At 43.3% G+C, this 141880-nt stretch overlaps 2 protein-coding genes across 22 annotated transcripts in view; both read right to left on the bottom strand.

Annotated features, from left to right (window-relative positions):
* The window catches only part of fshr (follicle stimulating hormone receptor), an 8260-nt gene extending 5154 nt beyond the window's left edge, over positions 1-3106 (bottom strand). Inside the window, 5 exon segments of the mRNA NM_001126230.1 lie at positions 214-288; positions 526-600; positions 758-832; positions 1580-1651; positions 2641-3106. Of these exon segments, the coding sequence (NP_001119702.1) occupies positions 214-288; positions 526-600; positions 758-832; positions 1580-1651; positions 2641-2810 (467 nt within the window). The 5' untranslated portion in view covers positions 2811-3106.
* Positions 3107-37333: 34227 nt separating this feature from the next.
* LOC106589402 (neurexin-1a) lies at positions 37334-132901 on the bottom strand. 21 transcript variants are annotated; one of them, XM_082970436.1, is made up of 27 exons: positions 132626-132900; positions 130466-131778; positions 126806-126820; positions 123188-123217; positions 112484-112785; positions 111956-111979; positions 108126-108287; positions 106544-106615; positions 106159-106383; positions 105851-105998; positions 102991-103121; positions 102707-102891; positions 101926-101993; positions 100190-100393; positions 98237-98263; positions 96200-96322; positions 95773-95922; positions 89197-89428; positions 88516-88706; positions 88160-88351; positions 87014-87133; positions 86711-86892; positions 86356-86527; positions 85289-85378; positions 82497-82807; positions 78816-78894; positions 37334-37756 (listed from the first exon to the last, which is right to left on the bottom strand). In XM_082970436.1, exons 2-27 carry the CDS (start codon positions 131208-131210, stop codon positions 37455-37457), a joined length of 4482 nt encoding a protein of 1493 aa, XP_082826562.1. In that variant the 5' UTR covers positions 131211-131778; positions 132626-132900; the 3' UTR covers positions 37334-37454. The 21 variants fall into 21 exon arrangements, with proteins under 21 accessions (XP_082826562.1, XP_082826561.1, XP_082826564.1 ...); XM_082970435.1 differs by having other exon boundaries at positions 37334-37759; positions 132626-132899; XM_082970438.1 differs by having other exon boundaries at positions 37334-37759; positions 88178-88351; positions 132626-132899.
* Positions 132902-141880: the final 8979 nt, after the last annotated feature.

Below are 141880 nucleotides of genomic sequence, written 5' to 3'. Positions count from 1 at the left end.
GGCATTTTTTGGGGGGGGGGAGGGGGGTGTTGAAATCTTTAATACACTACAAGTTTGCATTTCCTACTGTGCATTCAAATGTACAAAAGAGTGATCAAATTAAGATCCTACATCTGTAAGAGAAGCAGCTCATGTTTCCCACGCAATACAGTAACATGTGAACTACTGAATACACACTCACAAACACTACAGTAAGAGAGCATGGTGACATACAGCAGAAACGTCAGGGCAGTGGAGTGGATCCGGGAGAAGTTAGGTAGAACCCTCAGTCCAGTGTTGCAGATCGTCCTGAAAAACAGGGCAGTCCCGTCAAAGCCAACTGATTTAGGATTAGTTCTTAGGGTTTAAGGGTTAGGGTTTACTGGTACTTACAGGTATATTAGTTTGGGCTGTCCCACGAAAGTCTGTTGAAGTAGGGGTAGTGGTCAGGGCTAGGTTTAGGGCTTAGGGATTAGGGTTAGAGTTTAGGGGTTAATGTTAGGTGTAAGGGATAAGGGCTTAGGGCTTAGGGAATATGGAACTTACAGGTGACTGAGTTTCGGAAGTCCCATGAAAGCCTGATGATGGATGACGACCAGATGTTTTGACTTGGTGATGGTTCTGGAGCAGACATGCAACATTTGAAATACACACATGACGCACGAAATGGTGTGAGAATGGTGTTTGAGTTGTTTATGAATGGTGCATTAATGCTGTTTGAAGGGTGTATGAGCGGGGTGTGAATGTTGTGTTGTGGTACTGTAGGTCTAATACTTACATCTCAGTTAGCCTGGGGAGGTTAGCAAATGCAAAAGCCCCAATGCTCTCTAACATACCATTCTCTGTTAGCACACTGAGAGAGTGTTAGAGAGAGAGAGAGAAAGAGAGAGCGAGAGAGAGAGAGAGAGAGAGAGAGGGAGAGAGAGAGAAATGGTCAGAGAAAAGGAGAGTGGGAGTAAGGGAGACAAAGGAAGAAAGATTGGAAAAGATAGAAATGGACAGAGGAATATAGCAGTGAGACTGGTTTCCAGATTTCTATGAAATACGAGCTATAATTAATTACAATATGATTGAAATACTTTTCCTTCCAAAAATACATCCAAAGTAATTAAGTATGTTAAAAAGCATATTTTCTGTGTTGGAATGGTGTGGGCGTACCTAAACAACAGACTGGTGTGGGCGTATACCGGTCATTATAAATATTAATGCGAGTAGACCGCTGATTGGCCAGCTCATCCCCCTCAGGAGGATGACAACATAACTAGCATTTTTGAAACGTTCCGTTTTTGGTGGCGAAGTCAACAACATTATTTGGGTATGAGTTATTAACAGAACATGAACTTTGAAAAGTGAGATTTAAGTAGCCTAGCTGTAGTCGTTCCTAAGGAGACAAACCAAAGACAGAAGATTAAATGACAAATCACATTTTCCATAACATAGGCCTAATATAAGGTATTCCTGTCTTCCTCTCCTCTGTTTGGGTGATCTATATCTACAGTGTTTCTACTCATTGTGTTCCACATCAGAGTCTAAACACATAGTCGGACTAAACACACACACCGACACACCGACACGCACTTTCACACGCACACACACTTACATGGCAGTGAGCTGCAGGAGGTTGGTGAAGGCTTCTCGGGGAAACACTCTGATGTGCGTCTGTTTGAACTCCCTGTAAAACACAACAACCAATTAGATTGTAGGTCGTACCTCGTTCACTAACTAGCCAATCAATGTCAAATGTTCCCTGGCCTTGACCTGAGAACAGAACACACACAAAGAGTTCACATTATTGCTGGGAACGATACAGCAGCCTGTTGTGTGTGTGTGTGTGTGTGTGTGTGTGTGTGTCTGTTAGGGGGACCTGATATCTCTGTCACATCCTCTTTGGCTGTTATTGACCGGATTGAATCCCAGCCTTAGTCTTAAGACCTGTATTTACACATACGTGTGTGTGTGTGAGTGAGAGAGTGAGTGAGTGAGTGAGTGAGTGAGTGAGTGAGTGAGTGAGTGAGTGAGTGAGTGAGTGAGTGAGTGAGTGAGTGAGTGAGTGAGTGAGTGAGTGAGTGAGTGAGTGAGTGAGTGAGTGAGTGAGTGAGTGAGTGAGTGAGTGAGTGAGTGAGAGAGAGAGAGAGAGAGAGAGAGAGAGAGAGAGAGAGAGAGAGAGAGAGAGAGAGAGAGAGAGAGAGAGAGAGAGAGAGAGAGAAGCTCAGTCGGTAGAGCATGACGCTTGCAACGCCAGGATAGTGGGTTCAATTCTAAGTGGCATATACTGTATTACTATTACATTAGAGAATGTCTCTGCTGGAAGTCTCTGTAGGACACACACACTGTTGCCCATTTGTGGTGATAGCCTTGAGATTCCTTCAGAAATGTTTCAACTATAAAAGCATGAGGCCAGAGTTTACCACAGTCTACTACTATCACCTTCCCCCGTCCCTCCGCCCCTCCGCCCCCACACCATAACACCAACCCAACGACATCATGACAACACAAAGAGACAACAATAGCAATAATGACAACAACAACATCCACATCAGCAGCTGTTAATACAATCAAACAGACAATAATTCAAATTCCATCATCAACAGCCAAAACTGGATCACCTCCACCTCTCTTACATCTTGGGGTGTGTGTGTGTGTGTGTGTGTGTGTACTCACAGGTTGGTGGTGTTCTTGGGGATGTGTGTGGGCATATGTGTGATGGTGTTACCCATACAGAGGTAGGTAAATGTTGTCCCAGAGTTTACCATTGCTACCTCTGCCTGAGACACACACACACAGCCCAACACACACAGCAGCATCTTCATAATCTTCTTCATCTTCATCATCTCCCTCCTCCACCTCTCTTCTCTGTTCTAAAGTGTCCAGAATGGCTTCAACTCTCCTGTCTTTTTCTCGTCCCAGCACCTCTTCTCTTTCCTCCTCTCCGGTTATTTCTCTTCTCCTCTTTCTTCTACTTCTTCTCTGTTTTCTTCTTCTCTGTTTTCTTCTTCTCTGTCTTCTTCTTCTCTGTCTTCTTGTCTTCTCTTTTCAGATCCCTATCTCCTCTCCGCCGAAAATGTTTACATGTACACAGGTGCTTCAGCAGTGCCCACAAACTCATCCCGCCTTTCCTTTTTCCGTCTCTCCCTGCTCAGCAGTGCGTGTGCATGAGTTTGAGAGAGAGAGAGAGTGTGTGTACGAGAGAGAGAGAGAGAGAGTGAGAGAGCGAGAGAGAGAGAGATGGAAAGAGGCTGGCGTTTCTTCCTGTATGTGTGGGTGTGTGAACTGCTGCTGAGCGTGTGTGAGAGAGACTGTCTCTGCTGGGAGTCTCTGTAGGAGTGTGTATGTGTGTGTCACAGGAGGCTGAGGAGGGGAGGACGGCTCATAATAATGGCTGAAATGGAAAAAAATGTAATGGTATTAAAACACATGCTGTAGAACCCGTATGTTTGATGTGTTTGATACTGTTCCATTAATTCCGTTCCAGCCATTACTATAAGCCTGGCCTCCCCAATCATGGTGCCACTAGCTACTTGTGGTGTGTGTGTGTGTGTGTGTGTGTGTGTGTGTGTGTGTGTGTGTGTGTGTGTGTGTGTGTGTGTGTGTGTGTGTGTGTGTGTGTGTGTGTGTGTGTGTGTGTGTGTGTGTGTGGTGTGTGATGGTGGTCACAGTGTAATATCGACCTTGGGAGACGGGGTTGATAAACTGTTCACTTATCCACCAATCCCCTGGATCCCTAACCCCTAACCTTTGTCCCCTTCCCCTAACTCCAGAGCATCTTGTGGATATCTAAATTAAATTCAATCAATAACTCTTACTGTAATACAGTAACCCTGCTCTCTGATAGGCTGGATTAAATCATGTATAACTTTCCAATCACTTACTCCGTTGTATAAGCCGCTAGGGATTAGGGAGTAGGAGCTGTAATGTGTTGAAGATAGGAATTAGGGGCTGAAAGAGGACCTGGCTGGGACCAGTGAGTGTGTTTAGTCTGTGTGTTTGTATGTGTGTGTGTTTAGTTTAGTCTGATGTGTCATATTTGTGTCTGAAGAGAGCAATGTGGACATAACATTCTCTAACCCTACTGCCCTACAAGCACACATGCGCAGGCTTTTACGCACGCACGCACGCACGCACATACACACACACACACACACACTGTATTTTGTCCTCCTCTACTCCCCCATTCTCTTCTCCCTACATACCTCTCTCCTCTATCTCTTCCTCCTCTTTTTCCCTTCCTCCATGCACCTGTGTTGTTCTGGAGCTGGAGGGGTGTGTGTGTGTGTGTGTGTGTGTGTGTGTGTGTGTGTGTGTGTGTGTGTGTGTGTGTGTGTGTGTGTGTGTGTGTGAGAGTGTGAGTATGTGTGAGTGTTATTGTTTCAAGTTTTAAAGTTAATTCGCCGTGTGCACAGGATACAACAGGTGTAAAACAGTACAGTGAAATACCATGAGAGATCTTTACCAACAATGCAGTGATAATAATATTAATATAGATAATAGAAAATAGAATAGGTCCCGAGTGGTGCAGCGGTCTAAGGCCCTGCATCGCAGTACTAGAGGCGTCACTACAGTCCCGGGTTCGATCCCAGGCTGTGTCGCAGCCGGCCAAGAACCGGAGACCCATGAGGTGGTGTACAATTGGCCCAGCGTCGTCCAGGTTAGGGCAGGGTTTAGCCGACTGGGATGTCCTTGTCCCATCGCACTATAGCGACTCCTTGTGGCGAGCTGGGTGCATGCACACCGAATTTGGTCGCCAGCTGCATGTTGTTTCCTCCAACACATTGGTGCGACTGGGTTCCAGGTTAATCGAGCAGTGTGTCAAGAAGCAGTGCGGCACGTGTTGGATGTCCATTAACTGCTCTAGAATAGTGATCAACAAAGGTACTAACATAGTTTAGCAGTGCGTCGTGTTTCGGAGGATGCATGGCTCTCGACCCTTGCCTCTCCCGAGTCTGTACTGGAGTTGCGGGGATGAGACAAGACTGTAACTACCATTTGGTGAAAAATGTTGGAAAATGGTGTTTCATAAAGAAAGTACTCATATTTTCCCCAATTCTTCACCACCATGCATATTTGTCCTTTTTTTTCTTTTTTCTAAGTAGGCTGGCTCATAATAATGGCTGGAACGGTGCGAATGGAATGCCATCAAACACATAGAAAACCATGTGTTTGATACCATTCTGTCACGACTTCCGCCGAAGTCGGTCCCTCTCCTTGTTCGGGTGGCGTTCGGCGGTCGACGTCAACGGCTTTCTAGCCATCGCCGATCCACTTTCCATTTTCCATTTGTTTTGTCTTTGTTTTCTACACACCTGGTTTCTATTCCCCAATTACATGTTCATTATTTAACCCTCTGTTTCCCACATGTTTGTGTGCGTGTTTGTATATAATGTTTAGGTCGTTACTTGTTGGCTGGTATTGTTTGCCGGGTTCGTTATTACGCCCGTTATTTACGAGTGACCGGTTATTTCACACACCTTTAGTATTTGTTTTATACTGGTGCTGGTTGTGGAATAAATTACCTTGTACACTCATCTCTGCTCTCCTGCGCCTGATTCCATGCACCAGTTACCCACAGCCTGACACATTCCCATATTCCGCTCCAGTCATTACCATGAGCCCAATTAAAGGAGAATTTCACCCTGGGGGATTTTGGGCCTTGTTTTCATCATGTTCGAGGCATTTTTAGATCAGTGACGTTGTAAGGGGTGCGTAACTGGTGGCAGGGAAGTCGCTAGTGTAACCGATGTGAAATGGCTAGTTCGTTTGCGGTGGTGCGCGCTAATAGTGTTTCAATCGGGTGACGTCACTCGCTCTGAGACCTGAAGTAGTTGTTCCCCTTGCTCTGCAAGGGCCGTGGCTTTTGTGGTGCGATGGGTAACGATGCTTTGTGGGTGTCAGTTGTTGATGTGTGCAGAGGGTCCCTGGTTCAAGCCCAGGTTGGGGCAAGGAGAGGGACGGAAGCTAAATTGTTACACTAGCTACTTCTGGACACAAATGAAAGAACACCTCACTCTGACCATTTTACTCGCCCTAGCTGGTTAGTCTGTTTTCATGTTATCCAGAGTGTTGGTGACTGTAACTGTGCTGCTGGCAACAATGTAACTACGCTTTTTTGTTGACCTTTACTGACACCGGCCATATTCATGTCAGACATATTCAACGGGTGTTGAGCGTTCTGTAAATTCATCAGTTATTCTGCGCTCTGTCACACTCAGACGAGAGTGCTCTGAAATCGGAGTAGATAGCCAGAGCGAATTTACGAACGCATCCGATGTCAGTGTGGTTAGAGGGACAATAGAGCCCTAAAACCAGGTCATTAGGACATGATGGTTGTTAGCAAAATGGGTACTATCAAAGTATGTTCAGGATGCACAAATGGTCACGTGTAATTTTACTGTGGTCATGACTCATGACTGACGCCAGTGTGGAGTTAAGAAGGTCACCACAACAGCCCTAGCCAGGTACACCCGTTTGTGTCAAGAACTGCAATGGTGTTGGGTTTTTCATGCTCAACAGTTTCAATTTCTTTTCAGCGGGACTGGGAGACTAGTCAGGATTGACAGAAAGATGAACTGAGCAAAGTACAGAGAGATCATTGATGAAAACTTGTTCCAGAGAGCTCAGGACCTCAGACTGGGCGAAGGTTCACCTTCCAACAGGACAACGACCCTAAGCACACAGCCAAGACAATGCAGGAGTGGCTCCGGGACAAGTCTCTGAATGTCCATGAGTGGCCCAGCCAGAGCCCAGACTTGAACCCGATCGAACATCTCTGGAGAGACCTGAAAATAGCTGTGCAGCGATGCTCCCCATCCAACCTGACATAGCTTGAGAGGATCTACAGAGAAAAATTGGAGAAACTCCATAGATACAGGTGTGCCAAGCTTGTAGCATCATACCTAAGAAGACTCGAGGCTGTAATCGCTGCCAAAGGGTGTGAATACTTATGTAAATGTTACATCAGGTTTTTATTTTTTATAAATGTGCAAAAATCTCTAAAAACCTGTTTTTGCTTTGTCATTATGGGTATTGTGTGTAGATTGATGATGTGAATTTTTTTTTTAATCCATTATAGAATAAGGCTGTAACGTAACAAAATGTGGAAAAAGTCAAGGGCTCTGAATACTTTACAAATGCATTGTATATAACGGCGTCAAGGCATATGAACTAATTTTAGAGCAAAGAACTCAATTATCACAACACATAGGTTGTAATATGGCTTTTTTTTTCTGGGATTGGCTTCCCCTGTCATTTTACCCACACACAGCTATTAATATTAGGAAGGTGTTCCTAATGTTTGGTATACTCAGTATATATACAGTGTATTCGGAATTTATTCAGACCCCTTGATTTTTGCTACTTTACTGCCTTGTTCTAAAAATGATTAAAGGCTGTTCTCTCCCGATTGCTCAGTTTGGCCGGGCGGCCAGCTCTAGAAATAGTCTTGGTGGTTCCAAACTTATTTCATTTAAGAATGGAGGCCACTGTGTTCTTTCGGATCTTCAGTGCTGCAGACACAATCCTGTCTTTGAGCTCTACAGACAATTCCTTGGAGCTCATGGCTTGGTTTTTGCTCTAACATGCACTGTCAACTGTGGGACCTTGTATAGACAGTTGTGTGCCTTTCCAAATCCTGTCCAATCAATTGAATTTACCACAGATGGATTCCAACAAAGTTGTAGAAACATCTCCAGGATGATCAATGGAACAGGATGCACCTGAGCTCAATTTTGAGTCTCATAGCAAAGGGTCTGAATACTTATGTAAATAAGGTATTGTTATAATTTTTGAAATATAAAATTAGCATTAATTTCGAAAAACCTGTTTTCACGTTGTCATTATGGGGTGTTGTGTGTAGATTGATGAGGAAATGTCTTGTTTTATCAATTTTAGAAAAAGGTTGTAACATAACAAAATGCGGAAAAAGGGGAGGGGTCTGAATACTTTCTGAATGCACTGTATGTGTACGGTACCTGTTAGATATTGGGGGCTTCCTGGGATGTACTTTTGTATGTTATTGCTGTAAGAGTGAGTTAGCTAGCATGCTCTAATTGTAATGGTCATATTACCTCCCTGCTAATTCACAGTTATTTTGTACTATTTTTGTCATTGTTATAATGTTTGATTACAAAATACCCAGTCTGATATTGACATGCTATCAGCAAATCCCTAATCTACCGCCATCAATATACCATTGTTCTGCACATCTAATAAGCTTCCTTGTATCTATCGTCAGAATAAACACAACACAAGAGAGTTACGAAGTACGATCACATCTGTTAACCTGGTGAAGAGACCTGTCTTCTTGTCTTTGCTGAATAGCTGTTACACTGGCACAGTTCAACTGTCATTCAAATTGTACAATAGAGTACAGTTTATATTTTTTTGTCTTACATACAATACTATGTGGTGCCTGGGCTTCTTCCTGGAGTGGATTCTAGATGGAGAAAAACAGAATTCCTTTGTCTGCGTGTGTCATCATAGCAGAACTGTATCCAGTGAACTGCATCCCTCTCGATGGATTGGACATTATGCTGGATTTCAAGCAGAGGGGAAGCTGAATGGCAGTTTGATCATGACAACACTCCTTCCACAGCTGAAAAAGTTTTTCCTGAACTTTACTACACAGATCATACTGTATGTTTCTTTGTAAATGGCAATTTCCTCATGACCACCTCTCCCATAATCTGCTGATCACCAGTTCTCTTAGCTACAGATTGTTACACCAGATAATGTCATTTAACCAAAGGTTTTTGGTATCCATTATTGGGAGTTACAGGATAGCTACTGTTTGGTGTAGCACAGAGAATTTTCGACCAACCTTAGCTTGGCGATGTTAACTTCGTCCTCGAATTGTGGGAAAAGGAGTCTCATAAAATGTGACAATGTCCAGTTGCTGGGGGTCAGTTTGAATTTAGAAAATGCTCCGTTATTTAAATACTTTTTTATCTCCGCTAACATAGACGAGTAATAAAAGCCTAGTGCACAATTTCTTTGATATACTGTATATATATATATATATATTTTTTTTTTTTTTGTGTGTGATCTATCAGGGGCTGCTGCAGCCACCTTAGCACCCCTACTTTCCACGGCTATGCTGGGATGGCCCTTTTACTCGAGAGCTATGGCTTTTAAGATGTGTATTGATTGTAGAAGTGTAATTTTGAAAATCATAGCTCTGCATACATGGAAAATAACCTTGGGTTTGGCATGCATTCAAACCTTTGCCCTTCTGACTCCTAACTATACTAGCTAGCATTGCTGGGATTGCCCCCTGATTCTCCAGAGCTATGGCTATGAAGATGTTGCGACTACACTGTAATTTATTCTTCATTTGGATCCCAATTAGGAAGAATACTCCATTTGGTGATATCTTTGTAAGTTCTTTTTTGTGTGAAATTTTCCCTGGTATGGGTGATATCAGTTCAGTACTTTATTAGAATGTTTCCCTTATACTGTGCTTTTGTTATTTTGAGGAAGGTTACAGACTACCTTGTATTCTTTTTTATCTCCTTAATAAAACTATTTGACCTGATCTGTGTAATTGGACCGACTTGTTTTGTACTATATTTACACCAGGGGTCTGCTAATTTTAAGTGTAAACTGTCAAGATCATAGATATCCAGGAAAAGAGAACAGTTTTGTAAATCATTCTTAAACCATTCCAAAAGTGATGACTATGCTAGATACAAAATGCACAAGTATTGTTTCTCACACAAGTTTATTGTTACCCACACAAACTACCCTTATTTATATGATTTATATGTTTGCTTGTAGGCACACCTTTTTCAACAACAATTCTGAGTACTCTGTAGGAACCACCAAGTCTGACAACAGGGAAGTATCTGGTCCTTCCCAGCCCAAAGGTGTGCTTACTGCACCCTGTATTGTGTGACGACGTCTCCTCGAAGTTGTAGCAGCTCAGCCGTTGTTGGTGGTAGCACTTTAGGGAGTCTTGGGTCATCTGATCTCAGGATCATTCTCCTTGGTAGCCCCAATTGAGATCCCAGTCTTCTCAACACTGCTCTCTGAAGTTCTGGGATGTCGGTGTAGGATGTCAGTGTAGACACCTTCGAGACTTGTTATTGTAGAGCTTCCTTTAGCTGAAAGAGTTTGACTATAGAATTAACTATCACACCTGATTATCACAACTGACCATGATTAGTTGATTATTAGAGTGTGTTAGCTAGGGCTGGGGCAAAAGTGTGTCCGCAATCAAGCCCCCGAGGACGGGAGTTGACCATCCCTGACCTAGATCAGAGATAAAACGAGCTAATTTTACAATGTTGTACAACAGTTGACTAAAGATGGGACATTCAGATCAAGAACACAAGATGTGCAGTTGAGAACGTTTCCACGGTAACGGTGCCACTTTACAATTCCGCGATGAAACTTTGAAACAAAGTTGCCACTTGTTGTAACAAACGAGCTTTATGAAATACATGCACCAGAAACGGTACAGTTTTTGACTTGTTCGAATTGTCAGCAAGCCAGCCTATCTACAGTATGTACAGCAAAATAGCTAGCTAGCTCTCTGCTTGGCTAGCTAGCTAGCTGCTTAGCTGAACATAAAATGTTAGTGCACAGTTCTTTTAATTGCTAAATGGATCTGTCTCTTTGCAAAACTGGCTAAAGTTGACATGTTGAATCTTGAATACACCAGCCAACAACATGAGACGTTCTAAAACTGGACCGTTCAGATCAAACAAATCGTTGCGTTGAGTTTTATTTTATGTATTTGAACTGGGCTTTGTGGATATTCCATGCCACCATGCTTGTGTGAACGGAAGTAGCTAGCTAGCCAATATCAGCGTGTTTTTCAGACCAAAGACATCAGAAATGTAACAAGGTCAAGTAACGTTAAACAGATAAGTTAGCTAATTATGAATAACTAGAGAAGCAACATTTAATATTCAAGTGAAACAAACCAATGTCAGTCTGTTAACAAGCTACTAGGTAACGTTAGCTAGATAGCTAATACGCACTATTGGACGCATGGCTTGAAAACAATCAAAACAAGTAATCCAAAATATTACTTGCATACATATTTACAACTAAATAGAAACATTTAACTTTATATCTAGCAAGATACAATATACACTGCTCAAAAAAATAAAGGGAACACTTAAACAACACAATGTAACTCCAAGTCAATCACACTTCTGTGAAATCAAACTGTCCACTTAGGAAGCAACACTGATTGACAATAAATTTCACATGCTGTTGTGCAAATGGAATAGACAACAGGTGGAAATTATAGGCAATTAGCAAGACACCCCCAATAAAGGAGTGGTTCTGCAAGTGGTAACCACAGACCACTTCTCAGTTCCAATGCTTCCTGGCTGATGTTTTGGTCACTTTTGAATGCTGGCGGGGCTTTCACTCTAGTGGTAGCATGAGACGGAGTCTACAACCCACACAAGTGGCTCAGGTAGCGCAGCTCATCCAGGATGGCACATCAATGCGAGCTGTGGCAAGAAGGTTTGCTGTGTCTGTCAGCGTAGTGTCCAGAGCATGGAGGCGCTACCAGGAGACAGGCCAGTACATCAGGAGACGTGGAGGAGGCCGTAGGAGGGCAACAACCCAGCAGCAGGACCGCTACCTCCGCCTTTGTGCAAGGAGGAGCAGGAGAAGCACTGCCAGAGCCCTGCAAAATGACCTCCAGCAGGCCACAAATGTGCATGTGTCTGCTCAAACGGTCAGAAACAGACTCCATGAAGGTGGTATGAGGGCCCGACGTCCACAGGTGGGGGTTGTGCTTACAGCCCAACACCGTGCAGGACGTTTGGCATTTGCCAGAGAACATCAAGATTGGCAAATTCGCCACTGGCGCCCTGTGCTCTTCACAGATGAAAGCAGGTTCACACTGAGCACATGTGACAGACGTGACAGAGTCTGGAGACGCCGTGGAGAACGTTCTGCTGTCTGCAACATCCTCCAGCATGACTGGTTTGGCGGTGGGTCTGTCATGGTGTGGGGTGGCATTTCTTTGGGGGGCCGCACAGCCCTCCATGTGCTCGCCAGAGGTAGCCTGACTGCCATTCGGTACCGAGATGAGATCCTCAGACCCCTTGTGAGACCATATGCTGGTGCGGTTGGCCCTGGGTTCCTCCTAATGCAAGACAATGCTAGACCTCATGTGGCTGGAGTGTGTCAGCAGTTCCTGCAAGAGGAAGGCATTGATGCTATGGACTGGCCCGCCCGTTCCCCAGACTTGAATCCAATTGAGCACATCTGGGACATCATGTCTCGCTCCATCTACCAACGCCACGTTGCACCACAGACTGTCCAGGAGTTCATTAGGAGCATGCCCAGGCATTGTAGGGAGGTCATACAGGCACGTGGAGGCCACACACACTACTGAGCCTCATTTTGATTTGTTTTAAGGACATTACATCAAAGTTGGATCAGCCTGTAGTGTGGTTTTCCACTTTAATTTTGAGTGTGACTCCAAATCCAGACCTCCATGGGTTGATAAATTGGATTTCCATTGATTATTTTTGTGTGATTTTGTTGTCAGCACATTCAACTATGTAAAGAAAACAGTATTTAAGCAGTGTATTATCTAGCTAGCTATGTCTTACATTTTTATCAGAAAAAAACACAAATTCTGGGTCCGTTTTGAATCCCTTCAACTCCCTTTGTTCTCTCCACTGTGTGAACATAAATCTAAGGTTTAGTCTCGTCTTGGCCTGGGCTCTATCGCTTTCCCGTTATGACTGTCTGCTCTCAAAATGTCTCTGTTTCTTTGGCTTAGATGGAGTATTTGCTGCTGGGTCAGGTCGTTTGTTTGCTCCTCGCGTCTGCCATGTCTGTAAGCCAGCTATCTATGCTAGCCATTAGCCAAGTGTTGGCCATGGGCCCAGCTAGCTAGCTCTCAAACTGCCTCCTCACTGACGGAAAACACCTCACTCATTGTGTGCGCCACAAAATCCGGTGGGAAAATCTGACCCAACTGGGAAAATGTAATACAAATGAATACAGCGGTTCTCAGGCAGGCTAGTGGCGCACTATTGTTACTGTTACATCACATTGGATGACCACTAGCGACTTATTGGAGATTTTGATCATTAAAAAAATACAAAAAGTTACATATTGCAACTTTAAATCTTGTGTTTTGCCCATTCACCCTCAGAATGGCACACATACACAATCCATGTCTCAATTGTCTCAAAGCTTAAAAATCCTTCTTTAACCGGTCTCCTCCTCTTCATCTACACTGATTGAAGTGGATTTAACAAGTGACATCAATAAGAGGTCATAGCTTTCACCTGGATCTACCTGGTCAGTCTGTTCCTAATGTTTTGTACACTCAGTGTATATCCCCTTGTAGTGGGCCCACAATACAGTCCTCAAATGCAAATTGTAAATAAATATGGAGAGAAACATAATGGGGATGTTTTCCAATCTGCTTTCTTGTGCTTTAAGTAGCAACACATTTGCATGCTGAGAATGTTGTGGTAATAGTAGGTAAAACTTAAATATAGCATTTTCTAAACGTTCCTGAAATGTTATGAGGACCTCCAAGACAAGGTCAAATGTATATTGTGTGAACATCAAATATAACATTATGCTAAATCTAAAACAAATATGCTATGAAAGTCATAAAACCTGACATATTTGGAAATTGTGTAACATTGTGTAACATTGTGGGAATGTTCTGATACAAACATTATCTGAATGTCAGCACAACTGGACAGTTTTAGTGTTTTCGGAACCTACAGTATCTTTTGTCATATCCCCTCAATGTTACCATAACCTAAAGAAATGTGTTAGGAACTTTTTAAGAACATAAAACATTTGTTCTAGGAATGTTTTTGTAACATCAGGTGAATGTTTTCCGCACCCTAAAAGAAACATTGTAGAATTAGCCGCACAACTGGACAGTTTTTGTGTTTAGGGAACATATCTTATGTGATGAACCCGCACAGTTCCAACCAGACTGTTCCCACAACCTAATTAAACATTCTGGGACCTTCAAAGAACAGACAAAATGTGTTCTGGGAACGTTCTTGTAATATCAGGTGAATGTGTTTTGCACCCTAAAATAACAATTGTATAATCATCTGCACAACTGGGCAGTTTTTTGTGTTTTGGGAACATATCTTTTGTGATGTCCCTACAATATTCCCAACAGACTGTTCCCACAACCTAAGGAAACTTTCTGGGATCATTTAGAGAACATACAAAATGTGGTCTGGGAACATTTTTGCAACATCAGGCAAATGTTTTATAATAATCAGCACGACTGGACAGTTTTAAGCTGGGTGGCAGAGTTACTGATGTAGATGTGGCTCTCGTCCCCGTGGTACGAGCCATTGTCGCGGTTGCGGTACTTGTACAGTACATGGCATAGAGCAGGATAAGGATGCAGAGGGCGGTGGCCGCCACGATGCCCACCACCATGCCCGGTGGTGCTGGACTCCCTCACTACCTCTGATGTCCCCGGGAATGGCTTTACCCCGGGAAAGCGAGGTGGGCTGCTGGAGGGAGGAGGAGGGAGAGGGGGATATAGTCTAAAAGTTGTCTGTATAGTCTAACATTTTCCTCAATCTTAGTTGCCATTATTGTCCATCATCTTTCTGTTAAGTCCGGCATTGTTTTTGTTTTTATTTTTGTTTCTGTAAATCATCTTTGGATTCTTGAAAAACGATATAAAAATGTTCTTATTATTATTAATGGAAAATTATATAGAGCAGTGCTCTATAGTTTCTCTCTATAGTTTCACTTGCAATTCTGCAAGTGTGTGTTCTCGCAGGTATTTTTTGTATTTATTTAAAAAATATTTTTTTACTAGGCAAGTCAGTTAAAAACAAATTCTTATTTACAATGACCCTGGCCAAACCCTAACCCGGACGACGCTGGGCCAATTGTGCGCCGCCCTATGGGACTTCAAATCACGGACGGTTGTGATACAGCCTGGAATCGAACCAGGGTCTGTAGTGACATCTCTAGCACTGAGATACAGTGCCTTAGACCGCTGCACCACTTGGGAGCCCCAGGTTAGACTTTCTGCTGCAGACTTAACCTTAAAAAAACATGTAGTTTACTAGCCATACTGTTAGTGTGAGAGGGTAGTAAATGTTTCTCCAGTCTACTAGCCATACTGTTAGTGTGTGAGGGTAGTAGTGTGGTAGCATAGTAGTAGTATGTACTGTATATGGTATATATTACCAGAGCTGGGGTCACATGGGTCAATGTCCTCGTCATCACTGGGACACTCAGCTGACACCACTAGCAGGTCGTCTGTCGACTGGAGAGTGACAAAATATCAATATACACACGTTATTGTTTTTTGTAATATTTATGGATCACTGCTGCCTTTCATGTAGATGTTATTGTTATGATATGGGGGGAGGGGTTAGTGTTAAGACATAGACAAACGCACTATCCAGGAAACACTTCTACACTTCATCCCCCAGGGGGCAGCAGCAACCTTGTCCAGATGATGAGCCTGGTTGATAAGCACATTAGGTGCTACCAATTAGGGCAGGCCTGGGCAATTATTTTCCATGGAGGGCCACATTAGAATATATTTTTGCAATCTCGGGGCAGGATCATACTACAGGATTATACATCATGTGTATGGCTGTGTTGACAGATATATCTACTGTAAATCACGTCCAGATATGCTCCTTATTTTACTTTTTTAACATGCACAGAAATAAACCACATCCACATTCTCCTTTTGGTAGGTATTTTAATTATTAAACATGCAATAAACTACACGGATAGAAAAGTACACTGTGCATTCAGCACCAGGGCCAGAACTTTTGTTAACGGGTATGCACAAAAACACAAGAAAGAGAGAGAGAGAGCTTAACATTACATTTAAACTACTGAATCAGTGTGAGGAGTGAAGTCTCTGATGGGCATTGACTAGAGCAGTGAAGTCAGGTATAGTTTCTGACGTCGCTCGCTATGCGCAGGATTGCTGATAGGTGAGAGTCAGTAAGAGATGATCTGTGCCTTGACTTGTTATATTTCATCACTGAAAATGTCTGTTCTCATACATACAGTGGAGGAAAAAAGTATTTGATCCCCTCTGCAAAACATGACTTAGTACTTGGTGGCAAAGCCCTTGTTGGCAATCACAGAGGTCAGACGTTTCCTGTAGTTGGCCACCAGGTTTGCACACATCTCAGGAGGGATTTTGTCCCACTCCTCTTTGCAGATCTTCTCCAAGTCATTAAGATTTCGAGGCTGACGTTTGGCAACTCGAACCTTCAGCTCCCTCCACAGATTTTCTATGGGATTAAGGTCTGGAGACTGGCTAGGCCACTCCAGGACCTTAATGTGCTTCTTCTTGAGCTACTCCTTTGTTGCCTTGGCCTTGTGTTTTGGGTCATTGTCATGCTGGAATACCCATCTACGACCCATTTTCAATGCCCTGGCTGAGGGAAGGAGGTTCTCACCCAAGATTTGACAGTACATGGCCTCGTCAAATGATGCGGTGAAGTTGTCCTGTCCCCTTAGCAGAAAAACACCCCCAAAGCATAATGTTTCCACCTCCATGTTTGATGGTGGAGATGGTGTTGTTGGGGTTATAGGCAGCATTCCTCCTCCTCCAAACACGGTGAGTTGAGTTGATGCCAAAGAGCTCCATTTTGGTCTCATCTAACCACAACACTTTCACCAGTTGTCCTCTGAATCATTCAGATGTTCATTGGCAAACTTCAGACGGGCATGTATATGTATTCTTGAGCAGGGGGACCTTGCGGGCGCTGCAAGATTTCAGTCCTTCACGGCGTAGTGTGTTACCAATTGTTTCTTGGTGACAATGGTCCCAGCTGCCTTGAGATCATTGACAAGATCCTTCCGTGTAGTTCTGGGCTGATTCCTCACCGTTCTCATGATCATTGCAACTCCACGAGGTGAGATCTTGCATGGAGCCCCAGGCCAAGGGATATTGACAGTTATTTTGTGTTTCTTCCATTTGCGAATAATCGCACCAACTGTTGTCACCTTCTCACCAAGCTGCTTGGCGATGGTCTTGTTGCCTATTCCAGCCTTGTGTAGGTCTACAATCTTGTCCCTGACATCCTTGGAGAGCTCTTTGGTCTTGGCCACGGTGGAAAGTTTGGAATCTGATTGATTGATTGCTTCTGTGGACATGTGTCTTTTTTACAGGTAACAAGCTGCGGTTAGGAGCACTCCCTTTAAGAGTGTGCTCCTAATCTCAGCTCGTTACTTGTATAAAACACACCTGGGAGCCAGAAATCTTTCTGATTGAGAGGGGGTCAAATACTTATTTCCCTCATTAAAATGCAAATCAATTTATAACATTTTTGACATGTTTTGACGCGTTTTTCTGGATATGTTTGTTGTTATTCTGTCTGTCACTGTTCAAATAAACCTACCATTAAATTATAGACTGATCCTTTCTTTGTCAGTGGGCAAACGTACAAAATCAGCAGGGGATCAAATACTTTTTTCCCCCACTGTAGGTTGACCCAAACAGTACAAACTTCTGAGCATGACTCCTAATCTTTGGAAAGTTTTGTTCATCGAGAGATGCAGTGACATTGTTTTGAATTGTTCACCAATCACTGTATCAGACTTAAGATCGATAAGCTCAAGTTGCAGGTCAGTGGGAGCACTATCCACATTGAAGGTGAAAGAGAGGAAACCAACAACATGTCATTTTCCAACACTTTGAAATCCTCAAAACGATGAGAAAACTCACCGTTCAAAGCACGCGGCAGCGACGTCTACTTCTCCCACTGGTCATCTGATAGGGAACAGACTAGTAGTGTCAGAAGGCGGGTGAGATTGTTGGCTTCTACTTGGCGGGTCAGGAGGAGTAATTTTCCCTTGAAGGCTTTGACAAGGCTGTACATCTAATGTGCAAAAGGCCCTTCCCTTGTAGTTTGGAATTCAGTTCATTCATGAGGGCCCTGATGTCCACGGTGAAGGTAAAATCAGCCAACCATTCTTTATCTTGCAGTTGAGGGAAATCAACATATTTTCCTTTCATTTGGAAAAACTCAGCAATCTCTGACTTGAGGTCCCACACCCTTTTAAGCACCTTCCCCAAACTCAGGTAGGGAAGATCTGCATGATCCGACTCTGTCTCTTCCAACAGTGAGACAAACTGCCTGTGGTTTAAAGATTTTGCTCTCATGAAGTTTACCACTTTAGTGACTGTATCCACAATAGAGGTCGACAGATTAATTGGCATGGCCGATTAATTTGGGCCGATTTCAAGTTTTCATAAGAATCGGTAATCAGCCTTTTTGGATGCCGATTATGGCCAATTACATTGCAATCCATGAGGAAATTGTGTGGCAGGCTGACCACTTGTTACGCGCGTGCATTGTCAAAAGGACCTTGTTGCTGCAAGGAGCCAAGTTAAGTTGCTAGCTAGCTAGCATTAAACTTATCTTGTAAAAAACAATCTTCACATAATCACTAGTTAACTACACATGGTTGATGATATTACTAGGTTAACTAGCTTGTCCTGCGTTGCATATAATCAATGCGGTGCCTGTTAATTTATCATCGAAATCACAGCCTACTTCAACTTCGCCAAACGGGTGATGATTTAACAAAAGCTCATTCGCGAAAAAAGCACAATCGTTTCAGAAATGTACCTAACCATAAACATCAATGCCTTTCTTAAAATCAATACACGGAAGTATAATTTTTTAAACCTGCATATTTAGTTAAAAGAAATTCATGTTAGCAGGCAATATTACCTAGGGAAATTGTGTCACTTCTCTTGCGTTCAGTGCAGGCAGAGTCAGGGTATATGCAGCAGTTTGGGCCGCCTGGCTCGTTGTGAACTGTGTGTTTAGACCATTTCTTCCTAACAAAGACCGTAATTAATTTGCCAGAATTTTACATAATTATGACATAACATTGAAGGTTGTCCAATGTAACATCAATATTTAGACTTAGGGTTGCCACCCGTTTGATAAAATATGGAACAGCTCCGTATTTCACTGAAAGAATTAACGTTTTGTTTTCGAAATGATAGTTTCCGGATTTGACCATATTAATGATCAAAGGCTTGTATTTCTGTGTTTATTATATTATAATTAAGTCTATGTGTCACATCCTGACCAGAAACGGGGTTATTTGTTATTGTAGTTTGGTCAGGGCGTGGCAGGGGGTGTTTGTTTTATGTTTTTGTTTTATGTTCTATGTTAGTATATTTCTATGTTTGTTCTAGTGTGTCTATTTCTATGTTTAAGTTTCTTGGGTTGACCTTCAATTGGAGGCAGCTGTTCCTCATTGCCTCTAATTGAAGGTCCTATTTAGTAGGGGTGTTTTTTCCTGTGTTTTGTGGGTGGTTGTTTCCTGTTTTGTGTATGTTGCACCTGATGGGACTGTTTACGGTCGTTTTGTTGTTTGTTTGATTTTGAGTTTAATAAAAGTAAATATGAGCACGTCACCCGTCGCATCTTGGTCCCCATTAGACGACCCACGTTACAGAACCACCCACCATGACTGGATCAAGCGGCGTGCCCGGGCAGAGATGGACACCTGGTCGGTATTGGAGTGGATGGTGAGAAGAAACTGGACTTGGGGGCAAGTTATTGAACGTTATCGGAGCCTACCAGGGAAGAATGAGAGGCAGCCCCAAATTTTATTTTGGGGGGGGCACACGGGTAGTTTGGCTGGGCCAGGGGTGAGCCCTGAGCAAACTCCCCGCGCTTATTGTGGCGAGCATGTGCCTGCTTCTCGCACTCTCTCTCTGGTAAGCCTCCACAGTCCAGTACGTCCTGTTCCTGCTCCTCGCACTAGCCCTGAGGTGCGTGTTACTAGGCTGGCGCCTCCTAAGCCAGCCCCACGCAACAGGCCTTTAGTGCGCCTGCCCAATCCAGTACGTCCTGTTCCTGCTCCTCGCACTAGCCCTGTGGTGCGTGTTACGGTTCTGGCGCCTCCAAAGCCAGCCCCACGCAACAGGCCTTTAGTGCGCCTGCCCAGTCCAGTACGTCCTGTTGCTGCTCCTCGCACTAGCCATGTGGTGCGTGTTACGGTTCTGGCGCCTCCAAAGCCAGCCCCACGCAACAGGCCTTTAGTGCGCCTGCCCAATCCAGTACGTCCTGTTCCTGCTCCTCGCACTAGCCCTGTGGTGCGTGTCACTAGTCTGGCGCCTCCAAAGCCAGTCCCACGCATCAGGCCTTCAGTGCGCAGTCCCCGTCTAGAGCTTCCGGCGACAGTGCCCCGTCTAGAGCTTCCGGCGACAGTTCCCCGTCTAGAGCTTCCGGCGACAGTGCCCCGTCTAGAGCTTCCGGCGACAGTGCCCCGTCTAGAGCTTCCGGTGACAGTTCCCCGTCTAGAGCTTACGGCGACAGTTCCCCGTCCAGTGCTTCCAGCGACGGCCCACAGTCCGGAACCGACAGAGACGGCCCACAGTCCGGAACCAACAGAGACGGCCCACAGTCCGGAACCGACAGAGTCGCCCGCCAGTCCGGCGCAGCCAGAGTCGCCCGCCAGTCCGGCGCAGCCAGAGTCGCCCCTCAGCCCAGAGCCTTCAGCAGGGGTGGACAGGTTAGAGTGGGGATTAAGCCCGGAGCCAGAGCCACCTTCGTGGGGGGAGGTTTGGGAAGGGAGGGTGTAGCACCGGTGGCCACCCTCCCTTCCCTCCCTTTATTTGGGGTTAATTTTGCATTTTTGTTTGAGGTGCATACGGGGTCTGCACCTTTGGGGGGGGGGGGGGGGGGTACTGTCATGTCCTGACCAGTAAAGGGGGTTATTTGTTATTGTAGTTTGGTCAGGGCATGGCAGGTGGTGTTTGTTTTATGTGTGTCAGGGTTTTTGGTTTATGTTCTATGTTAGTATATTTCTATGTTTGTTCTAGTGTGTCTATTTCTATGTTTAAGTTTCTTGGGTTGACCTTCAATTGGAGGCAGCTGTTCCTCGTTGCCTCTAATTGAAGGTCCTATTTAGTAGGGGTGTTTTTTCCTGTGTTTTGTGGGTGGTTGTTTCCTGTTTTGTGTATGTTGCACCTGACGGGACTGTTTACGGTCGTTTTGTTGTTTGTTTGATTTTGAGTTTAATAAAAGTAAATATGAGCACGTCACACTAGTCTTGGTCCCCATTAGACGACCCACGTTACACTATGATTTGATAGAGCAGTCTGACTGAGCGGTGGTAGGTAATAGCAGGCTCGTAAGCATTCATTCAAACAGCACTTTCCTGCATTTGCCAGTTGCTCTTAGCAATGCTTGAAGCACAGCGCTGTTTATGACTTCAAGCCTATGAACTCCCGAGATTAGGCTGGCAATACTAAAGTGCCTATAAGAACATCCACTAGTCAAAGGTATATGAAATACAAATGGTATAGAGAGAAATAGTCAACGTGTTATAATTCCTATAATAACCACAACCTAAAACTTCTTAACTGGGAATATTGAAGAACTGGGAATATTGAACCACCAGTTTTCATATGTTCTCATGTTCTGAGCAAGGAACTTAAACGTTAGCTTTTTTACATGGCACATATTGCACTTTTGCTTTCTTGTCCAACACTGTGTTTTTGCATTATTTAAACCAAATTCAAATTGACCAAATTCATGTATTATATAAGTTAAAATAAAAGTGTTCATTCAGTATTGTTGTAATTGTCATATTAATCGGTACCACGACCCTGAAAAATCATAGTCTGTCGACTTCTAATCCACAACATGGCTCATTTTCAGAACACATTTACAGAGCATCTCCTGATGAATAATGCAATGCAGGAAAATAATTTTCTGATCTGGGTTCAGCTCAGCTACTTGATCTTGTATCCTTTTCAAAAGGCCAACGTTTTTTCCTGTCAAGTTTGGGCACCCATCAGTGGTCACACTGGCTAACTTTTCAAAACTCAGTCCCAGCTTTGCCACACACTTATTAACCTCCTCCAATAAATATTTCCTTGAGGTTGTGCTCTTCATTGACTGCACTGAAGCAAGCTCCTCTGTAATTTCAAAGTCTGGGGTTTTGCCTTGTAAGAATATCAACAACTGTGCAGTGTCATGTGCATCACTGCTCTCATCCAGGGCCAAGGAGAAATAGGTGAAATATTTGACCTTGTCTTTCAACTGTTGTTCCATATTCTCAGCGATGTCCTCAACACACCGTGTCACTGTTCGTCTTGACAGGGAAACATTTTCAAACAGCGGTATTGCTGCAGAGTCAATTAAACATTAGTTAATGAATTCGCTCTCGGCGAATGGCTTGCTATGTTTAGACATTTTGTCGGACGGTACATAGCTAGCTATCGCAATTCCGTTGTTCGCTAAGTGCAGTTTTGTGAAAAGTCCTTGCTGCTTTTGCAACTGAGAAAGCAACTCTTTCGATGCACTTGCCCTCTGCTCAGAAGACATATACCTATATTTCTCTGCATGCTTCGTCTGGAAGTGTTGGGACAAGTTGTAGTCTTCAAGACATGCTTTCTTTGCACAATAAGCACACAGCTTTCCCCGATACCTCAATAAATACATTTTTCGATGTCCACTCATGCTGGAACACCCTACATTCATTGTCTACTTTCCTTTTCTTTGAAATCTTTAACAAATACGTTTTTCAAAACTTCACTAATGGCAAATTCTTTATGTGATCTGAGCATGATTCCATGGGCCATATTGAATCAGGTCACGGGCCTCATACGGCCCCCGGGCCAGCCTTTGCCCAGGCCTGAATTAGGGGATTGTCAGTCAGTGTTCCAGCTTGCAAGCCATGAGGTTGGGGGTTTTGTTTGGGGGCCATGAGGTCTTTTGTTTGGTTTTGATGTTTATTTTCAACACCATCTGAACAACTAATAATTTACATTTTAGTCAATTAGCAAATACTCTTATCCAGAGCGAGTTACAGTAGCGACTGCATACATTTTCCAACTTTTTTTCTCATACTGGTCCTGTGTGGGAATTGAACCCACGACGCTGGCTTTACAAGCACCATGCTCTACCAACTGAGCTACGTGGGATTATAATCAACTTTGACTGGCCGATCAAGAACCTGGTAAAGTGTTGTCTCCTGTGCATCTAACACGGTCCTCTAATGCTGATTTCTCACATAAATGCACAAAATCATTCAGGTTATAGACCATATAACTAGGCCTAGGACCCCTAGACAAAGTGAGTACAGCAATATTCGTAGGCTAGTTATGGGTTTCATAATTTAATGTAAATGTTATGTATTTTCAGAAGCTCCTCTCATTCTGCAAACACAATAAAACTCTCAACTTGAAGGCAAACTTATATTGATTTTCAGATTTTCCACATGCATGAACATGACACATACACACACACACTGTTACTGCCCCGAGTCTTGGAAAACTGCCAAATTGTGAAGACATAGGCGAGAGAGCTAGAGAAAGGAAGTGAGAAAGAAAGTGAGAGAGAGGAGGAGGTGTTAGTTACGAGCTGTGATCTAATCACAAGGGACAAATACACTTATCCATCTCCTCTCTCCTTTTTCCTATCTTCTCCCTCATTCCTTCCTCCCCATCTCTCCTTTCTCTTACCCTACTACTTTCTTCTTTGTATTGTGGTCCACCTATGTGCGGATGTCTGACAACTGTGTACATACAGTGCATTCGGAAAGTATTCAGACCACTTGACTTTTTCTACATTTTGTTATGTTACAGCCTTATTCTAAAATGGATTAAACTGATTGAAAAAACAATCTACACACAATAACCCATAATGACTAAGCAAAAACAGGTTTTTAGAAATGCGTGCAAATTTATTAAAAATAAAATACTGAAATATATACATAAGTATTCAGACCTTTTACTCAGTACTTTGTTGAAGCACCTTTGGCAGCGATTACAGACTCAGTCTTCTTGGGTATGACGCTACAAACTTGGCACACCTGTATTTGAGGAGTTTCTCCAATTCTTCTCTGCAGATCCTCTCAAGCTCTGTCAGGTTGGATGGGGAGCGTTGCTGCACAGCTATTTTCAGGTCTCTCCAGAGATGTTCGATCAGGTTCAAGTCCGGGCTCTGGCTGGGCCACTCAAGGATATTCAGAGACTTGTCCCGAAGCCACTCCTGCATTATCTTGGCTGTGTGCTTAGGGTTATTGTCCTGTGGGAAGGTGAACCTTCGCTCCAGTCTGAGGTCCTGAGTGCTCTGGAGCAGATTTTCATCAAGGATCTCTCTGTACTTTGCTCCATCTTTCCCTCGATCCTGACTAGTCTCCCAGTCCCTGCTGCTGTAAAACATCTGCCACCACCATCCTTCACTGTAGAGATGGTGCCAGGTTTCCTCCAGATGTGACACTTGGCATTCAGGCCAAAGACTTCAATCTTGGTTTCATCAGACCAGAGAATCTTGTTTCTCTAGGTCTGAGAGTCCTTTAGGTGCCTTTTGGCAAACTCCAAGCGTGCTGTCATGTGTCTTTTACTGAGAAGTGTCTTCCATCTGGCTACTACCATAAAGACCTGATTGGTGGAGTGCTGCAGAGATGGTTGTCCTTCTGGAAGGTTATCCCATCTCCACAGAGGAACTCTGGAGCTCTGTCACAGTGACAATTTGGTTCTTGTTCATTTCCCTGACCAAGGCCCTTCTCCCCTGATTGCTCAGTTTGGCCTGGCGGTCAGCTCTAGGAAGAGTCTTGGTGGTTCTAAACTTCTTCCATTTAAGAATGATGGATGCCACTGTGTTCTTGGGACCTTCAATGCTGTAGACATGTTTAGGTAGCCTTCCCCAGATCTATGCCTCGACACAATCCTGTCTCGGAGCTCTACGGACAATTCCTTTAACACCATGGCTTGTTTTTTTAAAACATTTTTTTACATGCGCTGTCAACTGTGGGACCTTGTATAGATGTGTGTTCCTTTCCAAATCATGATCAATCAAATGAATTTACCACAGGTGGACTCCAATCAAGTTGTAGAAACATCTCAAGGATGATCATTGGAACAGGATGCACCTGAGCTCAATTTCAAGTCTCATAGCAAAAGGTCTGAATACTTATGTAAATAAGGGATTTCTGTTTTTTATTATTATTACATTTGTTAACATTTCTAAAAACCTCTTTTTGCTTTGTCATTGTGGGGTATTGTGTGTAGATTGATGAGGAAAACAATGGACATAATCAATTTTAGAATAAGGCTGTAACATAACAAAATGTGGAAAAAGTCAAGGGGTCTGAATATTTTCCGATGGCACTGTACAGTGAGGGAAAAAAAGTATTTGATCCCCTGCTGATTTTGTACGTTTGCAAAGTGACAAAGAAATTATCAGTCTATAATTTTAATGGTAGGTTTATTTGAACAGTGAGAGACAGAATAACAACAAAACAATCCAGAAAAATGCATGTCAAAAATGTTAATAATTGATTTGCATTTTAATGAGTGAAATAAGTATTTGACCCCCTCTCAATCAGAAAGATTTCTGGCTCCCAGGTGTCTTTTATACAGGTAACGAGCTGCGATTAGGAGCACACTTCTTAAGGGAGTGCTCCTAATCTCACCTTGTTACCTGTATAAAAGACACCTGTCCACAGAAGCAATCAATCAATCAGATTCCAAACTCTCCACCATGGCCAAGACCAAAGAGCTCTCCAAGGATGTCAGGGACAAGATTGTAGACCTACACAAGGCTGGAATTGGCTACAAGACCATCGCCAAGCAGCTTGGTGAGAAGGTGACAACAGTTGGTGTGATTATTCGCAAATGGAAGAAACACAAAAGAACTGTCAATCTCCCTCGGCCTGGGGCTCCATGCAAGATCTCACCTTGTGGCGTTGCAATGATCATGAGAACGGTAAGGAATCAGCCCAGAACTACACGGGAGGATCTTGTCAATGATCTCAAGGCAGCTAGGACCATAGTCACCAAGAAAACAATTGGTAACACACTACGTCGTGAAGGACTGAAATCCTGCAGCGCCCGCAAGGTCCCCCTGCTCAAGAAAGCACATATACATGCCCGTCTGAAGTTTGCCAATGAACATCTGAATGATTCAGAGCACAACTGGGTGAAAGTGTTGTGGTCAGATGAGACCAAAATGGAGCTCTTTGGCATCAACTCGCCGTGTTTGGAGGAGGAGGAATGCTGCCTATAACCCCAACAACACCATCCCCACCGTCAAACATGGAGGTGGAAACATTATGCTTTGGGGGTGTTTTTCTGATAAGGGGACAGGACAACTTCACCGCATCAAAGGGACGATGGACTGGGCCATGTACCGTCAAATCTTGGGTGAGAACCTCCTTCCCTCAGCCAGGGCATTGAAAATGGGTCGTGGATGGGTATTCCAGCATGACAATGACCCAAAACACAAGGCCAAGGCAACAAAGGAGTGGCTCAAGAAGAAGCACATTAAGGTCCTGGAGTGGCCTAGCCAGTCTCCAGACCTTAATCCCATAGAAAATCTGTGGAGGGAGCTGATGGTTCGAGTTGCCAAACGTCAGCCTCGAAACCTTAATGACTAGGAGATGATCTGCAAAGAGGAGTGGGACAAAATCCCTCCTGAGATGTGTGCAAACCTGGTGGCCAACTACAAGAAACGTCTGACCTCTGTGATTGCCAACAAGGGTTTTGCCACCAAGTACTAAGTCATGTTTTGCAGAGGGGTCAAATACTTATTTCCCTCATTAAAATGCAAATCAATGTATGACATTTTTTACATGCGTTTTTCTGGATTTTTTTGCTGTTATTCTGTCTCTCACTGTTCAAATAAACCTACCATTAAAATTATAGACTGATCATTTCTTTGTCAGGGGGCAAACGTACAAAATCAGCAGGGGATGAAATACTTTTTTCCCTCACTGTATGTGTGTGTAAGGTGTGTGTAGGTGTGTGTTCTCTATCCTTAAAGAGGTCTATAGGGAATGCCTACCTGTCAGTGTGCTCAAGGAAGCAGGAGGGTCGAAGTCAGGCGCAGGAGACACAAGTCCGTGAACACACGTAATTTTAATAAATAATCCACACGTTGCCAAGAAACAGGTAAGGCAGGGCAGAGCAACACAAATGCCCAAAATAACAGCCCGCACACAGCGTAGGGACGCAGCCCAAAACACGCTGCCACAAAACCCACAGGCAGAGGGAAAAACACCTGCACCCTCAGAACAAACACCTGACGAAAAATAATCATGCACAAAGAACAACCTAACACAGAACGACTAAATACCCTCCCCCACTAATGAACTAATACTAAACAGGTGCAAACTAAACTAGACCTGACCAACAGAAAATAAAAGAGGATCGGTGGCAGCTAGTAGGCCGGCGACGACGACCGCCGAGCGCCGCCCGAGCGAGGAGGGGCGCCACCTTCCGTCGATGTTGTGACAGTACCCCCCCCCTTGACGCACGGCTCCCGCTGCGCGCCGACGCCGGCCTCGAGGACGCCACGGAGGGCGAGGCGCAGGACGATCCGGATGGAGGCTGTGGAACTCCCGAGTCAGTGATGGGTCCAAAATGTCCTCCACCGGTACCCAGCACCTCTCCTCCGGACCGTACCCCTCCCAGTCCACGAGGTACTGCAGGACCATAACCCGGCGCCTGGAATCCAAGATGGACCGGACTGTGTATTCCGGGGCCCCCCCGATGTCCAGGGGGGGCAGAGGGACCTCCTGTACCTCAGCGTCCTGCAGCGGACCAGCTACCACCGGCCTGAGGAGAGACACATGAAACGAGGGGTTAATACGATAATAAGAGGGAAGCTGTAACCTGTAACACACCTCGTTTATTCTCCTCAGGACTTTAAATGGCCCCACAAACCGCGGACCCAGTTTCCGGCAGGGCAGGCGGAGGGGCAGGCGGAGGGTTGAGAGCCAGACTCTCTCCCCCGGGGTAAACATGGGGGCCTCACTGCGGCGACGGTCTGCGCTCTCCTTCTGTCGTCCCCTGGCCCTTTCAATGGATTCTTGAACGGCGTTCCAGGTCTCCCTAGAGCGCTGGACCCAGTCCTCTACTGCAGGGGCCTCAGTCTGGCTCTGATGCCAGGGCACCAGGACCGGCTGGTAACCCAACACACACTGGAAAGGCAATATGTTGGTAGAGGAGTGGCAGAGAGAGTTCTGGGCCATCTTGGCCCATGTCACGAACCTCGCCCACTCCCCTGGCCGGTCCCGGCAGTAGAACCACAGAAACCTGCCCACATCCTGGTTAATCCTCTCTACCTGTCCATTACTCTCGGGGTGAAAACCTGAGGTTGTCGTGGAAAATTGTCTTAAGAATAACACTTCTTACAAGAACTTGTAAATTCAATATAGACTTTAATACAGAGTAATAAAGCCGAGCCGGTCCGCGGACAACAACTGCCTTCCTTAGGCCCCGGCTCTGCTTTTATGCATATACAATACATAGGTCCATCCTTTATGTAAATGAAGTAAAACCCCCTATGCATTCTGCCACCTTTTTCTTTCAACCCAATGGATAACGCCCTCATCTGCTTTTAGCTCTAACATTGTAGTGGCTGGATAACGCCCATATCTGCTTTTAGCTTTAACATAGTAGGGGCTAGACTCTCCTCATATGGATATGAAAATAATGCATGCATTGCAGGCTTACTCTTGGCATATATTTAGTCATGGCCATAGATACAGCTTGCCTGGCCTTTGCGTGGTTCCTGCTTGGGGATGTATAGCCATCTGTTATTTCCACTCAGGGCCTGCTGTCAGTCTCCTCCTTCGCTAGCTAATGTATTTCTATCTTTCTTTCCCTCAGCAAGTCTACCTTTCTCCCACAAGGTCAAACTGACCGAAACCCCCAGTCGCTCCATAAACGCCCGCTACACCCGGGACGTGAACTGGGGACCTCGATCAGAGACGATGTCCTCAGGCACCCCGTAGTGCCGGAAGACGTGGGTGAATAGAGCCTCCGCGGTCTGCAGGGCCGTAGGAAGACCGGGTAAGGGGAGCAGATGGCAGGACTTAGAGAACCGACCCACAACGACCAGGATCGTGGTGTTACCCTGAGACGGCGGGAGATCGGTGAGGAAATCCACCGACAGGTGGGACCATGGTCGCCATGGAACGGGGAGGGACTGTAATTTCCCTCTAGGCAGGTGCCTAGGAGCCTTACACTGAGGCACACCGAACAGGAGGAGACATAGCGCCTCACATCTTTCACCAAGGTGGGCCACCAGTATTTCCCACTAAGACCTTGCACCGTCCGCTCAATCCCTGGGTGACCCGAGGAGGGTAACGTGTGCGCCCACCGGATCAACCGGTCACGGACACAGAGCGGGATGTACTTACGACCCACGGGACCATGAGGGGAGTAGGTTCCGCCCATAACGCCCGCTCGATGTCCGCATCCACCTCCCAGACCACCGGTGCCACTAAGCAGGAGGCTGGAAGTATGGGAGTGGGATCGGTGGACCGTTCCTCGGTGTCATGGAGACGAGACAGTGCGTCAGCCTTAGTGTCCCGGGAACCTGGGATGTACGAGATCGTAAACTGAAATCTCGTAAAGAACATCGCCCACATGGCTTGACGAGGGTTCAGTCTCCTCGCCGCCCGGATGTACTCCAGGTTACGGTGGTCGGTCCAGATGAGAAAAGGGTGTCGCGCCAATATCAAGCCAATATCTCCACACCTTCAGGGCTCTTACCACAGCCAGCAACTCCCTGTCCCCCACATCATAGTTACGCTCCACCGGGCTCAGCTTCTTAGAGAAGAAAGCACAAGGGCGAAGCTTCGGGGGCACACCCAAGCGCTGTGATAGCACGGCTCCCACCCCAGCCTCGGACGCGTCCACCTCCACTATAAATGGCAAAGAGGGATCCGGGTGCGCCAGCACTGGAGCATCGGTAAACAGAGCCTTCAGCCGACTAAAAGCCCTGTCCGCCTCCGCCGACCACCGCAACCGCACCGGGCCCCCCTTCATCAGTGAGATAATCGGAGCCGCCACCTGCCCAAAGCCCCGGATAAACCTCCAGTAGTAATTGGCAAACCCCAAGAACTGCTGCACCTCCTTCACCGTGGTGGGAGTCGGCCAATTACGCACGGCCGAAATGCGGTCACATTCCATCACCACCCCGGATGTGGAAATGCGATACCCAAGGAAAGAGACTGCTTGTTTGGAGAACTCACATTTCTCAGCCTTGACGTATAGGTCATGCTCCAACAGTCACCCAAGCACTTTGCGCACCAGAGACACATGCGCAGCGCGGGTGGGGGAGTAGATCAGAATGTCGTCGATGTACACCACCACACCCTGACCTAGCAGGTCCCGGAGAATCTCGTCCACAAAGGATTGGAAGACGGCGGAAGCATTCTTTAACCCATATGGCATGATGAGGTACTCATAATGGCCAGATGTAGTACTAAATGCCGTTTTCCACTCGTCTCCCCCTCGGATACGCACCAAATTGTACGCGCTCCTGAGATCCAGTTTCGTGAAGAAGCGCGCCCCGTGAAATGACTCCACCGCCGTGGCGATGAGAGGTAGCGGGGAACTGAACCCCACCGTGATGGAATTTAGACCTCTATAGTCAATGCACGGGCGCAACCCCCCCTCCTTTTTCTTCACGAAAAGAAGCTTGAGGAGACGGGTGATTTGGATGGCCGAATGTATCCCTGCCTCAAGGACTCAGTGACGTATGTTTCCATAGCCACTGTCTCCTCTTGAGACAGGGGATACACGTGACTCCGGGGAAGTGCAGCATTCACCTGGAGGTTTATCGCACAGTCTCCTCGTTGATGAGGTGATAATTGAGCCGCCTTCGTTTTACTGAAGGCGATAGCCAAATCGGCATACTCTGAGGGAATGTGCACGGTAGAGACTTGGTCTGGACTCTCCACCGTCGTCGCAATGATGGAAACCCCTATACATCTGCCCGAGCAGTCCTTCGACCACCCCTTAAGAGCCCTCTGTCTCCAATAAATCTTAGGGTTGTGAGTGGCTAACCAGGGGATCCCTAGCACCACCGGAAAAGCCGGGGAATCAATGAAAAAGAGACGGATACTCTCCTCATGACCCCCCCGCATTACCATGACCAGTGGCACAGTGATCTCCTTGACCAGCCCTGACCCTAGTGGTCGACTGTCTAAGGCGTGCACGGGGAAGGGTTGGTCTAACTGAACCAGGGGAATCCCTATCTTACTGGCGACCCCACGTTCCATAAAACTCCCCGGCGCGCCTGAATCGACTTGCGCCTTAAGCCGGGAGTGAGGGGAAAATTCAGGGAAGGAAACTAACACATACATGTGACTGACAGGGGGCTCTGGGTGAGACTGGTGCTGACTCACCTGAGATGTCGAAGGAGTGCTCTACCTGCTGTCTGGACTCCCGGGCGAGCTCCTCCAGCACCGGTCGGCAGTGTGCCCTCTGCGACCACAGTGGGTGCAGGAGAGGGCTCCCCCTCCAGTCTTCCTGGCTGCAGCCCCCCCTATCTCCATAGGCGTGGGAGCAGGAGGGCTAGGAGGTGGAACGAGCAGGGCCCGGTTCAGATGCCTGCGGGCGGCCAGCAGGTTGTCCAGTCGGATGGACAGATCTATCAGCTGGTCTAGGGTGCTAGTGGTGTCCCGACAAGCTAACTCCCGGCGGACGTCCTCCCTCAAACTACAACGGTAGTGATCTATCAGGGCCCTCTCATTCCACCCCGCTCCAGCCGCCAGGGTCTGGAACTCTAAGGCAAAGTCTTGTGCGCTCCTCGTCTCCTGTCTCAGGTGAAACAATCGCTCACCCACCGCTCTCCTCTCCGGGGGATGATCGAACACTGCACGGAAGCTGCAGGTGAACTCCAGGTAGTGGTCCCTGGCTGAGTCCGGACTGTCCCAAACGGCGTTGGCCCATGCCAGGGCTCTACCCGTGAGACACGAGACGAGGACGCTGACACTCTCCTCCCCCGAGGGAGGAGGACGGACGGTCGCCAGGTAAAACTCCAGCTGGAGTAGGAAACCCTTGCACCCAGCGGCCGTCCCATCGTACTCCCTCGGGGGCGCGAGTTTAATTCCACTGGAACTGGGTGCTGCCGGTGCTGGTGGTGGCACTGGCTGTTGAGAAGCCACGTTAGATGGGTTGGGAGCGCTTCTGTCCAAGCTCTCCAGGCACGCCAATACTTGGTCCATGGCGTTGCCCAGATGATGAAGGATGGCGGAGTGTTGGGCCACCCTCTCCTCCATGGACGGGGTCGGCGCTGCGGCTCCTGCTGACTCCATCGGTGGTGCGTGATTCTGTCAGTGTGCTCAAGGAAGCAGGAAAGTCAAAGTCAGGCGCAGGAGACACAAGTCCGTGAACACACGTAATTTTAATAAATAATCCACACGTTGCCAAGAAACAGGTAAGGCAGGGCAGAGCAACACAAATGCCCAAAATCACAGCCCGCACGCAGCCCAAAACACGCCCCCACAATACCCACAGGCAGAGGGAAAAACACCTGCACCCTCAGAACAAACACCTGACGAAAAATAATCACCCACAAAGAACAACCTAACACAGAACGACTAAATACCCTCCCCCACTAATGAACTAATACTAAACAGGTGCAAACTAAACTAAACCTGACCAACAGAAAATAAAAGAGGATCGGTGGCAGCTAGTAGGCCGGCGACGACGACTGCCGAGCACCGCCCGGGCGAGGAGGCGCGCCACCTTCCGTCGATGTTGTGACACTACCAGCGTGAGGTGCATGTAAGGTGTGTCTGTACTCTGGTTTTACAGCGGCCTATGTGTGGCGTTTCATTCAGCGTAAGTGCAGTTGTGTATGTATAAGGTGTGTGGGTATAAGTAGTGTTGGTAGTTGAATACAATGTTCGTACAGAGGTCTAGGGCATGCCGTTGAGGGTGAGGTGTGTGTAAAGCAGGGGTGTCAGACAAATTTTCCCCCGGGGGCCGCATTCGGACTTCAACAAGTGTCACGGATTCCTCCGGAACTGTCATTATGCACACCTGGTCCCTATTCCCATTGATTAGTAATTGTATAAGTGTGCCCTTTGTTTACCATTGTCCTGTCGATTATTGTTCCTATGTCCGTTGGTCGTGTGAGTACCTGTGCTGTGTTGTTTTGCCTTTCGTGCCACTTGTATTGCGCAGATGATTACGGGTCTCGTCCCGTGTAATAATCATTGTGTGCTTGTGTGTGTTCGGGTTTCGTCCCGTGAATTTATTAGAGGTACTCCTCGTTCTATACGTGTTTGTTTGGTCTTCGTCCCCGTGCCTTTACATGGCACGCTGTAATTTGAGTCAATAAAAACCCCTATTACGCATTCCTGCGCCTGTCTCCCGATCCCTTTATACCAACGTGACAACAAAGTCCGGAGGGCCGCACAAAAAATTGGCTATATTTCCTCGCTGTGAACATTTTCAGAAAATAGTCCTCTGTCCATCGTTTTGGGAATTTTCGATGCTCCCTGACTGTCTAGCTTTCATTTTGGTGATTATTAGCAAGCTGGACACAGTCAAGAAACAGTATGAATATACAAAACGTCCATTATCCCTCCTACACAGTTTCGATTTGGTTTTAGTCATTGTAAAGTATGAGTTTGTTTTCCCCCCACTGAGTGTTTAAAACACTAGGAACACCTTCCTAATATTCGGTTACACCCCCCCTGCCCTTAGAACAGCCTCAATTCATCGGAAACCTACAAGATGTTGAAAGTTTTGCCCTGGGGGCCGCATTCAGCCTTCAACAAGGTCCGGAGAGCCGCACAAAAGATTGGCCATATTTCCTCGCTGTGAACATTTTCAGAAAATAGTCCTCTATCCATCGTTTTGGGAATTTTCGATGCTCCCTGACTGTCTAGCTTTCATTTTGGTGATTATTAGCAAGCTGGACGCAGTCAATAAACAGTATGAATATACAAAATGTCCATTATCCCTCCTACACAGTTTTGATTTGGTTTTAGTCATTGTAAAGTATTTTGAGTTGTTTTCTCCCACTGAGTGTATAAAACATTAAGAACACCTTCCTAATATTGAGTTGCACCCCCCTTTTCCCCTCAGAACAGCCTCAATTTGTCGGGGCATGAACTCTACAAGGTGTTGAAAGCATTCCACAGGGATGCTGGCCCATGTTGACTCAAGTTGGCTGGATGTCGTTTGGGGTAGGACCATTCTTGATATGGGAAATCAATCAATCAATCAATCAATCAATCAATCAATCAATCAATCAATCAATCAATCAATCAAATGTATTTATAAAGCCCTTTTTACATCAGCAAATGTCACAAAGTGTTTATACAGAAACCCAGCCTAAAACCCCAAACAGCAATGCAGATGTAACATTTCTGAACTTGTTTTTGATTTGTCATTATGGGCTATTGTGTGTAGATTGATGAGGAAACAAATAAATGTAATCCATTTTGGAATAAGGCTGTAGCATAACAAAATGTGGAAAATATTATAAACTAGAACACAGTAACTAACCAACAGTCACTACAGTCTGGTAACTTTGAACCCATCATGTTCCTGCCCTGATCTCCATGTTCAATCAGCAACACATCTCCTCCACCAATGTTTACATGCACACAGGTGCTTCAGCAGTGCCCTCACTCCTCTCTTCCCAGAAACTCATCCGTCCTTTCCTTTCTCCGTCTCTCTCTGGTCAGCAGTGTGTGTGCATGAGTTTGAGAGCGAGAGAGACATTGTGCAAGAGAGAGTGTGTTAAAGAGAGACAGAGATTGAAAGAGTCTGCTGTTTCTTCCTGTAGTGGTGTGTGTGTGTGTGTGATGGTGGTCACAGTGTGACATAGACCTTCGGAGATGGGGTTGATAAACTGTTCACTTATCCACCAATCCCCTGGATCCCTACCCTTTGCCCCGTTCCCCTAACTCCAGAGGATCTTGTGGATATCTACTGCGACCAGGGAGTGTGTTTAGCCTGTTTGTTTGTATGTGTGTGTCTGAGGAAAACAATGTGGACATAACGTTCTCTAACACAACACTCTTAAAATGGTTATTCCAAAATGGTTATTCGGTAGTAACCCTTTTTGGTTCCAGGTAGTACTATTTTGGGATCCATGTAGAACCCTCTGTGTAAAGGGTTTTTACATGGAACCCAAAAGGGTTCTACCTGGAAACAAAAAGAGGGAGAGACAGAATGGGATAGAGGGAGGGATAAAGGAATATTGTTGTGTAGGAAATTTGCTAAATAACCTCACCTATGTCATATTTTTGAATAGAAGAGAATAGAATAAAAGTCAAGATAACTTCACTTGGGTAATATTTTATTGACTCGTTTGATCTTCAAAACTATTTTTCATAATAAAGTTCCACTTTATGTTCTTCAAAGAACTGTAACAATAAAAATAAAAGTAAAATACTGTAGAAAAATTGTATATATATAAAATCAAAAGGCTAAATGAACACTTAGATGAAGAACACCACAGTTCAATGCTCCTCCTTCACTTCAGATAGAAACAGAGAGAGGAGAAAGGGAGAAAGAGAGAGGGAGAGAGGCGTCGACTAGAGGGAGAGAGGAACAGAGAGAAATAGGGATAAAGGGATAGATAAAGAGAAGGAATCAATTAGTTACATTTTTCTGTCTAATTTTTAGGTTTTATAACTACTATGTCTTTAATGCTTTATGTCCCGCCCCCAGTCTGATTCCCATGCATGTGATTGGTTGGCAATATTGCTTGGATGACCTGGGGGAGCGTGCTTGCCGACAAAAGTTAGAAATACAATGTCCAGATTAGTCACAATGGAGACTACTGCCTGTTCTGGACAGTGAATTTCTATCTACTCTGTTCTTACAGTAGGCATGTGTCTCAAATGGCACCCTATTACCTGTGCACTACTTTTGATCAGAGCCATGTAGGTTTAGGGTTAGCACTAATAGTGCACTACTTTAAACATCTGCCATTTGAGACATACACAGTCTTATATGCACTGAATGACATCATAGTCACACCTTTAACCTTCTCCACAGAGCCCCCCCCCCCCCCCCCCCCCCCACTCCCGCCTGGCTGGAATTTATCACATGGACAACGAGAGGGACAATCAACCAATGTGAACACACAGGATGCTCGGAGAGGGAGGGCCAATGAAAGTAAAGCAACGCAAATTCTATTAGCCAATGGCATCATGAACAGCTCTATCATTATAGAAACACATGATAACACTTAGTATTCTGTTTTTGATTATTTTACAGACATTTTTTTTTGTAATATAAAACGTTCATCAGAGCACGTATAGTTGTCTATAGGACAGGCTTTAAAACAGGGCTGGGCCTGTGGCAGGAGGACATACCCAGCCTTTACACCAGGGTTACTCACTAAACCACAACCCAAAACAAACACACCATCCTGGCTCTCAGAGGCCCTGGAGCCTGGTCACACTCTTTTAGTCAGTTGTATCTGCTGTGTGTTGGAGGCGATGGAACGTTGTTGTGTGTACAGCATTTGTCCTGTCTTCTTATTGATGATTGCTATATGACGTTAGTTCTGAAGTTAGCTTATCCTGTTATGTGTTGTCTGTCTGTCACTATTAAGCCCCGTAATAATTGGCCCTCGGGTGGTGGATCATGTGGTAGGCTTTGGTGAGCCAGGTGGTAGGTTATGGCTGTGCTGGGTTTAGGAGTAACCCCTTTAGTCTCTGCTCTGTTAGAAACACATGGAGTAAGATAATTCAACGTGCAACAATTTCCCCAAAGAGTCTAAACTGCCCACATGTTCATCATCATTCTTCTTTTTCTTCATCATCGACTTCAGCATTATCATAATAATATCATCATTATCGCAGATATCGTTGCCACCGGTCAGGGATGAAGCTCTGGTAATGAAGCTCTTGTGGTGTTGTAGGAGGTGTGTGTGAGTGTGTGTGTGTTGTGTGTTTTGTGTAGGTAGGTAAGTAGGTAGTTCTGGTGTCTCTGGTCTCCTCTCCAGAGTCAAAGTCTCTCGTTTTCATAGTCTGGATGGGTTGATACAACGTTGTAACGTATGTTGTATAACGTTGGAAAATAAATGTCCCAGCAACATTTCAAACACACACAGCTCCTTTTTCCACGTACACGCCCTACTCCGTCCCTCCCCAGCGAGTCGGGCAAACAGAGCCACCATGGCAACCCTGGTGGGTGTGACTCTTCCGGTCTTACTGGCGTGGTAACGTCCATTCTGCTGACTGGTGGGCTAGGGTTAGGGGCAGGGTTCAGGTAATCTGGTGTTCCCCCATTGGACAACACCAGCCTTACACAAAATTGAAACTGGGAGTTTATCAGGGTGTTAATCTGGATATACTGATTTTGACTCCGTACGACAGAACACTAGCGTTTTTTTTGTGTTCTTTCCCAGTCTGCCCCTCTCTCTGAGTCTACAGAACAGTTTATAGCAGGGAGAGACAGGGGGCTGGTCCTGTACTGGGAGTCTACCTGGTGATTACTCTGCTTGTCATTACGGTTATTCTGGTTGAACACAGGCCTCACACAGAGAGGCTGTGGTTAGTGGTTACTATTACTGTACAGTATGGGTCTCTGCCCTCATGGCAGTCTCTTTGTCTCTGTGTGTTTCTTTTCTTTTCTCTGTGTGTGTGTGTGTGTGTGTGTGTGTGTGTGTGTGTGTGTGTGTGTCTCAGGGCATGTCCTCCTGTATGTGTGCATATGTCTGTATAAGTGTAGATGTGTATATGTAAATGTCATAAGGGTGTCCCTCCCCTCCTCACACGTAGTACTCCTTGTCTTTGTTCTTCTTGTTCTTGGAGATCTTGGCGATGCCCAGCGGCTTGTCCTTGGTGCTGCCGTTAGGCTGGGTGGCAGAGTTACTGATGTAGTTGCGGCTCTCGTCCACGTGGTAGGAGCCCTCGTCGCGGTTGCGGTACTTGTACATGGCGTAGAGCAGGATGAGGATGCAGAGGGCAGCGGCCGCCACGATGCCCACCACCATGCCCGTGGTGCTGCTGGACTCCCTCACTACCTCTGATGTCCCCGGGAACGGCTTGACCTCCGGGAGAGGGGGGTGGGCTGCTGGAGGGTGGATAACGGGAGAGGGGAAGGGAGATGGGGACAGTGAGAGTTGTCTATAGAGTCCAACATTTTTCTCCATGTTAGTTGCCATCATTGTCCATATTTCTGTTTAGTCTGAAGTTGTTTTTGCTTTGGTTTTTGTTTGGTTTGAAACTGTAAAGTGTCTTTGGATTCTAGAAAAGCGCTATATAAATTCTAAATATTATTAGTATTATTCATGGAAAATGATATAGAAGAGTGCTCTACAGTTTCACTTGCAGCAATTATGAAAGTGTGTGATCTTAGGATAAACCTGCTGCACATTAAACCTACATGTTTCTCCAGTCTACTAGCCATACTGTAAGTGTGTGAGGGCAGTAAATGTTTCTCCAGTCTATTAGCCATACTGTTACTGTGTGAGGGTAGTAAATGTTTCTATAGTCTAAAAGCCATACTATTAGTGTGTGAGGGTAGTAAATGTATCTCCAGTCTACTAGCCATACTGTTAGTGTGTGAGGGTAGTACATGTTTCTCCAGTCTACTAGCCATACTGTTAGTGTGTGAGGGTAGTACATGTTTCTATACTCTACTAGCCATACTGTTAGTGTATGAGGGTAGTAAATGTTTCTCCAGTCTACTAGCCATACTGTTAGTGTGTGAGGGTAGTAAATGTTGCTCCAGTCTACTAGCCATTGTGTCAGTGTGTGAGGGTAGTAAATGATTCTATAGTCTACTAGCCTTACTATTAGTGTGTGAGGGTAGTAAATGTTTCTATAGTCTACTAGCCATACTGTTAGTGTGTGAGGGTAGTACATGTTTCTCCAGTCTACTAGCCATACTGTTAGTGTGTGAGGGTAGTAAATGTTGCTCCAGTCTACTAGCCATACTGTTAGTGTGTGAGGGTAGTCCATGTTTCTCCAGTCTACTAGCCATATTGTTAGTGTGTGAGGGTAGTACATGATTCTCCAGTCTACTAGCCATATTGTTAGTGTGTGAGGGTAGTACATGTTTCTCCAGTCTACTAGCCATACTGTTAGTGTGTGAGGGAAGTAAATGTTTCTCCAGTCTACTAGCCATACTGTTCGTGAGGGTAGAAAGTGTTTCTCCAGTCTACTAGCCATACGGATAGTTTGAGAGGGTAGTAAATGTTTCTCTAGTCTACTAGCCATACTGTAAGTGTGTGAGGGTAGGAAATATTTCTCCAGTCTACTATACATAATGATAGTATGTAAGTGAAGTAAATATTTCTCCAGTCTACTAGCCATTCTGCTAGTGTGTGAGGGTAGTAAATGTTTCTCCAGTCTACCAGCCATACTGTTAGTTTGTGAGGGTAGTAAACATTTCTCTAGTCTACTAGCCATACTGTTAGTGGTTGAGGGTAGTTAAAGTGTCTCCAGTCTACTAGCCATACTGTTAGTGTGTGAGGGTAGTAAATGATTCTCTAGTCTACTAGCCATACTGTTAGTGTGTGAGGGTAGTAAATGTTTCCCTAGTCTACTAGCCATACTGTTAGTGTGTGAGGGTAGAAAATGTTTCTATAGTCTACTAGCCATACTGTTAGTGTGTGAGGGTAGTTCATGTTTCTATAGTCTACTAGCCATACTGTTAGTGTGTGAGGGTAGTAAATGTTTCTATAGTCTACTAGCCATGCTATTAGTGTGTGAGGGTAGTAAATATTTATCCAGTCTACTAACTATACTGTTCGTGTGTGAGGGTAGTAAATGTTTCTCCAGCCTATTAGCCGTACTGTGTGAGAGGGTAGTAAATGTTTCTCCAGCCTATTAGCCGTACTGTGTGAGAGGGTAGTAAATGTTTCTCCAGTCTACTAGCCATACTGTTAGTGTGTGAGGGTAGTAAATGTTTCTCCAGTCTACTAGCCATACTGTTAGTGTGTGAGGGTAGAAAATGTTTCTCCAGTCTACTAGCCATACTGTTAGTGTGTGAGGGTAGTAAATGTTTCTCCAGTCTACTAGCCATGCTGTTAGTCTGTGAGGGTAGTAAATGTTTCTCCAGTCTATTAGCCATACCATTAGTGTGTGAGGGTAATACATGTTTCTCCCGTCTACTAGCCATACTGTTAGTGTGTGAGGGTAGTAAATGTTTCTCCAGTCTACTGGCCATACTGTTCGTGTGTGAGGGTAGTAAATGTTTCTCCAGTCTGCTAGCCATACTGTTAGTGTGTGAGGGTAGTACATGTTTCTATAGTCTACTAGCCATACTGTTACTGTGTGAGGGTAGTACATGTTTCTATAGTCTACTAGCCATACTGTTAGTGTGTGAGTGAAGTAAGTGTTTCTCCAGTCTACTAGCCATACTGTTAGTGTGTGAGGGTAGTAACATTTGCTATAGTCTACTAGACATACTGTTTGTGTGTGAGGGTAGTAAATGTTTGTCCAGTCTACTAGCCATACTGTTAGTGTGTGAGGGTAGTAAATGTTGCTCCAGTCTACTAGCCATTGTGTCAGTGTGTGAGGGTAGTAAATGATTCTATAGTCTACTAGCCTTACTATTAGTGTGTGAGGGTAGTAAATGTTTCTATAGTCTACTAGCCATACTGTTAGTGTGTGAGGGTAGTACATGTTTCTCCAGTCTACTAGCCATACTGTTAGTGTGTGAGGGTAGTAAATGTTGCTCCAGTCTACTAGCCATACTGTTAGTGTGTGAGGGTAGTCCATGTTTCTCCAGTCTACTAGCCATATTGTTAGTGTGTGAGGGTAGTACATGATTCTCCAGTCTACTAGCCATATTGTTAGTGTGTGAGGGTAGTACATGTTTCACCAGTCTACTAGCCATACTGTTAGTGTGTGAGGGAAGTAAATGTTTCTCCAGTCTACTAGCCATACTGTTCGTGAGGGTAGAAAGTGTTTCTCCAGTCTACTAGCCATACGGATAGTTTGAGAGGGTAGTAAATGTTTCTCTAGTCTACTAGCCATACTGTAAGTGTGTGAGGGTAGGAAATGTTTCTCCAGTCTACTATACATAATGATAGTATGTAAGTGAAGTAAATATTTCTCCAGTCTACTAGCCATTCTGCTAGTGTGTGAGGGTAGTAAATGTTTCTCCAGTCTACCAGCCATACTGTTAGTTTGTGAGGGTAGTAAACATTTCTCTAGTCTACTAGCCATACTGTTAGTGTGTGAGGGTAGTAAATGTTTCTCCAGTCTACTAGCCATACTGTTAGTGTGTGTGGGTAGTAAATGTTTCTCCAGTCTGGTAGCCATACTGTTAGTGTGTGAGGGTAGTAAATGATTCTCTAGTCTACTAGCCATACTGTTAGTGTGTGAGGGTAGTAAATGTTTCCCTAGTCTACTAGCCATACTGTTAGTGTGTGAGGGTAGAAAATGTTTCTATAGTCTACTAGCCATACTGTTAGTGTGTGAGGGTAGTTCATGTTTCTATAGTCTACTAGCCATACTGTTAGTGTGTGAGGGTAGTAAATGTTTCTATAGTCTACTAGCCATGCTATTAGTGTGTGAGGGTAGTAAATATTTATCCAGTCTACTAACTATACTGTTCGTGTGTGAGGGTAGTAAATGTTTCTCCAGCCTATTAGCCGTACTGTGTGAGAGGGTAGTAAATGTTTCTCCAGCCTATTAGCCGTACTGTGTGAGAGGGTAGTAAATGTTTCTCCAGTCTACTAGCCATACTGTTAGTGTGTGAGGGTAGTAAATGTTTCTCCAGTCTACTAGCCATACTGTTAGTGTGTGAGGGTAGAAAATGTTTCTCCAGTCTACTAGCCATACTGTTAGTGTGTGAGGGTAGTAAATGTTTCTCCAGTCTACTAGCCATGCTGTTAGTCTGTGAGGGTAGTAAATGTTTCTCCAGTCTATTAGCCATACCATTAGTGTGTGAGGGTAATACATGTTTCTCCCGTCTACTAGCCATACTGTTAGTGTGTGAGGGTAGTAAATGTTTCTCCAGTCTACTGGCCATACTGTTCGTGTGTGAGGGTAGTAAATGTTTCTCCAGTCTGCTAGCCATACTGTTAGTGTGTGAGGGTAGTACATGTTTCTATAGTCTACTAGCCATACTGTTACTGTGTGAGGGTAGTACATGTTTCTATAGTCTACTAGCCATACTGTTAGTGTGTGAGTGAAGTAAATGTTTCTCCAGTCTACTAGCCATACTGTTAGTGTGTGAGGGTAGTAACATTTGCTATAGTCTACTAGACATACTGTTTGTGTGTGAGGGTAGTAAATGTTTGTCCAGTCTACTAGCCATACTGTTAGTGTGTGAGGGTAGTAAATGTTTCTCCAGTCTACTAGCCATACTGTTAGTGTGTGAGGGTAGTAAATGTTTCTCCAGTCTACTAGCCATACTTTTAGTGTGTGAGGGTAGTACATGTTTCTCGAGTCTACTAGCCATACTGTTAGTGTGTGAGGGTAGCAAATGTTTATCCAGTCTACCTGCCATACTGTTAGTGTGTGAGGGTAGTAAATGTATCCTCAGTCTACTAGCCATACTGTTAGTGTGTGAGGGTAGTAAATGTTGCTCCAGTCTACTAGCCATTGTGTCAGTGTGTGAGGGTAGTAAATGATTCTATAGTCTACTAGCCTTACTATTAGTGTGTGAGGGTAGTAAATGTTTCTATAGTCTACTAGCCATACTGTTAGTGTGTGAGGGTAGTACATGTTTCTCCAGTCTACTAGCCATACTGTTAGTGTGTGAGGGTAGTAAATGTTGCTCCAGTCTACTAGCCATACTGTTAGTGTGTGAGGGTAGTCCATGTTTCTCCAGTCTACTAGCCATATTGTTAGTGTGTGAGGGTAGTACATGATTCTCCAGTCTACTAGCCATATTGTTAGTGTGTGAGGGTAGTACATGTTTCTCCAGTCTACTAGCCATACTGTTAGTGTGTGAGGGAAGTAAATGTTTCTCCAGTCTACTAGCCATACTGTTCGTGAGGGTAGAAAGTGTTTCTCCAGTCTACTAGCCATACGGATAGTTTGAGAGGGTAGTAAATGTTTCTCTAGTCTACTAGCCATACTGTAAGTGTGTGAGGGTAGGAAATGTTTCTCCAGTCTACTATACATAATGATAGTATGTAAGTGAAGTAAATATTTCTCCAGTCTACTAGCCATTCTGCTAGTGTGTGAGGGTAGTAAATGTTTCTCCAGTCTACCAGCCATACTGTTAGTTTGTGAGGGTAGTAAACATTTCTCTAGTCTACTAGCCATACTGTTAGTGGTTGAGGGTAGTTAAAGTTTCTCCAGTCTACTAGCCATACTGTTAGTGTGTGAGGGTAGTAAATGATTCTCTAGTCTACTAGCCATACTGTTAGTGTGTGAGGGTAGTAAATGTTTCCCTAGTCTACTAGCCATACTGTTAGTGTGTGAGGGTAGAAAATGTTTCTATAGTCTACTAGCCATACTGTTAGTGTGTGAGGGTAGTTCATGTTTCTATAGTCTACTAGCCATACTGTTAGTGTGTGAGGGTAGTAAATGTTTCTATAGTCTACTAGCCATGCTATTAGTGTGTGAGGGTAGTAAATATTTATCAGTCTACTAACTATACTGTTCGTGTGTGAGGGTAGTAAATGTTTCTCCAGCCTATTAGCCGTACTGTGTGAGAGGGTAGTAAATGTTTCTCCAGCCTATTAGCCGTACTGTGTGAGAGGGTAGTAAATGTTTCTCCAGTCTACTAGCCATACTGTTAGTGTGTGAGGGTAGTAAATGTTTCTCCAGTCTACTAGCCATACTGTTAGTGTGTGAGGGTAGAAAATGTTTCTCCAGTCTACTAGCCATACTGTTAGTGTGTGAGGGTAGTAAATGTTTCTCCAGTCTACTAGCCATGCTGTTAGTCTGTGAGGGTAGTAAATGTTTCTCCAGTCTATTAGCCATACCATTAGTGTGTGAGGGTAATACATGTTTCTCCCGTCTACTAGCCATACTGTTAGTGTGTGAGGGTAGTAAATGTTTCTCCAGTCTACTGGCCATACTGTTCGTGTGTGAGGGTAGTAAATGTTTCTCCAGTCTGCTAGCCATACTGTTAGTGTGTGAGGGTAGTACATGTTTCTATAGTCTACTAGCCATACTGTTACTGTGTGAGGGTAGTACATGTTTCTATAGTCTACTAGCCATACTGTTAGTGTGTGAGTGAAGTAAATGTTTCTCCAGTCTACTAGCCATACTGTTAGTGTGTGAGGGTAGTAACATTTGCTATAGTCTACTAGACATACTGTTTGTGTGTGAGGGTAGTAAATGTTTGTCCAGTCTACTAGCCATACTGTTAGTGTGTGAGGGTAGTAAATGTTTCTCCAGTCTACTAGCCATACTGTTAGTGTGTGAGGGTAGTAAATGTTTCTCCAGTCTACTAGCCATACTTTTAGTGTGTGAGGGTAGTACATGTTTCTCGAGTCTACTAGCCATACTGTTAGTGTGTGAGGGTAGTAAATGTTTCTATAGTCTACTATCCATACTGTTAGTGTGTGAGTGTAGTAAATGTTTCTCCAGTCTACTAGCCATACTGTTAGTGTGTGAGGGTAGAAAATGTTTCTATAGTCTACTATCCATACTGTTAGTGTGTGAGGGTAGTAAATGTTTCTCCGGTCTACTAGCCATACCGTTAGTGTGTGAGGGTAATACATGTTTCTCCAGTCTACTAGCCATACTGTTAGTGTGTGAGGGTAGTGAATGTTTCTCCAGTCTACAAGCCAAACTGTTAGTGTGTGAGGGTAGTAAATGTTTCTCCAGTATGCTAGCCATACTGCTCATGAGGGTAGTAAATGTTTCTCCAGTCTACTAGCCATACTGTTAGTGTGTGAAGGTAGCAAATGTTTCTCTAGTCTACAGGCCATACGGTTAGTTTGAGAGGGTAGTAAATGATTCTCCAGTCTATTAGCCGTACTGTGTGTCAGGGTAGTAAATGTTTCTCCAGTCTACTAGACATACGGTTAGTTTGAGAAGGTAGTAAATGTTTCTCTAGTCTACTAGCCATACTGTTAGTGTGTGAGGGTAGTAAATGTTTCTCCAGTCTACTCGCCATACTGTTCGTGTGTGAGGGTAGTAAATGTTTCTCCAGCCTGCTAGCCATACTGTTAGTGTGTGAGGTTAGAAAATGTTTCTCTAGCCTACTATCCATACTGTTAGTGTTTGAGGGTAGTAAAAGTTTCTCCAGTCTACTAGCCATACTGTTAGTATGGGGGGGTTGTAAATGTTTCTATAGTCTACTAGCCATACTGTTACTGTGTGAGGGTAGTACATGTTTCTATAGTCTACTAGCCATACTGTTACTGTGTGAGGGTAGTACATGTTTCTATAGTCTACTAGCCATACTGTTAGTGTGTGAGGGTAGTAAATGTTTCTATAGTCTTCTAGCCATACTGTTACTGTGTGAGGGTAGTACATGTTTCTATAGTCTACTAGCCATACTGTTAGTGTGTGAGGGTAGTAAATGTTTCTATAGTCTACTAGCCATACTGTTAGTGTGTGAGGGTAGTGAATGTTTCTCCAGTCTACAGGCCAAACTGTTAGTGTGTGAGGGTAGTAAATGTTTCTCCAGTATGCTAGCCATACTGCTCATGAGGGTAGTAAATGTTTCTCCAGTCTACTAGCCATAATGTTAGTGTCTGGGGGTAGTACATGTTTCTCCAGTCTACTAGCCATACTGTTAGTGTGTGAAGGTAGCAAATGTTTCTCTAGTCTACAGGCCATACGGTTAGTTTGAGAGGGTAGTAAATGTTTCTACAGTCTACTAGCCATACTGTTAGTGTGTGAGGTTAGTAAATGATTCTCCAGTCTATTAGCCGTACTGTGTGTGAGGGTAGTAAATGTTTCTCCAGTCTACTAGCCATACTGTTAGTGTGTAGGAGGGTAGTAAATGATTCTCTAGTCTACTAGCCATACTGTTAGTGTGTGAGGTTAGAAAATGTTTCTCTAGTCTACTATCCATACTGTTAGTGTTTGAGGGTAGTAAAAGTTTCTCTAGTCTACTAGCCATACTGTTAGTATGTGAGGGTAGTACATGTTTCTATGGTCTACTAGCCATACTGTTAGTGTGTGAGGGTAGTACATGTTTCTCGAGCCTACTAGCCATATTGTTAGTGTGTGAGGGTAGTAAATGTTTCTACAGTCTACTAGCCACACTGTCAGTGTGGGCGGGTAATACATGTTTCTCCAGTCTACTAGCCATACTGTTAGTGTGTGAGTGTAGTAAATGTTTCTCCAGTCTACTAGCCATACTGTTAATGTCGGCGGGTAATAAATGTTTCTCCAGTCTACTAGCCATACTGTTAGTGTATGAGGGTAGGAAATATTCATCCAGGCTACCTGCCATACTGTTAGTGTGCGAGGGTAGGAAATGTTTCTGTAGTCTAATAGCCATACTGTCACATCCTGACCAGTGAGAAGGACCAGTTTGCCATAGTAGAATGGTCAGGGCGTGGCAGGGGGGTTGTTTTGTGTTTTTTGGGGTTGGTTTGTGTCTAGGGGAATTTCTTTTAGTTTTCTGTTTCTATGTTTCATTTTCCATGTGTGGCCGAGTATGGTTTCCAATCAGAGGCTTTCGTTGTCTCTGATTGGAAGCCATACTTAGGCAGCCTGTTTTTCTTTGGGTTTTGTGGGTGTTTATTTTCCGTTTAGTGATTGTATCTGACGAAACTGTTGAGCGTTTATTATTTTGTTGTTATAGTGCATTCATTAAAATCCAAAGATGAGCAGTATACACGCTGCCCCTTGGTCTAATCCTTTCGACGCTTGTTATACATACTGTTAGTGTGTGAGGGTAGTAAATGTTTCTCCATTCTAGTAGCCATACTGTTAGTGTGTGAGGGTAGTAAATGTTTATCCATTCTAGTAGCCATACTGTTAGTGTGTGAAGGTAGCAAATGTTTATCCAGTCTACTAGCCACACTGTTAGTCTGTGAGGTTAGTAAATATTTCTCCAGCCTAGTAGCCATACCGTTAGTGTGTGAGGGTAGTAAATGTTTCTCCAGTCTACTGGCCATACTCTTAGTGTGTAGGAGGGTAGTAAATTATTCTCTTGTCTACTAGCCATACGGTAGTAGTGCGAAGGTAGGAAATGTTTCTGTAGTCTAATAGCCATACTGTCACATTCTGACCAGTGAGAAGGATCATTTTGCCATAGTAGAATGGTCAGGGCGTGGCAGGGGGGTTGTTTTGGGGATGGTTTGTTTCTAGGGGAATTTGTTCTAGTTTTCTGTTTCTATGTTTCATTTTCCATGTGTGGCCGAGTATGGTTTCCAATCAGAGGCAGTTGTCTTTCGTTGTCTCTGATTGGAAGCCATACTTAGGCAGCCTGTTTTTCTTTGGGTTTCGTGCGTGTTTATTTTCCGTTTAGTGATTGTACCTGACGAAACTGTTGAGCGTTGATTATTTTGTTGTTGAAGTGCATTCATTAAAATCCAAACATGAGCAGTATACATGCCGCGCCTTGGTCTAATCCTTTCGACGCTTGTTATACATACTGTTAGTGTGTGAGGATAGTACATGTTTCTTCAGTCTACTAGCCATACTGTTAGTGTGTGAGGGTAGTGAATGTTTCTCCAGTCTACAAGCCAAACTGTTAGTGTGTGAGGGTAGTAAATGTTTCTCCAGTATGCTAGCCATACTGCTCATGAGGGTAGTAAATGTTTCTCCAGTCTACTGGCCATACTGTTCGTGTGTAAGGCTAGTAAATGTTTCTCCAGTCTACTAGCCATACTGTTAGTGTGTGAGGGTAGTAAATGTTTCTATAGTCTACTAGCCATACTGTTAGTGTGTGAGGGTAGTAAATGATTCTCCAGTCTATTAGCCGTACTGTGTGTCAGGGTAGTAAATGTTTCTCCAGTCTACTAGACATACGGTTAGTTTGAGAAGGTAGTAAATGTTTCTCTAGTCTACTAGCCATACTGTTAGTGTGTGAGGGTAGTAAATGTTTCTCCAGTCTACTCGCCATACTGTTCGTGTGTGAGGGTAGTAAATGTTTCTCCAGCCTGCTAGCCATACTGTTAGTGTGTGAGGTTAGAAAATGTTTCTCTAGCCTACTATCCATACTGTTAGTGTTTGAGGGTAGTAAAAGTTTCTCCAGTCTACTAGCCATACTGTTAGTATGGGGGGGTTGTAAATGTTTCTATAGTCTACTAGCCATACTGTTACTGTGTGAGGGTAGTACATGTTTCTATAGTCTACTAGCCATACTGTTAGTGTGTGAGGGTAGTACATGTTTCTCCAGTCTACTAGCCATACTGTTAGTGTGTGAGGGTAGTAACTGTTTCTCCAGTCTACTAGCCATACTGTTAGTGTGTGAGGGTAGTGAATGTTTCTCCAGTCTACAGGCCAAACTGTTAGTGTGTGAGGGTAGTAAATGTTTCTCCAGTATGCTAGCCATACTGCTCATGAGGGTAGTAAATGTTTCTCCAGTCTACTAGCCATAATGTTAGTGTCTGGGGGTAGTACATGTTTCTCCAGTCTACTAGCCATACTGTTAGTGTGTGAAGGTAGCAAATGTTTCTCTAGTCTACAGGCCATACGGTTAGTTTGAGAGGGTAGTAAATGTTTCTACAGTCTACTAGCCATACTGTTAGTGTGTGAGGTTAGTAAATGATTCTCCAGTCTATTAGCCGTACTGTGTGTGAGGGTAGTAAATGTTTCTCCAGTCTACTAGCCATACTGTTAGTGTGTAGGAGGGTAGTAAATGATTCTCTAGTCTACTAGCCATACTGTTAGTGTGTGAGGTTAGAAAATGTTTCTCTAGTCTACTATCCATACTGTTAGTGTTTGAGGGTAGTAAAAGTTTCTCTAGTCTACTAGCCATACTGTTAGTATGTGAGGGTAGTACATGTTTCTATGGTCTACTAGCCATACTGTTAGTGTGTGAGGGTAGTACATGTTTCTCGAGCCTACTAGCCATATTGTTAGTGTGTGAGGGTAGTAAATGTTTCTACAGTCTACTAGCCACACTGTCAGTGTGGGCGGGTAATACATGTTTCTCCAGTCTACTAGCCATACTGTTAGTGTGTGAGTGTAGTAAATGTTTCTCCAGTCTACTAGCCATACTGTTAATGTCGGCGGGTAATAAATGTTTCTCCAGTCTACTAGCCATACTGTTAGTGTATGAGGGTAGGAAATATTCATCCAGTCTACCTGCCATACTGTTAGTGTGCGAGGGTAGGAAATGTTTCTGTAGTCTAATAGCCATACTGTCACATCCTGACCAGTGAGAAGGACCAGTTTGCCATAGTAGAATGGTCAGGGCGTGGCAGGGGGGTTGTTTTGTGTTTTTTGGGGTTGGTTTGTGTCTAGGGGAATTTCTTTTAGTTTTCTGTTTCTATGTTTCATTTTCCATGTGTGGCCGAGTATGGTTTCCAATCAGAGGCTTTCGTTGTCTCTGATTGGAAGCCATACTTAGGCAGCCTGTTTTTCTTTGGGTTTTGTGGGTGTTTATTTTCCGTTTAGTGATTGTATCTGACGAAACTGTTGAGCGTTTATTATTTTGTTGTTATAGTGCATTCATTAAAATCCAAAGATGAGCAGTATACACGCTGCCCCTTGGTCTAATCCTTTCGACGCTTGTTATACATACTGTTAGTGTGTGAGGGTAGTAAATGTTTCTCCATTCTAGTAGCCATACTGTTAGTGTGTGAGGGTAGTAAATGTTTATCCATTCTAGTAGCCATACTGTTAGTGTGTGAAGGTATCAAATGTTTATCCAGTCTACTAGCCACACTGTTAGTCTGTGAGGTTAGTAAATATTTCTCCAGCCTAGTAGCCATACCGTTAGTGTGTGAGGGTAGTAAATGTTTCTCCAGTCTACTGGCCATACTCTTAGTGTGTAGGAGGGTAGTAAATTATTCTCTTGTCTACTAGCCATACGGTAGTAGTGCGAAGGTAGGAAATGTTTCTGTAGTCTAATAGCCATACTGTCACATCCTGACCAGTGAGAAGGATCATTTTGCCATAGTAGAATGGTCAGGGCGTGGCAGGGGGGTTGTTTTGTGATGGTTTGTTTCTAGGGGAATTTGTTCTAGTTTTCTGTTTCTATGTTTCATTTTCCATGTGTGGCCGAGTATGGTTTCCAATCAGAGGCAGTTGTCTTTCGTTGTCTCTGATTGGAAGCCATACTTAGGCAGCCTGTTTTTCTTTGGGTTTCGTGCGTGTTTATTTTCCGTTTAGTGATTGTACCTGACGAAACTGTTGAGCGTTGATTATTTTGTTGTTGAAGTGCATTCATTAAAATCCAAACATGAGCAGTATACATGCCGCGCCTTGGTCTAATCCTTTCGACGCTTGTTATACATACTGTTAGTGTGTGAGGATAGTACATGTTTCTTCAGTCTACTAGCCATACTGTTAGTGTGTGAGGGTGGTAAATGTTTCTCCAGTCTAGTAGCCAAACTGTTAGTGAGTGAGGGTAGTAAATGTTTCTATAGTCTACTAGCCATACTGTTACTGTGTGAGGGTAGTACATGTTTCTATAGTCTACTAGCCATACTGTTAATGTGTGAGTGTAGTAAATGTTTCCCCAGTCTACTAGCCATACTGTTTGTGTGTGAGGGTAGTAAATGTTTCTCTAGTCTACTAGCCATACTGTTAGTGTGTGAGGGTAGTAAATGTTTCTCTAGTCTACTAGCCATGCTGTCCGTGTGTGAGGATAGTAAATGTTTCTCTAGTCTACTAGCCATACTGTTAGTGTGTGAGGGTAGTAAATGTTTCTCTAGTCTACTAGCCATACTGTTAGTGTGTGAGGATAGTAAATGTTTCTCTAGTCTACTAGCCATACTGTTAGTGTGTGAGGGTAGTAAATGTTTCTCTAGTCTACTAGCCATACTGTTAGTGTGTGAGGGTAGTAAATGTTTCTCTAGTCTACTAGCCATACTGTTAGTGTGTGAGGATAGTAAATGTTTCTCTAGTCTACTAGCCACACTGTTAGTGTGTGAGGGTAGTAAATGTTTCTCTAGTCTACTAGCCATACTGTTAGTGTGTGAGGGTAGTAAATGTTTCTCTAGTCTACTAGCCATGCTGTTCGTGTGTGAGGGCAGTAAATGTTTCTCCAGTCTACTGGCCATACTGTTTGTGTGTGAGGGTAGTAAATGTTTCTCCAGTCTACTAGCCATACTGTTAGTGTGTGAGGATAGTAAATGTTTCTCTAGTCTACTAGCCATGCTGTTCGTGTGTGAGGGCAGTAAATGTTTCTCCAGTCTACTGGCCATACTGTTCGTGTGTGAGGGTAGTAAATGTTTCTATAGTCTACTAGCCATACTGTTAGTGTGTGAGGGTAGTAAATGTTTCTCCAGTCTGCTAGCCATACTGTTAGTGTGTAGGAGGGCAGTATATGATTCTATAGTCTACTAGCCATTCTGTTAGTGTGTGAGGGTAGTACATGTTTCTATAGTCTTCTAGCCATACTGTTAATGTGTGAGGATAGTAAATGTTTCAATAGTCTACTATACATAATGATAGTATGTAAGTGAAGTAAATATTTCTCCAGTCTACTAGCCATTCTGCTAGTGTGTGAGGGTAGTAAATGTTTATCCAGTCTACCAGCCATACTGTTAGTTTGTGAGGGTAGTAAATGTTTCTCCAGCCTATTAGCCGTACTGTGTGAGAGGGTAGTAAATGTTTCTCCAGCCTATTAGCCGTACTGTGTGAGAGGGTAGTAAATGTTTCTCCAGTCTACTAGCCATACTGTTAGTGTGTGAGGGTAGTAAATGTTTCTCCAGTCTACTAGCCATACTGTTAGTGTGTGAGGGTAGAAAATGTTTCTCCAGTCTACTAGCCATACTGTTAGTGTGTGAGGGTAGTAAATGTTTCTCCAGTCTACTAGCCATGCTGTTAGTCTGTGAGGGTAGTAAATGTTTCTCCAGTCTATTAGCCATACCGTTAGTGTGTGAGGGTAATACATGTTTCTCCAGTCTACTAGCCATACTGTTAGTGTGTGAGGGTAGTAAATGTTTCTCCAGTCTACTGGCCATACTGTTCGTGTGTGAGGGTAGAAAATGTTTCTCCAGTCTGCTAGCCATACTGTTAGTGTGTGAGGGTAGTACATGTTTCTATAGTCTACTAGCCATACTGTTAGTGTGTGAGTGAAGTAAATGTTTCTCCAGTCTACTAGCCATACTGTTAGTGTGTGAGGGTAGTAACATTTGCTATAGTCTACTAGACATACTGTTTGTGTGTGAGGGTAGTAAATGTTTGTCCAGTCTACTAGCCATACTGTTAGTGTGTGAGGGTAGTAAATGTTTCTCCAGTCTACTAGCCATACTGTTAGTGTGTGAGGGTAGTAAATGTTTCTCCAGTCTACTAGCCATACTTTTAGTGTGTGAGGGTAGTACATGTTTCTCGAGTCTACTAGCCATACTGTTAGTGTGTGAGGGTAGTAAATGTTTCTATAGTCTACTATCCATACTGTTAGTGTGTGAGTGTAGTAAATGTTTCTCCAGTCTACTAGCCATACTGTTAGTGTGTGAGGGTAGAAAATGTTTCTCCAGTCTACTAGCCATACTGTTAGTGTGTGAGGGTAGTGAATGTTTCTCCAGTCTACAAGCCAAACTGTTAGTGTGTGAGGGTAGTAAATGTTTCTCCAGTATGCTAGCCATACTGCTCATGAGGGTAGTAAATGTTTGTCCAGTCTACTAGCCATACTGTTAGTGTGTGAGGGTAGTAAATGTTTCTCCAGTCTACTAGCCATACTGTTAGTGTGTGAGGGTAGTAAATGTTTCTCCAGTCTACTAGCCATACTTTTAGTGTGTGAGGGTAGTACATGTTTCTCGAGTCTACTAGCCATACTGTTAGTGTGTGAGGGTAGTAAATGTTTCTATAGTCTACTATCCATACTGTTAGTGTGTGAGTGTAGTAAATGTTTCTCCAGTCTACTAGCCATACTGTTAGTGTGTGAGGGTAGAAAATGTTTCTCCAGTCTACTAGCCATACTGTTAGTGTGTGAGGGTAGTAAATGTTTCTCCAGTCTACTAGCCATGCTGTTAGTCTGTGAGGGTAGTAAATGTTTCTCCAGTCTATTAGCCATACCGTTAGTGTGTGAGGGTAATACATGTTTCTCCAGTCTACTAGCCATACTGTTAGTGTGTGAGGGTAGTAAATGTTTCTCCAGTCTACTGGCCATACTGTTCGTGTGTGAGGGTAGTAACATTTGCTATAGTCTACTAGACATACTGTTTGTGTGTGAGGGTAGTAAATGTTTGTCCAGTCTACTAGCCATACTGTTAGTGTGTGAGGGTAGTAAATGTTTCTCCAGTCTACTAGCCATACTGTTAGTGTGTGAGGGTAGTAAATGTTTCTCCAGTCTACTAGCCATACTGTTAGTGTGTGAGGGTAGTAAATGTTTCTCCAGTCTGCTAGCCATACTGTTAGTGTGTGAGGGTAGTACATGTTTCTATAGTCTACTAGCCATACTGTTAGTGTGTGAGTGAAGTAAATGTTTCTCCAGTCTACTAGCCATACTGTTAGTGTGTGAGGGTAGTAACATTTGCTATAGTCTACTAGACATACTGTTTGTGTGTGAGGGTAGTAAATGTTTGTCCAGTCTACTAGCCATACTGTTAGTGTGTGAGGGTAGTAAATGTTTCTCCAGTCTACTAGCCATACTGTTAGTGTGTGAGGGTAGTAAATGTTTCTCCAGTCTACTAGCCATACTTTTAGTGTGTGAGGGTAGTACATGTTTCTCGAGTCTACTAGCCATACTGTTAGTGTGTGAGGGTAGTAAATGTTTCTATAGTCTACTATCCATACTGTTAGTGTGTGAGTGTAGTAAATGTTTCTCCAGTCTACTAGCCATACTGTTAGTGTGTGAGGGTAGAAAATGTTTCTATAGTCTACTATCCATACTGTTAGTGTGTGAGGGTAGTAAATGTTTCTCCAGTCTACTAGCCATACCGTTAGTGTGTGAGGGTAATACATGTTTCTCCAGTCTACTAGCCATACTGTTAGTGTGTGAGGGTAGTGAATGTTTCTCCAGTCTACAAGCCAAACTGTTAGTGTGTGAGGGTAGTAAATGTTTCTCCAGTATGCTAGCCATACTGCTCATGAGGGTAGTAAATGTTTCTCCAGTCTACTAGCCATACTGTTAGTGTGTGAAGGTAGCAAATGTTTCTCTAGTCTACAGGCCATACGGTTAGTTTGAGAGGGTAGTAAATGATTCTCCAGTCTATTAGCCGTACTGTGTGTCAGGGTAGTAAATGTTTCTCCAGTCTACTAGACATACGGTTAGTTTGAGAAGGTAGTAAATGTTTCTCTAGTCTACTAGCCATACTGTTAGTGTGTGAGGGTAGTAAATGTTTCTCCAGTCTACTCGCCATACTGTTCGTGTGTGAGGGTAGTAAATGTTTCTCCAGCCTGCTAGCCATACTGTTAGTGTGTGAGGTTAGAAAATGTTTCTCTAGCCTACTATCCATACTGTTAGTGTTTGAGGGTAGTAAAAGTTTCTCCAGTCTACTAGCCATACTGTTAGTATGGGGGGGTTGTAAATGTTTCTATAGTCTACTAGCCATACTGTTACTGTGTGAGGGTAGTACATGTTTCTATAGTCTACTAGCCATACTGTTAGTGTGTGAAGGTAGCAAATGTTTCTCTAGTCTACAGGCCATACGGTTAGTTTGAGAGGGTAGTAAATGTCTCTACAGTCTACTAGCCATACTGTTAGTGTGTGAGGTTAGTAAATGATTCTCCAGTCTATTAGCCGTACTGTGTGTGAGGGTAGTAAATGTTTCTCCAGTCTACTAGCCATACTGTTAGTGTGTAGGAGGGTAGTAAATGATTCTCTAGTCTACTAGCCATACTGTTAGTGTGTGAGGTTAGAAAATGTTTCTCTAGTCTACTATCCATACTGTTAGTGTTTGAGGGTAGTAAAAGTTTCTCTAGTCTACTAGCCATACTGTTAGTATGTGAGGGTAGTACATGTTTCTATGGTCTACTAGCCATACTGTTAGTGTGTGAGGGTAGTACATGTTTCTCGAGCCTACTAGCCATATTGTTAGTGTGTGAGGGTAGTAAATGTTTCTACAGTCTACTAGCCACACTGTCAGTGTGGGCGGGTAATACATGTTTCTCCAGTCTACTAGCCATACTGTTAGTGTGTGAGTGTAGTAAATGTTTCTCCAGTCTACTAGCCATACTGTTAATGTCGGCGGGTAATAAATGTTTCTCCAGTCTACTAGCCATACTGTTAGTGTATGAGGGTAGGAAATATTCATCCAGTCTACCTGCCATACTGTTAGTGTGCGAGGGTAGGAAATGTTTCTGTAGTCTAATAGCCATACTGTCACATCCTGACCAGTGAGAAGGACCAGTTTGCCATAGTAGAATGGTCAGGGCGTGGCAGGGGGGTTGTTTTGTGTTTTTTGGGGTTGGTTTGTGTCTAGGGGAATTTCTTTTAGTTTTCTGTTTCTATGTTTCATTTTCCATGTGTGGCCGAGTATGGTTTCCAATCAGAGGCTTTCGTTGTCTCTGATTGGAAGCCATACTTAGGCAGCCTGTTTTTCTTTGGGTTTTGTGGGTGTTTATTTTCCGTTTAGTGATTGTATCTGACGAAACTGTTGAGCGTTTATTATTTTGTTGTTATAGTGCATTCATTAAAATCCAAAGATGAGCAGTATACACGCTGCCCCTTGGTCTAATCCTTTCAACGCTTGTTATACATACTGTTAGTGTGTGAGGGTAGTAAATGTTTCTCCATTCTAGTAGCCATACTGTTAGTGTGTGAGGGTAGTAAATGTTTATCCATTCTAGTAGCCATACTGTTAGTGTGTGAAGGTAGCAAATGTTTATCCAGTCTACTAGCCACACTGTTAGTCTGTGAGGTTAGTAAATATTTCTCCAGCCTAGTAGCCATACCGTTAGTGTGTGAGGGTAGTAAATGTTTCTCCAGTCTACTGGCCATACTCTTAGTGTGTAGGAGGGTAGTAAATTATTCTCTTGTCTACTAGCCATACGGTAGTAGTGCGAAGGTAGGAAATGTTTCTGTAGTCTAATAGCCATACTGTCACATTCTGACCAGTGAGAAGGATCATTTTGCCATAGTAGAATGGTCAGGGCGTGGCAGGGGGGTTGTTTTGGGGATGGTTTGTTTCTAGGGGAATTTGTTCTAGTTTTCTGTTTCTATGTTTCATTTTCCATGTGTGGCCGAGTATGGTTTCCAATCAGAGGCAGTTGTCTTTCGTTGTCTCTGATTGGAAGCCATACTTAGGCAGCCTGTTTTTCTTTGGGTTTCGTGCGTGTTTATTTTCCGTTTAGTGATTGTACCTGACGAAACTGTTGAGCGTTGATTATTTTGTTGTTGAAGTGCATTCATTAAAATCCAAACATGAGCAGTATACATGCCGCGCCTTGGTCTAATCCTTTCGACGCTTGTTATACATACTGTTAGTGTGTGAGGATAGTACATGTTTCTTCAGTCTACTAGCCATACTGTTAGTGTGTGAGGGTAGTGAATGTTTCTCCAGTCTACAAGCCAAACTGTTAGTGTGTGAGGGTAGTAAATGTTTCTCCAGTATGCTAGCCATACTGCTCATGAGGGTAGTAAATGTTTCTCCAGTCTACTGGCCATACTGTTCGTGTGTAAGGCTAGTAAATGTTTCTCCAGTCTACTAGCCATACTGTTAGTGTGTGAGGGTAGTAAATGTTTCTATAGTCTACTAGCCATACTGTTAGTGTGTGAGGGTAGTAAATGATTCTCCAGTCTATTAGCCGTACTGTGTGTCAGGGTAGTAAATGTTTCTCCAGTCGACTAGACATACGGTTAGTTTGAGAAGGTAGTAAATGTTTCTCTAGTCTACTAGCCATACTGTTAGTGTGTGAGGGTAGTAAATGTTTCTCCAGTCTACTCGCCATACTGTTAGTGTGTGAGGTTAGAAAATGTTTCTCTAGCCTACTATCCATACTGTTAGTGTTTGAGGGTAGTAAAAGTTTCTCCAGTCTACTAGCCATACTGTTAGTATGGGGGGGTTGTAAATGTTTCTATAGTCTACTAGCCATACTGTTACTGTGTGAGGGTAGTACATGTTTCTATAGTCTACTAGCCATACTGTTAGTGTGTGAGGGTAGTACATGTTTCTCCAGTCTACTAGCCATACTGTTAGTGTGTGAGGGTAGTAACTGTTTCTCCAGTCTACTAGCCATACTGTTAGTGTGTGAGGGTAGTGAATGTTTCTCCAGTCTACAGGCCAAACTGTTAGTGTGTGAGGGTAGTAAATGTTTCTCCAGTATGCTAGCCATACTGCTCATGAGGGTAGTAAATGTTTCTCCAGTCTACTAGCCATAATGTTAGTGTCTGGGGGTAGTACATGTTTCTCCAGTCTACTAGCCATACTGTTAGTGTGTGAAGGTAGCAAATGTTTCTCTAGTCTACAGGCCATACGGTTAGTTTGAGAGGGTAGTAAATGTTTCTACAGTCTACTAGCCATACTGTTAGTGTGTGAGGTTAGTAAATGATTCTCCAGTCTATTAGCCGTACTGTGTGTGAGGGTAGTAAATGTTTCTCCAGTCTACTAGCCATACTGTTAGTGTGTAGGAGGGTAGTAAATGATTCTCTAGTCTACTAGCCATACTGTTAGTGTGTGAGGTTAGAAAATGTTTCTCTAGTCTACTATCCATACTGTTAGTGTTTGAGGGTAGTAAAAGTTTCTCTAGTCTACTAGCCATACTGTTAGTATGTGAGGGTAGTACATGTTTCTATGGTCTACTAGCCATACTGTTAGTGTGTGAGGGTAGTACATGTTTCTCGAGCCTACTAGCCATATTGTTAGTGTGTGAGGGTAGTAAATGTTTCTACAGTCTACTAGCCACACTGTCAGTGTGGGCGGGTAATACATGTTTCTCCAGTCTACTAGCCATACTGTTAGTGTGTGAGTGTAGTAAATGTTTCTCCAGTCTACTAGCCATACTGTTAATGTCGGCGGGTAATAAATGTTTCTCCAGTCTACTAGCCATACTGTTAGTGTATGAGGGTAGGAAATATTCATCCAGTCTACCTGCCATACTGTTAGTGTGCGAGGGTAGGAAATGTTTCTGTAGTCTAATAGCCATACTGTCACATCCTGACCAGTGAGAAGGACCAGTTTGCCATAGTAGAATGGTCAGGGCGTGGCAGGGGGGTTGTTTTGTGTTTTTTGGGGTTGGTTTGTGTCTAGGGGAATTTCTTTTAGTTTTCTGTTTCTATGTTTCATTTTCCATGTGTGGCCGAGTATGGTTTCCAATCAGAGGCTTTCGTTGTCTCTGATTGGAAGCCATACTTAGGCAGCCTGTTTTTCTTTGGGTTTTGTGGGTGTTTATTTTCCGTTTAGTGATTGTATCTGACGAAACTGTTGAGCGTTTATTATTTTGTTGTTATAGTGCATTCATTAAAATCCAAAGATGAGCAGTATACACGCTGCCCCTTGGTCTAATCCTTTCGACGCTTGTTATACATACTGTTAGTGTGTGAGGGTAGTAAATGTTTCTCCATTCTAGTAGCCATACTGTTAGTGTGTGAGGGTAGTAAATGTTTATCCATTCTAGTAGCCATACTGTTAGTGTGTGAAGGTAGCAAATGTTTATCCAGTCTACTAGCCACACTGTTAGTCTGTGAGGTTAGTAAATATTTCTCCAGCCTAGTAGCCATACCGTTAGTGTGTGAGGGTAGTAAATGTTTCTCCAGTCTACTGGCCATACTCTTAGTGTGTAGGAGGGTAGTAAATTATTCTCTTGTCTACTAGCCATACGGTAGTAGTGCGAAGGTAGGAAATGTTTCTGTAGTCTAATAGCCATACTGTCACATCCTGACCAGTGAGAAGGATCATTTTGCCATAGTAGAATGGTCAGGGCGTGGCAGGGGGGTTGTTTTGTGATGGTTTGTTTCTAGGGGAATTTGTTCTAGTTTTCTGTTTCTATGTTTCATTTTCCATGTGTGGCCGAGTATGGTTTCCAATCAGAGGCAGTTGTCTTTCGTTGTCTCTGATTGGAAGCCATACTTAGGCAGCCTGTTTTTCTTTGGGTTTCGTGCGTGTTTATTTTCCGTTTAGTGATTGTACCTGACGAAACTGTTGAGCGTTGATTATTTTGTTGTTGAAGTGCATTCATTAAAATCCAAACATGAGCAGTATACATGCCGCGCCTTGGTCTAATCCTTTCGACGCTTGTTATACATACTGTTAGTGTGTGAGGATAGTACATGTTTCTTCAGTCTACTAGCCATACTGTTAGTGTGTGAGGGTGGTAAATGTTTCTCCAGTCTAGTAGACAAACTGTTAGTGAGTGAGGGTAGTAAATGTTTCTATAGTCTACTAGCCATACTGTTACTGTGTGAGGGTAGTACATGTTTCTATAGTCTACTAGCCATACTGTTAATGTGTGAGTGTAGTAAATGTTTCCCCAGTCTACTAGCCATACTGTTTGTGTGTGAGGGTAGTAAATGTTTCTCTAGTCTACTAGCCATACTGTTAGTGTGTGAGGGTAGTAAATGTTTCTCTAGTCTACTAGCCATGCTGTCCGTGTGTGAGGATAGTAAATGTTTCTCTAGTCTACTAGCCATACTGTTAGTGTGTGAGGGTAGTAAATGTTTCTCTAGTCTACTAGCCATACTGTTAGTGTGTGAGGATAGTAAATGTTTCTCTAGTCTACTAGCCATACTGTTAGTGTGTGAGGGTAGTAAATGTTTCTCTAGTCTACTAGCCATACTGTTAGTGTGTGAGGGTAGTAAATGTTTCTCTAGTCTACTAGCCATACTGTTAGTGTGTGAGGATAGTAAATGTTTCTCTAGTCTACTAGCCACACTGTTAGTGTGTGAGGGTAGTAAATGTTTCTCTAGTCTACTAGCCATACTGTTAGTGTGTGAGGGTAGTAAATGTTTCTCTAGTCTACTAGCCATGCTGTTCGTGTGTGAGGGCAGTAAATGTTTCTCCAGTCTACTGGCCATACTGTTTGTGTGTGAGGGTAGTAAATGTTTCTCCAGTCTACTAGCCATACTGTTAGTGTGTGAGGATAGTAAATGTTTCTCTAGTCTACTAGCCATGCTGTTCGTGTGTGAGGGCAGTAAATGTTTCTCCAGTCTACTGGCCATACTGTTCGTGTGTGAGGGTAGTAAATGTTTCTATAGTCTACTAGCCATACTGTTAGTGTGTGAGGGTAGTAAATGTTTCTCCAGTCTGCTAGCCATACTGTTAGTGTGTAGGAGGGCAGTATATGATTCTATAGTCTACTAGCCATTCTGTTAGTGTGTGAGGGTAGTACATGTTTCTATAGTCTTCTAGCCATACTGTTAATGTGTGAGGATAGTAAATGTTTCAATAGTCTACTATACATAATGATAGTATGTAAGTGAAGTAAATATTTCTCCAGTCTACTAGCCATTCTGCTAGTGTGTGAGGGTAGTAAATGTTTATCCAGTCTACCAGCCATACTGTTAGTTTGTGAGGGTAGTAAACGTTTCTCTAGTCTACTAGCCATACTGTTAGTTTGTGAGGGTAGTAAACGTTTCTCTAGTCTACTAGCCATACTGTTAGTGTGTGAGGGTAGTAAATGTTTCTCCAGTCTGGTAGCCATACTGTTAGTGTGTGAGGGTAGTAAATATTTATCCAGTCTACCAGCCATACTGTTAGTTTGTGAGGGGAGTAAATATTTCTATAGTCTACTAGCCATACTGTTAGTGTGTGAGGGTAGTAAAAGTTTCCCTAGTCTACTAGCCATACTGTTAGTGTGTGAGGGTAGTAAATATTTCTATAGTCTACAAGCCATACTGTTAGTGTGTGAGGCTAGTAAATTATTCTCTAGTCTACAAGCCATACTGTTAGTCTGTGAGGTTAGTAAATGTTTCTCTAGTCTACTATCCATAATGATAGTATGTAAGTGAAGTAAATGTTTCTCCAGTCTACTAGCCATACTGTTAGTGTGTGAGGGTAGTAAATGATTCTCTAGTCTACTAGCCATACTGTTAGTATGTGAGGATAGAAAACGTTTCCCTAGTCTACTAGCCATACTGTTAGTGTGTGAGGGTAGTAAATATTTCTATAGTCTACTAGCCATACTGTTAGTGTGTGAGGGTAGTTCATGTTTCTATAGTCTACTAGCCATACTGTTAGTGTGTGAGGGTAGTAAATATTTCTATAGTCTACTAGCCATACTGTTAGTGTGTGAGGGTAGTTCATGTTTCTATAGTCTACTAGCCATACTGTTAGTGTGTGAGGGTAGTAAATGTTTCTCCAGCCTTTTAGCCGTACTGTGTGAGAGGGTAGTAAATGTTTCTATAGTCTACTAGCCATACTGTTAGTGTGTGAGGGTAGTAAATGTTTCTATAGTCTACTAGCCATGCTATTAGTGTGAGAGGGTAGTAAATATTTATCCAGTCTACTAACTATACTGTTCGTGTGTGAGGGTAGTAAATGTTTCTCCAGCCTATTAGCCGTACTGTGTGAGAGGGTAGTAAATGTTTCTCCAGCCTATTAGCCGTACTGTGTGAGAGGGTAGTAAATGTTTCTATAGTCTACTAGCCATACTGTTAGTGTGTGAGGGTAGTAAATGTTTCTCCAGTCTACTAGCCATACTGTTAGTGTGTGAGGGTAGTAAATGTTTCTCCAGTCTACTAGCCATACAGTTAGTGTGTACGGGTAGTAAATGTTTCTATAGTCTACTACCCATACTGTTAGTGTGAGGGTAGTAAATGTTTCTCCACTCTACTAGCCATACTGTTAATCGGTGAGGGTAGTAAATGTTTCTCCAGTGTACTAGCCATACAGTTAGTGTGTGAGGGTAGAAAACGTTTATCTAGTCTACTAGCCATACTGTTAGTGTGTGAGGGTAGTAAATGTTTCTCCAGTCTACTAGCTATACTGTTAGTGTGTGAGGGTAGTAAATGTTTCTCCAGTCTACTAGCCATACAGATAGTGTGTGCGGGTAGTAAATGTTTCTATAGTCTACTAGCCATACTGTTAGTGTGTGAGGGTAGTACATGTTTCTATAGTCTTCTAGCCATACTGTTAATGTGTGAGGATAGTAAATGTTTCAATAGTCTACTATACATAATGATAGTATGTAAGTGAAGTAAATATTTCTCCAGTCTACTAGCCATTCTGCTAGTGTGTGAGGGTAGTAAATGTTTCTCCAGTCTACCAGCCATACTGTTAGTTTGTGAGGGTAGTAAACGTTTCTCTAGTCTACTAGCCATACTGTTAGTGGTTGAGGGTAGTTAAAGTTTCTCCAGTCTACTAGCCATACTGTTAGTGTGTGAGGGTAGTACATGTTTCTATAGTCTTCTAGCCATACTGTTAATGTGTGAGGATAGTAAATGTTTCAATAGTCTACTATACATAATGATAGTATGTAAGTGAAGTAAATATTTCTCCAGTCTACTAGCCATTCTGCTAGTGTGTGAGGGTAGTAAATGTTTCTCCAGTCTACCAGCCATACTGTTAGTTTGTGAGGGTAGTAAACGTTTCTCTAGTCTACTAGCCATACTGTTAGTGGTTGAGGGTAGTTAAAGTTTCTCCAGTCTACTAGCCATACTGTTAGTGTGTGAGGGTAGTAAATGTTTCTCCAGTCTACTAGCCATACTGTTAGTGGTTGAGGGTAGTTAAAGTTTCTCCAGTCTACTAGCCATACTGTTAGTGTGTGAGGGTAGTACATGTTTCTATAGTCTACTAGCCATACTGTTAGTGTGTGAGGGTAGTAAATGTTTCTATAGTCTACTAGCCATACTGTTAGTGTGTGAGGGTAGTAAATGTTTCTCCAGTCTACTAGCCATACTGTTAGTGGTTGAGGGTAGTTAAAGTTTCTCCAGTCTACTAGCCATACTGTTAGTGTGTGAGGGTAGAAAATGTTTCTATAGTCTATTAGCCATACTGTTAGTGTGTGAGGGTAGTTCCTGTTTCTATAGTCTACTAGCCATACTGTTAGTGTGTGAGGGTAGTAAATGTTTCTATAGTCTACTAGCCATGCTATTAGTGTGTGAGGGTAGTAAATATTTATCCAGTCTACTAACTATACTGTTCGTGTGTGAGGGTAGTAAATGTTTCTCCAGCCTATTAGCCGTACTGTGTGAGAGGGTAGTAAATGTTTCTCCAGCCTATTAGCCGTACTGTGTGAGAGGGTATTAAATGTTTCTATAGTCTACTAGCCATACTGTTAGTGTGTGAGGGTAGTAAATGTTTCTCCAGTCTACTAGCCATACTGTTAGTGTGTGAGGGTAGTAAATGTTTCTCCAGTCTACTAGCCATACAGTTAGTGTGTACGGGTAGTAAATGTTTCTATAGTCTACTACCCATACTGTTAGTGTGTGAGGGTAGTAAATGTTTCTCCAGTCTACTAGCCATACTGTTAGTCGGTGAGGGTAGTAAATGTTTCTCCAGTGTACTAGCCATACAGTTAGTGTGTGAGGGTAGAAAACGTTTATCTAGTCTACTAGCCATACTGTTAGTGTGTGAGGGTAGTAAATGTTTCTCCAGTCTACTAGCCATACTGTTAGTGTGTGAGGGTAGTAAATGTTTCTCCAGTCTACTAGCCATACAGATAGTGTGTGCGGGTAGTAAATGTTTCTATAGTCTACTACCCATACTGTTAGTGTGTGAGGGTAGTAAATGTTTCTCCAGTCTACTAGCCATACTGTTAGTCGGTGAGGGTAGTAAATGTTTCTCCAGTGTACTAGCCATACAGTTAGTGTGTGAGGGTAGTAAATGTTTCTCCAGTGTACAAGCCATACTGTTATTGTGTGAGCGTAGGAAATATTCATTACAGTCTACCTGCCATACTGTTAGTGTGCAAGGGTAGGAAATGTTTCTGTAGTCTAATAGCCATACTGTCACATCCTGACCAGTGAGAAGGATCATTTTGCCATAGTAGAATGGTCAGGGCGTGGCAGGGGGGTTGTTTTGGGGATGGTTTGTTTCTAGGGGAATTTGTTCTAGTTTTCTGTTTCTATGTTTCATTTTCCATGTGTGGCCGAGTATGGTTTCCAATCAGAGGCAGTTGTCTTTCGTTGTCTCTGATTGGAAGCCATACTTAGGCAGCCTGTTTTTGGGGGGTTTTGTGGGTGTTTATTTTCCGTTTAGTGATTGTACCTGATGAAAATGTTGAGCGTTTATTATTTTGTTGTTGAAGTGCATTCATTAAAATCCAAAGATGAGCACTGTACAAGCTGCGCCTTTGTCTAATCCTTTCGACGCTTGTGACACATACTGTTCGTGTGTGAGGATAGTACATGTTTCTATAGTCTACTAGCCATACTGTTAGTGTGTGAGGGTAGTAAATATTTCTCCAGTCTACTAGCCATACTGTTAGTGTGTGAGGGTAGTAAATGTTTCTATAATCTACTAGCCATACTGTTAGTGTGTGAGGGTAGTAAATGTTTCTCCAGTCTACTAGCCATACTATTAGTGTGTGAGGGTAGTAAATGTTATTCCAGTCTACTAGCCATACTGTTAGTGTGTGAGGGTAGTAAATGTTATTCCAGTCTACTAGCCATACTGTTAGTGTGTGAGGGTAGTTCATGTTTCTATAGTCTACTAGCCATACTGTTAGTGTGTGAGGGTAGTAAATGTTTCTATAATCTACTAGCCATGCTATTAGTGTGTGAGGGTAGTAAATGTTATTCCAGTCTACTAGCCATACTGTTAGTGTGTGAGGGTAGTAAATGTTTCTCCAGTCTACTAGCCATACTGTTAGCGTGTGAGGGTAGTAAATGTTTCTCCAGTCTACTAGCCATACTATTAGTGTGTGAGGGTAGTAAATGTTATTCCAGTCTACTAGCCATACTGTTAGTGTGTGATGGTAGTAAATGTTTCTATAGTCTACTAGCCATGCTATTAGTGTGTGAGGGTAGTAAATATTTCTCCAGTCTACTAACTATACTGTTCGTGTGTGAGGGTAGTAAATGTTTCTCCAGCCTAATAGCCGTACTGTGTGAGAGGGTAGTAAATGTTTCTATAGTCTACTAGCCATACTGTTCGTGTGTGAGGGTAGTAAATGTTTCTCCAGTCTAGTAGCCATACTGTTAGTGTGTGAGGGTTGTAAATGTTTATCACGTCTACTAGACATACTGTTAGTGTGTGAGGTTAGTAAATATTAATCCAGTCTACCTGCCATACTGTTAGTGTGTGAGGGTAGGAAATGTTTCTGTAGTCTAATAGCCATACTGTTAGTGTGTGAGGGTAGAAAACTTTTATATAGTCTACTAGCCATACTGTTAGTGTGTGAAGGTAGCACATGCTTCTCCAGTCTACTAGCCATACTGTTAGTGTGTGAGGGTAGTAAATATTTCTCCAGTCTACTAACTATACTGTTCGTGTGTGAGGGTAGTAAATGTTTCTCCAGCCTAATAGCCGTACTGTGTGAGAGGGGAGTAAATGTTTCTCCAGTCTGGTAGCCATACTGTTAGTGTGTGAGGGTAGTAAATGATTCTCTAGTCTACTAGCCATACTGTTAGTATGTGAGGATAGTAAAAGTTTCCCTAGTCTACTAGCCATACTGTTAGTGTGTGAGGGGAGAAAATGTTTCTATAGTCTACTAGCCATACTATTAGTGTGTGAGGGTAGTAAATGTTATTCCAGTCTACTAGCCATACTGTTAGTGGTTGAGGGTAGTTAAAGTTTCTCCAGTCTACTAGCCATACTGTTAGTGTGTGAGGGTAGTAAATGTTTCTCCAGTCTACTAGCCATACTGTTAGTGTGTGAGGGTAGTAAATGATTCTCTAGTCTACTAGCCATACTGTTAGTGTGTGAGGGTAGTAAATGATTCTCTAGTCTACTAGCCATACTGTTAGTGTGTGAGGGTAGTAAATGTTTCTCTAGTCTACTAGCCATACTGTTAGTGTGTGAGGGTAGTAAATGTTTCTCCAGTCTACCAGCCATACTGTTAGTTTGTGAGGGTAGTAAACGTTTCTCTAGTCTACTAGCCATACTGTTAGTGGTTGAGGGTAGTTAAAGTTTCTCCAGTCTAATTGCCATACTGTTAGTGTGTGAGGGTAGTAAATGTTTCTCCAGTCTACTAGCCATACTGTTAGTGGTTGAGGGTAGTTAAAGTTTCTCCAGTCTACTAGCCATACTGTTAGTGTGTGAGGGTAGAAAATGTTTCTATAGTCTACTAGCCATACTGTTAGTGTGTGAGGGTAGTTCCTGTTTCTATAGTCTACTCGCCATACTGTTAGTGTGTGAGGGTAGTAAATGTTATTCCAGTCTACTAGCCATACTGTTAGTGTGTGAGGGTAGTAAATGTTATTCCAGTCTACTAGCCATACTGTTAGTGTGTGAGGGTAGTAAATGTTTCTCCAGTCTACTAGCCATACTATTTGTGTGTGAGGGTAGTAAATGTTATTCCAGTCAACTAGTCATACTGTTAGTGTGTGAGGGTAGTAAATATTTCTCCAGTCTACTAACTATACTGTTCGTGTGTGAGGGTAGTAAATGTTTCTCCAGCCTAATAGCCGTACTGTGTGAGAGGGTAGTAAATGTTTCTATAGTCTACTAGCCATACTGTTCGTGTGTGAGGGTAGTAAATGTTTCTCCAGTCAACCAGCCATACTGTTATTGTGCGAGGGTAGGAAATATTTCTGTAGTCAACTAGCCATACTGTTAGTGGTTGAGGGTAGTTAAAGTTTCTCCAGTCTACTAGCCATACTGTTAGTGTGTGAGGGTAGTAAATGTTTCTCCAGTCTGGTAGCCATACTGTTAGTGTGTGAGGGTAGTAAATGTTTCTCCAGTCTACTAGCCATACTGTTAGTGTGTGAGGGTAGTAAATTATTCTCTAGTCTACTAGCCATACTGTTAGTGTGTGAGGGTAGAAAATGTTTCTATAGTCTACTAGCCATACTGTTAGTGTGTGAGGGTAGTAAATGTTTCTATAGTCTACTAGCCATGCTATTAGTGTGTGAGGGTAGTAAATGTTATTCCAGTCTACTAGCCATACTGTTAGTGTGTGAGGGTAGTAAATGTTTCTCCAGTCTACTAGCCATACTATTAGTGTGTGAGGGTAGTAAATGTTATTCCAGTCTACTAGCCATACTGTTAGTGTGTGAGGGTAGTAAATATTTCTCCAGTCTACTAACTATACTGTTCGTGTGTGAGGGTAGTAAATGTTTCTCCAGCCTAATAGCCGTACTGTGTGAGAGGGTAGTAAATGTTTCTATAGTCTACTAGCCATACTGTTCGTGTGTGAGGGTAGTAAATGTTTCTCCAGTCTAGTAGCCATACTGTTAGTGTGTGAGGGTTGTAAATGTTTATCACGTCTACTAGACATACTGTTAGTGTGTGAGGTTAGTAAATATTAATCCAGTCTACCTGCCATACTGTTAGTGTGTGAGGGTAGGAAATGTTTCTGTAGTCTAATAGCCATACTGTTAGTGTGTGAGGGTAGAAAACTTTTATATAGTCTACTAGCCATACTGTTAGTGTGTGAAGGTAGCACATGCTTCTCCAGTCTACTAGCCATACTGTTTTTGTGTGAGCGTAGGAAATATTCATCCAGTCTACCTGCCATACTGTTAGTGTGCGAGGGTAGGAAATGTTTCTGTAGTCTAATAGCCATACTGTCACATTCTGACCAGTGAGAAGGATCATTTTGCCATAGTAGAATGGTCAGGGCGTGGCAGGGGGGTTGTTTTGGGGATGGTTTGTTTCTAGGGGAATTTGTTCTAGTTTTCTGTTTCTATGTTTCATTTTCCATGTGTGGCCGAGTATGGTTTCCAATCAGAGGCAGTTGTCTTTTGTTGTCTCTGATTGGAAACCATACTTAGGCAGCCTGTTTTTGGGGGGTTTTGTGGGTGTTTATTTTCCATTTAGTGATTGTACCTGATGAAACTGTTGAGCGTTTATTATTTTGTTGTTGAAGTGCATTCATTAAAATCCAAAGATGAGCACTGTACACGCTGCGCCTTTGTCTAATCCTTTCGACGCTTGTGACACATACTGTTCGTGTGTGAGGATAGTACATGTTTCTATAGTCTACTAGCCATACTGTTAGTGTGTGAGGGTAGTAAATATTTCTCCAGTCTACTAGCCATACTGTTAGTGTGTGAGGGTAGTAAATGTTTCTATAATCTACTAGCCATACTGTTAGTGTGTGAGGGTAGTAAATGTTTCTCCAGTCTACTAGCCATACTATTAGTGTGTGAGGGTAGTAAATGTTATTCCAGTCTACTAGCCATACTGTTAGTGTGTGAGGGTAGTAAATGTTATTCCAGTCTACTAGCCATACTGTTAGTGTGTGAGGGTAGTAAATGTTTCTCCAGTCTACTAGCCATACTATTAGTGTGTGAGGGTAGTAAATGTTATTCCAGTCTACTAGCCATACTGTTAGTGTGTGAGGGTAGTAAATGTTTCTCCAGTCTACTAGCCATACTATTAGTGTGTGAGGGTAGTAAATGTTATTCCATTCTACTAGCCATACTGTTAGCGTGTGATGGTCGTAAATGTTTATCCAGTCTACTAGCCATACTGTTAGTCTGTGAGGGTAGTAAATATTTCTCCAGTCTACTAGCCATACTGTTAGTGTGTGAGGGTAGTAAAAGTTTCTCCAGTCTGCTAGCCATACTGTTAGTGTGTGAGGCTAGTAAATTATTCTCTAGTCTACTAGCCATACTGTTAGTCTGTGAGGTTAGTAAATGTTTCTCTAGTCTACTATCCATAATGATAGTATGTAAGTGAAGTAAAAGTTTCTCAAGTCTACTAGCCATACTGTTAGTGTGTGAGGGTAGTAAATGTTTTTCCAGTCTACCAGCCATACTGTTATTGTGCGAGGGTAGGAAATATTTCTGTAGTCAACTAGCCATACTGTTAGTGTGTGAGGGTAGTAAACGTTTCTCTAGTCTACTAGCCATACTGTTCGTGTGTGAGGGTAGTAAATGTTTCTCCAGTCTAGTAGCCATACTGTTAGTGTGTGAGGGTTGTAAATGTTTATCACGTCTACTAGACATACTGTTAGTGTGTGAGGTTAGTAAATATTAATCCAGTCTACCTGCCATACTGTTAGTGTGTGAGGGTAGGAAATGTTTCTGTAGTCTAATAGCCATACTGTTAGTGTGTGAGGGTAGAAAACTTTTATATAGTCTACTAGCCATACTGTTAGTGTGTGAAGGTAGCACATGCTTCTCCAGTCTACTAGCCATACTGTTTTTGTGTGAGCGTAGGAAATATTCATCCAGTCTACCTGCCATACTGTTAGTGTGCGAGGGTAGGAAATGTTTCTGTAGTCTAATAGCCATACTGTCACATTCTGACCAGTGAGAAGGATCATTTTGCCATAGTAGAATGGTCAGGGCGTGGCAGGGGGGTTGTTTTGGGATGGTTTGTTTCTAGGGGAATTTGTTCTAGTTTTCTGTTTCTATGTTTCATTTTCCATGTGTGGCCGAGTATGGTTTCCAATCAGAGGCAGTTGTCTTTTGTTGTCTCTGATTGGAAGCCATACTTAGGCAGCCTGTTTTTGGGGGGTTTTGTGGGTGTTTATTTTCCATTTAGTGATTGTACCTGATGAAACTGTTGAGCGTTTATTATTTTGTTGTTGAAGTGCATTCATTAAAATCCAAAGATGAGCACTGTACACGCTGCGCCTTTGTCTAATCCTTTCGACGCTTGTGACACATACTGTTCGTGTGTGAGGATAGTACATGTTTCTATAGTCTACTAGCCATACTGTTAGTGTGTGAGGGTAGTAAATGTTTCTATAATCTACTAGCCATACTGTTAGTGTGTGAGGGTAGTAAATGTTTCTCCAGTCTACTAGCCATACTATTAGTGTGTGAGGGTAGTAAATGTTATTCCAGTCTACTAGCCATACTGTTAGTGTGTGAGGGTAGTAAATGTTTCTCCAGTCTACTAGCCATACTATTAGTGTGTGAGGGTAGTAAATGTTATTCCAGTCTACTAGCCATACTGTTAGTGTGTGAGGGTAGTAAATGTTTCTCCAGTCTACTAGCCATACTATTAGTGTGTGAGGGTAGTAAATGTTATTCCATTCTACTAGCCATACTGTTAGCGTGTGATGGTCGTAAATGTTTATCCAGTCTACTAGCCATACTGTTAGTCTGTGAGGGTAGTAAATATGTCTCCAGTCTACTAGCCATACTGTTAGTGTGTGAGGGTAGTAAAAGTTTCTCCAGTCTGCTAGCCATACTGTTAGTGTGTGAGGCTAGTAAATTATTCTCTAGTCTACTAGCCATACTGTTAGTCTGTGAGGTTAGTAAATGTTTCTCTAGTCTACTATCCATAATGATAGTATGTAAGTGAAGTAAAAGTTTCTCAAGTCTACTAGCCATACTGTTAGTGTGTGAGGGTAGTAAATGTTTTTCCAGTCTACCAGCCATACTGTTATTGTGCGAGGGTAGGAAATATTTCTGTAGTCAACTAGCCATACTGTTAGTGTGTGAGGGTAGTAAACGTTTCTCTAGTCTACTAGCCATACTGTTAGTTTGTGAGGGTAGTAAACGTTTCTCTAGTCTACTAGCCATACTATTAGTGTGTGAGGGTAGTAAATGTTATTCCAGTCTACTAGCCATACTGTTAGTGTGTGAGGGTAGTAAATATTTCTCCAGTCTACTAACTATACTGTTCGTGTGTGAGGGTAGTAAATGTTTCTCCAGCCTAATAGCCGTACTGTGTGAGAGGGGAGTAAATGTTTCTCCAGTCTGGTAGCCATACTGTTAGTGTGTGAGGGTAGTAAATGATTCTCTAGTCTACTAGCCATACTGTTAGTATGTGAGGATAGTAAAAGTTTCCCTAGTCTACTAGCCATACTGTTAGTGTGTGAGGGGAGAAAATGTTTCTATAGTCTACTAGCCATACTGTTAGAGTGTGAGGGTAGTTCATGTTTCTATAATCTACTAGCCATACTATTAGTGTGTGAGGGTAGTAAATGTTATTCCAGTCTACTAGCCATACTGTTAGTGGTTGAGGGTAGTTAAAGTTTCTCCAGTCTACTAGCCATACTGTTAGTGTGTGTGGGTAGTAAATGTTTCTCCAGTCTGGTAGCCATACTGTTAGTGTGTGAGGGTAGTAAATGATTCTCTAGTCTACTAGCCATACTGTTAGTGTGTGAGGGTAGTAAATGTTTCTCTAGTCTACTAGCCATACTGTTAGTGTGTGAGGGTAGTAAATGTTTCTATAGTCTACTAGCCATACTGTTAGTGTGTGAGGGTAGTAAATGTTTCTATAGTCTACTAGCCATACTGTTAGTGTGTGAGGGTAGTAAATGTTTCTCCAGTCTACTAGCCATACTGTTAGTGTGTGAGGGTAGTAAATGTTTCTCCAGTCTAGTAGCCATACTGTTAGTGTGTGAGGGTTGTAAATGTTTATCACGTCTACTAGACATACTGTTAGTGTGTGAGGTTAGTAAATATTAATCCAGTCCACCTGCCATACTGTTAGTGTGTGAGGGTAGGAAATGTTTCTGTAGTCTAATAGCCATACTGTTAGTGTGTGAGGGTAGAAAACGTTTATCTAGTCTACTAGCCATACTGTTAGTGTGTGAAGGTAGCACATGCTTCTCCAGTCTACTAGCCATACTGTTTTTGTGTGAGCGTAGGAAATATTCATCCAGTCTACCTGCCATACTGTTAGTGTGCGAGGGTAGGAAATGTTTCTGTAGTCTAATAGCCATACTGTTAGTCTGTGAGGTTAGTAAATGTTTCTCTAGTCTACTATCCATAATGATAGTATGTAAGTGAAGTAAAAGTTTCTCAAGTCTACTAGCCATACTGTTAGTGTGTGAGGGTAGTAAATGTTTTTCCAGTCTACCAGCCATACTGTTATTGTGCGAGGGTAGGAAATATTTCTGTAGTCAACTAGCCATACTGTTAGTGTGTGAGGGTAGTAAACGTTTCTCTAGTCTACTAGCCATACTGTTAGTTTGTGAGGGTAGTAAACGTTTCTCTAGTCTACTAGCCATACTATTAGTGTGTGAGGGTAGTAAATGTTATTCCAGTCTACTAGCCATACTGTTAGTGTGTGAGGGTAGTAAATATTTCTCCAGTCTACTAACTATACTGTTCGTGTGTGAGGGTAGTAAATGTTTCTCCAGCCTATTAGCCGTACTGTGTGAGAGGGTAGTAAATGTTTCTATAGTCTACTAGCCATACTGTTAGTGTGTGAGGGTAGTAAATGTTTCTCCAGTCTAGTAGCCATACTGTTAGTGTGTGAGGGTTGTAAATGTTTATCACGTCTACTAGACATACTGTTAGTGTGTGAGGTTAGTAAATATTAATCCAGTCCACCTGCCATACTGTTAGTGTGTGAGGGTAGGAAATGTTTCTGTAGTCTAATCGCCATACTGTTAGTGTGTGAGGGTAGAAAACGTTTATCTAGTCTACTAGCCATACTGTTAGTGTGTGAAGGTAGCACATGCTTCTCCAGTCTACTAGCCATACTGTTTTTGTGTGAGCGTAGGAAATATTCATCCAGTCTACCTGCCATACTGTTAGTGTGCGAGGGTAGGAAATGTTTCTGTAGTCTAATAGCCATACTGTTAGTCTGTGAGGTTAGTAAATGTTTCTCTAGTCTACTATCCATAATGATAGTATGTAAGTGAAGTAAAAGTTTCTCAAGTCTACTAGCCATACTGTTAGTGTGTGAGGGTAGTAAATGTTTTTCCAGTCTACCAGCCATACTGTTATTGTGCGAGGGTAGGAAATATTTCTGTAGTCAACTAGCCATACTGTTAGTGTGTGAGGGTAGTAAACGTTTCTCTAGTCTACTAGCCATACTGTTAGTGTGTGAGGGTAGTAAATGTTATTCCAGTCTACTAGCCATACTGTTAGTGTGTGAGGGTAGTAAATGTTTCTCCAGTCTACTAGCCATACTATTAGTGTGTGAGGGTAGTAAATGTTATTCCATTCTACTAGCCATACTGTTAGCGTGTGATGGTCGTAAATGTTTATCCAGTCTACTAGCCATACTGTTAGTCTGTGAGGGTAGTAAATATGTCTCCAGTCTACTAGCCATACTGTTAGTGTGTGAGGGTAGTAAAAGTTTCTCCAGTCTGCTAGCCATACTGTTAGTGTGTGAGGCTAGTAAATTATTCTCTAGTCTACTAGCCATACTCTTAGTCTGTGAGGTTAGTAAATGTTTCTCTAGTATACTATCCATAATGATAGTATGTAAGTGAAGTAAAAGTTTCTCAAGTCTAGTAGCCATACTGTTAGTGTGTGAGGGTAGTAAATGTTTTTCCAGTCTACCAGCCATACTGTTATTGTGCGAGGGTAGGAAATATTTCTGTAGTCAACTAGCCATACTGTTAGTGTGTGAGGGTAGTAAACGTTTCTCTAGTCTACTAGCCATACTGTTAGTTTGTGAGGGTAGTAAACATTTCTCTAGTCTACTAGCCATACTGTTAGTGGTTGAGGGTAGTTAAAGTTTCTCCAGTCTACTAGCCATACTGTTAGTGTGTGAGGGTAGTAAATGTTTCTCCAGTCTACTAGCCATACTGTTTTTGTGTGAGCGTAGGAAATATTCATCCAGTCTACCTGCCATACTGTTAGTGTGCGAGGGTAGGAAATGTTTCTGTAGTCTAATAGCCATACTGTTAGTCTGTGAGGTTAGTAAATGTTTCTCTAGTCTACTATCCATAATGATAGTATGTAAGTGAAGTAAAAGTTTCTCAAGTCTACTAGCCATACTGTTAGTGTGTGAGGGTAGTAAATGTTTTTCCAGTCTACCAGCCATACTGTTATTGTGCGAGGGTAGGAAATATTTCTGTAGTCAACTAGCCATACTGTTAGTGTGTGAGGGTAGTAAACGTTTCTCTAGTCTACTAGCCATACTGTTAGTGTGTGAGGGTAGTAAATGTTTCTATAGTCTACTAGCCATACTGTTAGTGTGTGAGGGTAGTAAATGTTTCTCCAGTCTACTAGCCATACTGTTAGTGTGTGAGGGTAGTAAATATTTCTCCAGTCTACTAACTATACTGTTCGTGTGTGAGGGTAGTAAATGTTTCTCCAGCCTAATAGCCGTACTGTGTGTGAGGGTAGTAAACGTTTCTCCAGTCTACCAGCCATACTGTTAGTTTGTGAGGGTAGTAAACATTTCTCTAGTCTACTAGCCATACTGTTAGTGGTTGAGGGTAGTTAAAGTTTCTCCAGTCTACTAGCCATACTGTTAGTGTGTGAGGGTAGTAAATGTTTCTATAGTCTACTAGCCATACTGTTAGTGTGTGAGGGTAGTAAATGATTCTCTAGTCTACTAGCCATACTGTTAGTGTGTGAGGGTAGTAAATGTTTCTCTAGTCTACTAGCCATACTGTTAGTGTGTGAGGGTAGTAAATGTTTCTCTAGTCTACTAGCCATACTGTTAGTGTGTGAGGGTAGAAAATGTTTCTATAGTCTACTAGCCATACTGTTAGTGTGTGAGGGTAGTTCATGTTTCTATAGTCTACTAGCCATACTGTTAGTGTGTGAGGGTAGTAAATGTTTCTATAGTCTACTAGCCATGCTATTAGTGTGTGAGGGTAGTAAATATTTCTCCAGTCTACTAACTATACTGTTCGTGTGTGAGGGTAGTAAATGTTTCTCCAGCCTATTAGCCGTACTGTGTGAGAGGGTAGTAAATGTTTCTATAGTCTACTAGCCATACTGTTAGTGTGTGAGGGTAGTAAATGTTTCTCCAGTCTAGTAGCCATACTGTTAGTGTGTGAAGGTTGTAAATGTTTATCACGTCTACTAGACATACTGTTAGTGTGTGAGGTTAGTAAATATTAATCCAGTCCACCTGCCATACTGTTAGTGTGTGAGGGTAGGAAATGTTTCTGTACTCTAATAGCCATACTGTTAGTGTGTGAGGGTAGAAAACGTTTATCTAGTCTACTAGCCATACTGTTAGTGTGTGAAGGTAGCACATGCTTCTCCAGTCTACTAGCCATACTGTTTTTGTGTGAGCGTAGGAAATATTCATCCAGTCTACCTGCCATACTGTTAGTGTGCGAGGGTAGGAAATGTTTCTGTAGTCTAATAGCCATACTGTCACATCCTGACCAGTGAGAAGGATCATTTTGCCATAGTAGAATGGTCAGGGCGTGGCAGGGGGGTTGTTTTGGGATGGTTTGTTTCTAGGGGAATTTGTTCTAGTTTTCTGTTTCTATGTTTCATTTTCCATGTGTGGCCGAGTATGGTTTCCAATCAGAGGCAGGTGTCTTTCGTTGTCTCTGATTGGAAGCCATACTTAGGCAGCCTGTTTTTGGGGGGTTTTGTGGGTGTTTATTTTCCATTTAGTGATTGTACCTGATGAAACTGTTGAGCGTTTATTATTTTTGTTGTTGAAGTGCATTCATTAAAATCCAAAGATGAGCACTGTACACGCTGCGCCTTTGTCTAATCCTTTCGACGCTTGTGACACATACTGTTCGTGTGTGAGGATAGTACATGTTTCTATAGTCTACTAGCCATACTGTTAGTGTGTGAGGGTAGTAAATATTTCTCCAGTCTACTAGCCATACTGTTCGTGTGTGAGGATAGTACATGTTTCTATAGTCTACTAGCCATACTGTTAGTGTGTGAGGGTAGTAAATATTTCTCCAGTCTACTAGCCATACTGTTAGTGTGTGAGGGTAGTAAATGTTTCTATAATCTACTAGCCATACTGTTAGTGTGTGAGGGTAGTAAATGTTTCTCCAGTCTACTAGCCATACTATTAGTGTGTGAGGGTAGTAAATGTTATTCCAGTCTACTAGCCATACTGTTAGTGTGTGAGGGTAGTAAATGTTATTCCAGTCTACTAGCCATACTGTTAGTGTGTGAGGGTAGTAAATGTTTCTCCAGTCTACTAGCCATACTATTAGTGTGTGAGGGTAGTAAATGTTATTCCAGTCTACTAGCCATACTGTTAGTGTGTGAGGGTAGTAAATGTTTCTCCAGTCTACTAGCCATACTATTAGTGTGTGAGGGTAGTAAATGTTATTCCATTCTACTAGCCATACTGTTAGCGTGTGATGGTCGTAAATGTTTATCCAGTCTACTAGCCATACTGTTAGTCTGTGAGGGTAGTAAATATGTCTCCAGTCTACTAGCCATACTGTTAGTGTGCGAGGGTAGTAAAAGTTTCTCCACTCTGCTAGCCATACTGTTAGTGTGTGAGGCTAGTAAATTATTCTCTAGTCTACTAGCCATACTGTTAGTCTGTGAGGTTAGTAAATGTTTCTCTAGTCTACTATCCATAATGATAGTATGTAAGTGAAGTAAAAGTTTCTCAAGTCTACTAGCCCTACTGTTAGTGTGTGAGGGTAGTAAATGTTTTTCCAGTCTACCAGCCATACTGTTATTGTGAGAGGGTAGGAAATATTTCTGTAGTCAACTAGCCATACTGTTAGTGTGTGAGGGTAGTAAACGTTTCTCTAGTCTACTAGCCATACTGTTAGTTTGTGAGGGTAGTAAACGTTTCTCTAGTCTACTAGCCATACTATTAGTGTGTGAGGGTAGTTCATGTTTCTATAGTCTACTAGCCATACTGTTAGTGTGTGAGGGTAGTAAATGTTTTTCCAGTCTACCAGCCATACTGTTATTGTGCGAGGGTAGGAAATATTTCTGTAGTCAACTAGCCATACTGTTAGTGGTTGAGGGTAGTTCATGTTTCTATAGTCTACTAGCCATACTGTTAGTGTGTGAGGGTAGTAAATGTTTCTATAGTCTACTAGCCATGCTATTAGTGTGTGAGGGTAGTTCATGTTTCTATAGTCTACTAGCCATACTGTTAGTGTGTGAGGGTAGTAAATGTTTCTATAGTCTACTAGCCATGCTATTAGTGTGTGAGGGTAGTAAATATTTCTCCAGTCTACTAACTATACTGTTCGTGTGTGAGGGTAGTAAATGATTCTCCAGCCTATTAGCCGTACTGTGTGAGAGGGTAGTAAATGTTTCTATAGTCTACTAGCCATACTGTTAGTGTGTGAGGGTAGTAAATGTTTCTCCAGTCTAGTAGCCATACTGTTAGTGTGTGAGGGTTGTAAATGTTTATCACGTCTACTAGACATACTGTTAGTGTGTGAGGTTAGTAAATATTAATCCAGTCCACCTGCCATACTGTTAGTGTGTGAGGGTAGGAAATGTTTCTGTAGTCTAATAGCCATACTGTTAGTGTGTGAGGGTAGAAAACGTTTATCTAGTCTACTAGCCATACTGTTAGTGTGTGAAGGTAGCACATGCTTCTCCAGTCTACTAGCCATACTGTTTTTGTGTGAGCGTAGGAAATATTCATCCAGTCTACCTGCCATACTGTTAGTGTGCGAGGGTAGGAAATGTTTCTGTAGTCTAATAGCCATACTGTCACATTCTGACCAGTGAGAAGGATCATTTTGCCATAGTAGAATGGTCAGGGCGTGGCAGGGGGGTTGTTTTGGGGATGGTTTGTTTCTAGGGGAATTTGTTCTAGTTTTCTGTTTCTATGTTTCATTTTCCATGTGTGGCCGAGTATGGTTTCCAATCAGAGGCAGTTGTCTTTCGTTGTCTCTGATTGGAAGCCATACTTAGGCAGCCTGTTTTTGGGGGGTTTTGTGGGTGTTTATTTTCCCGTTTAGTGATTGTACCTGATGAAACTGTTGAGCGTTTATTATTTTGTTGTTGAAGTGCATTCATTAAAATCCAAAGATAAGCACTGTACACGCTGCGCCTTTGTCTAATCCTTTCGACGCTTGTGACACATACTGTTCGTGTGTGAGGATAGTACATGTTTCTATAGTCTACTAGCCATACTGTTAGTGTGTGAGGGTAGTAAATATTTCTCCAGTCTACTAGCCATACTGTTAGTGTGTGAGGGTAGTAAATGTTTCTATAATCTACTAGCCATACTGTTAGTGTGTGAGGGTAGTAAATGTTTCTCCAGTCTACTAGCCATACTATTAGTGTGTGAGGGTAGTAAATGTTATTCCAGTCTACTAGCCATACTGTTAGTGTGTGAGGGTAGTAAATGTTTCTCCAGTCTACTAGCCATACTGTTAGCGTGTGATGGTCGTAAATGTTTATCCATTCTACTAGCCATACTGTTAGTCTGTGAGGGTAGTAAATATGTCTCCAGTCTACTAGCCATACTGTTAGTGTGTGAGGGTAGTAAATGTTTCTCCAGTCTACTAGCCATACTGTTAGCGTGTGATGGTCGTAAATGTTTATCCATTCTACTAGCCATACTGTTAGTGTGTGTGGGTAGTAAAAGTTTCTCCAGTCTGCTAGCCATACTGTTAGTGTGTGAGGCTAGTAAATTATTCTCTAGTCTACAAGCCATACTGTTAGTCTGTGAGGTTAGTAAATGTTTCTCTAGTCTACTATCCATAATGATAGTATGTAAGTGAAGTAAAAGTTTCTCAAGTCTACTAGCCATACTGTTGGTGTGTGAGGGTAGTAAATGTTTCTATAATCTACTAGCCATACTGTTAGTGTGTGAGGGTAGTAAATGTTATTCCAGTCTACTAGCCATACTGTTAGTGTGTGAGGGTAGTAAATGTTTCTCCAGTCTACTGGCCATACTATTAGTGTGTGAGGGTAGTAAATGTTTCTCCAGTCTACTAGCCATACTGTTAGTGTGTGAGGGTAGTAAATGTTTCTCCAGTCTACTGGCCATACTATTAGTGTGTGAGGGTAGTAAATGTTATTCCAGTCTACTAGCCATACTGTTAGTGTGTGAGGGTAGTAAATATGTCTCCAGTCTACTAGCCATACTGTTAGTGTGTGAGGGTAGTAAAAGTTTCTCCAGTCTGCTAGCCATACTGTTAGTGTGTGAGGCTAGTAAATTATTCTCTAGTCTACAAGCCATACTGTTAGTCTGTGAGGTTAGTAAATGTTTCTCTAGTCTACTATCCATAATGATAGTATGTAAGTGAAGTAAAAGTTTCTCAAGTCTACTAGCCATACTGTTGGTGTGTGAGGGTAGTACATGTTTATCAAGTCTACTAGACATACTGTTAGTGTGTGAGGTTAGTAAATATTAATCCAGTCTACCTGCCATACTGTTTTTGTGTGAGGGTAGTAAATGTTTCTCCAGTCTACTAGCCATACTGTTAGTTTGTGAGGGTAGTAAATGTTTCTCCAGTCTACTAACCATACTGTTAGTGTGTGAGGGTAGTACATGTTTCTCCAGTCTACTAGCCATACTGTTAGTGTTTGAGGTTAGTAAATGTTTATCCAGTGTACTAGTCATACTGTTAGTGTGTGAGGGTAGTAGTGTGGTAGCATAGTAGTAGTATGTACTGTATATGGTGTGTATTACCAGAGCTGGGGTCACATGGGTCAATGTCTTCGTCATCACTGGGACACTCAGCTGATGCCACCAGCAGGTCGTCTGTCGACTGGAGAGAGACAATATATCATTAAACACACACTATTGTTTTTTGTAATACTTATGGATCACTGGAGCCTTTCATGTGCGTGTTATAGACAGGTGAAGTATTTTCTCCTCTCATTCTGCAAACAGAACACAAAACTCTCAACTTGAAGTCAAACACATTTTTGATTTTCAGAAATCTATATGTTTTTTTTCCCTGAGTCCTGGCAACTTCCAAACGGCAAAATTGTGAAGAGAGAGGCGGAGAGAAAGCGAGAGAACAGAAGTGAGATAGAGAGAAGAGGAGGAGAGAGGTGTTGGTTACGAGCTGGGATCTAATCATATCCTCCTCCTCCTCTCTCCTTCTCTGGCTCTCCCCTTCCTCCTTTTCCCTATCTTCTCCCACATTCCTTCCCACTTTCTTCCTCCCCTCTCTCCTTCCTCTTCCCTCTATGTATAGTGGTCCACCGATGTGCTGATTGCTGATCTCTGAGGACTATAATAAAGTAACTAACCAACAGTGTATGAGCAGTAACTATGAACCCTTCATGTCCATGCCCTGCTCTCTGAGCAACACAAGTTGGGAAGATGCTCCTTTGGCCAACCCCCCTCCTTCCTCACTCTCTCTCAGCCGAACAATGCCTCTCCACTTTCTCTCGTCCTCCACCCTTTCTCTCTATGGCAGCGCCCTCTCTCTTCTCCTACTCTCCCGCCTGTTGCCATGGCAACTCTAAGTTCAGGCCATTAAAACGAAGGGCGTGTTTCACTGAGAGACCTGAAACACTGGCACTCACCACCAGACAGAAAGAGAGAGATTATCAGGGCGTTAATCTGGACTCCGTATATGACAGAAGACTAGCGTTCCGTGTTCTTTCCCAGAGAGAGAGAGAGTGATAGAGAGAGAGAGAGAGAGAGAGAGAGAGAGAGAGAGAGAGAGAGAGAGAGGAGGAAGAGAGAGAGAGAGTGATGTAAGTAATGGAGATAGGGAGAGAAAAAGAAAGAGCTGTGTTGAGAGAGAGACAGATGGAAGAAGAGAAAGAGATGGAGGAAGAGAGTCATAGAGGGAGAAAGGGACAAAGGGTAGGACAAGGAAAAGCACGAGGAGAGAAGAAAGGAGACATCAAAGTGTTGCAGCTTAAGTTAACATCATGCTAATCGAATGTGCATATTCATGAGTTTGTTAAACATCGCCTGCTTCGACTTTACAGCTGAGAAATGTGTGTGTGTGCGCATAAGCGTGTGTGTTTGTGTGGGAGCGAGAGTGTGAGTGCGTGTTTTAAACCCACACTGAGAGTCCGCGGTGTATTAAAACGGGAGAGTGATGCATTGCAGTAGTCATAACTAACCTCAGTATGGGGAATGGAGAGAACAGCAGAACCAAATCTAGAACAGGTCTAGAACCCAACATAGAACGGGACTAGAACCCATAAACACCCTCACAAAAAATCTATGCAAATACATTTAGAGTAATGCATCCCAAGATAACAGAAATGCAGCACTATAGAAGTCTAGTAAAAGGCACTATAGAAGCTAACCTCACATTAATGGCTACATCAGCCAGGCACTTCTTGCAATGATGTGATAGATTTCACTTTTGCTAATTAGACAATCAAAAATCCCGGGAGAAAAGTAAACATTACGCTGTCTGCTTATAGGGTGCCCATGATCCCAATTGCCTGAGCGTGATTGGTCAAGAGCAACTGTAAGCAGATGTGTATCTTCAGATGAATGCCTTTTCGACACCTTTAACTGTAACCCCTCCAAATTGTATTCCAGGCTGATTCTAATGACTCCAACTCATTCTAGACTCCAAACGGAGTCAGCTGACCACTACTCACATGTCAATCAAACTACAGACCTGCCAATCAAACCACAGCCTTTTAAGTTGCCAATTAAAAGTGAGCCAAGTCTGTTCCACTGATGCACACACACTCCTGAACAATGCATGCCAACCTCTTCCTATAGCCTCATCTCTTTTTCTCTCCGTCTTCCGTCTCTCCTCTACAGCCTTATCTCTCCCTCTCTTTGTCTAGCAGCGATGCATGCCACCTTCCAGCACAGATGAAGAAAGGTAGAGAGCGAGAGATAAAGAAAGAGGGGAAGAGAAAATCGAAAAGGAAAGAGACAGATAACGAAAGAAAGCGGGAGACAGACAAGGGAGAGATGGAGAGATGAAGGCGAAAGATGGTATCATGCTGAAGGAGTAAAATCAGTACCTGAGCAGCCGAACAATGCCAGCGAGCGTCCATGCCTGCCTGACTGCCTAGCTCACACATAACACACACACACACACGGTGTACACACACTGCTCTATTGCTTCCGCTGTGCAGCCATTGTTCTACTTCAACACACACACACACACTGTTGGCTACAGCTCTGTCAGCACGGAGAGAAGAGGAGCTATTCTGCATATGTACTGATACACTAACTACCTATCACTGCTGAGAGAGAGAGAGAGAGAGCGAGAGAGAGAGAGAGAGAGAGAGAGAGAGAGAGAGAGAGAGAGAGAGAGATAGAGGGAGGAGACAGATTGCTACAGTTGCTTCTACCCATATAACACACATGGACACACACACGGACACACGCACGCACACACACAAAAAAACACACACACACACACACACACCGATAACATCCAAACTAAACTGAGCAAAGTGAGTCAGAGCAGACTGTAGCAAAACACAGAGCCCTGAAGCACACACACTCTTTTACATTATTAATAACTCTGACTTCCTAGGAGAGAGTCTCACTAAACTCAGGGCAGCAGGAAGAAACACATCAAACACACTCAAACTCACACACACGCCACGCGCGCACACACACACACACGTCACACGTACACAAAATCGATTACTTGATCTGATCCACCATTAAGTGGTTTCACTGCTCCTCCCTCTGCTGCAACCGACTGTAACTAAGTACAGCCTACATGTTACCTCTATATGTTTGTGTGTGTCCATGAACACTTGTTGAATACAGCTTGGTTGCTAGGTAACCCCAGCAGCAGATCAGTGTTTCTTATTAAACACACTCTCACTGCAACACACACACACACACACACACGCATGCACACACACACTGCAGCATATCGAGCATACATTCTGTCTGACCTAGTTCCCATCTTGGGATACTGACTCATTTGCAATGCTCTCTGCAAACCAGTTACACCACCAACTACACACACACACGTCTGAGGTGTAAAAAGGAACACTGTGTCTCACTCCATCACTCAAACCTCTCCATCCATCTAGATCTATTATTGATGCCTGAGGCTCTGCTCACAGCTCTGCATTCCATTATTTATGTCTGAGGTATACACAAAGGAGGTATACACTATGGAGCACGAGAGAGTGAGAGAAAGAGAGAGAGAGAGAGAGAGAGAGAGAGAGAATACCTAAGAGGGTTCACTATCTCCATGGCAACTCGCATCATTGGAAATTATTATTTTTCAGAGTGCGACAGACTATTTCATAACCCAGAATCCCTCTCAATCACAAACAAAGAGAGCCTGTTCACCATAACCTCCTGACTGGTGATAGCAGATACAGTTTATAGTATCTATATCTGTGAGGTTATGAATTGCTTAATTAGCCTTTTTATGCCTTAGTGTCATAGTTAGTTTCCTACCTGCTGCGTAGTTCCTCCTCCTTGTTTCCTGTTTGTGGCGGTTGTCGTGGTGATGTCGCCAGCATTGGCGGCGGGGTCTGATCGGTTTGCCCCGGCGGCAGCGCTGGATTGGGGCGTGATGGAGGAGGGCATGTCCCCAACCAATCGCGTGCTGCCCTCGAGGCGGATGTGGGCGTGTCCTTCGGCGGCCATGTTGAGTATCTTCAGTCCGTTGTAGTAGAGACCGGCCATCTGACCCTGGAACTGACCTGCTTCCTTTCCTCTTCCCACCGTCACCGTCGTCTGGCTGTTGAAGATGGTCAGCTGGCGGCCTGGACACACACACACACACACACACACACACACACACACACACACACAGACACACACACGCATACATATGAGTCGTCGGTGTGACGATAATATACACTTAATCGTAATGTTAGCGTGTTGTAAGTATGATGTGGGACACGACCAAAGGCTGAGATGTACTGTGGAATGGCGGGCTGGAGGAAGAGAGGAGGAGGAAAAGAAGACGATGAAGGAGGATGAAAGGAAGAGTAGGATGAAGAGAGAGGACATGAGATGCTCTTGGAGACGCATCAGGAGCAAGTCATCATGTTGATCGGACATATCGATTGTTTTCCCTCAAATATGGTTATTACAGCCTTATGAAGCCCTAAGAAGCTGAATGAAGCATTATAAAGCCATATGAAGTTCTATGAAGCATGCACAGGTCATAGCTCTGTCTCTGGTCACTGTTAAAGGGACTTCAGGTATTTAAAGGAGCTCTGCTGAAGTTGAAGAGGTTAATAAAAAGAAACAGTGCATTTAACATCTCTCAAGTCTTACAAGTAATATCTGATTATGAACTTTACTTTGACTATATGATGTTCAACATTGATATGTGGTATCACTTTAGAATAACTCCACGTAATAAAGCATTTATAACGGATTAGTAAATAGTCTATTCATCATTTATTAATCATTACTCCCACATTTGTACATTTCAGTAACCTAGTTATTCACACATTTCTAAACAACTTTTAAAGTGTTTAATAATGATTCATAAGATCATTCAGAAGATGTGTAATATATGTTCTTATGAAGCATTTACTAATCATTAGTTAACTCTTTGCATGGCCTCGTCTTAAGTGTGGGCTGTTTATACTTTATAGATACTTCATAAACATTTTGAGTGACCGGTGTAATTTCGCACAAAACACATGCCATTGGTAGACATTCCAGCAGCGCCTGATGTTCCTTAAGGTCTCAAAATGTCCCCTATGACATATCAGTGGTTAAACAACCAGCACTAAATAAAGAGGATGTTCAAGAAAATATATTGAACATTTTATTCCAAAAGTCACACAATTGTAATGTGTAAAAAAAATCCCGAAAATGGTAACATAAGCATTTCTTGGCAGTGACTTTTCTACCAAAACAAAAGTGTGGATTGCAGTCACTCCTTAGAGCAGTGTGATCTTAGAATTTGGTCAGCTGAGTGAGTCCATACATGTTAGAAATCGACAAACTGGCAAAAGGAAACCCTCAGCCAAAGGCCCACCCGCTAATTTCCCCACATGCATGAAGCAGTCAAAGTTTAAGCACCGCTTTCACCCAATCCTGGTACGGCCAAATAACCAGTGACGGAAACCCAAACACCAGAATTACGGCTGCTTGTTATCCTACACATTCCATGCCGTCGCAATAGATTCCGGTTTATGCGCAGAATGATTCCATGAAAGATGAAGAGCAGTCCATAGACTGCTTACGAGGTAAGGAAACAAATATCTGAATACATTATTGTGCTGAACTATTCAATTACGTTTAAAGAGTTACTACCTTTAAAAGCCCAGTAAAGGTGCAGCCAAACAAAGCCATGTGTGAACATAGTCTGTGGTAAAAGACTGAAGCACTGAAAGCATTTAAAGGTCCAATGCAGGCATTTTGTATCTCAATACAGCCTAAAATCATTTCTGGGTAACAATGTACCTTACTGTTCTGTTTTCCCCTCCCCACTCAGACCACTCCCAGACAGTCGTAGCTACATTCTTGTTTGAGAAATTGCTCTTTGCTGAAAAGCTATTTTTGGTTATTTTTGACCATTTTAATTGAAAACAATCACAGTAAGGTACTTAATTGTTACCCAGAAAGGTTTTTATATTGAGATAAAAATGACTGCATTGGACCTTTAAGGAACATCAGGTACTGTTGGAATGTCTACCAATGGCATGTCCATCTTTTTGTGAGAAATTACACTGGTCACTCAAAACATTTAGAAACTATTTATAAAGTACAATTATTCTACACTTTCATCAGGCCACGAAACAAGACTTAACGAATGGTTTATAAGGACCTATATTAAACATCTTATGAATGGAATAATGATTAATAAATGATGAATAAACTATTTACTAATCCGTTATAAATGTTTTATTACGAGGAGTTATTCTAAAGTGAAACCTTTAAATGTTTACAATTGGAGAAACAGCATTATGACAGAATCTTAATAAAGCCCTTTTTATCTGTACTAGTTTCACATTTATTCAGATTAATCTTCCCATTGTCCCTTTAACCTGGTATTATCAAGCTTTCTCTCTAGCTACAGTTTACAGTGAAGTAGTGTATTACAGAACAGTACAGTTACACTACAGTTTACACAGTCTGACAATATTACACTCTAACAGCTACTATGTTTAAACTTAGTTATGAATTTATAATTTTAGATGTTAGTTGATGGTCACAGTTTCAACTTGCTTCAGGTTGACTTTTAAGCTAAAAGTTTTAAGTAATTTTAATGATGTTTTTACCTTTGTCGAATAGCCAATCGTCAACTACTCGACCGAGTCGATAGGGGATTCTCTGTCTAGCGATGGCCAGGCGCTCGTTATCAATGTTGCCTTTAATTTAAAGATGAAAACACAGTAATTACGCACATCAACACCTGGCACAGGAGCTGGACAACAAAATGAACAGCCATGAAGAGAAAGTCAAAGTCCTGACCAAGGTCCTGTTAGTCGGTCCGATCATTGTCGCTGTGTCTTCATTTCAATAAGAGTTACGATCAGGAGCAGCAACCATCGAGCGGACATTGACTTTCTGTTCATGGGCTTTGATTTAAGGAGACATTTAAACAGTTAATTATCATCTGACAGACAGGAGTTTAGAGAGTTTGATAAAACAACAGAATAATAACGATAATCATTGTTAAAGCTAACAGATCAACCCTTATACACCTCTCTGTCTAGTGTTTAGCCGTTTAGCTAACATCTAACTAAATAACTCTCGAAAATATAAGATTACTACTTTTATATAAAAACAACAACAAATGTTGAAAAACCCAATGCAAAAAAAATCAAATACAATCATTTTTTCTCTTTTTTTCATTTTTTTTCAGTCTAGTTTACTCAGAAAATGAAACGTTTATTGTGTTGCTGTTTGGCCAAATGCCCCAATGGCTATTATTTTATTTTTTAAATAAAACACAACTACTACCTGTATTAAATGTTTACATGGCTCATTTACGTATCACACTATTTAACATAGCAACATAAATGACCAGTCATGTCAGTACAGACTCCCTGGAGTCAAGGCAACAGGGGAAGTGTTACTACATATTTCATTTTTTATGTTTTAACAGGAAAATTACATCATAACATAGACATTTGATCTTCAGCAAGTCATAACAAAAGTCCTAATAGTAACGTAGCTATGATGTAGTAATAACATCAGAAACAGCAACATTACAACATCCTTATATTAATACTGAAAGAAACAGTTACGGTATATAGTCACTTCCTTTTATTCAGGAAGTAAAGCGAAGTCCTGTAGTGTGATTGGCTGTGACAGGCGCGTGTAGGCTATGGTCGGTCCTTACCTGAGGGGTAACGCTCTATGATTGGCAAGTCGTCCAGCTGCAGGGTTGCGTTGCCTCCGCTGCGGGTAAACCGAACTATGTGGTACTTCCCATCATTAACGAATTTAGCAGTCTCTTCAATGTTGATGTCATCTGTTCCCACATTAAACACTACCCTAATATTTCCTTTATCCTGAGGAGTGAAAAATAGACACAGAGAGAGAGAGATCGAGGGACAGAAAGGGATAGAGAAAGAGGATAGGAAGGGAGAAAGGGATTTATAGTTGGTAGGGTAGCAGAGTGCTGATTCGAGGTAGACAGAGCGCAGTTCCACAGGGATTTTGTAGAGGCCAGTGTTAAACAATGTACTCCTTACTATCTGTAGCTGTAGATAGTCCCCCAGTCCCGAGGCGCTGTCGACCCGTAGCAGGGTAGCGTGTTTCTGCTGTGTGCTGAAGCCCAGCGCGAGCCGGTCAGCCCGTGTACTGGGGCGCTCGTTAGGAGGCCAGGTGTACACAATCACACCCCCATCACGACCAAAGATATACGTGGTCCCCGCTGTGAACAACAGATTTACATGACTTGTTGTCAAATGAGCAGAAAAAGGATGTAGTAAACAGGAAATTGAAAGTAGTAAACAGGAAATAGGTCATAGGAATAGAAAAATAAAGTGACTCACCGTCATTGCAGAGTGGTCCTCCGAATGATGTCATACTGCAATCACAGCTAAATCCCTCCCACTGCTGCAAACACACGCCCTGATTGGAGCAAGAGTCTTCCTGACAGGTAGTACTGGGACCTGGAAAGACAAATCCTTTAACTTCTAAACGATGAAGGCTAATGTCAACCAGAGGCTGCTGAAAGTAAGAAAATAATCAGAATAAGCCCTTAAAAATGCTCTGGTTAAATCAACAAGAAAAAACATATTAATTCCAAAATGTTTGTGAATCATTCCTTTAAGAGTTGATCCTCATTGAAAATGAATAGCACTTTTGGATTGTTGAATTGGAATTCCAATTCACTGGACATCCTGTAGCTGTCCATGAGGTAGGCCAGCCCTAGGTTAGATACAGGGAGGGAGAGGTCAAACAGAAGAGGGTGGGGTTAGAAGCAGGGGGTGGGGTTAGAATCATGCTTCCAAGTGAAGGAGGTGCAGGGTGTGTGGTCTAAATTAAACAGTAATGGTGTCACTGAGGGGAGGATGTCACTACGGTGACCTGGACAGGTTACGTCAGAACACACCACACACATGCACCCACAAGTGTAACCGAGGTGGCTTGCGTAATGAGTACCCTTGTCTGAGACCTGAGCACATACGTTAGCTGAGCTAATGCCTAAACTTTAGCTTAGTAGGCTAACACAGACGTGTGGTGCGCAGGAGACCCAGGTTCGAACCCAGTCGATCACAAGCGCACACAGGCACATACACGCACACACAGAGCGATCTACCTTGCAAGTCAGCTTTCATCAATGCAACTTTCGTCAGCCGAAAACAAAAACAAAACAACGACAAGCAAAATATGTTAGATGGTTAGTAAAAACAAAGCATAGAAATGCCTGTAAAAAAAAGAAAGAACAAAAAAACAGAGAGAGCAAAAGAGAGAGAAAGAGGGAAGAGAAAGCCAGATGCCAAAACAAGGGGGATAATCTCCAACGTAATAAAAACAGCTGTTAGCTGGAGCAAGAGTGAAGGAATGAGTTTTAAAAAATGCTATGATATGCAATGGTAAGGAGAAAGTCCTGGTATGTGTGTGTCTCTCTATACTTTTTTTGTGTAGGTACTCATGGTTTGTGTGTGTGTGTGTGTGTGTGTGTGTGTGTGTACCTGTGTGTGTGTTTGTACCTTCACAGCCCCTCTCCACTTGTCCGGTGGTAGCTAGAGCATCGGCCAGCAGGTCGGGTAGTCGGCCGTTAAGGTCAACGGTTGCTAAGCAACCCTGGAAGCCTTCCCGGGAGTGGACGAGCTTGGGAAGGTCCCTGTACATCTCCTTAGCCACTCCCCCTACGTACAGGTCACCTATAGGAACACAGCATAACTTGAGTGACAGCTCCATGCAACAATATCTGTCTCTCTCTTAGCTGACAGTACTGCCCTCTGCTGTTAGGGAACAAGGACTGAGGCAGAGAGATTCCATAGTAGTAGAAGGGTAGTATGGTATGTACAGTGTGTGTGTGTGTTACCTTTGAGATCCAGGTTCTTGGCCCCCATAGTGGTCTGTGTAGTGACCTTAGTGTCTATCTTAACAGTGTGCAGGTTGTTGGTGTCTCTGGATATGAGCACGTTGTGCCAGTGGTTGTCATTCAGAGGAGAGTTGGAGTTCCCTTTGATCAGGTGTGCCCCGTTCCCCAGGTCAGACACGTAGTGGAGGTAGCTGGGGAGGATGATTAGGATTACAATATTATAATATGAAGTGTATATCCATGAGTAGTCGATAGTTGTCCCACTGACATGTCCCTTCACCAAGCAATTTCAATCTCCTCTGTTGTACAGTATCAGTAATGTAAATAGTAGCTATAGGTAGTTAGTTAGCTAGTTAGTTATCCTCTGTTGTACAGTATCTGTAATGTAAATAGTAGCTATAGGTAGTTAGTTAGCTAGTTAGTTATCCTCTGTTATACAATATCTGTAATGTAAATAGTAGCTATAGGTAGTTAGCTAGTAAGTTATCCTCTGTTGTACAGTATCTGTAATGTAAATAGTAGCTATAGGTAGTTAGCTAGTTAGTTACCTCTGTTATACAGTATCTGTAATGTAAATAGTAGCTATAGGTAGGTAGCTAGTTAGTTATCCTCTGTTGTACGGTATCAGTTGTAGACAGACTATAGTATCAATAGGTAGTTAAGTAAGTAATTATGCCGTACCCTTTGACCAGCTCCACCACTATGAAGTCGTTTCCGTCTCCTCTGTTGTAGAGTATGAGTCCGTCAGGTGAGGTGGTTTTGAACTGGAGGAACAGGTGCATGGAGTAGTAGGCCTGGAGAGTGGGCAGGGTCACGTAGCTCGACCGTGACCTGAACGTGACCGGGTCCGCCACGATGCTCTTATAACCAATCACAGCGTTCAGTTCGCAATAGTCGATGTCACCATTTTTACCTAGGATCAAGATGACCAAGGATGAGATGTGTGTGTGTGTGTGTGTGGTGTGTGTACTCTGGTCTTACAGTGTCATTCAGCATGAGGTGTGTGCAGTTGTGTACAGTGCATTCAGAAAGCATTCACACACCTTGACTTTTTCCATATTTTGTTGTTGTTACAGCCTGAATTTAAAATGGTTGAAATTGAGATTTTTGTCATCACTGGCCTACACACAATACCCCATAATGTTAAAGTAGAATTATGTTTTTGAAATGTTTACAAATGAATAGAAAATGAAAACCTGAAGTATTCAACTACTTTGATATGGTAAGCCTAAATATGTGAGTAGTAAATAAATAAGTAATAAGTACCAAGTCACATAATAAGTTGCATGGACTCACTCAATGAGCAATAATAGTGTTTAACATGATTTTTGAATGACTACCTCATCTCTGTACCCTACACATACAGATAATTGTAAGGTCCCTCAGTTGAGCAGTACATTTCAAACAGATTCAACCCCAGGGAGGTTTTCCAATGCCTTGCAAAGAAGGAAACCTACGGTTAGATAGGGGGGAAAAAGCAGACATGAAATATCCCTATGGGCATGGTGAAGTTATTCATTACACTTTGGATGGTGTATCACTATACCCATTCACTACAGACGTCCTTCCTACCTCGTTTGCCAGATAGGAAAGAAACCAATCAGGGATTTCACCATGAGGCTAATGGTGAGTTTAATAAAGATACAGAGTTTAATGGCTGTGATAGGAGAAAACTGAGGATGGATCATTACTAACTTAACTGACAGAGTGTAAAGAATGAAGCCTGTACAGAATACAAATATTCCAAAACATGCATCCTGTTTGCAACAAGGCACTAAAGTAATATTTCAAAAGAATGTGGCAAAGAAATTAACTTTTTGTCCTGAATACAAAGTCTTATGTTTAAGGCAAATCCAATACAACACAGTACTGAGTACCACTCTGCATATTTTCAAGCATAGTGGTGGCTGCATCACGTTATGGGTATGCTTGTAACCATTAAGGACTGGGGAGTTTTTCAGGATAAAACAAAAGGAATGGAGCTAAGCCCAGGCAAAATCCTAGAGAAAAACCTGGTTCAGTCAGATACTGGGAGATTAATTCACCTTTCAGCAGGACAATAACCTAAAACATAAGGCCAAATCTACACTGGAGTCGCTTACCAAAAAGACAGTGAATGTGGCTGAGTTACAGTTTTGACTTAAATGGTCTTGAAAATCTATGGCAAGACCTACACATGGTTGTCTAGCAATGATCAACAACAATTTGACAGAGCTTGAAGAATTTAGAAAATAATAATGTGCAAATGTTGCACAATCCAGACTTACGCAGAAAGAGGTCATTCTGTATTGACTCGAGGGGTTGAATTCTTATCTAATCAAGATATCTTAGTGTTTTATTTTCATTTTCATTTTTTTTTTTTTTTTACAAATGTTCAAATTTTTTATACAATTTGACATAACAGAGTATTTTGAGTAAATCGTTGACAATTAAATCCATTGTAATGCCACTTCCGGACACAACAAAATGTGGAAAAAGTCAAGGGGTGTGAATACTTTCTGAAGGCACTGTATGTGTAAGGTTTGTGTGTGGGTATAAGTTGTGTGTGTAGGTGTGTGCTCTGTCCTTCCAGAGGTCTACGTAGGGCATGCCGTTGAGGGTGAGGTGTGTGTAGGCATGTCTACACATTGATTCAAGTACAGTGCATTCAGAAAGTAATCAGACCCCTTCACTCTTTCCACATTTTGTTACGTTAAAGCTTTATTCTAAAATTGATTACATCATTTCCCCCCCTTATAAATGTACCCTCAATACCCCATAATGACAAAGCAAAAACAGGTTTTTAGAAATTTTTGCTAAACTTTACTGAGTACTTTGTTGTAGCACCTTTAGCAGCGATTACAGCCTCGAGTCTTCTTGGGTATGACGCTACAAGCTTGGCGCACCTATATTTGGGGAGCTCCCATTATTTTCTGCAGATCCTCTCAAGCTCTGTCAGGTTGGATGGGGAGCATCACTGCACAGCCATTTTTAGGTCTCACCAGAGATGTTAGATGGGGTTCAAGTCCGGGTTCTGGCTGGGACACTCCTGAAGCCACTCCTGCATTGTCTTGGCTGTGTGCTTAGGGTTATTGTTCTGTTGGAAGGTGAACATTCGACCCAGTCTGAGGTCCTGAGTTCTCTGGAGCAAGTTTTCATCAAGGATCTCTCTGTACTTTGCTCCATTTATCTTTCCTTCGATCCTTACTAGTCTCCCAGTCCCTGCCGCTGAAAAACATCCACACCACATGATGCTGCCACCACCATCCTTCACCGTAGGGATCGTGGAGGGTTTCCTCCAGACGTGACGCTTGGCATTCAGGTCAAAGAGCTCAATCTTGGTTTCATCAGTCCAGAGAATCTTGTTTCTCATGGTCTGAAAGTCCTTTAGGTGCCTTTTGGCAAACTCCAAGTGGGCTGTCATGTGCCTTTTACTGAGGAGTGGCTTCCGTCTGGACACTCTACCATAAAGGCCTGATTGGTGGAGTGCTGCAGAGATGGTTGTCCTTCTGGAAGGTTCTCCCATCTCCACAGAGGAACTCTGGAGCTCTGTAAGAGTGACCGTCAGGGTCTTGGTCACCTCCCTAAACAAGTCCTATCTCGCCCAATTGCTCAGTTTGGCCGGGTGGCCAGCTCTAGGAAGGGTCTTGGTGGTTCCAAACTTCTTCTATTTAAGAATGATGGAGGCCACTGTGTTCTTGGGGACCTTCAATGCTGCAGACATGTTTTGGTAGCCTTCCCCAGATCTGTGCCTCGACACAATCCTGTCTCGGATCTCTACGGACAATTCCTTTGACCTCATGGCTTGGTTTTTGCTCTGACATGCACTGTCAACTGTGGGACCTTATATAGACAGGTGTGTGCCTTTCCAGATCATGTCGAATCAATTGAATTTACCACAGGTAGACTCCATTTAAGTTGTAGAAACATCTCAAGGATGATCAATGGAAACAGGATGCACCTGAGCTTAATTTCGAGTCTACTAGCAAAGGGTCTGAATACTTATCGAAATAAAGGATTTCTGTTTATTAATATTAATACATTTGTTAACATTTCTAAAAACCTGTTTTTTCTTTGTCGTTGTGGGGTATTGTTTGGATTGATGAGGAAAACAATGAGTTTAATCCATTTTAGAATAAGGCTGTAACATAACAAAATGTGGAAAAAGTCAAGGGGTCTGAATACTTTCCGCTGGCACTGTATGTGTGTGTAAGGTGTGTGTAGGCGTATGTTCTCTATGCTTACAGAGGTCTATAGGGAATGCCTACCAGCGTGAGGTGCATGTAAGGTGTCTGTACTCTGGTTTTACAACGGTCTATGTGCGGCGTGTCATTCAGCATAAGTGCAGTTGTGTATGTTTAAGGTGTTAAGGTGTGTGGGTATAAATAGTGTTGGTAGTTGAATACTCTGTTCTTACAGAGGTCTAGGCATGCCGTTGAGGGTGAGGTGTGTGTAAGGCAGGGGTGTCAAACAAATTTTGCCCTGGGGGCCGCATTCAGCCTTCAACAAGGTCCGGAGAGCCGCACAAAAGATTGGCCATATTTCCTCGCTGTGAACATTTTCAGAAAATAGTCCTCTATCCATCGTTTTGGGAATTTTCGATGCTCCCTGACTGTCTAGCTTTCATTTTGGTGATTATTAGCAAGCTGGACGCAGTCAATAAACAGTATGAATATACAAAATGTCCATTATCCCTCCTACACAGTTTCGATTTGGTTTTAGTCATTGTAAAGTATTTTGAGTTGTTTTCTCCCACTGAGTGTATAAAACATTAAGAACACCTTCCTAATATTGAGTTGCACCCCCCTTTTCCCCTCAGAACAGCCTCAATTTGTCGGGGCATGAACTCTACAAGGTGTTGAAAGCATTCCACAGGGATGCTGACCCATGTTGACTCAAGTTGGCTGGATGTCCTTTGGGGTTGGACCATTCTTGATACACATGGGATATCAATCAATCAATCAATCAAATGTATTTATAAAGCCCTTTTTACATCAGCAGATGTCACAAAGTGCTTATACAGAAACCCAGCCTAAAACCCCAAAGAGCAATGCAGATGTAGAAGCACGGTGGCTAGGAAAAACTCCTTGGAAAGGCAGAAACCTAGGAAGAAACATAGCGATGAACCAGGCTCTGAGGGGTGGCCAGTCCTCCTCTGGCTGTGCCGGTGGAGATTATACAGTGCCTTGCAAAAGTATTCATCCCCCTTGGCATTTCTCCTATTTTGTTGCATTACAACCTGTAATTTAAATGGATTTTTATTTGGATTTCATGTAATGGACATACACAAAATAGTCCAAATTGGTAAAGTGAAATGAAAATAAGAACTTGTTACATTACATTTTTTAAGATCTAAAACGGAAAAGCGGTGTGTGCATATGTATTCAACCCCTTTGCTATGAAGCCCCTAAATAAGATCTGGTACAACCAATTACCTTCAGAAGTCACATAATTAGTTAAACAGTCCACCTGTGTGCAATCTAAGTGTCACATGATCTGTCACATGATCTCAGTATATATACACCTGTTCTGAAAGGCCCCAGAGACTGCAACACCACTAAGCAAGGGGCATCACCAAGCAAGTGGCACCATGAACACCAAGGAGCTCCCTAAACAGGTCAGGGACAAAGTTGTGGAGGAGTACAGATCAGGGTTGGGCTATAAAAAAATATCCGGAACTTTGAACATCCCACAGAGTACCGTTAAATCCATTATTAAAAAATGGAAAGAATATGGCACTACAATAAACCTGCCAAGAGAGGGCCGCCCACCAAAACTCATGGACCAGGCAAGGAGGGCATTAATCAGAGAGGCAACAAAGAGACCAAAGATAACCCTGAAGGAGCTGCAAAGCTCCATAGCGGAGATTGGAGTATCTGTCCATAGGACCACTTTAAGCTGTACACTCCACAGAGCTGGGCTTTATGGAAGACTGGCCAGAAAAAAAGCCATTGGTTAAATAAAGAAATAAGCAAACATGTCTGGTGTTCACCAAAAGGCATGTGTGAGACTCCCCAAACATATGGAAGAAGGTACTCTGGTCAGATGACACTAAAATTGCGCTTTTTGGCCATCAAGGAAAATGCCTGGCGCAAACCCAACCCCTCTCATCACCCTGAGGACACAGTGAAGCATGGTGGTGGCAGCATCATACTGTGAGGATGTTTTTCATCGGCAGGGACTGGGAAACTGGTCAGAATTGAAGGAATGATGGATGGCGCTAAATACAGGGAAATTCTTGAGGAAAACCTGTTTCAGTCTGCCAGAGATTTGAGACTGGGATGGAGGTTCACTTTCCAGCAGGACAATGACCCCAAGCATACTGCTAAAGCAACACTCCAGTGGTATAAGGTGAAACATTTAAAGGTCTTGGAATGGCCTAGTCAAAGCCCAGACCTCAATCCAATTGAGAATCTGTGGTATGACTTAAAGATTGCTGTACACCAGCGGAACCCATCCAACTGGAAGGAGCTGGAGCAGTTTTGCCTTGAAGAATGAGCAAAAATCCCAGTGGCTAGATGTGCCAAGCTTAGAGATATACCCCAAGAGACTTGCAGCTGTAATTGCTGCAGAAGGTGGCTCTACAAAGTATTGACTTTGGGGGGGAGAAGGGGGTGAATAGTTATGCACGCTCAAGTTGTCAGTTTTTTTGTCTTATTTCTTGTTTGTTTCACAATAAAAATATTTTGCATCTTCAAAGTGGTAGGCATGTTGTGTAAATCAAATGATACAAGCCCCAAAAAATACATTTTTGTTGTAAGGGAACAAAATAGGAAAAATGCCAAGGGGGTGAATACTTTCGCAAGCCACTGTAAGAGTACATGGCCATTAAGGGAAACTGTTGAGTGTGAAAAACAGCGTTGCAGTTCTTGACCCAAACTGGTGCTCCTGGCACCTACTACCATACCCTGTTCAAATGTACTTACAGTTTTTGTCTTGCCCATTCACCCGCTGAACGGCACACATACACAATCCATGTCTTAATTGTCTTCAGGTTTAAAAATCCTTCTTTAACCTGTCTCCTTCCCTTCATCTACATGGATTGAAGTGGATTTAACAAGTGACATCAATAAGCAGTCATAGCTTTCATCTTTCACCTGGATTCAGCTGGTCAGTTTATGTCATGGAAAGACCAGGTGTCCTTAATGTTTTGTATTTGTACACATATATATTTATTACTATTTCTTACTCAAACCACCGGCCTGCGGGCTGTATGTTTGACACCCCTGGTGTAAGGTGTGCGTAAGGCGTGTGTAGGTGTGTGTACTCTGTCCTTACAGAGGTCTATGTAAGGCATCCCGTTGAGGGTGAGGCCCTGCAGGTGCCCTATGAAGTTGGAGGGCACAGCGGGCATGAAGCGCTTCTCTGTCACAATGCCTGTCTCCACGTTGTGGAACTCCAGCTGGGTGTGGTCGCCTGCCATCTGACCTGGAGGGGTTAGAGGTTAGGGGAGAGATTAGCAGACCGGGGTCAAATACATTCAAACACTTGAGGTGCGCTTGATTTAGCTTGACCAGAGTCTAGGGTGAGTGGAGTTTGCACTTTTGGGAATATTCCATTGGTTACATTGGACCAGGTAAGCTAAATACACTTCAAGTGCTTGTATGTATTTGAGCCAGGTCTGCAGGTTATGGGTTTGAGGACAGTGGTTAAGGTTAGGGCTGAAAAGTCAGGGTTGACAGTGTTGGGGAGATGCTATGGTTACCTTCTACAGGTTGCAGGTCGTCGACGGTGAGTTTGAGGCTTTTCCCACGACGCACCACTCTGACCGTGTGCCACTCATTATCATTCAGCCCCACCCCCGCAAAGATGGTCTCTGGACCCTTACCTACACACATTCCAGTTAGTTAATACACACACATACCTGTACACAGACAAACACCTTAGACATACTTTCACACACCCTCACACACCCACACACACACAGGCACACAGGTAGGCATGCACACACACCCATGTCTCCTGCCATAGAGTCCTACCGTTTCTGCCACATGGTGGCACTAGATATTCAGCCCTGTAGCTAGAAGGGCTTGATGTAGAGCTGGCATACAGCAGGAGGAATATTCTCCATCCATCACTCTCTTTTTCCCTCCCCTCTTCTCTCCCTCTTTGTCTTACTGTCCATCTCTCTCTCTGTGTCTCTCTCTCTGTCAGTCCTTTCATCCCCCCTCTCATTCTCTGTCTCTGTACATCTCTCCTCATTTTCTGTCTCCCCCTGTCAGTCTTTCTTCTCTCTCTGAAATAGTGAAAACTCGCCAGGCTAGACCAGCGTGTCAGTCTGTGTGTGTGTGGGGGGGTGGGGCTGGGGGGGTTGACATATAAGAGTGATGATAAGGCGAGAGGTAAACAGCCTGACAGATTCTGCTGTGGGAAATGTCAGCCCCATGACACACACAGACACAAACACACACACATAGCATATTGCTGCATGTGTGAGGTCTCTCTGTGTGTGTACATGCATCGTGTGAGTGTGTGTGTGAGGTGTGTTAGGTGTGATTAGTTTTCAGGAGAGGACAGAGGGCTCCCCTGAGGAGTCTCAGCTGTGCTCTGGGCATGAGCATCTCATCCTGTTACCATGGATCACTGCCTGAGTGTGTGTGTGTGTGTGTGTGTGTGTGTGTGTGTGTGTGTGTGTGTGTGTGTGTGTGTGTGTGTGTGTGTGTGTGTGTGTGTGTGTGTGTGTGTGTGTGTGTGTGTGTGTGTGTGTGTGTGTGTGAGATGGGGTGAATGGGCTTATGTGAGTATGAGGCAGTGATCCATGTCAACTCGAGAACAGCCAGGACACACACTCACTCACACACACTCACAGGACATGAAATATGGTCATGGAAGAGAGGCTAATTGCGGAACCAATGTCTATGGAACTTATGCAAATCAAATGTATGTCATATAATTGATTGTCCTTTTGCACGCCCATAGACTGAATGGTGACATTATCATTGAGTTATTGAGTGGTATGAACTCTTGTTATGTTTTATAATCAACTCAGAATATTAAGTTCTTTCTATGGCAGTATTTTAGACTCAAAATGGCTGATAACTCAGGATCATTAGAAAATCATAATCCATTTGAAGGTTTATATGCTTATAAAAAGCATTATGTTACATACTGCAGATGGAGATAAGAAAGTCGGCTAGTATTGTTCCTATGGCAACACCTTCTCCCTTTGAGAGTACCAGGATACCGTCATAGAGTCGTCTTCCGTGGTGAAAGGACACACACACGCACACACAGAGCTCAAGTCACGAAAACAACATCCAGACAAACCAAGCCCTCAGACAAAGGGAGGAGAGGAAGGGATGGATGGAGGGATGTAAAGGGATGGAGGGATAGAGTCTTTTGTTTCCAGCGTGAAGGAGACATAATTACCCAGAAGCCCTAAGAAGATTTCAGTCAATCACCGTGATGGAACTCCACACCTTCATACTCCTCTGTACATCTCTGTCTCTCACTCTCTCTTTTCCCTTGGCTCTTCTCTGTCTTCCCTCTGTACCTCACTCTTTTTCCTGTTCCCCCCTTGCCTCCTTCACTAACACCCCCCACCCCCCTCTTTCCTCTCTCGCTCTTCTCTCTTGCCTTTTCTCTAAAATGGCTGCCTTAGTAACCCTGGATTCTAGAAGAAGCATACAGTCCCACATCCATGAACGCACACACGCGCATTCAAACACACGCGCTCACTAACACACACACGCTCACAAACACACACGTACTGAGAGGTAGTGTGAGATGGGGTGTGACTTACTGGCGGTACAGTTAATCCTGATACAGTCTGGAGGGAGAGCAGAGCAGAGGGTTAACGCTGCACAAACACAGAATACCACGCGCTGGGGACAAACACACCAACACACGCTACACACCTTACTGAGAACACACACTCTCCCCACCTCCTGGGGGCAAGCTGGGAGGGGGTTACGGGCCAATCAGAGCAGAGGATATGGCGTTCTGCAATCTGCTCTGAGCAAATGGCATAACAGCACAGTGAATCCAGCAGATAAGATTAGTTGATCTCTGAATTGGCTTGCTCTGTAATTGGCTGAGGGAGAGTGAGAGGTTTCAGTATAACCGGTGTGTCATTGGCTACTCTGGTCAGAGTGATGGCCTCAGTGACCATGACATCCATAACATCAGGACACTGAGGTCAACGTGGCCCCATATTTCCATCACCTAGCAACAGAGTACCAAATCCCGCCCCTGGTGGAGCAGAGGCTCATGGGAGGTCAGAGGTCATGGTTCCCATAATACCTCAGTGTGTCGGGTGTCGTCAACCACAGCAGAGACGCAGATGCTACAGCCAGAGACCAACACACACCCCTGCATGTGTGTGTGTGTGATCTTAGGGGTGCAGTGGTCATCTGGGAGTAAGCAGGGAATGCAGCCTCGGACCGTGAGGACCAACCCTCTGTTCAACAACAGACAGACAGACAGACAGACAGACAGACAGACAGACAGACAGACAGACAGACAGACAGACAGACAGACAGACAGACAGACAGACAGACAGACAGACAGACAGACAGACAGACAGACAGACAGACAGACAGTACAGCACAATAGTGTGGATGTGAGTGTTTGTGTATGTGTAATATCAGATTTTGGTGTAAATGTATATGTGCACCCTGTTCTCAGATTGTGTGTGTACTTAGGTTGACAGTGTCTGTGTGCATCTAGGCTAACAATATGTGTGTATGTGTGTGTGCTTTGATTAAAAGTGTGTGTATGTGTATACGGAGGTTGACAGTATATGTGTGTGTGTACCTAGGTTGACAGTATATGTGTGTGTGTACCTAGGTTGACAGTCTATGTGTGTGTGTACCTAGGTTGACAGTATATGTGTGTGTGTACCTAGGTTGACAGTGTATGTGTGTGTGTACCTAGGTTGACAGTATATGTGTGTGTGTACCTAGGTTGACAGTGTATGTGTGTTTGTACCTAGGTTGACAGTGTATGTGTGTGTGTACCTAGGTTGACAGTATATGTGTGTGTGTACCTAGGTTGACAGTCTATGTGTGTGTGTACCTAGGTTGACAGTATATGTGTGTGTGTACCTAGGTTGACAGTGTATGTGTGTGTGTACCTAGGTTGACAGTATATGTGTGTGTGTACCTAGGTTGACAGTGTATGTGTGTTTGTACCTAGGTTGACAGTGTATGTGTGTGTGTACTTAGGTTGACAGTGTATGTGTGTGTGTACCTAGGTTGACAGTGTATGTGTGTTTGTACCTAGGTTGACAGTGTATGTGTGTGTGTACTTAGGTTGACAGTGTATGTGTGTGTGTACCTAGGTTGACAGTATATGTGTGTTTGTACCTAGGTTGACAGTGTATGTGTATGTGTACCTAGGTTGACAGTATATGTGTGTTTGTGTACCTAGGTTGACAGTATAAGTGTGTGTGTACCTAGGTTGACAGTATAAGTGTGTGTGTACCTAGGTTGACAGTATATGTGTGTGTGTGTACCTAGGTTGACAGTGTATGTGTGTTTGTACCTAGGTTGACAGTATATGTGTGTGTGTGTGTACCTAGGTTGACAGTATATGTGTGTTTGTGTACCTAGGTTGACAGTATATGTGTGTGTACCTAGGTTGACAGTATATGTGTGTTTGTGTACCTAGGTTGACAGTATAAGTGTGTGTGTACCTAGGTTGACAGTATATGTGTGTGTGTGTACCTAGGTTGACAGTATATGTGTGTTTGTACCTAGGTTGACAGTGAGACGGACACGGCCCCCATCCAGCTCCAGTCGGAGCGTGTCGGCTGAGTTCCGTGATGTTGTTGCCATGAGAACACCGTAGGCCCGCTGGGAGCGAAACCGTAGCGACACGTCCTCCGCCTCGGTGTGCATCGCTACAGGCAACTGGACCTTCATAAACTTACTACCATCATAGGACAGGATGGTCGCATCTAGAGAAGGGGGGGGGAGGAGGGAGGGAGGGAAGAAAGGAAGGAAGAAAGGAGGGAAGCAGAAGAAGACATGAATATCTGCCAGTGACAAGAAAAGACAAGTCCAGACCAGTCCAGACCAGTCCAGATGAGACCAAATCAAGCCAGTGTCTCCAGTTTGATTTAAATGCCAGAAAATAAATAAAATTGAAAGCTGCTTATTTTCCCGTGAGACGGCTGAGAGAGAGATGGTTCTATCCTTTTTCTCTGTTTCTACCTTTCTCTGATCCTTCGTTCATCTCTCTCTCACTCCTCTCTCTCTCTCCTCCTATCTCTGTTTCGGTGGAAGACCGTTGGAGGCGAAAACAAGAGAACAGGAAGAGAGAGGCCTCATGAATACTAATGAGCTCAGTGTGTGTTTGTGTGTGTATGAATGTGAATAAGGGAGTGAATTTCAGAGGGAACAGAGGAGTGTTCAGTAAAGCGAGGAAGGATAGAGCAAAGGAGAGATAGGGAGAAGGCGAGAGAGGAAGAGAGTGGAAGAGCGGGAGAAAAGCTTTTGGCTAAAATGCAAATGAATCGTCATTAACTGGAGGTTAGCCTGTTACATCACGATAACATAACTAACTAACACATACAAGTGCACATACACACACACCTGAGTAATTTCGAAACAGCTGACTAACTGAAACGCTAAAATGTCACTTCAGCAGAGCACCAGACTGAGGAGGGGGGTAGAAAGAGGGAGATGGAGAAGGAGGGATGATAATGAAGGCAGTATGTCTGAACATGTCCTTGTGACGACTGCTCTGGAATAAAACTGAAGAAACAAACAGATCTGAGAGAATATTGGGAACAAAGAGAGAGAGAGAGATGAGAGAGAGTGAGGGAGATGGAGAGAGAGCGAGAGGGATAGAGAGAAAGAAAGAGGTAGAACCGCAGGTAGGAGTAAACATGGCAAATCACTCTCTCCATCTGTTTCTCCATCTGTCCATCCTTTAATCCACTGAACCACCAGTTACTGAGTCTCTTTTTTTTTCTCTCTCTCTCTCTCTCTCTCTCTCTCTCTCTCTCTCTCTCTCTCTCTCTCTCTCTCTCTCTCTCTCTCTCTCTCTCTCTCTCTCTCTCTCTCTCTCTCTCTCTCTCTCTCTCTCTCTCTCTCTCTCAATTTAATCTCCCTATTATGGACAGATCTGAGATGTGTGTGTTTGTTAGACATTGGCAAGAAAATGAATTACCATGGTAACAGAATCAGCTGCTTCACCATGACAACATGCTCGCTCTCCTCCCTCTCTGACTCATCTTTCTTTTCTCCATCTGTCTCTCACTTCATCTTTCCCATAAGTCTCTAAGGGATTCACTTCATCCATCACTCACTCAATCTACCTTCTTCCATCTCTCTCGGTCTGTCTCTTTTTATATGTTTTATTGGTTCAGTATGGCTGTTCAGGGGAAGTAACTATACAGTAGACAATGCTTTAATAAACCAGAGACTAAATAACACCACCTCCTTCCCCCTCTCTCCATCCCTCTGTCTCTCCCCACCCGCTCACCTCTCTCACAGGCCCGTCCCAGGTATCCGGTCCCAGAGCAGTCACACACGTATCTGTTCCAGCCCTCCCTGCAGAGGTCAGAGGTTAGGGTTAAAGGTCAAGTGTCAAGTCAAGGGGCATGCCAGAGTAGATCAGACTACAGACTACATACACTGGAATTCCTCAATTCCCCCTTCACTAAAGCTTGTCCTAGGCGCCGTACTCGAGCTTGGTTAGCGACAGTCGTTATCCAATGGAGCGCTGCGATTGGTTGGCCAAAATTCTGGGGCGGGGGCTTAGCGAAGGGTCCTGTTGGTCGAGTTGGTCGAGCATGGCGCGTTCACCGCCAGGGTTGTTTTGATTTCCAGGACCACCCATACGTAAAATATATGCACACATGACTGTAAGTCGATATGGATAAAACCGTGTGCTAAATTAAATATATAAATTCAAGGTGCTTTATTGACAACGGGGCAGCAGGTAGCGGTTGGGCTAGTAAGCGAAAGGTCGCTGGTTCGAATACTTGAGCCAACAAGGCGAAAAATCTGTCGAGCAGGGTACATAACCCTAATTACCTTCATTTGCTCCAGCGGCGCATACTACCATGTAAAACAACACATTTCACTGCACCTCTCCGGTGTATGTGACTATAAAACATTTTTGTTATCATTTTTTTTCATACATTTTGTAAATATGTCTAGATAATGTCTTCTTTCTGCCTAAAACTTAGTTAAAAGTGCAGGTAGTCCTTTACAGTAGACAGTAGACTTGAGTAAGTGGCGGTGCAGTAGTACAGTAGTACCTGCAGGTGGCGCTGTGTTGGCAGGGGTTGGACAGACACTGTTTAGGAGGCTCTCTGGAGCAAGAGGGTTTAACCCCTACAGCCCTCTGAACTTCAGCCAGACGACGGATGTCCTTACTCTGACCGTCCACAAACAGGTCTCTCACGCAGCCCACATAGCCGTAGTTCAATAACGCTGTCCACACCTATAGAGAGGAGGAGAGACAGACAGATTACACACACACACACACACACACCCACACACACACACACACACACACACACACACACACACACACACACACCTCAGTAGGGAAGATGAGTCCTTGGCGATCCTCTGGTAATCCTCCTAGGTACAGAGTATCATCCAGGTCTAGAATCTCACTGTCCCCTGGAGCCGTGTACGCTGTACGCTGTGAGTTCACTGAGATAGTACCTACACACACACACACACACACACACACACACACACACACACACGCAGGTTAGGGTGAAGGGAGGTCAATGAGTAGGGTGCACTGACTGTAAGTTGAGAGTCTGGTAAATGGCTCAAATGTAAATGTTAAGAGACCTTTCCTCTCTGCCCCTCGCCACTTGCCAGACCGTCATTGTAAATAAAGAAGTTATCTTAATTTACTTGCCTTGTGTAATGGCAAATACCAAAAAGGTTATGATGCCACTTACTACCCAGCTAGCACATAACGTTCTGAGAACCATATGTTTCTTAGAGCTTGGTGAGAGCGTGGTTGTCCAATGATTATTTTGCATACAACCTTCCCACAACTTTCTGGGAACAGATGTAGACAAACAGTGAAATTCTTACTTATGGGTCCTTTTTCAACAATGCAGAGTTAACGATAATTGAAATAAAATAATAGAAATAGTGACACAAGGACTAAATACACAGTGAATAACGAATAACAATAATGAGTATTGCATTACATCCCAGTCGATGTGCAGGGGTACGGGGTAAATGAGGTTGCGATGTACATATAGGTAGGGTTAAAGTGACTAGGCACTTTAATGTTTCCTAAAAGTTCAAACATGGATACATTTAATTCAAAATGTTGGACTGGTTTGACATTGGGAATGTTCTCAAATAGTTCCGAGAACGTTAAGAAACAATTTTCTTTTGTGGGAATTTCAGTCCGTCAGCATAATGTTTCCTACAGGCTTCCTCGTGGTTCTATTAAATGTCACATTCTCAAATTGTTAAGAAAACATTCCATAAAAATCACAAGAAAATGTCAGAGAATTGTCCACAACTGATCTTAAAGAGTGCTTGTTTCCTTAGAAATGGGGTCTGTTTGAATAGAATAAAATGAAAAGCTTTGTATGCGTAAAAAACATGGCATGCTAGCTCCATCCTGGTGGCGCAATGGACTAATTCCATCTATAAAGAACAGAAGATTATTGGTTTGAATCTTACTGATGCCGTATCAAAATAAAAAATACATGTGTTTGCATGATTAATGCCTAAGGAAATGAATTTCCATGTGTCCTATCTGTGCTTGGAGTTAGCAGTTTTATTAAAAATCTTATTGAAACATTCAGTGAAAGCTTTAAGGAAGTTATTCAAAAACCTCCAACTAGCCTATAATTTCCATTCTCAGGGATTTAATAAAACCTCCCAGGAAAACTTTCAAGGAACCAGAGTAAAACATTCTCAGAACCTCCCTGCAACCTTAAAACGAATGTTCCCTGAACAGGCAAAATTTTCACTTCTGTTCTCAGAACGTTTAAAAAACGGATTTACAGGTCAGGAAACGTATGGATTCGTTCCCAGAACAAATCAGACATCAAAAACGTATGTTCACACAACACCCATGAAATGTGCTTGCTGGGTAGTGACCTGGGGATAATTCCAACACACAATCGAATAAAAGAGAGAAATCCAAGAATAAGTTCAGTCCATTTATTTTCCTTCTCATCTTCTGTCATTGTCATAAACAAAAAGAGTACAATACGGGTAAAAATGGTCTATGTTCCCAGGCAGACTAATTCCCACCCACACAATCACTTGGCAGCAAAATATAATCAATGAGGACAAATCAGGTGCTAAACAGGTACACTACATGAACATCTCATTCCAAAATCATGGGTATTAAAATGGAGTTGGTCCCCCCATTTGCTGCTATAACAGCCTCCACTCTTCTGGGAAGGCTTTCCACTAGATGTTGGAACATTGCTGCGGGGACCTGCTTCCATTCAGCCACAAGAGCATTAGTGAGGTCGGGCACTGATGTCGGACGATTAAACCTGGCTCGCAGTCGGCGTTCCAATTCATCCCAAAGGTGTTCGATGAGGTTGAGGTCAGGGCTCTGTGCAGGCCAGTCAAGTTATTCAACACCGATCTCGACAAACCATTGCTGTATGGACCTCACTTTGTGCACGGGGGCATTGTCATGCTGAAACAGGAAAGGGCCTTCCCTAAACTGTTGCCACAAGTTGGAAGCACAGATGCATCTAGAATGTCATTGTATGCTGTAGCGTTAAGATTTCCCTTCACTGGAACTAAGGGTCCTAGCCCGAATCATGAAAAACAGCCCCAGACCATTATTCCTTCTCCACCAAACTTTACAGTTGGCACTATGCATTGTGGCAGGTAGCGTTCTCCTGGCATCCGCCAAACACAGATTCGTCCGTCGGACTGCCAGATGGTGAAGCGTGATTCATCACTCCAGAGAACGCTTTTCCACTGCTCCAGAGTCCAATGGCGGCGAGCTTTACACCACTCCAGCCAACGCTTGGCATTGCGCATGGTGATCTTAGGCTTGTGTGCGGCTGCTAGGCCATGGAAACCCATTTCATAAAGCTCCCGAAGAACAGTAATTGTACTGATGTTGCTTCCAGAGGCAGTTTGGAACTCGGTAGTGAGTGTTGCAACCGAGGACAGAATTTTCTTAAGCGCTGCGCGCTTCAGCACTCGCCCGTCCCATTCTGTTAGCTTGTGCGGCCTACCACTTCGCAGTTGAGCCGCTGTTGCTCCTAGAAGTTTCCACGGGTGTGGCTGAAATAGCCCGAAACAACAAATTTTGAAGGGGTGTCCACATACTTTTCTATATATAGTGTAAGTATAGGTAGATATAGGGATGAAATAAATATAACACAAAACATTATAGATGGCACCTAGACCTGGTTACATAAAATAAATGAATCAGATACCTGAGCGCCCGTCCCTCTGGAAGTCGACATGGTACCACTCCCCATCATTGACCTTCCTGTCGATGGCCTTGGTCTTGGTGGTTCCTGAGCCCATGTCCAGCAGCAAGTACAGGTGACCATCCAGCATCTCGATGGCAAAGAAATCCACCTGCAACAGTAACGGCAACAATAGAAAAAAACAGTACAATATAAACATCAACACCAACAATAGTATAAACATCAATATGATATGAATGTGTGTGTGTCATTACCTTTACGGGGCGTTAGGTGCGAGGGTCGGTGTGTGGTTAATGTGTGTGTGTCCTTACCTTTAGGGTGGGGGGTGTGCGGGGGTCTTTGCGCTGCTGCTGCCGTGGTTTCCCGTGGCTGAAGAGCATCAGTCCGTTGGGTTCTGTCGTTCTGAAGTCAAAGGAGATTGATCCCGCCTTCTTGGCGCTCCACTTGCTTAATGCCACAAACGACTCTGGGGTGTCAAAGGTCACAGGATCGAGGGTCGCCACACTCTCACACTTAAACGCCACCATACCGCTCACCTGATGGATGGGGAAGTGCATTTAAAATGCAACACATTTTACATCAAATAGACGGAATAAAATCAAGTGAAACAGTGAGGAATAGAGCTGTGCAGCAATAGACTACTGAAGGGTTAGGATGTGATTTGAGACCAGTGAATAAGAAACTATGGTGTCTTACCTTCATCTTAGCATCTCCCTGCTTAGCCAGCCGAGACAGCTCCAACCGTACATCATTGTTCTTATACACCACCTAGAGGTCAGGGTTGAGGGGTCAGGGCAAGGGTCATGGGTAAGAAGTTAAGGGAAGAGAGCAATCAATAGTCTGGTATATCCCTCTCCTTGTCTCTTCTCCTTCAGTCACAATGTTCAGAGCTAGTTGGACAGAAGAAGCGAAACCTCAGGTAGCTCTGCCATGTTGCTTCCTCCAAACTTGCGTTGTCATACCAGTCTAGATAAAAGAGAGGAGACGAGGAGAGGAGACGAGGAGAGGAAGAACTTATGAGGTGCAGTGCAAGGCTTCAGTTCATTAGGGTTCAATATAGAACCGCTTTCTCTCTCCATCTTTGTCTCCAAGTGTGTGAGCAGCATTTTCATGGCTGCAATGTCACTCACACACACAAACGTTCTGCTTTCATACATCAGACCTTTGTCTGTGAACTGTGCAGAACTCAGCAAAACGCGTCACTGAAATAACCTTTTATGTGTGCGCGCGTGTGTGTGTGAGGGAGAGAAGGAATGTGTTTGTGTGTATATATGTGTGTGTATGTGCATGGGTTTGTGTGTTGGTGTGCATGAAATGTTGTACAGGGCTGATGATCAGTCATGCGAGTGTGTTCAGTCGTACATCTTAATTATTTCCCATGGATTAGCATATGATCACATTAGATATGTAAATGTGTCTCTGACAGCAGCCTGCCTACAACACCATCAGTTCCAATCAACCACACACACGCGTTATGTTCTTCTATCCTCGTGGGGACCTAAGATTTCCATTCCAAATCTTATTTTCCCTAACCCTAACCCTAACCTTAACTCCTAACCCTAACCGCTTACCCTTACCTTAACCCTAATTCTAACCAGAACCCTAACGCTAACCCTAAACCTAACCCCTGAGCTTAAATAACCTTTCTCCTCATGAGGATGTGGGAAATGTCCTCACAAGGGAGCATTTTCCTTGTTTTACTATCGTTGTGGTGAACTGTGGGGATTTTAGGTCCCCACTATAGAAGAACCCCCCCCCCCACATACACCCACGCTAATAACACTGATATCACTCTGTTGGCACATCATCTGTCAGTTTGTTTGTGAGTTTTTATGTGTCTGTTTATTTGTGTGTGCACATGCATTTTTGTGCATATGTCCGTGTTTATGTGTGTACGTGTGTGTGTGCTGTTGGCCCTTTTTTGGAGCAGAGCGGATGGATAGAGGGTCTCGGTGGCAGAGCTAATTAGCATGTTAGCGCTTAGCGCTGCATCTGCTCCCTCAGCAACACTCATCACTGATTCTCTCTGATGCTGCAACCTGCACGAGGGAGGATGGGTGTGTGTGCCTCTGCCAAATGTGTGTGTGTGTTTGTGTGTCGCAGCCAAATGTGTGTGTATCTCTCTGTCCCTTACTACTGTATACTGTATGAGACCATGAGTGTGTAGATAAGCCTGTAGGCCTAGCTCTGTATATGAATGATATTTGCATATGTAGATGTGTGTATTCATGTGTATGATGTGTACAAGTGTGTTAGTGTGTATGTGTGTGCTCCCCACCTCTTTGAGGCAGCCCATGAAGTTGTTGCTAACAGGAGATCCAGGGAGGTCGGCAGTACTGGGACTTCCTCCCACGTAGAAGAAGTCGTCTGAGCCCAACATGGTGTAGTCTTCCTGGGTGTAGCCCGTAGTGGTCAGAATGCCGTCCACAGAGATGGTCACCTACGCAACAAAGCACAGGGAAAGGACACGCTATACTCACACCAAATGCAGCGCTACGCGCTAGCCAGCCGAATTAGTCTGCCCCTTTCTGGCTTGGTAGGGTCTGGGGAGGTGGTCTGGTCTTGGCTATGGTTGGTTGGTCAGTGGATTGGTTGGTCAGTTGGATTGGATTGGTTGGTCAGTTGTTTGGGACTGGTCTGTGATTTCATTGGTCTAGCTGTGTTTGGTTTGTGTGATTTGATTGGTCTAACTGTGTTTATTCTGTGATGTCATTGGTTTAGCTGTGTTTGGACATGTTTCCTGTCTGTGTCATGAGGTGGTTTGGGCTCGTTAGAGTATTATGGAACCAATTCTGTTCTCAGGGCAGATCTGTCATGGAGGTAGAACAAATGCAAATCTGAGTCCAAGTCTGTGTCCTTTATACTCAAGCTGTAGTTGAGTTACAATTCCCTTGTTAGTGCTAGAGGCTGCGGTCCCAAAAACTTTCAAGATAAGTTTATCATTTTAAATATTTTGCTAATACTGTAGCTACCTAACATTTGCTGTTGTAGCTAAGATGTTGCACTGGATATACATGTAATGATAGGGAGGGACCTTACCTGACAAAGTCACAAGTCTTTGAGTCCGAGTCCAAGTTCAAGTCAACAATGGTCAAGTCCGAGTCAAGCTCCAAGTCATGGAAATCGTATAGTCCTGAACTCGATTATTACATAAAACTGCCCTAAAAGCATTTGACTAATTTGTGCTTGAAGTCCTTTGCCCTCAGGGCATCATGGACAAGATGCTATGCATATAAATTCTGCCCTGCGGGTGACCTTCACCCATACATTTATTTCCTCATGGCAATATGCATCTTAACAGTCAGTTCCAATATTTAGGTACATGCTAGCTATCTACGTTCATTATTTTGCCAACTATGGTATTAGCTTAGCATTGCTTGACCCCTAGTTAAAATTAGCTGACTAATAGACAATTTATACTTCTTGCGTGGAGCATTGCATGGAGGAAATGTGGAACTCCCCATTTCATCCACAGACAATGGTAGGTTGACGAATTGGGGGAAGTGTTTCTTGTAGATTCATTGCCTCAATTCTGTATTTCCACTCTGAAGAATGCAAAAAGCATGACTTCTCTGCTGTTCTGCCTAAATATCACCACGAGCACAAGGCAAGAGAGTAGGTGTTAGGCTTAAGCAATAACCCTTTATACCAAATACCCGGGTAATTTGAAATATCGACGGTACGATTTTCATACCGTTGGCGGTACCCCAGCCTTGCGGTGGCTGCGGGAGTGTGTGCTACACCGGTGCTTAAAACTATAAGTATACCTTTAAGAAAACTAAGATGTGTCAAATAAATTATGTTCAGCTCAGGTATCCAGCTTTGCATTTGGTTTGCTAACTTGCTAGCTAAGTGGCTAGATGTCAAGAACAAGCTTCTTGGTTCCAGCAGGAAATTCTAGCATTCCACTCCTTGCCATTGCCAAAGAGACTGGCCTTTCTGCAATTTTCAAATATGAACATTCTATCATTAATGAGCTCGAGGAGAATAGAGGAGTTGATCCTAATACTAATTGATAGCTCTCACAGCTATCCTCCAATCACAATGATTATCCAAATATTGGTCACTTTATTCTCCATGGAACATGTTGGTATACAGTAGCTAAGCAACCATTTTCTGTTTGTTCAGATGAAACTAGTCTGTCAAAAGTTGCTAGCTCAAGTCTAAATCCTCAAACTAAATATATAGGCTACTGAAATTCCAACCACAAAACCTATTTGCTTTGATTTTAAGCCTCAAAATACAACAACTTGCCTAGCTAACAGCTAAATGCTTGTTTTTGATTTTATTATCATTTTTATTTACATTTTTGAGGCTCGGCATGTTGTCATGGAAAATATTCATGTTATTTCAAACAACCAATGAGCAAATCCAGCTACATATTGAACGTTGAGATTGCCGAAAGGCCAGTATCTTTGGCAATGACATGGAGTGGCAAGGAGTGGAATGTTAGCTAAAAAGACTGGTACCCAGATTAGAGGCATTCAATCCCCTCCTGGATCAAGATCCCCGTTGCACTAAATTGTAAAAAAAAAAAAAGTGTGTATAGTGTGTGCACTTACGGTAATAGCAAATACTCCGATATGATACAGAAACTGAATGACGGTATGAAAATCTGGATACCACCCAACCCTAGTGGGTAGATTGAGCTCAACGGGATGGCGGAATTTGCCCCAAATCAATGTCCCCTATTGTGCATTAGGGAATCTAGTCACCCAATAAATGCTATTTTCAATCATTTTCAGGCTCCAGTTCAAGCAGTAATAAGATATGTGTCGAGTTTTAACTTCCTATGGCAACGTTGATGCTAAAGAAAAGCAGCACTCAGTCTTCTTTGTCAGTGAATCCACAACACCTCTTGACCTTTTTGCAACAACCAATTGTAATCGATCTGCCATGAGTACAACCAAATGATGGACATTGGTTCTATAAAACGCAAACAAGCTTGTTGTTGATTAGCAACAACGGCTAACCCACTGGGTAATTTAGAGTAACATGTGTACTGTAGCTAGCTCAGACTATAGCTAGCATTAGCATTAGTATCTAACCAGGATTACTGTGGCTATACGTAGCATTAGCATCAGTAGCTAACCAGGACTACCTTGACTATATAGCACTAGCATCAGTAACTAACAAGGATTACCCTGACTATATAGCACTAGTATCAGTAGCTAACAAGGATTACCCTGACTATATAGCATTAGCATCAGTAGCTAACCAGGTAAATCAGGCAAGTGTTAGTAAGGCCTCAACAGAGGCTCAGCAGCCACAGTCAGTTAGTGTGTTAGTTAGCGTGCAGCTGTTAGTGTGTTAGCTAGTAGTTAGTAGTCAGTTCCAGGTTAGTAGAATAGTAGTTTGTAGTGTGTTAGTAAATGGTGTCATTGCGGTTAGTTGTGTTGAGTTTAGTGATAAACAAGATGTTAGTAGTGATGATGGTGTTGGGGGTTACAGTGTGTGAGCGGGTAGGGGTGATGGGTTAGATTGTGGGTGCGTATGTGAGTGTGTGGAGTGGGGAGTTAGTCAGATCAGCAGGTCTGAATGATGTGACACACATACGGACTCACACACGGACACACAGAGCGTTAGATGGGTTAGTCATGTCATTCCACACACATGCAGCCTCCTCTCTCTGCATGCAGTCAACAGCAAGAGGAAGACAGGAACGAGAAAACAAATGACAACAGAAGAGCCTGGGCTCAGCAGCAGGATGGACAGCATACAGAGGAGGAATGGAGAGAGATTAGGATTTTAAAAAAAGGGGGGGGGGGGGGGTAGGCCTTTCTCTGTGTCTAATGGACCAATCAGAGAGGCACCATGAAGTTGTACCATGCATGGGGAGCGGCCAGTCGCGTGCAAGTGAGGGATGAGCCAATCAGGACACGCCTACATATCAACCACAGGGAGATGGGGTGAATGTTGGAAAAAGGTAAAAGGAAAGGTAGAAAAAAATTGTGTGGCTAGGAGGGGAGTGATAAGCGTAGAGTACCAACCGCTGTCATCCTGTTCTAGTATACTTTTAGTTGTTCTACGGCTCAGAAAAAGAAAATAGACAAACCCAAACTAAGAAACGATTAGAATGGTATCTACCGAACAATGGAGTTTGTTTACCATAGCGTGTCCAATGCCTGAGTGCTTTGTGGGAGACGGGGAGAAAGGAAAGCAAAAAGTGTGAACAGAACAACTTCCAGAAAAGAAAAGGTAGAAGGCCAGTGGAGGTTAGAGAGGAGTGGAGAAGGCAACAGGTTAGTAGTATGACACATTCCATGGATGGAGGTTAGTTAGTATTACTAGCAGGTTAGTAAGTACAGTTAGTAGTTAGTAGTTGGTACACACACACACAGGCAAACAGCAGAAGACTACAGTTAGCAGCACCATAGTACCCCCAGCCTTGACGCTAAAGACACACGCAAGTGCACACACACACACACACACACACACACACACACACACACACACACACACACACCCCCCCCCCCTCTTTCACTCTTTCTCTCTCTTGCTCTCACACACACACCCTTTTTCTCTCAGCCTGTCTTTCCCTCTCACCCTCTTTATCCCTTTCTCTTCCTCCCTTTCTCTATAACCCCCTCTACACCTTCCTTCCCACATCCCACTCCCCTGCTGTTGCCAGGTTACCTGTCTCAGGTTGCGCGTGACCTTGACATCGTGCCATGCGTTATCGTTAAACTTCCCGTTAACCGGCTCCACCAGGGCCTCGAAAGCCCCAGACCCCAGGTTGATGACCAGTGACACGGCTCCGTTCTTTAAGGCCAGGTTGACGTAGTCAGCCGACTTTCCTGTGTGGAGCATCAGGCCGTTCCTCTGCAGGGTCTTAAAGCTCAGGGTGATCTCATCGCTGGAGGACTGGATGGGGCTGGGAGACAGGTCATAGCAGAAATACTCTGACCCCTTAAATGTTGCTAAGTAGTCCTCACGGGCTGGAGGGGAGAGGTTGCGAGGGAGGGAGGGAGGGAGGGAAGGAAGGTAGGAAGGAAGGAAGGAAGGAAGGAAGGAAGGAAGGAAGGAAGGAAGGAAGGAAGGAAGGAAGGAAGGAAGGAAGGAAGGAAGGAAGGAAGGAAGGAAGGAAGGAAGGAAGGAAGGAAGGAAGGAAGGAAGGAAGGAAGGAAGGAAGGAAGGAAGGAAGGAAGGATTTGGAGAGAAGTGGGGAGAAAGAGAAACAGAAAACATTCCATGTTTGTTTTTAATGTGTAATAATATTTATAATATGATATCAAGAGCCCCATTTTGAATGTGTGAAGAGCAATGTTAGTGACAAACGGAAACCTAATAACCGGAGGCATTTCAATATCTAACTCTTTGGTTGCTCATCCAGTAGTCTGGAATGAGTTGACTGCATCGTTCATGAGTGAGTTGACATTGAACCATATGGATCTGTCGTGATACTTCACTTTCTGATGAATTCAACAGTCATTATGAATTCAACAGTCATTATGAATTCAACAGTCATTATGCATTAAACAGTCATTTGGCCTCCCGAGTGGCGCAGTGGTCTAAGCCACTGCATCACAGTGCTAGAGGCATCACTGCACTGTTCAATCCCAGGCTGTATCACAACCGGCCGTGATCGGGAGTCCCATAGGGCGGTACACAATTGGCCCAACGTCTTCCGGGTTAGGGGAGGGTTTGGCCGGGGTAGACCGTCATTGAAAATAAGAATTTGTTCTTAACAGACTTTCTTGGTTAAATAAAAAATGTAATAAATACAAAATTAAATCTGTCATCTTGTTAACAGAGGAATGCTGTGTAGTTTGAAGTGATGTGTTCTTAAGCACCTATCAGCAACTAGCCATGCCAGCCCAGTAGCGCAAACAGCCAGAACAGCCAACCACAGCTCAGACAGCTTCAAGCCAATATAGCTACTTACCATGTCCACCTTTAATGACCCTCAAGGACACTGGACTATCTCATTGTATATCACACACATACACACGCATGCAGGTAGACACACATCCCACACACATGCACACACAACCACACACAGACACACCGGAAAGAGATGAGTGAGGCAACATTATCTATCTTTCTTTCACACCAATTCCCCTCTCCGAGTCATCCTTCCCCGCTTCCTCTATCACTCTCTCTGTTATCTCTCACACCTCCCTCCTCTCCCGTCCTCCTTCCAGCAGTATCTAAGGCAACCCCCTGAGCCTCTGGCACTGGCAGCATCCTCTACACGTCACTACTGACTACAATAGAATGTAACGATCTACAATGTAATACAATACAATACAATGGAGCGATAAGAATATAATTGAACATTCTTATATAGAATATCATTTAACATTCTTATATAGAATATCATTTTGCATAATAGAATCAATTGTATGCCAGTATGTGTGCCAGGATATAAATGGGAACAGAAATGTCTTTGCCAGCATGTCATCATGGGTGTGACCGTGTCCCTCCCAGTGTGTGTGTGTGTGTGTGTGTGTGTGTGTGTGTGTGTGTGTGTGTGTGTGTGTGTGTGTGTGTGTGTGTGTGTGTGTGGTGTGTGTGCGGTGTGTGTGTGTGCGTGTGTAAATATTGGTGTATTTGAGTCAGGAAAGCTATTACCAACTCAGAGCCTGCAGCGAGTCTTTACCGTGGAGGGAGAGCGAGCAGGAAACACACGGACGCACACACAAATGACAGGGCTGAGTGTGAGAGGAGACAATTTCTCACAATGAAGAAAACACAGACCCTTTCACCACCATTCTAGATCTAATTTACAGTCATGCCATTCGATTTCAGGTAACCATTCTGCCATTTTGGCTCTTATTTACAGTCATGTCATTAGATCAGACAGCAGGACATAAAACATCTCTACATCGATCTGTGGGCCAGTTCACTATTCTATCACACACGTACACACACATACACACACACACACACACACACACACCCACTGCAGCTGATGTAGTGGCTCTTTTCTCTCCTTCTCAGCCTCTCACATAGTCATTTGCCATTTCCATGGTAACCCTGTGCAATAGGGCTACAGCTGTGTGTGTGTGTGTGTGTGTGTGTGTGTGTGTGTGTGTGTGTGTGTGTGTGTGTGTGTGTGTGTGTGTGTGTGTGTGTGTGTGTGTGTGTGTGTGTGTGTGTGTGTGTGTGTGTGTCTGTGTGTGTGTGTGTGTGTGTGTGTGTGTGTGTGTATGTGCGTGCGTGCGTGTGTTTGTGAGAGAGGGTGATTGAGTGAACAGTACATTATCAGGGACAGCTGTACTGAATCAAAATGGCGGATAGAGAAACAGCAGGCTGACAACACTACCTGAGAGAGCAAGAGAGAGAGAGAGACATATGCTGGTGTATCTAAATCCACAGTAGTGGTCCTGTAGTCGTGGAGATAACACGCTGCATCTCATTTCAGCTAACCATGCACTTATTCTATCAGCTCCTTCCAGCCTGCACACAGACATGAATGGGTACACATACTGCATATACACACAAGTCTACACGTCGTACATACACCATGTGTACATACTAGCACACGCATATGTTGAGACACTCGCCCACACATACAAATGGATGTCCAGCTCTAGAATGTATGCTAATCACAGGAGGCTAGTGAGGGGAGGACGGCTCATAACAATGACTGAATGGAATGGTATCAAACACAAGGAAACCATGTGTTCGATACCATTCCATTTATTCCATTCCAGCCATTACAATGAGCCTGTCCTCCCCAATTAATGTGCCACAAGCCGCCTGTGATGCTAATGTATGCTAATACATGCAGACTCCAGATATTAACCTTCAGTCTGGTACATACAGCCAAGTTACACCCTAAACCCTTTACACTTATATCCTATCCCCTTAACACGTACACCATAGGGCCTAGTTGCCTGACGATTCACCCTGAATTTATTTCCACTGCTCTATCGACAGCTACATACATTCAGTCTGAAACGGCCATCCTAGAAGTCGTTTGTTTGACTTCAAAGTGAGGGGCATTGTGTAAAACAAAGTCATCAGCGATTGGATGGTCTCTAATAAATGTAACTAATCAGAGTATCAAGGTTGGTGGCATCATCATGAAGGCAGGCCCAACCCATCGGTTTCTGGGACCAATCAGAATGGTGAGACTGTGTTCACATTCTAGAAACCGTTAGAGAGGGCGGCAAATCCAGACTCATCGTGGAGACGAAACATCAGTTAGCCGGAGCGATGTGGATGGGTAGCCAGGCAAATCGCCTCTTGAAAAAAATATATACACATTACCGGTCAAAAGTTTTAAAACACCTACTCATTCAAGAATTTTTCTTTATTTTGACTATTTTCTACATTGTACAATAATAGTGAAGACATCAAAACTATGAAATAACACACATGGAATCATGTAGTAACCAAAAAATGTAAATATATTTTATATTTGAGATTCTTCAAATAGCCACCCTTTGCCTTAATAACAGCTTTGCACACACTTGGCATTCTATCAACCAGCTTCATGAGGTAGTCACCTGGAATTCATTTCAATTAACAGGTGTGCCTAATTAAAAGTTAATTTGTGGAATTTCTTTCCTTCTTAATGCATTTCAGCCAATCAGTTGTGTTGTGACAAGGTAGGGGTGGTATACAGAAGATACCCTATTTGGTAAAAGACCAAGTCCATATTATGGCAAGAACAGCTCAAACAAGCAAAGAGAAACGACAGTCCATCATTATTTTAAGACATAAAGGTCAGTCAATACAGAAAATATCAAGAACTTTGAAAGTTTCTTCAAGTGCAGTCGCAAAAACCATCAAGCGCTATGATGAAACTGGCTCTCATGAGGACTGCCACAGGAATGGAAGGCCCAGAGTTACCTCTGCTGCAGAGGATAAGTTCATTAGAGTTACCAGCCTCAGAAATTGCAGCCCAAATAAATGCTTCACAGAGTTCAAGTAATAGACATATCAACATCAACTGTTCAGAGGAGACTGTGTGAATCAGGCCTTTATGGTCGAATTTCTGCAAAGAAACCACTACTAGAGGACACCAACAAGAATAAGAGACTTGCTTGGGCCAAGAAATATGAGCAATGGACATGAGACCGGTGGAAATTTGTTCTTTGGTCTGGAGTCCAAAATTGGAGATTTTTGGTTCCAACCGCCGTGTCTTTGTGAGATGCTGTGTGGGCGAACAGATGATCTCTGCATGTGTATTTCCCACCGTAAAGTATGGAGGAGGAGGAGGTGTTATGGTGTGTGTGTACTTTGCTGGTAACACTGTCTGTGGTTTATTTAGAATGCAATGCACATTTAAACAGCATGGCTACCACAGCATTCTGCAGCGATACGTCATCCCATCTGGTTTGGGCTTAGTGAGACTATCATTTGTTTTTCAACAGGACAATGACCCAACACACCCCCAGGCTGTGTAAGGGCTATTTGACCAAGAAGGAGAGTGATGGAGTGCTGCATCAGATGACCTGGCCTCCACAATCCCCCGACCTCAACCAAATTGAGATGGTTTGGGATGAGTCAGACCGCAGAGTGAACGAAAAGCAGCCAACAAGTGCTCAGCATATGTGGGAACTCCTTCAAGACTGTTGGAAAAGCATTCCAGGTGAAGCTGGTTGAGAGAATGCTAAGAGTGTGCAAAGCTGTCATTAAGGCAAAGGGTGGCTATTTGAAGAATCTCAAATATATTTTGATTTGTTTAACACTTTTTTGGTTACTACATGATTCCATATGTTTTATTTCATAGTTTTGATGTCTTCACTATTATTCTACAATGTAGAAAATAGTAAAAATAAAGAAACACCCTTGAATGAGTAGGTGTTCTAAAACTTTTGACTGGTAGTGTATATATATTATTGTCACATACACCGGATAGGTGCAGTGAAATGTGTTGTTTTACAGGGTCAGCCATAGTAGTACGGCGTCCCTGGAGCAAATTAGAGTTAAGTGCCTTGCTCAAGGGCACATCAAAAGATGTTTCACCTTGTCGGCTCGGTTATTCAAACCAGCAACCTTTCGGTTACTAGCCCAACGCTCTAACCGCTAGGCTACCTCCCACCCTGAAACTAAAACCCTTAAAATATATAGTGCACACTAGCTTCTAGCACTATTTAACACCTACAGACTGGTCTATGTCACCTATAGCCTTGTTTCTTTTTACCCCTAGTCTCAAACCCCCCCACCTCTCTCTCTCTCTCTCTCTCTCTCTCTCTCTCTCTGTTGCCATGACAATCTCTCCAGTTAGAGCCCAGTGTTTTGTCTTAAGCTGGATAAGATCAGTTTTATCCCAAGACTCACACACACACGCAGACACACACACACACACACACACACACACACACACACACACACACACACACACACACACACACACCCCTTAACGCAGGTCATTAAGAAATGATGATAAAGTCAGAAACCGCTTCGGAATGGGCATCAATAACAGAATGAGTTTATAATTAATGGTCTGGCTACTTCAGCTGGCCTAGTTGCAACTGACAAGTGCAATGAATGATGCTGCACCCACATAGGCAACAATTTTGTTGTTTTAAAAAATACAATCCCCTGTGTGAATAAGGTCTATTGGTTAGGCACTTGGCCCAAATTAAACCTTGCTAATATTCTAAATTACAATAACGTTGTGAGTTAGTTGGGGGCTAGCTATGTCAGCCATGAAACAGAACTTTACCTTTATGCCCAGTAACTAGCTATTTAGCTAGCACAAAGGAAGTAAGGGAAACAACAGGGAAGATGAAGCTGCCGTAGGTAGTAAGTAGCCAGATGACAGATGAATGTTATAACATAGTATTTCTAAATTCCATACACAGATTCATTGACTGGGAAAAGATAAGAAAACCTTTTTTCTTATCACCTGAAAGCTCTACTAAACATATCCTGAGAATAAAACATCAGCAACACGTTTATTGTATTATTGTTTCCACCTGCCTCGGTTGAATTCGCTGTCGATGTTTAAATGAAAACAATGACATCCATGAGTTGCCTATGTGGATGCATCATAAGTACAGTACATGTTTGTGTTTGTGTCTGTGTGTGTTTGGGAGGCCAGCCAAATAGGACAGCCAAGCCTGCTATTCTATGGTGTATAGACTGGTGTAGACTATCTCTGCCCAGATAAATACTGTACCTTGTCTATCCCCTCTCCCCCTTCGTATCAGAAGGGCTGTTCTGTCTCTCTCAGGTACATCAGGGCTCTGCCCATTTATTTTCTATCTCTGACCTTTCCTCTCCCCCTTATCTCCCAATTGCATTATTCTTTCTTTCTGCTTCTCTGAAACACTTCCCTATACATCCCCCTCTTTCTTTTCCCCTTTCTCCATTGCCCTCTCTCGTCCTCCCCCTCTCTCTGTCCTCCCCCTCTCTCTGTCGGTCTGGTGTGTGTATGGTCTATGTAGTGGTGAGGGTTAGTAGTGTGTGTGTGTGTGAGTGAGTGAGTGTGTGTGTGTGTGTAAAATGAGTTCCTTTGATTGCCAACGCTTTATGAGTCAAAAATGATGAGTCACAATCCACCTCGCTCTTAACACATACCGACTCACGCGCCTGCAGTGCATACCCCCCCTCCCCACACACACACACACACACACACACACACACACACATATGCATGTACACACACATACCGTGAAGAAAATACACAGGCAGCCTTACTCATGCATATTTACACACAACACACACAGAAAGAAGGCACTTGATAAAGGTTATTTGTGTGTGTGTGTCTGTGAGCATGTGTGTGTGTCTCAAAGGTCATGTTTAGAGAACGCTTGTTGTGTGATGATATGGTTTGGTTTGTCCTCTCTGTAGCACACACACACACACACACACACACACACCTATACTAGCTAACCACAGCCACACTGTAAAGGGTTTGCCATGAATTTGACAGTAACTTACAGGCAGCTAGTGGTAAGTTACTCTATTTCATATTGCAGTACACCTACTGTAATCTAAACACAGTATCAAAGCAAGTACTGCGTAAGGAAACAGTACAATACCATAAAATTGGCTGTATATACTGTAAAAAGTGAATGTTCCTGTAATCGTAATGAATGAATGAAGGAATGAAATTCAGTGAGGGGAGATGGGGTTTGTATTACTGTCTCATAAAGCTGAAATAAACCTTCTCTGTCTGTTGTAACGGATATTGCAGTTGCACAAGCAGGACGTAGCCCTTACACATTGCATTTTGTGTGATGATGTTAGCTAATCGTTGGAGCTGTTGCCGTATCGTAGCTACTAGCCACTACTACTTTGACTGCCTGTCTGCCTCCTGCTTAGCCAATGTTTGCAATGTTTATTCAAAAAAATAACATCAGATCGCTAATTAGAATGCGTGTCTGTGTCTTGCTTGTGTTTGATATACTGTCTAGATAGCTGAATGTAATTACACACTTGAGTTGTGCATCATGACACGAGAGTAGTCTTCTTAACAACATCCAAAACACTTCATTTCCTTGGGACCAATGAGACAGACACCAGTCACATGCCTGAATGCATGCACGCACATACTGATGTCAGAGTGAGTTTGACTGGAGCAGGACTGACTGACTGACTGGCACTTTGGAGATACAGACCCTAGACATCTAAGGACTTAACATCTCTCTCTCTCTCTCTCTCTCTATCTCTCTCTCTCTCTCTCTCTCTCTCTCTCTCTCACTTCTTCTCTCGCTCTTTATCTAGCCCTCCCCTCTCTCACACCCGCAGACAATCCCCCCCTCCCCCGCTTCTTCAGAGAAACACATTTCAGATAGTCAGCTTCAGAAAGCTTCTTTACTCTGAGCCGACCACCACTTCAGCCCCCTCTGACTCCTTTTACATTACACACACACACACACACACACACACACACACACACACACACACACACACACACACACACACACACACACACACACACACACACACACACACACACGCGCGCACGCACCACCTGCGTGTACAGCAGCTACATGGACAAAGAAACATTCCAATTCTACACACGTACAGCATCTTACATTATTACAGTGTGTAGCCATTCAGTATAGCTCACCGCCATACATTCGAGCTCATAGCCATACATAGCCATAAGCAAGAAGGAATCGTATACCTCTGAGCTTTCCTACAGTCAGATATTGAAGAGAGAAAGGGAAAGAGGGAGGAGGGAAGGAGGGAGAGAGTAAGTTGGTTGTGTGAAACTAAGAAAGCAAAGGGGAACCATTTTGAAAAGGTAGAAAAGCAGCACTGGCGTCAAACAAGACCAAAATACTCCCAATGGAGCAGAATACGAGTTTTTTAGAACACTATTACACCGTATCGTATTATAGATATCTCTATGAGTACCACACTGCAAGCTAAGCAGCACTCCCACCACCAACTACAGTCTGCTGTATGAAGGTTTAGAATGTAAGAGATACAAACTACTCAATTCTGTCACTGATGCATTCCAAACTGTGTTTGATTACCTCTGAGTCTGAATTGGTGTGTTGTAGTACAGTACAGTACCACTAAAGTGAGCAGTGGTAATAGTAGTATAAGTAATACAAGTAGTAGTGGTGTGTTTGTGTAGTTGTCATGTGCCTTTACAGACAGGACAGAGCTACAGCGGTGTGTTTGACAGCACTGCTTTTATACACTTTTGTTTGTTTTAATACACTGTTAAAAACGACATGAACAGAGAACTGGCCAATAAGAGGGGAGTTCCCATGTGCAGGAGGCAGGCAATGGGAGGGGAAAGGATTACTGCAGGGAGGGGTTAGGATGAGGCACCAACAACCTGCAACAGACATACAAGCCGCAACAACACACACACACTAGTGATGCGCAGGTCAGCTGTTTGTTCATTCGCACCCTCCCGCAATTTCTAATAACCCATCCGCAACCGCCCGACTATATGTGATAGAGTGAAAATCTGAGGTCCGAACCCGACCCTAAGCCGCAAATATAGAAAATGCGCTGTACAGAGATGGCGGAGTAATTTTCTGACAGGCCTTTTAGATAAGCCTATGTTCCTGCTTTTAATTTAAGACATTTTATTTGGGGTGGCTATTTGTTAGTCAACTTGTCTGCAATTAAATACATGCAGCTTCTCTTCTGTCATTACTTGTTGCCCTAGAATACTAAATAAACCTTCGCTCACCAGAATAATGTCATAAACCGATAGAATGAAGCCTTGAATCTAGTTGACATCGGTAAAATGTTTTCTTTCATCTCTGCTTCTCTCATGCAGCAAAGACATTTAGAGACCGGGGAGAAAATTCAAAAAAAATTCAAAAATGGAACGATTTTCCCTTTGACCGGTTTTAAGGAAATTAAAAGCTGTGAAAACTACCCGACATGTTTCTGATAAGAATTCAGTTCGGCTTGGATGCATATTTTATGGTTGAAATACTATCAGCTTTTATGATGCTGATAACGATAGCACTTTTACAGACGGTCCCTAACCGTGCAGTCATTCTCTCAAGATGCTGAAATAAATCATATTTCTCCACTCCTGTTCCCGAGTCAAAATGTACATTTGGTGTATCATTTTACTGCAAGAAATGCATAATTCTGCAGGAGTTAATATTATATTAGGCTATGTGAGAGGTTATAGAACTACAGTCAGTGTCCAGATTTCAGTTACTATTCCATTTAACCCACCGCAATCATCCTCTTTTACCACTTCTTCCCCATACATTAGGCTACCTACTGTTCTGGCCCTCCTCTTTATTTTCAACTCTACATTTCGCAGCTTTTCTCTTATTGAATTAAACTCCGACATTGGCCTATTTGCCTCAGTGGATTAACGTTAACCTTTTCTGCCCAAGTTCCAAAAACCATTTTGCAATTGCTGTGTATTTGGCGAGCGTACTGTTAGGCCCTAAAGCTTAGGCTTAGGTTACGCACTAAAGGCAAATCAAAATAATGAAATAAAAACCTCAATGTAGCCTATAGATATGAACTGCACAAGAATGATACATTTATGACATTTTAATGTATTATTTTCTCTTTATTCAACCCGCCTGCCCGCCACCCACCCGCCCTTCATCCACGCCATATTTCATGACCCTAAACCCGCAGATATAACCAGGGGGACTGCGGGTTATGAGTCAACCCACGCATCACTAACACACACACACATGCGCACACGCACACACAACAAACCATCCATGGAACCAGACCTTGATCTAGGATCAGTTCATATCCTTACACTAAACCCATATCCTCACCTTAACCACACATCTGGGATCAGTTAAGCCTCTCCATATCCTAATATACCCAAAATAACCCAATATAGACAAAAAATCAAACCTGACCTTGGATCAGCGTCTAGGGTCCGGCAATGATGAGGTTTGGGGTGAGGGGTGTGGTGGGGGTGGGGAGGTGGGGGGGGAACGGGAAGTGATGTCATAATGATGTAATAGGTCGTACCTTGGTCGCCGATCATCAGGTGAGCCAGACCTTAAAGGAAGACAAGAGCACAGTCAGCACAGCAGAGGAGCATGACGTGATTTTGTCCACACACACACATACATACACACCCAGGCACACACATGTGCCCACACACACACGCTCAAACATACACACATAGACACACACTCACACACAATCATGATAGCGACCGTTGCTAACATTAGCTCACAGTGATGCTAGTGTGCGGTGAACATAAGATAAAAAAGTAGTCTGTCTATTAAATACTGTATATAGTTAGAATAGCACAGTGATTCTCAGTTTGGAAATTGTAGATACTTAAGTTCTACACAAATCAATTATAATTTGGAAATTGGAGCTACTTAAATTGTAGACATAAATTACAATTTGGAAATTGTAGACAAATAAATTGTAGACACTAACAGAGTTATCCTTACCTAGTGACGCATTCCTGGAAAATTTGGGAACGTTCATTCAAATCGTTCAACTGTAACTGTTACAAGCTGACAGTTCACTGCAAATGAAAGTCTTTTTGAACGCACCCTTGATCTGTGTGGAGCACCAACAGCTGGTAGAGAGGGTTTTACAACAAACCCTTCCACCCACACGTCTAAGACACACACCATGTTTAAACTTGTTGTCTGCTCATGTTGGTGTATATGTGTGTGTAGCTTCTACATATATCAAATAAGTGCGGAATCACGCACACACACACATACACCCACACACACTATGTACACTGGTCTTGCCCTCTTATCCGTTTAAAAAACGAAAATATTGTATCTCTCATTCGTGAAGGGGGTGCTGAGTTAGTCAGCCTCGTTATTTCAACTGCCTTCCGATGACCTTTCTTTTTATCCCCTGAATTGTTTGTTTATTCTTTGGTGCCATGCTGCTTTTTTGCACTTTGACCTTAGTTATGTCATGTTTATATTTGCTATTTTATTACATTTATACTTTGTAATTGTCCTAGGGTATCTTGTAATTGTCCAAGGGTATTTTGTAATTGTCCTAGGGTATCTTGTATTTGTCCTAGGGTATCAAATCAAATGTATTATTATTATTACACTGTCAGTCTCTAACCTCTTCTCAAACCTTATTATTACACTGTCGGTCTCGAACCTCTTCTCAAACCTTATTATTACACTGTCGGTCTCTAACCTCTACTCAAACCTTATTACTACACTGTCGGTCTCTAACCTCTTCTCAAACCTTATTATTACACTGTCGGTCTCTAACCTCTTCTCAAACCTTATTACTACACTGTCGGTATCTAACCTCTTCTCAAACCTTATTATTACACTGTCGGTCTCTAACCTCTTCTCAAACCTTATTACTACACTGTCGGTATCTAACCTCTTCTCAAACCTTATTATTACACTGTCGGTCTCTGACCTCTTCTCAAACCTTATTATTACACTGTCGGTCTCTAACCTCTTCTCAAACCTTATTATTACACTGTCGGTCTCTAACCTCTTCTCAAACCTTATTATTACACTGTCGGTCTCTAACCTCTTCTCAAACCTTATTATTACACTGTCAGTCTCTAACCTCTTCTCAAACCTTATTATTACACTGTCGGTCTCTAACCTCTTCTCAAACCTTATTATTACACTGTCGGTCTCTAACCTCTTCTCAAACCTTATTATTACACTGTCAGTCTCTAACCTCTTCTCAAACCTTATTATTACACTGTCAGTCTCTAACCTCTTCTCAAACCTTATTATTACACTGTCGGTCTCGAACCTCTTCTCAAACCTTATTATTACACTGTCGGTCTCTAACCTCTACTCAAACCTTATTATTACACTGTCGGCTGTAACCTCTTCTCAAACCTTATTATTACACTGTCAGTCTCTAACCTCTTCTCAAACCTTATTATTACACTGTCGGTCTCGAACCTCTTCTCAAACCTTATTATTACACTGTCGGTCTCTAACCTCTTCTCAAACCTTATTACTACACTGTCGGTCTCGAACCTCTTCTCAAACCTTATTATTACACTGTCGGTCTCGAACCTCTTCTCAAACCTTATTATTACACTGTCGGTCTCTAACCTCTTCTCAAACCTTATTATTACACTGTCGGTCTCTAACCTCTTCTCAAACCTTATTATTACACTGTCGGTCTCTAACCTCTACTCAAACCTTATTATTACACTGTCGGTCTCTAACCTCTTCTCAAACCTTATTATTACACTGTTGGTCTCTAACCTCTTCTCAAACCTTATTATTACACTGTTGGTCTCTAACCTCTTCTCAAACCTTATTATTACACTGTCGGTCTCTAACCTCTTCTCAAACCTTATTATTACACTGTCGGTCTCTAACCTCTTCTCAAACCTTATTATTACACTGTCGGTCTCTGACCTCTTCTCAAACCTTATTATTACACTGTCGGTCTCTAACCTCTTCTCAAACCTTATTATTACACTGTCGGTCTCTGACCTCTTCTCAAACCTTATTATTACACTGTCGGTCTCTAACCTCTTCTCAAACCTTATTACTACACTGTCGGTCTCTAACCTCTTCTCAAACCTTATTATTACACTGTCGGTCTCTGACCTCTTCTCAAACCTTATTATTACACTGTCGGTCTCTAACCTCTTCTCAAACCTTATGATTACACTGTCGGTCTCTAACCTCTTCTCAAACCTTATTATTACACTGTCGGTCTCTAACCTCTACTCAAACCTTATTATTACACTGTCGTCTCTAACCTCTACTCAAACCTTATTATTACACTGTCGGTCTCTAACCTCTTCTCAAACCTTATTATTACACTGTCGGTCTCTAACCTCTACTCAAACCTTATTATTACACTGTCGCTCTCGAACCTCTTCTCAAACCTTATTATTACACTGTCGGTCTCTAACCTCTACTCAAACCTTATTATTACACTGTCGGTCTCTAACCTCTTCTCAAACCTTATTATTACACTGTCGGTCTCTAACCTCTTCTCAAACCTTATTATTACACTGTCGGTCTCTAACCTCTTCTCAAACCTTATTATTACACTGTCGGTCTCTAACCTCTTCTCAAACCTTATTATTACACTGTCAGTCTCTAACCTCTTCTCAAACCTTATTATTACACTGTCGGTCTCTAACCTCTTCTCAAACCTTATTATTACACTGTCAGTCTCTAACCTCTACTCAAACCTTATTATTACACTGTCGGTATCTAACCTCTTCTCAAACCTTATTATTACACTGTCGGTCTCTAACCTCTTCTCAAACCTTATTATTACACTGTCGTCTCTAACCTCTTCTCAAACCTTATTATTACACTGTCGGTCTCTAACCTCTTCTCAAACCTTATTATTACACTGTCGGGTCTCGAACCTCTTCTCAAACCTTATTACTACACTGCCCGTTTCTATCTTTGAGTGGAGAGCCACTTGAAACCTCCGGTATATATCCATGAATGGATCTACTTATTTGTCTATGAAGGGAGTCTACTTACCGTATGACTGCAACCCACATACAGCACACACACACAACCTACACACACACAACCCACACACCTTTCGGTGCCCAAATCAGACATGGAAGAAGGAATGGGATAGGTATAAAGAGGAAGAGAGGGGGATGAGAGAAAGCGAGTGAGAGAGACCCACCTGGGTTGTAGTGTTCTGGGAGCGTCCAGACGAAGGAGAGAGAGAGACAGACATTCATTAACACGCCATGCACAGCCGTCTGTTACCATGGGTAGACAGATGCACACCCACACCATTACCTTGGTTACACACATGCAGATCCACCTAGACATCACCATGTGGCACTGATAGCCATATATTCTTCCACACACACACACACACACACACACACACACACACACACACACACACACACACACACACACACACACACACACACACACACACACACACACACACACACACACACACACACACACACACGTCAGGGTTGCGGCCAATTTATTCAATTCAGGAAGTTAATCGAAATTCAATTCATTGAAGAATCCTCCACAATAGTCGATTTTCAATACATTACTTGAATTTCAATACACGGAATCGACTGAATTGCCCCAAACCAAGCGCACACACAGTGGCCAGGGTGGATGAAAGCGGACGCTCCTACCTGTGTGTTTGGAATCTGGAGCATTTATTCACCCAGAACTTACCTTATAGCCTCCTGTACCAGAGCACAGAATACACGCACATGTTCTCTCTCTCACACACACACACACACACACACATACTCACACTCACGCTTACTTACACTCAGACACACACACACATTGACCATTGCAGTAAATGAATAGATCAATGATAACGGGTAACTGATGATAGAAAACAGCAGTGCAGGGGGGAAACATGCTGGGGTCAGTACTGGAGTGTGTATGTGTGTGTGTGTGTGTGTGTGTGTGTGTGTGTGTGTGTGTGTGTGTGTCTTCGGAACCAAACATCCCTTTCCTCTGTCCCTTATTAAAAGTCCAATGCAGCCGTTTTTTATCTCAATATTGAATCATTTCTGGGTAACAATAAAGTACCTTACTGTGATTGTTTTCAAATAATATGGTCAAAAAGAAAATAAGTAGCTTCTTAGTAAAGAGTATTTTCTCAAGCAATAATTTTGCTAGGACTGTCTGGGAGTGGGGGGAGGGGAAAACTGAAAACTAGCTGTTATTGGCAGAGAGGTTTAGAACTATTAACTGGTGATGTCACCAGGCAGGTCAAAACTCCATCCCACCAAAACAAGATGACATTTCAGGCGGTCTTTTCAAACAGCTTTTACACTAAAACGGAATGATCCTAATTTTCACACTTTCACAATATTCTTCCAACCTCATACTGTGGAAATATGTATATAACACAGGAAAAAAACATGTTTTTGACTGCGCTGTGCCTTTAATTACTGAAAAGAAAAGGCTAATAGCTTGGTTTTCACTAATTAAAGGGCTGGTAGCAGTGCCTACCCGTTGATCTGAATTAATTGGATAGGTTTAAGCAATGTGACATCAATTTCACCTTCAGTCCCGGTGTTCGAAAATGTGCTCCGTGCTGCAGCACTGTCAAAACAATTGGCGCGCCAACATATGTCACTTGCCTTCTTTCCAACACCCAACACACTAATCAACACACTACACTCGCCACACATTTCATGTTCTTATGACACAACAACATACCACGTTTCCAACCGAGATTTACCAACCAATTAATCCAAATGAATCAACAATTTTTTGATCGATTGACCAACCTATTAGAGAAGGATGAAACTGTAAAGAGGGATAAATCGAGGGTGTGATAGGTAAATAGGTAGAGGGATGGAGGCATAGGGCAGCATATGTAACTGAGTCTCTCTTTCAGAGCCCTGCTGTCTCCATGGTAACTTGTTCAGCAGAAAGGGGACAGGGTTGCTATGGAGACAAAGGAGGGGCCTAGATCTCAGACTAAAGACGCACGCCCGCACGCGCACACGCACACACACACAAACACACACACAGGGAGCTGATGAACACAAACAGACTTGTTTCTGAACACAACCCATCACCACAAGGATCTACTAACCACCACTAGGATCTACTAACCACCACTGGGATCTACTGACCACCACTAGGATCTACTAACCACCACTGGGATCTACTAACCACCACTAGGATCTACTAACCACCACTAGGATCTACTGACCACCACTAGGATCTACTAACCACCACTAGGATCTACTGACCACCACTAGGATCTACTAACCACCACTAGGATCTACTGATCACCACTGGGATCTACTAACCACCACTAGGATCTACTAACCACCACTAGGATCTACTGACCACCACTAGGATCTACTAACCACCACTAGGATCTACTGACCACCACTAGGATCTACTGACCACCACTAGGATCTACTGACCACCACTAGGATCTACTAACCACCACTGGGATCTACTAACCACCACTAGGATCTACTAACCACCACTAGGATCTACTGACCACCACTAGGATCTACTGACCACCACTAGGATCTACTAACCACCACTAGGATCTACTGACCACCACTAGGATCTACTGACCACCACTAGGATCTACTAACCACCACTAGGATCTACTGACCACCACTAGGATCTACTAACCACCACTAGGATCTACTGATCACCACTAGGATCTATTGACCACCACTAGGATCTACTAACCACCACTAGGATCTACTGACCACCACTAGGATCTACTGACCACCACTAGGATCTACTAACCACCACTAGGATCTACTGACCACCACTAGGATCTACTAACCACCACAAGGATCTACTAACCACCACTAGGATCTACTGACCACCACTAGGATCTACTAACCACAACTAGGGTCTACTGACCACCACTAGGGTCTACTGACCACCACTAGAGTCTACTAACCACCACTAGGATCTACTGACCACCACTAGGATCTACTGACCACCACTAAGATCTACTAACCACCACTAGGGTCTACTGACCACCACCGTATAGGACAGGGAGAATGGCTGGTGCTGTGATTCACTATGTAACACTCATAGTAAAGATATGGGTTTCAATGTTCTGCACTAAATACTACAAATAACAGAGGACACCAGTAGTTTAAATCTGTGTGTGGGGGAGGTCTGTGTGTATGTGTGCACAGGGCTGGCTCTTGGCATAAGCGACATAAGCGGTCGCTTAGGGCCTCCGTCGGGGTCTCAACTTACTATTGAGAGTTAGAATAGTAGAATACACAAGATTGGAAATTTGGTTGTGCATCAGCAATTTTTAGCCATGTCAGCTAACAATTTTTACATTGGTAAGTTAGTCTAGTCAGTTATCTAAACTTATAGTAATCATGCCTGAATACCGATCAGGCACGTCAGGCACTTGCCCAGGGACCCTGACCTCCAGGGGGCCCCCATTGATTTTGTTAGTCACTCTCATTCAGATATCATTTACATGGCATAAGTCATGGCAAAATGTGTAGAATTGCATAAAATTGTCTTTCAAACAGCAAAAATGTCTCTCTGCCCAATGGCAAAATAAGTAGAATTGCATGAAATGTGTTATAGAATTGCTAAATGTTCTCTCCGTCCCATGGCAAAATGTGTAGAACTGCAGAAAACTTGCTTTAAAACTGCAACATTTTTCGCATCAAGAGGGGGGACACAATTATTTTGTTTGCCACTTGGTAGGGCACCACTCAACCAAATATCGCTTAGGGCCCCCAAAAGGCTAGAGCCGGCCCTGTGTGTGTGTTTTTAAATGTGTGTGCGAGATAAAATCACAATGTTTCAAGGTAGGGTTAGGGTAAGGCCTTACCTTCGCTGCAGTCGTTGCCTTTGTAGCCGGTGTCGGTACAGTCACAAACGTTCTTCTGCTCGACGACAGAACACACCCCTCCATTCTGACACACGTGGTCCGGTCCACACCCGTCTCCCCCCACGGTAACGCCCTCCGATCCTTCCATTACAACCGCCGATCCATTGACGGTCACCTCAGTGAGCCAGCCAGCAAAGGGGGCGTGGTCTCTGACGCCAGGGGAAGTGAGGCGGAGAGGGGAGGCGTGGAGCTCTGGGGAAACCCCACCCATAAAGGTGTGGCTAAACACTGTCATGTCTCTCCGTTTGCTCTTCACCTCCGCCCATCCCTCCATCCTTCCATCCACCTCAAGGCTTGTGTTCCTCCAGTCCCGTTTCACACGAACCGCATGCCAGTGTCCGTCACTCACGGCGACCCCGGAACTCACCTCAGCCGGCTCGGCGCAGAAGATGGAGAATCGTAGGCGGAGTTTCCCGCGTAGCAACAATAGTTCCAGGAAGTCGCAGAATCCTTCGTCGTCAAAGTAAAGCAGCAGTCCGTCCTCACTGTGAGTTCGAACGCTGAACGACAGGATGCTCTCGCAGCACGCGTTCCACACCGGGAACCGCCCCCACTGTCCCGAAACCCCCCCAAACTCTAGCACCTCCCCTCTGGATCCCCCAAGGCTACAGAGGCACAGCCAGACACACAGCAGAGGGGCCGCGGCCCACACACACACCGCCATCACACACACGCGCAAACACATACACACAACGCACACACACGCAGACACAAAGGCTAGAGCTGGGCAGCACGAACTACTCTACAGCGCATGGCGCAAACATCCTTGAGAGCACCCTTAAATCTTCTTAGGGCCCTTTGTAGCACCCTACAGTCTTCCTAGGGCCCTTACTAGCACCCTACAGTCTTCTTAGCCCTGTTAGTAGCACCCTACACCCTCCATAGGCGTTCCTCTGTCTGCCAGTCAAGTGAGGGAGCTGGCTCCTTATAGAGGTCCAAGTGTTCCCAATTTTGGTCTTCTATCTTCTCGTCCCGTCTCTCCTCGTTCCTCCTCCACTGTCTTCCTTCAATGGTGTGTGTGTGTGTTAGAGAAATGAGAGGTGCAGTGTGAGAACCATGTCGGTGTCTTCGTTAGTGCCCGTTCCCCTCAGAGAGAGGGAGAATATGGTCATACACTGTCACACACCGTAAACAGAGAGAGGCTATCAGAGCATCTCCCCCTCTTTTTTTTGTCTCTATCAGCGGGGCTTGTCGGTTGAGCACTGTGAGTGTGTCCCTCACTGTCGCGTCATCACTCTTTTCTTTCCAGTGACCTACAGAGGGAAAAGACAGCACTATCACCCTGGGTCAGATACATGCATGGAAACGCTCTCTCTCTCTCTCTCTCTCTCTCTCTCTCTCTCTCTCTCACACAGTCTTTCCAGACAGTCCTCCTATCACCACCACCATGTGATATACCAGTGTGTCTTTTCAGAAAGATACAGAATATTCAGATGCATTTCATGTGCTGTATAGAACTTATTGTCAGTCAGGTAGAACGGGATCATTTCAGCTCGACTCATTACCTTAATGTCTACAACGTTCTTTACGTTTTACCTCACTGACGGTAAAAGACATTCCAACATGACCACCTCGTGCCTCCGCAAGGGACTCGGAAGCGCCACAAAGAACGGTTTCTCGTGCGATGCGGAGGATGACTCAAATGCGCCTTGTTTATCGAATTATCCCCTTTTTCACACCATGGGGGAAAAAGGCGCCTCACACCGCTCCGGCGGCTGTCTCTCTAGCGATGTGGTTGAGATTAGGGTTCCAAATCACAGTATTGAAAGACGCGGTGAGATGAGAGCAGGTTTAAATATCGATTATCGATCAACGGCCATTCCTCTCTCCTCTCGCCCTCCTAAGAGTCTCCGTGTGTGTGTGTGCGTGCGTGCGTAGGCTATTCCTCTCCTCCTGTGAGCTCGAACTCACCCGTTACTCCGCGTTTGCATCTACCTCACCTGTGCTAAAGAATCCATACACCAAAAACACTGCTGCGAGAAAACGCCCATATAAGGCTATTCTAATTAAATAGGTATATATAGTCTACATCAAAGACCTAATACAATACACACACAGGCACACACACACACACGCCGAGATAAAAATGTCTCAGCCTACCTTACACACATCTTCTGGTCGGTGTTGTGGCTACTCATCGATTTTTCTCCTTGTCATCTGATAACAATCACCGCGTTGTGAGGGGAGATACTGAGTGCAACCAAACCTTTCCCGGTAAATACCTGTTAGATAGGCCTACCGAAACAATCACAGCCTCTTCTCGATCAAACAGACCAGTGGAACCAAACGCATCTCTCTCTCTCTCTCTCACGGAGGAGGCGAAGGTGCAGTCTGCTGCTCCGTGCATCACGTGGACGATGAAGGGAAGAGAAGATGAGGAGAGGATGGGCGGGGCCGCTCTGCTGCAGCACCTTGGACAGCGCGCACTCACTGTCTGAATACCGGAGAGGACTCACGGAATACGGCGGCAACATCCGAGTCATTACCCAATTTTCTATGATAATGACTGTCGGTGTGATACAGTATTTGCAGAGAATCTAAGGTGATTAATGGTTAGTCATGAATTAATCACTGATTGATCAAGAGAGACTTCTGAACAGAGAGAACATTCATGGCTCGAGATAGAAAACTGCGGGAGAAAAACAACAGTGGTGTTTCCACGTCACGCTCAAGCGGCGTTCTCCCTTCTGCTCCTGCCATCAATTATCTCGCTCTCTCTTATTTTTCTCCCCATCACACTGACACACACACACACACACACACACACACACACACACACACACACACACACACACACACACACACACACACACACACACACACACTCACACACACACACCTCCAACTGTATCTCCAACTTGTTTATTACAGTGAGGTGTGTATTTCGGATTAATCTGTGTCGGCCTATCTGTTCCAGAGAGGGAGTCCCAGCTGAGTGTGGTCCATCAGAACGGTCTCTCTGGGTACCATACCCCAGCTGCTGCCCACTCGTTTGAGCTGCATGCACAGCTGCACACACACGATGACTGATTGTGCTTGGAAGTATCTAATTATGTGTTCCTATTGATGCTGTATGCATGCCATCACCCTACGGCCATTTTGATACGAGAACTCCCGGTAAGCTTGTGGGACAGGAAGTGGAAAAGCGCTTTTGACAGGTAATTAAATGTCTATGTGGCCACAGCCTTTTATAAGCTCCTACATTTCAGCATCAACACCGGCTTTGCACTGGCTTAACATTCTCTACCTCTCCTTCCCCTCTCTCCCTGGCCCTGCCGCTCCCTCCTTCCCTCCGTCCCTCCGTCCCTTCCTCCACCCCTCTTCCTCTCCCTCCATCCCCTCCCTCCCTCCTTCTCTCTGACAGGCTGACAGTGAGCAGTGACCCCTGACTCTTTGCCCACTCAGCAGAGAGAAGGTCAGGGCACACTGTTTGTGTATGTGTTATTGTGTGTGTGTGTGTCTGTGTGTATGTGCGTGTGTGTGTTTATGTGAATTGCCGGCAGAGAGAAAATACAGCCAAAAATAAAACCTCAGCTGTCAGCATACAGAGTGAGTGCCAGTATGTGTGTGTGTGTGTGTCTGTGTGTAAATGCCATATGCAGGTGTTTAGCGGTGCACAGGTCTATATGGGTCAGACAGATACTCCCACTCTCAATGAGACTCAATGGGTGGTCACAAAGAGATGGAGAGAGAGCGAGAGAGAAAGAGAGTGAGAGACAGAGAGGGAGGTGTGTGTTGTGTGTGTGTGTGCAAGGGCGGACTGGCCATCTGGCATTTTGGGCAAATGCCAGATGGGCTGGCCCATTTTTAGCTCAGTGGGCCTAACTTAGATTTTTGCGCAAAATTACATTTATCTGGCTAATAATGGGGGCCTCAAGGAAAATAATGGGCCGATTTCTGGTCCCAGGCCGCCCCTGTGTGTGATTGTGTTATGTGTGTGTGTGTCTGACAGGCAAACAGCCCTCTGTAAATGAGATTAAATTTGAGGTTTGCTTCTAATCGTGTTGTAATGAGTTTTTGTGTAGCTCATATATTCACTCATTCCACTTGCCAATAGTGCAAACAGCTACGTGTCCACCCGTGTGTGTTGAGTGTATGTGTGTATGTGTTGAGTGTGTATATGTGTGTGTTTGTGTGTGTGTGTGTGTGTGTGTGTGTGTGTGTGTGTGGTAGTGGAGGTCACCCTTCTTCTGCCAAACTCTCATTTATAATGATACTATCGGCGACATTATCGAATGACTGCAAGTTCTAGACGCAAATAACATTAACGCGTACACCCACATGCTCAACACACACACACACACACACACACACACACACACACACACACACACACACACACACACACACACACACACACACACACACACACACACACACACACACACACACACACACACACACAGTATGTTAGGTATAGATCTATAGTTAATTATAACCTTCTACAGATATTAGTATTGATCACCTGACCAACAGATAGAGACTGACAGCAGAGCAGAGAGACCTGTGTATGTGTGTGTGTGTGTGTCGGTGTATCCTAATGGAAAGACTATAGATCTATAGTTAATTATAACCTTCCTCAGGCCACTTAGCCGCCTGCAGGTAAATTTGATTTGATTTACAGTGAGGGAAAAAAGTATTTGATCCCCTGCTGATTTTGTACGCTTGCCCACTGACAAAGAAATGATCAGTCTATAATTTTAATGGTAGGTTTATTTGAACAGTGAGAGACAGAATAACAACCAAAAAATCCAGAAAAACGCATGTCAAAAATGTTATAAATTGGTTAGCATTTTAATGAGGGAAATAAGTATTTGACCCCGTTCCTTGTAGTTGGCCACCAGGTTTGCACACATCTCAGGAGGGATTTTGTCCCACTCCTCTTTGCAGATCTTCTCCAAGTCATTAAGGTTTCGAGGCTGACGTTTGGCAACTCGAACCTTAAGCTCCCTCCACAGATTTTCTATGGGATTAAGGTCTGGAGACTGGATAGGCCACTCCAGGACCTTAATGTGCTTCTTCTTGAGCCACTCCTTTGTTGCCTTGGCCTTGTGTTTTGGGTCATTGTCATGCTGGAATACCCATCCACGACCCATTTTCAATGCCCTGGCTGAGGGAAGGAGGTTCTCACCCAAGATTTGACAGTACATGGCCTCGTCAAATGATGCGGTGAAGTTGTCCTGTCCCCTTAGCAGAAAAACACCCCCAAAGCATAATGTTTCCACCTCCATGTTTGATGGTGGAGATGGTGTTGTTGGGGTTATAGGCAGCATTCCTCCTCCTCCAAACACGGCGAGTTGAGTTGATGCCAAAGAGCTCCATTTTGGTCTCATCTAACCACAACACTTTCACCAGTTGTCCTCTGAATCATTCAGATGTTCATTGGCAAACTTCAGACGGGCATGTATATGTATTCTTGAGCAGGGGGACCTTGCGGGCGCTGCAAGATTTCAGTCCTTCACGGCGTAGTGTGTTACCAATTGTTTCTTGGTGACAATGGTCCCAGCTGCCTTGAGATCATTGACAAGATCCTCCCGTGTAGTTCTGGGCTGATTCCTCACCGTTCTCATGATCATTGCAACTCCACGAGGTGAGATCTTGCATGGAGCCCCAGGCCAAGGGATATTGACAGTTATTTTGTGTTTCTTCCATTTGCGAATAATCGCACCAACTGTTGTCACCTTCTCACCAAGCTGCTTGGCGCTGGTCTTGTAGCCCATTCCAGCCTTGTGTAGGTCTACAATCTTGTCCCTGACATCCTTGGAGAGCTCTTTGGTCTTGGCCATGGTGGAGAGTTTGGAATCTGATTGATTGATTGCTTCTGTGGACAGGTGTCTTTTATACAGGTAACAAGCTGAGATTAGGAACACTCCCTTTAAGAGTGTGCTCCTAATCTCAGCTCGTTACCTGTATAAAAGACACCTGGGAGCCAGAAATCTTTCTGATTGAGAGGGGGTCAAATACTTATTTCCCTCATTAAAATGCAAATCAATTTATAACATTTTTGACATGCGTTTTACTGGATTGTTTTGTTGTTATTCTGTCTCTCACTGTTCAAATAAACCTACCATTAAAAGTATAGACTGATCATTTCTTTGTCAGTGGGCAAACGTACAAAATCAGCAGGGGATCAAATACTTTTTTCCCTTACTGTATTAGGATCCCCATTAGCCGACACCAACGGCGACAGCTAGTCTTCCTGGGGTCCGACACATAACGAAAAATACATTACAGACAAAACATAATCTTTTTTTATTTACATACATTTAAAAACATGTAGTGTGTGTGTGTGTGTGCATCTATCAGTTACACATACATGTCAGTACATACACACAACAAGTAGGTCACATGGGGGAGAGGCCTTGAGGTGTTGATTTATTCGTTTTTTTAAACCAGGTTTTCTGTTCACTTGCACTATATGAGATGGAAGGGAGTTCCATTCACTCATGGCTCTGTATAATACTGTACGTTTCCTTGAATTTGTTCTTGTCACGGATTCCCCCGGTACTGCTCTAGGTGTCACTGAACTGTTTCATTACGTACACCTGGTTCCCATGTCCGTTGTTCTTGTGAGTACCTATGCTTTGTGGTTTCGGGTTTCGTGCGCCGTGTATCGTGTACTCGTTATTACGGGTCTCGTCCCGTGTATTGTTATTACGTGTCTCGTCCCATGTATTTATTAGAGGTTTAACCTTGCTCTTTTGTTTGGGTTACATCCCTGTGTTTGTATACGTGTTTGTTTTGGGCTTCGTCCCCGTGCCTTTTCATGGCATGTTGTATTTTTGGGTGGTGTATTAAAACCCCCTATTACGTTTTCCTGCGCCTGTCTCCAATCCTTTATACAACATGACAATTCTGGACCTGGGGACTGTGAAAAGACCCCTGGTGGCATGGCTGGTGGGGTTACTGTGTGTCAGTGCTGTGTGTAAATTGATTATGCAAAAATTGAGAATTTCCAACACATGAATGTTTCTTATAAAAATAAGTGATGCAGTCAGTCTCTCCTTCAATCTTAGCCAAGTGAGACTGGCATGAATAGTATTCATATTAGCCCTCTGATTACAACGAAGAGCAAGATGTGCCGTTCTGTTCTGGGCCAGCTGCAGCTTAACTAGGTCTTTCTTTGCAGGACTTGACTATATGGCTGGACAATAATCAATATAAGATAAAACTAGAGCCTGTAGGACTTGCTTTCTGAAGTGTGGTGTCAAAAAAGCAGAGCATCTCTTTATTATAGACAGACCTCTCCCCATCTTTACAACCATTGAATCTATATGTTTTGACCATGACAGTTTACAATCTAAGGTAACCCCAAGTCATTTATTCTCCTCAACAGCCACACCATTCATTACCAGATTCAGCCGAGGTCTAGAACTTAGGGAATGATTTGTACCAAAAACAATGCTCTTAGTTTTAGAAATGTTCAGGCCCAGTTTATTACTGTCCACCCATTCCAAAACAGACTGCAACTCTTTGTTAAGGGTTTCAGTGGCTTCATTAGCTGTGGTTGCTGACACGTATTTGGTTGAATCATCAGCATACATGGACACACATGCTTTGGTTAATGTCAGTGGCAGCTCATTGGTAGAAATAGAAAAGAGTAGATGGGCTAGAGAGCTGCCCTGCAGCACGCAACACTTTACATGTTTGACGTTAGAGAAGCTTCCATTAAAGAAAACACTTTGAGTTCTATAAGATAGATAGCTCTGAATCCACAATATGGCAGAGGTTGAAAAACCATAAAACACAAGTTCTCAACAACAGGTTATGGTCAATCATATCAAAGGCTGCAATGAAATCTAACAGTACAGCTCCCACAATCTTCTTATTATCAATTTCTTTCAACCAATCATCAGTCATTTGTGTCAGTGTGGTACATGTTGAGTGCCCTTCTCTATAAGCATGCTGAAAGTCTGTTGTTATTTGTTTACAGAGTAATAGCATTGTATTTGGTAAAACACAATTTTTTCCAACAGTCTGCTAAGAGCTGGCAGCAAGCTGATGGGTCTGCTGTTAGAACCAGTAAATGCCGCTTTACCACTCTTGGGTAGTGGAATGAATTTGGCTTCCCTCCAGACCTGAGGACAAACACCTTCCTCTAGGCTCAGATGAAAGATATGCCACAGATAGGAGTGGCTATAGAGTCATCTACCATCCTGAGTAGCTTTCTATCTAAGTTGTCAATGCCAGGAGGTTTGTCATTATTGATCGATAATAATACATTTTACACCTCTGCTACACTAACTTTACAAAATTCAAACTTCCAATGCTTTTCTTTCATTATTAGTTTTTTCTATGCATGAATACGATGGCTCACTGTTAGTTGTTGGCATTTCCTGCCTAAGTGTACCTAATTTGCCTATGAAGTAATAATTAAAATAATTGGCAACATCAAATGGTTTTGTGATGAATAGACCATCTGATTCGATGAAAGATGGAGTTGAATGTCTTTCTGCCCATAATTTAATTTAAATACGTTTTTTTGCCATCATTCTTTATACACTTGTGAACACCTGCTCATCGAACGTCTCATTCCAAAATCATGGGCATTAATATGGAGTTGGTCCCCCGTTTTCTGCTATAACAGCCTCCACTCTTCTGGGAAGGCTTTCCACTAGATGTTGGAACATTGCTGCAGGGACTTGCTTCCATTCAGCCACAAGAGAATTAGTGAGGTCGGGCACTGATGTTGGGAGATTAGGCCTGGCTCGCAGTCGGCGTTCCAATTTATCCCAAAGGTGTTCGATGGGGTTGAGGTCAGGGCTCTGTGCAGGCCATACAAGTTCTTTCACACCGCTTGACAAACCATTGCTGTATGGACCTCGCTTTGTGCACGGGGGCCTTGTCATGTTGAAACAGGAAAGGGCCTTCCCCAAACTGTTGCCACAAAGTTGGAAGCACAGAATCGTCTAGAGTGTCATTGTATTCTGTAGCGTTAATATTTCCCTTCACTGGAACTAAGGGGCCTAGCCCGAACCATGAAAAACAGCCCCAGACCATTATTCCTCATCCACCAAACTTTACAGATGGCACTATGCACTGGGGCAGGTAGCGTTCTCCTGGCATCCGCCAAACCCAAATTTGTCCGTCGGACTGCCAGATGGTAAAGCGTGGTTCATCCCTCCAGAGAAGGCATTTCCACTGCTCTAGATCTAATGGCGATGATCATTACACCACTCCAGCCAACGCTTGGCATTGCGCATGGTGATCTTAGGCTTGTGTGCGGCTGCTCAGACATGGTAACTCATTTCATGAAGCTCCCGACAAAGTTATTGTGTTGACGTTGCTTCCAGAGGCAGTTTAGAACTCGGTAGTGAGTGTTGCACTTGAGGACAGACTTTTTTTTAGGCACTACGCGCTTCAGCACTCGAGCGGTACCATTCTGTGACCTTGTGTGGTCTACCACTTCGCGGCTGAGCCGTTGTTGCTCCTAGATGTTTCCATTTCACAATAACAGCACTTACAGTTGACCAGGGCAGAAATTTGACAAACTGACTTGTTGGAAAGGTGGCATCCTATGACGGTGCCATGTTGAAAGTAACCGACCTCTTCAGTAAGGCTATTCTACTGCCAATGTTTGTCTATGGAGATTGCATGGCGGTGTGCTCGATTTTATACACATGTCAGCAACAGGTGTGGTTGTAATAGCTGAATCCACTAATTATATACTTTTGTATATATAGTATATATTGATAGCCTCAAACATAGTCGACGAATGTATAATTATGTATTATTGATCTTGGCTTTATAATACGGTTTCTTCTTCTTTTTGTTGAGTTTAGTCACATAATTTCTCAATTTCAGTAAGTCAGCCAGTCAGATGTTCAGCCGGACTTATAGCCAGTCCCTTTGCCCCATCTCTTTCAATTCCTCATCAATCCACGGAGCCTTAACAGTTCTAACAGTCCGTTTCTTAGCAGATGCATGTTTATTAATAATTGGAAGAAGTCAAGTGCAGCATCTGGATGCTCCTTATTAAATCACATCACACCAAGAAATATTGGTTGCATGCACATAAGAGTCACGGAAAAATATTTGGTATGATCTCATACACTATTTTAGGCCAAGCTTTTAGAACATTGGCTTTCCTTAATACAGCATCATGAACTTTACCCAGTACCAGGTCATTTTAGCCAAAAACCTGGGTGTCTCTGCCAGGAGGCTGAAACTTGGCCGCAAGTGGATCTTCCAACTAAACAATAACCCCAAGCACACATTAATGGTTAATTGCATACAATATAGCTCAGTATTTGTATTTTTTATTTGAAAGTAATTTTTCCTCATCTTTATCAAGGGTGCCAATAATTTTGGACCTGACTGTATATATACTGTATACAGAGCCTTCAGAAAGTATTCACACCCCTTGACTTTTTCCACATTTTGTTCTGTTACAGCCTGAATTTAAAATGGATAAAAATGTTTTTTTTTTATTTTTATAACTCACACACACAGTATCTCATAATTTCAAAGTGGAATGATGTTTTTTGAAATGTTTACTAATTAATAAAAAATCAAAAGCTGAAATGTCAACCCTTTTGTTATGGCAAGCGTAAATAAGTCCAGGAGTAAAAATGTGCATAATAAGTTGCATGGACTCACTCTGTGCAATAATAGTGTTTAACATGATTTTTGAATAACAACCCCACATATACAATTAACTGTAAGGTCCCTCAGTGGAGCAGTGAATTTCCAACATAGATTAAACCGCAAAGACCAGGGAGGTTTTCCAATGCCTCGCAAAGAAGGGCACCTATTGGTAGACATTGAATATCAGACATTGAACATCCCTATGAGCATGGTGAAGTTATTAATTAGGCGTTTGATGGTGTATCAATACACCCAGTCACTACAAAAATACAGGTGTCCTTCCTAACTCAGTTGCCGGAGAGAAAGGGAACCGTGGTCAATGGTAACTTTAAAACAGTTACAGAGTTCAATGGCTGTGATAGGAGAAAACTGTGGATGGATCAACAATTTTGTAGTTACTCCACAATACAGACCTAATTGACAAGGTGAAAAGAAGAATAAAAACATACCAAAACATGCATCTTGTTTGCAATAAGCCACTAAAGCAATACTGCAAAACATGTGGCAAAGCAATTCACTTTTTGTCCTGAATATAAAGTCTTATGTTTGGAGCAAATCCAATAGAACACATTACTGAGTACCACTCTCCATATTTTCAAGCATAGTGTTCCAAGATGGCGTAGCAGTAAGATGTTTGTCTTTGTCCCATGTAAATATTCAGTTTTTTTCATTTATTTTGTATACATTTCAATATATTTCAATCTCTTTTTTCCATTTACGAATTAAATATACCTTCCTGCAACCCGCCTCACCCAATGTGGTACGGAT

Source organism: Salmo salar, chromosome 28 (genome assembly GCF_965601325.2).
Source record: "Salmo salar chromosome 28, fSalSal1, whole genome shotgun sequence".
NCBI classification, from domain to species: domain Eukaryota; kingdom Metazoa; phylum Chordata; class Actinopteri; order Salmoniformes; family Salmonidae; genus Salmo; species Salmo salar.
This window is presented reverse-complemented; position numbering and strand designations above follow the sequence as displayed.

Excerpts from the sequence above, each read along its gene's own strand:
- LOC106589402 (XM_082970435.1), bottom strand. The coding sequence starts at position 131,210 with ATGTGTTTGCGCGTGTGTGTGATGGCGGTGTGTGTGTGGGCCGCGGCC. Across the intron at positions 108,288-111,955 it reads CAGGCATTGGACACGCTATG|GTGACCATCTCTGTGGACGG; the intron begins GTAAACAAACTC and ends TTTGTTGCGTAG. Across the intron at positions 101,994-102,706 it reads CAACACAGCGCCACCTGCAG|GGAGGGCTGGAACAGATACG; the intron begins GTACTACTGTAC and ends TGACCTCTGCAG.